Consider the following 118,866-nt stretch of genomic DNA (forward strand, 5'->3'; position numbering starts at 1 on the left):
GGAGCTACAGACCAAATGCACATACAGAATGTACCAAAAGAGTATGATGCAAGTACACAGCCCTATAATTTTATGTCTTTGAGGTAATCTCCATAAACAGCTTTCTTATGATGGGTTTTCTGTAAGGTCAGACAGCAGATTTCAAGGCTACAATCTTTGGCAAGCATCTGGGGAGTAAATATTCTGTGTTACCAATGAAATGCAGGTCTTTATGCTTTGCTAACTTCCAGAGTTGGGGATAGAAATGAGGTCTTCAGATGAAAACTAAATGTTAGTTTTTTATTGTTAAATGCATGACGAAAGTTAGGGGAACTGCCACTACTAAAGCAAGAACTGACGAGCATTTTTCTTGCTGAAACTTGAACACAGAATGTAGGACAAAGAAGAGTTATTAGATATTTAAGATATATTTTATAATTCATTTAAAATTTCATTTAAAACTACAAGAAAGATATTTTAGATTATAAGAAAATTTAAGCATTGAATCAAACGCAAAAAAGGCTCCATTTCTCTGGATTCGAAAATACATCCAAAACACATCTTGCTAGGATAACAAACATGTAATTCCAGGAGTCGAAACCCTACACTTTTTCAAGTCTGGCTTAAATGTTGCCAGTCTTTTTTTTTTTTTTTTTTTTTTTTTTTTTAATGTTGCCAGTCTTAAAAAACTGTAGCTGTTTTCAAATTAGTGTGGCACTTGAATGTTTCCTCTTATATCATTTTCCACTTTCTTCTTGGTGTTGCGTTTGTCTTACTATCTCACTGAGGTGTAATCTTCTTGAGGGCAGGAATGATTTCTCCAATCGCCAGACTCCTGCTCACGTTTAGAATAGTGCTTTTGCTCATAACCAGCACTTTTTTAAAAAAAGATTTATTTCTTTATTCATTCATCCATGATAGACATAGAGAGAGAGAGAGAGGCAGAGACACAGGCAGAGGGAGAAGCAGGCTCCGTGCAGGGAGCCCGACGCGGGACTCGATCCCGGGACTCCAGGATCGCGCCCTGGGCCCAAGGCAGGCGTCAAACCGCTGAGCCACCCAGGGATCCCCATAACCAGCACTTATTAAAAACTGTTCTGTGAACTAATGAAAATATCGTGTATCTCATTACATGGTCAGTCTAAAGCCAAACAGATTTTTTAAATACTCAAAGCAAATAAAGGATTGCCAGATATGGTAATCTTTAAAAATACAATAATCCTTAAAAATTTCATTATGAGGCACCTAGGTAGCTTAGCCAGCTAAACGTCTGCCTTTGGCTCAGGTCATGACCCCAGGGCCCTGGGATTGAGCCCAGCATAGGGCTCCCTGCTCAGCCGGGAGTCTGCTTCTCCCTGTTCCTCGTCCTTCCTGATGCACTTGCTCTTGCTCTCAAATAAATAAATAATCTTAAAAAAAAAAATTTTTTTTATGAATTAAGCCATGAATAGGAGGTAACTGAACCAGAGTCATTTATACAAGTTGCTGTTCTTTTCAATCAGATTTATAGAAAAAAAATGAGATTGAAGAAAAATTGCTTGAACCAAAGGATGTAAAGTGGTTTGTAACATCGGAATCAGGGATTCCCCGTCCTCCTTTTAGGAGGATGTCGCAATCTGCGCCCACGGTCCTGTGCCTCGCAAGGCTCTTTCGGAGAGCACACTCTCTGGCCCCGCGGGCCGCAAGCGTCGCCCCGCGGTTTGCTTTGGCCGCTGGCACGTGGGCAGCGCGGGGTGTGCGGGGCGGGGGGCGTCGAGCGCGCGCCGCGGAGCGCCAGGGCCCTAACGCGGCCCCGACCGGCGAGTCGCTCGCCCGCGCGGGGGCAGCGCGGAGCCAGCCCGCGGGGTGTGTGCAGCCCGGGGCTCCCTCCCTCCCTCACCGGCTGGCGGTGGGCGGCCGCGCCCTCCCGGAACAGCCTCCTTCGGCCCCGCACGGTCGCGCGCGGAGCCTGCAGCCCGGGACTCGCGGCCTCGGCGCCGGGCCTCGGCCGGTTCCTGCCGCAGTTAAACTAAAAACACGCATTTTTAAAAGGCGCTAAAGCGCTGCGCCAGTGCCGGCCCCCGGCAAGCGCAGTCCGCCCGCGCGGCCCTCCCCGGCTCTCCGCGGACGCGGGAACTTAAGGGAGGCGCGCGCCCGGGGCTCCGCTCGGGACGGTAGGTCCGCTAGGCCCCCGCGGGGACCGGCGACCCCCCGCCCCGCCCCCCGGCCCGCCCCCCGGCCCGCCTCCCGGCCGCCGCCACGCTCCGGGGGCGCCGCGGTGAGTGCGCGCTCGCGGGAGGCCGGGCGGGCCGGGGCGGGTCAGGCCGCGCACACCGGCCTGGGCCATGGGGGATGGGGGATGGGGGGATGGGGTGGGGGCATGGGGACCAGCCCCAGGGGGTGGGGAGCGGAAGGAGGGGTAGAGACCGGCCCCGGGCGGCGGGGGGATGGGGGATGGGGACCGGCCCCGGGAGGATGGGGGGTGGGGGGATGGGGACCGGCCCCGGGCGGCGGGGAGCGGAAGGAGGGGGTAGGGACCGGCCCCGGGCGGGGTGCGGGGGGATGGGGACAGGGCGGCGGGGAGCGGAGGGGCGGGTGGGGACCGGTCCGGGCGGGGGGCGCCGCGGTGCCGGGGCGGCCGCAGCCCTTGGGCCGCCGAGCTCGGGGTCCGCAGCGGCGGCCGCAGGTGGCCCCGGCTGGGCGGGAGGGCGCCGTGCAGCGGCTTTCAGCGCCTCGCTCCTGCTCCTTCTCCGGGTCTCCTTTCCAAAAAGTTACTGGGAATATCGGAAATCATCTGCTCTCCTGGTAAAATGGCCTTTTTGCAGTCAGACTTTTAACGGGGCAAACGGCTGGGTGCCCTGCAGTGCGGTCTTTCTCCGAAACTTTCTTAACGTTTTTGGTTTTGGAGGAGAAGCCAAAAGGGAGCCGAACCTCCGACAAGAATCCCCGCCCCCATCTCCATGGCGCTCAAACAAAAGAATTTTCCGATCCTCTTGGAGCAGAGGAGCCCTTTGCTCTAACTACTCCCCGTAGCCAAACGTGCCAAGTTTACCGAGCAAAATTATTTTTCCTTTCTTGAAAGAAAACGTTAAAAAAAAGAAAAAGAAAACGTAACTACCGTCCAAACTTATAATGAAATGGTGTTTAACAAAAGCTATTTAAAAAAAAAAACCCAAAAGCTATTGTACAAAAAGCTTAATAAATGGACATAATTAGGGAAGTTATTTTATGCATTTTGCACTAGTGTATTATTCGTACACCCTTTTTGGACAAAACTGAATTGAGGCAAAGGACAATAAATATGCAACAATGTGTCAAGTGGCTAAGAGGCAAAACAAGATAATTCTCAATTAAAAATTCCTTGTATTACAAAGGACTTGAAAGTAGGGCAGCTTTAAATTCCTCTAATTCATACTAAAGTGTGCATTTTGCAAGACAAAATGGATCAACACCCTTCTTTTTTGGGAATATATGTATTAAAGTAAAGTAGGCCTAAAATAAAGGTCCACTATTCATTTTTAGAAATGCATTAAGAGAATACATCTGACCTTATAGCTAATGGTAGAGTTTGGCCTAAGACATTCAGAAAACCTCTCTGACTCACCATACAATTAGCTGTGGGTCCTACACATTTTCTACAATCCATGTGTAACCTTTATCTAAATATTTTCACACTTCCCCCTTTATTGCCTGAGCTAAGTATCCACACTTCACAGTTTGGAGGCATTTTTACTTGCTTTTTAACTTTACCTAAGTTTTCAGCCTGGTGAATTAGTCTGGAATCAGACTAATTTTTCTTTTTAAAAAGATTATTGAGAGAGAGCGTGCATGTACAAGCAGGGGGAGCTGCATGCAGGGGGAGAGGGAGAAGCAGGCTCCCTGTTGAGCAGGAACCAGAGGTGGGACTGGGATCCCAGGACTCTGGGATCATGACCTGAGCTAAAGGCAGATGCTCAACTGACTGAGCCACTCAGGTGCCCCCAGACTAATTTTCTTAATCACCCAGATCTGTTTATAAATAGATTAATCCATGGTTAGTAAGCTAATATTTCAACAGAGATGGATAAGTAAAAGGTGAATGAATTGTGGTTTCCTTGATATTTCAATTGTCAAAGCTAATTATTTGTTTTAATTATTATGTTCTGCTTTAAGTTACTGGTGGATGAAGCAAATGAAAATGATGTTAGTGATTCCACACAAGTCTGTGGGATTTCGCATTAGTCTGAATTCCTTACCCAAGATCCAGGGTCCGCTTACATATATTTATTTGTAATCTGCCAGATTAATCCCTCCGAGGTGACCCAACCTGGCTGTGGAAGGACAAACAGAGCTGTCCCTCACTTGCTGTTCTCTTTTGAGATCATTGCCTGGTTTTTTGGCCTTTCGCCTGCCTAATACTGTGTATGTGTTCAAACAGAAGTATAAAATAATAAAATTCACTTCTATGGGTATTTCATGAGATGATTCTTAATGGGACAGTCATGTATTTTATGTATATACACCCATATTTACACAGATTATTCATCCTGGTTTTGATCTCCCTGATTCTCAATGTTGGTATTCGGGGAGAGGATACTGAGGAATCTGGGTTTTAATCTGACAATCTGATCTTTACCATATGTATCAGAATTATTGCCAGCAGTGTATCTCCAACCAGTCGGTGAGCTTCTGGAAGGATGGAATATGCGGTTCTCCCACTGGCATACTGGGCAGCAAGCCCCTGCCTGACCCTGAGCAGGTGCACAATGAGCAATCTGAATGAGAGTGGATACAGGGAATAGGTTGTAAGCAAAATAATCACATTCATTGGCACCTTTCTGGTAATTTAAAAACTGCTTAAGAAAAAAATTAAGGGAGCTCTTAACTTTTCATTTTCTTCATGTTAGCTAACCATAGAGGTAATAGGTGTGCATTTTCGTTGGTTACTAGGTAAGGACGAAATGTGTATCACAGGGCTCCAGATAATCAGACCTCCCCACCATTTTCTACCCAAGAGAGAGGAGCAACCTATTTTATATAAAGGTCAATTTACAAAGTGAAAATAAATTTGGTTGGGGAGGGAAGATGGATCTGTGATTATTTTTTGCTTTCTATTTTTTTTTTAAGATTTTATTTATTTATTCATGAGACACACACACACAGAGAGAGAGAGAGAGAGAGAGAGAGAGAGGCAGAGACACAGGCAGAGGGGGAAGCAGGTTCCATGCAGGGAGCCTGATGAGGGACTTGATCCCTGGTCTCCAAGATCAGGCCCTGGGCCAAAGGCAGGCATTAACTGCTGAGCCACCCAGGGATCCCCTTTTGCTTTCTATTTTCATAAACCCTCAAGAATTCTTCCAGCTTTACCTACTCTATTGAATACCAGTGTCAAAGAGAGAAATAACATTGCCTTTGGCCACTAAGATCTTAATGGGTATGTTTGAGCAGTAAATACTGGTAGCTTCTTTTTGTTCACGCCCTGATGTTATATAGCACTGGAGAGTCCAACAGTGAGATCATTTGCATTATTTGATTTCAGCCACAGGTGTAGAGGTAGAAAATTTTAACATTTTCCTTGACAGATGGAGAGATTGGGACTTGGTGAGCTGGGTCTGAAAAAAGTAGCGTCAAATTCATTGCATTGAATGCAACATCCCTTGAGTGCCGCCTGCGCTGAGCAACCTCCCACACTGGGTTCCCTCCAGGGCCAGATGGCAGCACACTATGCCCCAAGGGACTGTCCCTTATGGTCCCCATAGTTAAGACTGCCTAGCCAACCTGAGCTCACTCACCTGAGGATTGTTTTATAAAATTACTTTGTATTTACATTGTCAGGAGCTACTCTGAATACATGTACACAGGTTGTGTCTTTCCACGTCAGCTTTATCTAATCATAAAGCAACGTTAACATAATTGTAAAAGGCTCAGAATTCCAAATTCAATGACATTTCACTGTGCATTTAACTTGGCTTCACACACGACACACAAAGTACAATATAAAAGTCGCAAAACAAACAAGATACAATAGGGTAAGTTAATGAACCAAATGCACTATCAGTCCATGAGCACACCAGTGAGATAGGTCTCGACCAGTGCAGGTCCGCTCAGCTCTTCCTGGTTCGCCCGTCGAGGATCTCTAGTACGTTCGGAGATCAGTCAGGCAGAACCTGCCTTGGCGGCTACCTTTCTGATGTAGGCGGACACGAAGGGTCGGCATCTGGAAAATATGAGTTTGCTGCAAAAATCTTCCCTTTTTAAAGGAGTTTGATCCATCTAGCTCGTCCAGACTTCTGATTCTACTGATTACCATTTCTTGGTTCCTCCAGGCTCTCTTGGTTCTGCTGGTTCTGACTTCTGGTGGCGCCAGGCTGTTGGCCGTGGTGAGACTCACTCTCAGCTCGTCACCCTTGTCTGGCTCTCCTGATTCATTACACCACCGCCTGACCTGAACCACTGCATCTCCTTCCCCACATACGTGCACACCTGCCGTATACAGAGCTTATCTAAATGTAGCCGCAAATGTGCATGCTCTCTTAATACCTTTCTTCTCTCCTTTTTGTTTACCTCTCCTCGTTCTCCTTTCACACCAGTCGCCACTCCTTCAACCGACAGTGTATCTTCCTCCTTATTTTTCTTCATATATATCCTACATATATTTGTATATTATTTAATAATAATGACATCACATTATACATAGGTTTCTGCATGTGGCTTTTCTCCTTGAAGAGTTCCTCCAGGAATCCCTCTAGGACTTCTAGCAGAGCTCCAATCCATCCTTTTTAATGGCTGCACAATATTCCCGGGCATGAACACGCATTATTTACTCAACCGTTTTCCAGCTGACGGGCATTTCCATGTATCCAGTTTTTTGCCATCCCAGTTAATCCTGTAATAAACATCTTAATACATATTATTTTATGTATGAGTACTTTTAGTCCTACAGAATGGATTCCCAGGAATGGGATTTCCCGTTATATCTATTTTTAATTAGCAGAAATTGCCAGATTGCTTTCCTAAAATAGCCTTCACATCTCCACTAGTAATGCATGAACGTCTCCCTTTCTTTGCCTCCCTTCTAGCTTTGGCTGACAGACCTCTTCGTTTTTGTTAGTGTAATGGGTCTAAAATGAGACCTTACTATTACTTTAATAGTACTTCCCCCAAATAAGTGATGTGAATCTTTTCACAAATTTCTTGTCCATCTGATGACTTTGTTCTTAGGTCACCTGCCTACTCATATTTCTGGCCCATTTTTCTGTTGAGTTGTTTGTCTTTTTCTTGTCAGTCTGTGAGAGCTCTTCGTGTATCAGGGCTGTGGCTGAAGGTACGAGACTTTTCTCCCAAGCCAACGTGGCGGGCTAGGAGACTGTCGGGATGGCTGAAACACGCCCAGGGGTTGTTGAGCAGAGCTAGATAGGCTGTTCTGACCTGTGGCCACAGACTGCTGGTCACCAGTCAGATACTCAGTCTGAACAGAAGATTGTACTGAGCCAGAATGTAGCTGTGTGCGGAGGACTGAGAAGGTGAGGCAGCCCAGTGCTGTGCTGTCTTCCACCGGTTAAGACCTCCGAGAGTGAAGGCCTGCCAAGGCGGAGGATGTCCCTCTGCCACCCTTGGAGGGGCAGTGCTGTGCTGGCCAACATTTACGGTGCCGCTGCGTGTCCCTGGCTCAGATGAGGCAGTCCACTAAGTCTGAAGGATTAAGACATCAAAATCACTGCTTCTCACTCTTGTTTCCACCTTCACTGTTACAATAGATGGCATTCATGTATGTGGCACTCCTCTGGGCATCCCAGATTTTGAAGAAACCCAGAGACATCTTGCAGGGAAGTAAAGCATGACAGTAATTGGTCACCCCTGGCACTTTTAGGGGCACAGCAGGAATGATCACTCTCAGACTCTGGCATGGGTAGGAGAATCTGAAGCTTATATAGTCTTCAACCCCCAGCTCAACAAAGCGTTATGAGAATGCAAAGCAATAGTCTTGATATTACAGAAAACCTTTGAATCTCTTAATTTATAAAAAATACAAGGATTCATAATACTATCTTTTCCACTTTTAAATATAACTAGTAATAAAAAAAGGAACTCTGTGAAGAGAGGATTCTAATGTAGAAAAAATGAAATTCTTAAAACAGAAAAAAATTTAGGTAAACTTTGGTTACCAGAAACAATTTCTAATATTAAAATGTGGTCTGAAAAAAAAAAAAATAAAATAAAATAAAATAAAATAAAATAAAATAAAATAAAATAAAATAAAATAAAATAAAATAAAATGTGGTCTGTGTACTAACCATAATGTTACATAACCATGACGTTTGCTAAGCATAAAAAAAAAAAATTATCCTTGAAAATGGTCTGTGACTCTCCTCATCCTGTTACTCCCGCTTTGGGGACCTCAGGGATTTAGTAAGTCTCTTAGAGGAAATCTAGCCTTTAATTTCTAAAGACTTTTTATACTAATTGGCCTTCATAAGTAACTATATTCAAATCAATGCCAGTTGTGTCACAAGATATGTAAATAGCGATTTCTTTTGTTAGAAGAGGACTGGTACTTTTTTGATGATTCTGGTAAATTTGTTATTTTTTTAAAAAATATGAGTGATATGTTAAATGTCATGCCCGATCCTAACCAGAACAGCTTGGTAGGGGGAAAAATGAGATTTAGAAAACTTTAATGTAACTGTAACAAGACTCTTAGCAATTGAAATAAAAGCTTACACTAAACACTACTATTACTATCACAACTTATTTTTTCTGTTCCCAACTGTGTCTTCCATCATTCCCTGTTATGTTTAACAAAAAAAGATTCTGGAACTTTATTACCTCCACTGCTGCTGCTTCAAAACCTGACAGTACGAGTGGACACTGGCTATCTCACTATGCAGCATAGCCTTGATCTGCCCCCTGAAATAACTTCTCAGAAGAGCTCCAAGCCTACCGTATGTTTTCTTATTATTTTTAAACTTTCAAAACAAGTTTGTTTTAGAATCACACATTTGGTCCTTTGGGAAGTTACTTCCTGAAGAATAAACTTCACTTTTTTTTATCTCCCCTTGTTTGACAGCTTATTGCTGTGACAAACTGTTTTAATAGGAAAGACACTGCAATGATTAGTCACTGGGTTGTGTTCGGATCCTTTCAACCACAGATATTTGTTGGACAGAGCAAGAAGCTATCGCTTTTCTTTATTTTCCTTCTTAATTAAATTCATTGATGAAGCTTTTCATCTTTTAAATATATAGAGGGAACCAGTGTGTTGGGATGAGCAGTATAGAAAACTTATTTTATTTGCTTTATAACTGGAGCATCTATGACAGGGCCAGAAAAAAAAAGAAAAAAAGAACACTAGAATAATATGGTGGGGCAGCCCGGGTGTCTCAGCAGTTTAACGCCGCCTTCAGCCCAGGGTTTGATCCTGGGGACCCGGGATTGAGTCCCACATCAGGCTCCTGGCGTTGGAGCCTGCTTCTCCCTCTGCCTGTCTCTCTCTCTCTCTCTCTCTCTCTGTGTCTCTCATGAATAAATAAAATCTTTAAAAAAAAAAAAATATGGCACTAGCCTGTATTTCTAGTGTGTGTTTAGGGGGCTGTTTACTGAATTTCTTTTACTCACTGCCTGTCCTCTGCATTTACTTCTAGCACTGCTGATGGTTCTTTAGAACTCAGGATTCATGCTGCTGTGTTTCCACCTGAGAACCGACATCGGCTGGAAACCCTGAAGCAGTGACAGGGACCCTCAAGGCCCACAGGACATGGCCTGCCATCTAATTTAACGGTAAAAATTTGGAACATTGCTTTGTATATTTCTTTTCCTAAATATGTATATTTTTAAAACGTTTCTTAGTACTGCCATTTTCCTCATAAGGACATTCTTTTTAAATTCACAAAAGAGGGTGCCTGGGGGGCTCAGTGGTTGAGCGTCTGCCTTTGGCCCAGGGCCTGACCCCAGGTCCCAGGATGAGTCCCACATGGGGCTCCCCACAGGGAACCTGCTTCTCCCTCTGCCTGGGTCTCTGCCTCTCTCTGTGGGTCTCATGAATAAATAAATAAAATCCTTAAAATAAATAAATTCACAAAACAAAACTTGAATTTTGAAAAAAGTTCCCTCGTGGAAAGGTTTTTGAAAGGCTGTTCACCACTGGGACCTACACCCTGAGGTTTGAGAAGCGAATTCTTTATTGCCAAGGCTTTCTTTTCGGTTTCTTGCTAGTTTGTTGTGCAGCACGGGGAGCAGGACAGCGAAGGGAGCTTTGCTCTTCTGAGAAGAGGACCGTCCTGAAGGCGAGCGGAGGCGGCCGGTCCAGGCGCCGCACCTGCCCACCACTTGGTACCGGAGCGCCCCTGGCTGCGGGGCGGGGCGGGGCGGGGCGGGGCGGGGCGGGGCGGAGCCGGGGCGGCCGTTGGCGCCCGGCCCGCAGCGCCCGCAGCCCCGGGCCGGCCTCCCCCCTTTCTCCTTCGGGACGCAGGCGCGGCGATGCGGACTGACGAGCTGCCGGCGGCGCCCATGGACACCCCGGGTCCCGGCCGCCGGGGGGCGCCGTCCTGCGAGGCCTGGGGCTACTTCCACCTGGCCGCGGCGCGCCCGGGCCGCGCGGCCGGCCAGTGGGCCACGTGCCGGCTGTGCGGGGAGCAGGTGAGCCCGGGCTTCCACGCGGGCGCCGCGGCGCTGTGGCGGCACCTCGAGGGCGCGCACCGGCGGGAGCTGCAGAAGAGCGCCGCGCGCCCCCCGCCGCCGCCCGCCGGGCCCCCCGCGCCCCCCGCGGCCGCCGAGGGCGACTGGGCGCGCCTGCTGGAGCAGATGGGCGCGCTGGCCGAGCGCTGCCGCGTGCGGGAGCGGGAGCTGGCGCGGCGCGAGGCGGCCGTGGGGCGGGCCCAGCGCGCCCTGGAGCGGAGGCGCCGCGCGCTGCAGCAGGAGGAGCGCGCCGCGGCCCAGGAGCGCCGGCAGCTGCGGGCCGACGCCGAGGCGCTGCGGGCGCGGCTGCGGGACCTGGGCCGCCGCGAAGCCGCGCTGGCCGCCGCCCCCGGCCCGCCCCCGCCCCCGCCCAAGGGAGAGCCCGGGGGGCACGCGGACGGCTCCCCGGGCGCCGGGATCCTGCTGCTGTAGGGCCGCCCCCCACCCCCGGGGCGCCAGCGCCTGCCTTGGCTGCCCCTGCACTGACCGCTCCAGCCGCTCGCTGGCCTACGTCACCCGGAGCCTTGTACCTGGTGGTGATGTCGGGAAGGCAGAAGCCTCCTTCCGGACCAAAGACAAACCACAGTCCTCGCCAGCCAGGGTGCACGGTGCATGGAAAGGACGGTACAGCGTTCACCCAAGAAGGGCTCTACTCATTTCCTACTGAGTAAATCTCCGGTGAGTTGGCTTGCCCAGCACGAAGCTCTGAAAAGGCGGCCCTTTCGCCTCCACGGCTGCTCTTGGCCCTCCCCAGCGCCTCCCCTGTCGCCCCCGCCCCCCAGCCTGCAGACCACACCTCGTGCACCCTGAGTCCCCCCAGCTGTTTCCTTTGCATTTCAAACCCAGAGGCAGCTGTGGGGAGTTGCCTGGCTTCCCTGCCTCACTTCCTTTTAGAAAAATATGACCTCATCCCTCACTGTTAGGATGGGAACTTGGGTTCCCCACATCTCCACCCTCCTCACTTCTAGGCCACAGTAGAAGGAAGGCATCCCTCCCATTTGAGGCCACTTCCACCTTTCTCGGTGTTCATCCCTTCCGCTTCCACCTTTACTGGACCTTTGCTCCATTAGGGTTTCTCCTTTCCTCTGACTTCCTCCCTCCCTCTCCCCAGGCTGCTACTCTTTCTCCGCAGCACCAGGTCTCCCCTGGCACTAAAAAGACTCCCCCAGCCTGGCTGCCCTCAAGTGAACAAGGGGAGAGCTCCAGCTCTCCAAGGGGAGCCCCGTTACCCTTGCCCTATCCTTCCTTCCAGACTTCAGTCCTTCCCTCGTGGTCAGCTTCCCATCCTACCCTGGAACCTTAAGAAGCTGAATTGACAATTTATTTTCAGCCTTCATCTTGCTAGTACAATGAACACCCACATATACCCTCCAACTAGACTGAGCAGTTATTAACATTTTGCCTTAGTTGCTTTTTTGGCCCTCTACCCCAAACATGCATGGCACTTCATCCAGAAGTATTTATATCCCTTCAGCCTCTAAAATTCCCCAATTGTCTCAGAAATGTCTTAATCTTTTCTAAAAAACAAAACAAAAGGGTCCAATCACGGTTCATACATTGCTTTTTGATTATGACTTTGTCTCTTTTAGTCTAGAACAGCTCCCTTTTTTTTCCATGACATTTTTGAGTCCCAGCCATCTGCCTTATAGAATGCCCATTATTCTGGGTCTGTCCGATTGTTTCCTTAAGCCAGTTTATGTACTCACTCTTGACTCACCTACTCTGTGCCAGTGACTCCTGACTACCTCCAGTGTTCCTCCCAGTTCTTCAGGTCCAACCTCTACTGTATGTCTCCACCTCTACTTGTATATCCTGTTACTGCTGATGGAAGGGGCAAATCTGTTCTGTTCCACATCCCCCCTCTTACCTAACAAGTCACTGGGCTCTTAAAATATATAGGTACATAATGCCCATGCATTATCTCACTTTATTCTCATAGCTCCCTGAGGAGGTATTAATACTATGCCCACTTACAGCTACAGAAACTGAGATAGAAAGGGGTTAAATAGCCGGTACAAGATCACAGCTGGTAAACAGTAGCACTGGGATCCAAATCCAGTCTCTACCTCCTACCTGCTGTACTGTCTCTCTTGCTAGTCACTGACCTGACACACCAGTTTCCTCCCTAACTCTGATTCCAGGTAATATTGTCAGAGACCTTATTATGCACTAAGCATTCACCATGTGCCAAATGCTTTACAAGAATAACTGCCTACCATGCAGCAACGCCACGACATAATTAATCCTATGCCCATTTTGTAGAGGAAGAGATAATAAGCTCAGGGAGTTAAGTAATGAGGTAGAATGGGATTTGAACTCATGTCACTGAATCCTAGGCCCTGATTTACAGAGTCTGTTTCTACAGAGCATCACACTGTCTTCCTTCTAATGCCACCTGCCAAGCTCAGGCCTCATTTATCATTCATCTGGGGTTCATCTTCCCATCCTTGTCTTCCCCAACTGTCCATTCCTAACACTCAACTAAAGGAATTCTTCTAAGCCAACATTGATTATATCATAATTCCTGCTCAGAGGCCCCCCAAGGTCACCCATCACCTTGTCTTTGACTTTGTAGCCTCTCATCCAAGTGCCCCCACACTGCTACCCGTCTCATCTGTCCCTTCCCCTACATTTACTATATGCCCCATCCCAACTGGACTCCTCATTCTTCCTGACATGCCCTGGTCTTGGCATCTCTATGCATTTGTCTTCCTTCCACTTAAAATGTCCCTTCAATCTCTGAATGTGAAAAATTCTACCCATTTTCAAAGACCAAGCTCAAATTCAATTGCCTGCTTGAAGCCTTCCTTGATTTCCCCTCCCCCCCTTTTAAAGATTTGATTTATTTATTCATGAGAGACACACAGAGAGAAGCAGACACAAGCAGAGGGAGAGGCAGGCTCCATGCAAGGAGCCCGATGCGGGACTCAGTCCCGGGACTCTGGGATCACGCCCTGAGCTGAAGACAGATGCCCAACCACTGAACCACCCAGGCATTCCTCCTTAATTTCTCCTAATTGAAAGATAATTCTTTACTTCTCTGGACTCCTAGCATTTTGTATCTCATAACCCTTAGAACAGGCCATCTGGCATAGATAAGAATAGGCTATATGGGTTCTTGTCTTCCTTCTCCTGCCAGACCCTGAGCCTTTGGGTTATCCTATTCCCACAGTGCCTTGCATATAATAGCTGCTCAATAAATATTTGAGACATTGTACTCCCTTGAAGATTTTTACAAGTTAGTTATTAATATAATTATTCATTTATCATTATTCTGTGTAGAATTCATAGCAGAAAAAAAAATAGCCTAGAAGGAAATAGCAGTAATAATTTTTTAAGCTGTTTAGTCGATAAAGATTTAGTAAGTGTCTGTTATTACACTGTTTGGTTTGAATCCAAACTAGTATGTCATTACTAGTAAGTCATTATCAAGAAATGTTTTTCTTGGGCAGCCCCGGTGGCGCAGCAGTTTAGCGCCGCCTGCAGCCTGGGGTGTGATCCTGGAGACCCGGGATCGAGTTCCGCATCAGGCTCCCTGCATGGAGCCTGCTTCTCCCTCTGCCTGCGTCTCTGCCTCTCTCTCTCTCTCTCTGTCTCTCATGAATAAATAAATAAAATCTTTAAAAAAAAAAATGTTTTTCTTAAAATATTTTTTCATTACACAAGTAACACAAATGCAATGCCTAAATCTAGGAAGAAATCAGAAACACATCCCCCAAAGTCCTGTCACCTTAGTAAAACTTCTATAAATATTTTAATGTATTTTATTCTTTTGTCTTTTACAATCTTTACATTATCCTAATATGTTATTTCAATTAAGTATTGAAATATAACTTCTTCATGTGGATGTATAACTTGGGCTGTAAGAAGAATCTGAACTTTTTAGAAGAAACCTTCTACAAATGTTATTTTATTTCACCAACTGTTAAAACCATTAATATCAGCAAAGATCAACTTTTAGAATCTCAACTGCTCTTCAAGAAAGATGGCCAATGGGAGCACCAATAGCCTCTGTTTAGGGGACAGGGGGAACAATTCGCCTAACTGGTAACTTAGTGCTCGCTGTGGGAGGGAGTTAAGGGAAGAGATTTTACTTTCTGCTTTATATACTTCTGCATTGTTGTACTTTTTTATACCAAGCATGAATTACTTTTATAATCAAAAATAAAATTTACATTTCTCAAATGAGAACTCCTGACCATCAGCATTCCACTTTCTTAGTTAAAATATACAAGATCTCCAACACAAGGACTGATGTAATCCCCATTTTTGGAAAAGCCTAGAGAGAAATGCAGCCTTTGTCCAGTCTAACACTATCATTTGATAGAAGAGAAAAATGAGCCCCAGAGTGACTTGCCCACTATCAGGAGATATGGCTATGGTGGTTCACCTGACTCCAACCTCAACAGATACTGGCCTCTTTGGCCTTGAGGACTTCTGCTGGCTCATCTGTCAAAGCACAAGGGCTGTCAGGACCAATAAGCCAAGCTGGCCTCCACAAAGCATAGATGTAAGTTATAGGTACTGCAATGGTCTATCTATGACACAGTCGGCTCACAGAGTTGTCACTGCTGATGGGTGACAGTCAAGGTGGATTACAGGGACTGCCCTGGCCTCTCTGCCTGTGACACAGCTGACTCACAGAGAACGGTCATTGCTGATGGGTGACAGTGACACACCTCACCTAGATAAGCAGGGCTTCCCTGACTTATGTGATCAGGCTTCCTAACAGAGCCACTCACGTGTTGCCTTTGAGAGCAAACACACAGTAGTGAGGTGGATGGCTGGTATGGGGATGCAGAATGCCCTGAACCCAACTCCTGGACTTCTGCCATGATGTAAAGTGATCAGTCATTTCTTTAAGTTAAGATTTGGCAGAAAGGAGGTGGAAGCAAAGCAGGGTACTGACAACCAATGGTGAAACAGCTAGAGCCCTTTATATACCACACCTAAGTTGTCATCCCTGGAGCTGGAGAGGGAGAAGCTGGTTTGGGCTGACTTTCTACTTTAAATAGCTGCCCATGTCTTTAACATCTTAGAAGGGATTCATAAAGACTAGGCTTTTGTTTTGCTGCCACTCAACAGGAAATTCTATTTCTAAAGGTCTGAACTTCTTTCCACAACCTGAATCTGCTTCTTTGTCTGCAAAAAGGACAAGGTGATCATTGAGGTCCTCTTTGTGTCTAACATGGTATGATTACATGAAATACAGCTAAACATCAATTGACCTTTGAGTCAAGGAGTTGTTTGGTTTAACTGCATTTTCTTGTTAGCTACAAATTTAGAAGTAAATGTTGAAAGTGACATGCTTATTCTCAAAAATAACGGGAGTGTATCAAACTTCTTCCATAGTACTGAGGTACTAACTCTATCATTCACTCCCTAGAACTGATAATGTCTGCAACAGCAATGAGTATGCTCTCTGGTACTCACTCTTTCTGTCCTCAAGACACATTGCAGGCAGGGCAAATGTAACTGTCCATACTTAACAAATGAGGCCACACACTTCAACAACATGAAGTGACCTGCAAAAAGTGTACAGCAGATAGGAGGCTGGAGCTCAATCCATGGATCCCCGTCATACCTGCGGCCAAAGAGTTGCACTTCCTCCCAGGCCTCCCTTCTGGCCCACGTCTTCACCAGTGCTATCCTGGCCAAGTGCCTACTGACACTCGGGTTGATGTTGGCTCCTTTCCACCCACAAGTTCTTGTGCTGGAGGCAAGCCAGACCTTTAAGAAGTGAGGATGGCCTTTGTATTAGTTTGCTATTACAGATGTTAACAAACTACCACAAACCTAGCAGCTAAAAACAACCCAAGTTTGTTATCTTACAATTCTGCAGACCAAAAGTATGAAACTGAACTGTCAGCAGAGCTGTGTTCCTTTCTAGAGGCTCTAGATTTTCTTTTTTAACCTTTTCCAGCTTCTGGAGGCTGCCCACATTTCTTGGCTTGTGGCCCCTTCTATCTTCAAGGTCACCAAGGGTCATTCTTTCTCCCATTGCATCAGTCTGCTACCTTCTTCCACATTTAATGGACCCTCTTCCTTATTGTATGGTCAGTTAACCGGTTAGCAACCTAGTTGCTAAAAAAAAAAAAAAAAAGAGGCCTTTTTTTTTTTTTTTACATGACTTCATTTGTTTTCTAAGAAATGAACAACAAAAAAACCCCCAGACTCTTAACTTATAGAGAAATGATGGTTAGCAGAGGGGCAGTAGGTGGGGGATGAGGGAAACAGGTGAAGGGGATTAAGGCTCCGTTTCCAGGGATCCCTGGGTGGCGCAGCAGTTTGGCGCCTGCCTTTGGCCCAGGGCGTGATCCTGGAGACCCGGGATCAAATCCCACATCAGGCTCGCGGTGCATGGAGCCTGCTTCTCCCTCTGCCTGTGTCTCTGCCTCTCTCTCTCTCTCTGTGACTATCATAAATAAATAAAAATTAAAAAAAAAAAAAGGCTCCATATCCAGATGAGCACCGAGCAGTACGTCTCCCATTGCATCACTCTGCTACCCTCTTCCACATTTAATGGACCCTCTTCCTTATTGTATGGTCAGTTGGTTAGCAACCTAGTTCTATCTGCAGCTTTAATTCTTCCCTGCCAGATAATATATTGATAGTTTCCAGGGATTAGGACATAGACATTTGGTGGGGGGCAAGGATAGGGGATCTATTATCTGCCTACCACACTCCATTATCCTGCCTGGCTTAGGTTTGGGGGTATGTGAGAAAGGCAAGGTGCTTGATGGAGAGCCCCTATTCCCCATCCAATATTTTAATGGGTGTCCTAATCTCCCTCCGCCTTTGTAAATCTGTGCAGAGAGTGCTCAGACTTTTCTGAAACAGGTACCTGCCAGATGGATGTGAAGGATGCCTCTGGGGATGGAAATTGGAGGCCTCCATAGTGTTGAGAACTATTTAAATATCTGTGTACTACCTAGGATCTGATGGACTAGAAAGGTTAAGTGGTGATGTGTGAGTTGTTAAGCCTTTGGAGTCAGGACTTAAAATTTAAGCTTCCTCCAAAAAAGCGAGTACTAAACATATGATCATTAATAAACATGTTGAAATATTTTTTAAAAGATCTAGGCTTCCAACCATGTACATTCATGTCACCTTAGCAACCACTTTATCTAAAAGTTTCCTCATCAGTAAAATGGGGATAATGTGTATCTTACAGGGTTGTTATGATGAGTAAAATATTTGGGGTAAATTCTGACATACAGTTTAAACTCAGTAACTATAACTTTTTTCTTTTTCTCTAACTTATCTAAATGGGAGCTCAAAAACAAACCAAAGAATCTCAGAAAGAGTAGGTTCGCTGGGATGATTCCTGAGAGTAGCTGCTTGTAAGAAACAAAGGTTTGCCAAGCCATTTTCCTTCATGATATATATCTGAGTTCTCAAATGAGCTAGTCCAGTCAAAATTCTTTAGGACTTGTGACTATGAAGTAGTTTGACCAAAATTACAAGTAAATATATCAAAACCTATCCATCTAAGTACTTTTCCATTCAAAATAGTTACCCTGAAAGACTAAATAGTTATTCCAAAAATGCTTCCATGCTTAAAACATCTCTGGGACTCCTCTTCTAGAGTAGCTCTTGGAGACTCTGGCACATTCTTAAAAACATCCTTAAGTTGGCAAATACTCATCTTTCCAGGAAATTTTGAGTTTTGAAAAGAGCTGCCAGTTATTCAGAGCCCAGTCTAGTAAATATGGTAGATGATTAACCAGGTTAACATTTTTGGTTAATAAGATGCAATTCTAATAAATCAGTAATTATTTTGGTGCAGCTCATAAATTGGCCTTGATAGTGTTATATATTAAGGTTAAGTAAAGGTAGCATGGTCATAGTAGACATTAAAGCCCACTTTAGTGGGTTTATGATGTGAATTAATTCAGATAGCACTGGGAGTCATTACATATTTAAATAGTATTAAATGTTTCTTTTTATGAAAATCGTAATTATGACATTGTCTGAAATCTTATTTCATAGTATTAAAATAAAGGCTTTAAGGAAAAGCATTAAATGCTAATGAAAGCTTTATTATTTCAGTATGTATTCTCCTGGGCCTTTGGTCAAGATAAGTAATGATCAGATGAGTGAGTTGGCAACCTTCCTGGCCTCTGCAGTCTACTAGTAATTGAAGGCTACGTAACACACTCACATGTTTAAATACATTAAGTAATATTCCACCAACTTCTCCCTATCTTTTGCTTTTTTGGACAATGAAATACCATGGCATATTAATACATATGAAAAAAGCTAGCTTTTTGTTGGAAGAATTTCTGAAAAGTCATTCTTACTCAAGCAGGTGGGAGTCACTGTTTGCCTCCATCACATTAACTTCCTCAAGTGTGTCTGCTTCTCATTCTCCAGGGACTTTCTGATCTACATGTTCTCCATCAATTCCAATTTCCATGACCTGATTCATGTTGCTTTTCTTTTTCTTTCTCTTTTTTGGTATTTCAATGATCCATTGTTCAGACTCAGAACCACAGAACCTAGTGTTTGAGCAGGCAGTCACTGCAATTCACAGGTAACTAGTGGAAATACATAACTGAATGAGGGGCTGCAGCCTCAGTAAGGTTTTGTTGTTGTCTACATTCCAAAACCCTGAAAACAATTTTCTTGAAGGCAGAGGATTCTTTATGGGAATTACTTATAGGATTTTAGAAGATTCTTTATAGGACTTTAGGGGAATCTTTATAGGATTCCCCTAAAAAGACCTGGTTTAGGGACAGATGTGAAAACATTTGAAAAACACAAATTTTTCCTTCCCCCTCCACCCTGAGAACTTTGGCTTTTGTCAAAACTTTGAAATGAGCAGAAACTGTTTTGTTTTGTTTTGTTTCTTTGCAGAAACTGTTTTGGATTAATACTCTGGAACTATCAAGGCCTTCATGTGACTACTTGGCCTCTACATTCTACAAATACTATCTAAAAATAAATGTAAGCTCCAAGATTACAGGGAATCTTGTCCTATTTACTACTGTATCCTGAGTGCCTAGCATAGTGCCCAGGCTTTCTTAAGCGCCTCAAGGCTACCTGCTAAGTGAATATATGCTGTTCAAAGATTTTACTGTCTGAAATCTAGTCTCTTTTGAAATTCTTCCTATAGTTCTCCTGCTACTACAGTGTACTGAGACTAGGGTGGACCTGTTGGATGTCCCTATCATTTTCTCCAGATGGCTTCATTTCCTAAGTCATGTAGAATCACCCCTTCTTTAAGGAAGACCTCAAAGGGTCACTTACAACACTTTCTACCCTTTCTCACGGTCTATCATCTACTAGTCTCCTGCTCATTCTGCAGTACTTCGTAAGTGTACCTCCTATCATCACCTGAAGGAATAAAGATGACACATGCACTTACTCACCCCACCCCTTCACCCTTCTTTTGACTTCAATAACCACCAAAACAACTCCAGGATGCTACTCCTACAACTATATCCTTGGCTATTGGTAGCATGGCATAATAATACTAATTAAACTGCTAATATTTGAGGATTTATTGTATTCAGTACCACACAGGCCTTATTTCATTTAAACTTTCCAATAACTCCATAAAGACATTAAGGCATAGAGGCTTAAATAAATTTCTAAACATTGCTCAGCTCAGGAGCGGTAGAGCTCTAATATTAATCCAGATCAGCCGCCGCCCTAACCTGTGCTCCTAACAGTGCACTGGGATGAAAAGAATCAAGATTTACCCTACCTCTGCCACTCTGCCACAGAGACTTTTTGATTTTGAGCAAAATAAAAACCTCTCCAAACCTCAGTTTTCTAATGCATAAAATGCTGAAAAGAATAAAGAAAATAATGTATGTTAGGTGCTTAGCACAGTGTCAGACATACCACAAATATGTGTTCCATCCATCCTACCAACACCTACTCATTGAGCACCTCCTAAACATCCAATGCTGTGATAGGTACTGAAGATACAACACTGAATAAGACCAAAAAGGTCCCTGCCTTCACAGGTCTGCACAGCTCAGTAAGTGCTAAGTATATGATAAATGGAAAAAGGCCTCAAGGAGATCTGTTAGCCTCCACTCAGTCACAGTTATTTTGCTATAAAGCAATCTAATGAGAACACTTTACTGCTTAAAATCCTTCAGGAATTCCTCACTGTAGAAGACATAAAATCCAAATCTTTTTATTATTAGTTTTTAAAGTAGGCTCCACACCCAATGTGGGGCTTGAACTTCCAATCTGGAGAGCCAGAGTTGCATGCTCTACTGACTGAACCACCCAGGTGCCCCAATCTAAATTTCTGAACACAGTACTTGAGAATAGCAATAGGTATGTGGTTCAGTTCCCCTTGCCACCAGCTCGCCGTTAAGCAGTGAAGCCCTTTCTCCGTATGCGAGCTATCTGGAAGCTTGAATTAAAAACCAGGTCATTGTAGACCAATTCTGTTACCAGCATGAGAACTAGAGTCACCAGTTTGGTATCCTAACCCCTTCCCACCAATTACTCATTCACTCATTCATACACAGACACCTGCAGCTCTTTTATGGCAATGACCTACCTAGGTTCTGTCAAACCCTGAAAACCAAAGCTTTAAATCTGGGTGTTTCTAACTGTAGGACACAACCCATCAGGAGATTATGAAATCAAGTTAGTGGTTGGAATCAGTGATTCGGACAACAGAAACAAAGAATATATCAATGAACTAACAGCTAAGCATTGGTATATAAAACCTGTTATAGGGGCACCTGGGTGGCTAAGTCGGTTAAGTGACCGACTGACTCTTGGTCTCGGGCTGGGTCATGATCTCGGGGGTCCTGGGATCGTGCCCCACATTTGGCTCAGTGCTGATCATGGAGTCTCTTGTCCCTCTCCCTCTGCTCCTCCTTCTGCTCTAATAAAATTTTTAAAAAAATAAAAATAAAATCTGTTATAAATGCATATACAACACACGTACTGAGTCATCATATAAACTGCATTTCTTAACAGGACCATGGTCAAAATGGTTTGAAAACCATGATTTCACATGCTCCATGTAGCCTCAGTTCCTTCCACATTTCCTAAGTTACACAAAATCCCATATGTATCAAGCCACTTGAAACTCCCCAAACCACCTTTATTTTTCACTGCTTGCCTGTAAGCGTATAAGCCAGTCATGGTACTAGGCACTAGGAATATGGTTGAAAGAAAATCCATGGTCTTGCCCACACAAAACTTAAAGTCTAGACAAAATGTTCTACTAATCAAATTAATTAACATCTGTGAACCAAAGTAAATAGTCTAAATGAAACAAATATAGACTTTTAAGAACATTTATCAAGGGCAATCAATCATTTTAGGGTACAAGGGAGGCATCCCTGAGGAGCATCAATTAGCAGAGATCTAAATGTCAGTTACCCAGGTACAAGGGTACAGAAGAGCAATGCAGACATAACAGAAGTTAAGTGGCCCTAGAGTGAGAGATGGTGTAGCATATTTGAAGAACTGAAAAAAACAGGCCAGCGTGCTGACAGGAAGCGGGAGTGATAAAAGGCAGGATGGGAAAAGCTGGCTGTGGCTAGACCAGGTAGGGCCAGGATTTGGTTTTCTGTCCTCGGAGTACTAGGAAGCCACAGGATGATTTAAATAGGAAGTGATGAAAGAGAAGCTGTGAAGACACTATGTCTGCAGTATGGAGGATGGACTGGATGGAGGGCAAGATGACTGCAGTGGAGACCAGCTGGGAAGTCAGTAGAATAGTCTAGGGTGGGTGTTGACAGCTAACTGATTTACTATATGGGAAATTGGGGGAGGGGATGGAGGGTAAGTGTATGAAATAGAGGCTGACTCCTAGGTTCTAGCTTCCACAATTGGATAGATGGTGCTGCCAGCCGAGAGAACAAACTGGAAAAGACCTACTTTGGAGAAGACTATGGATTCAGTCTTAAATAAGCTTCATTTAAGGTGACTGAGTTGGATATGTATCCTGGCTAAGTCGTGGGTATATAAATGGTAAATGAAATGGGACCCACAAGAGTGAGGTAAATGCCTGGGGCTGAGCCCTGAAGGCCTCTCCATTTCTAAGTGTTGTATTCCTACCTATTATAATTGTGTATGAGTACACATAGGTAAGTACACAATTATATCTGCTTCAAAGGTCACATATATAAATAATAAAATGTGAAAGTCTGCTCGCTTCAACAATTAGTATTAAAAATTTGATGTATACCCTTATGTTTTTAAAAATGAGATCAGGCTATACACAATTTTCTACAATCTGTTTTTTTTTTTTTAAAGATTTTATTTATTCATTCATGAGAGACCCAGAGAGAGGCAGAGACATAGGCAGAGGGAGAAGCAGGCTCCCTGCAGGGAGCCTGACGTGGGATTCAACGTGGGACTCGATCCCAGGACCTCGGGATCATGCCCTAAGCCAAAGGCAGACGCTCAACCACTGAGCCACCCAGGTACCCCTCTACAATCTGCTTTCTAAAGTCCGTAATGTAGTGAAAATATTCATTATCAGAATTTGATAATTCTAACTTACACATCTGAATGGCTTCAAAGTATTTCACGGTAGGACTGCAAAACAATTTAACCAATCCCACAGAATTCCCAGGGATAGAGAATTGGCTTATCTGGCACCCAGTTACCTGTCCATTCACTATTCACTATATCACTATTCCCTTTCTGCATTATTCACTAAACCCTGATTTTGTTCCAAAAGCAACATGCTCAGCCTCAGGTGATGGCTCATGATGGGCTTAAGCTAAGTGAAACCATACTGTTGCCCACCTTTTCAACTTCCCTTGCAGTGATGGGTAGTCATGTTAAGGACCCTAAGGAGAAGTTTGCTATCAGAGTTTCTAAGTAAGCTCCTGCTTTCCTGCCAAAACAGAACTAACACAAATACTGCTGTCTTTTTTCCTTTTCTTTCCTTTTTGGACATGAATATAATGACAAGAGTTTCAAGTCATTTGCAACTATAAGGCCATAAATCAACACCATGATTAGTAAAAACAGAAAGGCAGAGAGAAAGCCTGGGCTCTGATACACATAGACAAACACAGAAACACTAACTCATTTTATAGAATTCAAATATAGATTGCCACCTTAAAGTGTAAAAGAGTAAGACGAAGTGTTTTGGATTAAAGATTCAGAGCAGAGATATAAGTGATGCTCTACAAAAATAAGAAGCACACTTAAAACAAGATGATAGGGAAACACTGAGAACACCTTTAAGTCTTGGGTCCAGAAACGCCTGCTGGCTCCCTACCAAGTACATCCCTCTGTCCCACAACCTGATGGGACAGCCTTTCTATATAATCTCTGACACCGCTTGCTTTCCCTTGTTTGAGATTTCGATCTTCTTTTGGGTGCTCTTAGAAAATGTACCAAATTAAGACATAATCTCTTACACAAAAAGTTGGAAGGTGTTTGATTTGGGTGAGCCATTAATTTTCATAAGTTCACAACTAAAATAAAAATAAATCATCAGAAGTAAAAACTTTTAAAAGTGGGGAGGGGGGCAGTGGTGCAGCATCTGGGTGGCTCAAGTTGGGTGTCAGACTTCAGCTTGGGTTGTGATCTGTGGGCCCTGGGGTCGACACCACATCAGGCTCTACACCATCCCTCTTCCTTTCCCTCTGCCCCACCTCCCGCTGGTGCATGCATGCATAAATAAAATCTTAAAAAAAAAATAAAACCAGGGAGAAAAATCCTTTTTGATAAACAGTGCTACCTAGCTATTTAATCCTAGAAACAATTTGTTATTTTACTCTAATGATGGTTTCTTCCATACTCAAATTTTGGCAGCTTCTCATGCTTTGGCAAAAATGAAAGACATTAGATTTCCTAAAATTCAGCAACCTGTAGCTCCACTTAAAAATAAACTCAAAAAGGTTACCACAATAGTAAATTTATACTGTGTTGATAAATTATTTAAAATATGAGACACAAAACAATTTTATGTGTAATCCAAATTGTACATAATTCACACCTCTGCTTCTAAACAAATAGAAGCTCACATCTCTGTACTACTTTTACAGTTTACAAAGTGCTTTTATATACATTTTCTCATTTTCTACTCAAAACAGACATGAGAGATAAATACTATTCTTATTTCACAAATGGAAATAGACCCAGACATTATTCAGTCCTTTAACCACCATAGAGTATAGCCCTGAGACTTTAGATCTGCAAAGGGTTTTTTAATAATGCAAATATCACATATATTTCAATTTTTATCACCATTTTCAAGTCTCCATTTTCTTAACAAAAGAAAGCAATGAAAAAGTTTTCCACAATCTAATAATAAAAATGGGAAATATTATATACACAGTTGTATACTTTACTCAGTGAATGAAATCTACCACAATTCTAATTTGGGCCTCCTATATTGTTATCTATATACAGGGCACCAGTACTAGAACCACATGTAAATGACTACATTTCATTCTAAAGCAGAAAAAAAAAACAAAAAAACAAAAAAAAAACGCAGAACACTTCTGTTGCCTTCAAGTCTAATGTACATATAGAAGTGTTAGGGTGTGTAGGTGGCTATGAAGGATACAGAAAATTACTTTTTGCAGTTTTGGAATTATAGGGCCTCTGATTATCCCAGCTTAGACTTTAAGGGTCTTGACAATCTGGTCATATGTCTTATCTTTAGTACTAAACTTATCTTTCTTTCCCCACCACCCCTTTTCTTCCTAAGTACTCCAAACCATTCAGAGTAGAAATTCCAACAAGTAGCCTTTATTTCTGAATTGTCTTCCTCATTGTATAATTTTTTTCAAAATTTTCTTTTACTATTTCTCAACCTTAAAGACATTTCTTTATAGTAGATGACGGAGCGATAGCTTATATTCACTGCCAGAAAAAAAAGTCAGTTCCAGCATAATTTCCCTGCAAAAAGCTAAGAAAAAAGTTCAAAAAAAAGGAAGAGAACAGTGATAACCGGCAGAGTAGTGACATCTGCACTCAGAAAGCTGCACTGCAGTTCTCCAATATTTAAAGTAATGCTACTGTTACTGCTCTGCCAATTTAAGGAAAATTCTGGCTGGTCCTGAGTTCAAAGCAGACCAATATGCTTAAAACATTGGTTCAATGAATCACTCTTTTTGATGTTATAATTATAATGGTTTTATTGCATTTGAAGACATTTTCAATAAATATCTTTGTGTTTGAGGCCTTGGCTAGGCAATCCTCTTGCAGTAGAAATCAGATTTCTCTGGCACAACTCCATTGCCAGCAATGGGATTTATCAAAACTATAAATGCCAGCACATGGAATATTTCAATACTGTACTCAATTGCTCATATCTAAATATTTCAGCTATAAAACAAACCAGATGTAAATGCTTAATATATAGTACAAATCAACAAATTCTTCACAGAAGAAAACAATGAAAGACTAATTTTCCATAATATATCACTTATTCATTAGTTCTTCAGTAATAGTACTTAGAATATTTCAAGAATAATAAAAGTTATGCACCACTATCCCTGTTTTCTCAAGATTTTTTATCTAAGTTCTAAAGACATAAACAAGGATGCATTTAATCAGACTTGTTTTTATAAATTTTGATGTTTCTCTTGTATATCTTATAATAATGAATATATGAAGACACAGACAAATGTACATTTAAATCATTACTGGTTATATGAAATTTGCCTATATAGGTCTTATAAACAAGATAAAAATAACAAAGTTTGATAAGCTCAGCCGTGCCCTGTGAACTTTAGTCTGCTCACAGCATAACCTAATTCAATTATTATTATTAAAAAAATGTTTTTTTTAAAAGCTGCAAACCAGTTTATTACACATTTCAGAATCATGAGGGGGTATATTGTAATACAGTTCCCTCAGGCCACAGACCCTTCGGAGGGAAAAGTTCTGCAATAAAATACGAGTTTCCAAACTCTTTTTTAAAAAAAGCTTGAATTGTGTTCTATGACTGACCTTCACTCTATGGTCCCTTTGACCCAAGGGACGGTCCCTGGGACATCTTTTTGAGATTTAGCTTCTGTGAAGTTTTCAGCAAACCTCTCTCGCGCTTTCTCCCAGTTCTTTTTGCTCTTGTTTTGGAGAAGGTGAACATCTTCAATCGAGGATGGTTTGCCGGTCCCCAAGCCTGCATGTGTTCGCCGAAGCTGAAGCTGGATCTGTTACCAAAAGTTAAGCAGAAAACTTACTGTAGAAACTAAATACATTGAAATTTGCTGTATCCAACCTGGTACTTTCACTCTTTGATTTAGAAAGATTGATGTAAAAGAAAAACCTGTCAAATCCATCGAATACATGCAGGAATACATATGATTATACACAAAACTTCAAGTCATCCTTCTACATTGTCTTGTCTATCCATAAGTATAGCTGACTGTACAGAGAACAATATACTCTAAATAGTGATCACCGAATTTCACTGAGATGCCGCAGAGGTTGCCCACCCTAACCAGAAGAAAAGGCAATGTACATACTTAAATCTAATGCTGCCCTAGCCTTGCCTAAGAAAGTGAAAGGGTAGATTAAACATTAAGTCATAAAGACAGGGGTGCCTGAGTGGCTCAGTCAGTTAAGCAACCAACTCCTGGTTTTGGTTCAGGTTATGATCTCATGGGTCATGGGACTGAGCCCTGCATCAAGCTTTGTGAGACACAAAGCATGTACACACACACGCTCTAAAATAAATAAATCAGGGGCGCCTGGGTGGCTGAGTGGGTTGGGCGTCTGCCTTTGGCTCAGGTCATGATTCCAGGGTCTCCCAGGGTTCCAGCCCCATGTCTGGCTCCCTGCACAGCAGGGAGCCTGTTTCTTCCTCTGTCCCTCCCCCTGTTCATGTGCTCTCTCTCTTATTCTCTCTCAAATAAATAAAATCCTTAAAAAAAAAAATAAGTAAAATAAGTCAATCCTAAGGAAAAAAAAAGAATCATAAAGAGAATTTGATTATTTTCATAATAAGTGGGGGAAGACTTCTCATTATTTTAAGAACCATTAAAAGTTACCAGTAACTGAATGCCAACTGTATGTTGGGCACCATACTAGGAGCTTTACCTTCATGATCTCCCTTAGAAAACAGTTTTTATAATCTCCATTTTTACTATGAAAACTGAAGTCTAAACCTGCTCTAAGTCACACAACTAGTAAGTGACAGAGCACCTATTCTAACAAAGTAATTCTATTTTGTAGATTTGACTATAAAACCCATGTTCTTCTCACTATACCTCAGTAAGAAAGAAAATTCACATTAAACCTCACATTGATCCATTCATTATTACTTAGGTATTAGGTGATTATCAAGAAAGTTCTTTAATCATGTTAGTTTGTAAGGTTTTTGTAAAAGATAATCTAAACCTCTGATGAACCATGGAGACTAAAGAATTAACCACTGTATCGTTTTCCAGACATTATTCCTTCCTCTACTGCTTGTTACATGACCTGATTCTTAAATCTAAAATGGATTATCCAGCTAATACAGAATCTGCCTGTTTGTAAAGTCTCCCTGGATGGCTCAGTTGGTTAAGCATCTGACTCTTGATTTTGGCTCAGGTCATGACCTCGTGGTTCTCAAATCAAGCCCCACACAGGGCTACATACTTGGTGAGGACTTTGCTTGAGATTCTCTTTCTTCCTCTCCCTCTGTTCATCCCCGGCACACATGTGTGCACGTGCACTCTCACTAAAATAAATAAATAAAATCTTAAAAAAAAAAATGGGACTCCTGGGTCGCTCAGTCTGTTGAGCGTCTTCCTTTGGCTTGGGTCATGATCTCAGGGTCCTGAGATCGAGCCCCAAGTCAGGCTCCCTGCTCAGCAGGAAGTCTGCTTCTCCCTCCCCCTCTGCCCACCCTCCACTCATGCTCTCTCTCTCTCTCAAATAAATGAAGTGTTTAAAAAATAAAATAACACTGTGATTGTTCTTGCAATATTTAGTACCAGATATAGCATGGAAATTATTAATAACAACTAAAAGAAACAGAAGAACCTCAGGCTCAAGAAATGGCATTTATTATCCTAGCTTCAACGAAGGAAAAAAATGTTAAGAGCCTTCCAAAAAATGTTAAAAACAAAACAATGCATGGGGCGCCTAGGTGGTTCAGTGGCTTAAACATCGAACTCTTGATTTTGGCTCTGGTCATAACCAAGGTCATGGGATAGAGCCCCACATCGTCAGGCTCCCTGCTCAGCGAGGAGTCTGCTGGTCTCCCTTTCCCTCTGCTCCTCCTCCTGCTTAAGCTCTTGCTCACTCTCTCTTAAATGAGTAAATCTTTAAAAAAAACAAAAACAAAAAACCCCCACAAAACAATGCATATATATATATGTGTGTGTATTTCCCACATATTATGTATATATATTACCACATATATGTATATTTGGTAATTGTGAATGTCACACAGACGTAATCATGTCCGCCTGTGTTTAATACCATATTCCTGGCACATAAGGTAAACAGTAAATACATTTGCTGTAAGAATAAAGAACGAAAGAAAACATGTCTTACCGGAATTTTCATTCCTCCACCGTCCTTCCCTAGGCCCTCTCCTTTTTTCCAGCCCATCTTCTCCAACATCTTCCGACCTTTGTTGCTATCAGTAATTTCACTTTAAAGAAAATTGAAGTGATAATTGATTTCTAAAAGACTATGTAGGTTACATTTACAATAAATTAATCAAAAGTATATAGAAAACCGTCATTACCTAATAAAGATACACAAATTCTCCTACATATACTACTTAATAGAAAAGCACATTTTATTGCACCAGTGACACATGCAAGAATGTTTCTGCAGCAAATCTTATAATATCTACAAGCTGGAAATAACCCAGATATCTATCAATGGTAAATGTATAAATAAACTGTGGCACATTCACGTAAGAGATTATTATACAGCACTGAAAATAAAATATACCTGTTTTGCCCGAGATTGCGAATCCGAGAAACCACCGAGGAGCCGATACTGATGCAAACACACAAGGGTTTATTTACAAGCTTGGGCCTGGGTCCAAGTATACCCGACACAGCGGAGCAGGGACTTTGACCCCGAGACTAAGAGGCGTAGCAACTTTATAGGGGCCAGTGGCCAATGGGATACGCAGAAAGTTGCACAGTCATGCTGGTCCACTTGCAGGTGGCCGATTGAATTACATTTTACCCTAAAGTATCCATTTGAACTGGCCTATCACTGAGCCGATTTCCGATTAGGGTGTGCCCTGGGCTTGACTACGGTGGGGCAGTGCCCTAAGCAGGTCGGCACAAGGTGGGTACAGCACAAAATGGAGTCAGTCCTGCTCTGCTTGTCCAGGGGTAGGGGATTTTTGTTAAATTTCCTGGGTCCCACATACCAAACAAAATAATGTTGTATGAAAAGATTATAGACACAAAATAAATACTGAATTATTCCATTTATTTAAAATTAAAAACAAACTGAATTAATCTGTTCCCACTGGAAGTCAGGAAAGGGGTTGCCTTTTGGGAAGACACAAGAATAGTGATCAAGAGGGGGCACTGGGAGGGTAGGTTCCTGGGGGTTACTGATCATTTTCTATTTCTTCACCAAGAGTGTGTATTCTACAATGGGTTTATCTTATGATATATTATTGATACTGATGCTTTTATTGGTGCACTTTTCTGTATATAAGTTATACATCAATAAAAAATAAAATGAAATAAAAATTCTCATTCCCTATTTGCATTTTGTTCTAGATTTTATGTTCTGCTATTTTAAGGATATTTTATGTTCCATCACCCTGTATTTTCAGTTCTAAAAATGTTAAATTAGCTCTTCAATAATAAGCCAAGCAGTGTCAGACCAATGTATTTCATTTTTTATTTATGCCTTCTAATTTAACTCTAATGCAATGTTTTCCAGTAATTACATCAAAAGTTTTGAAAAAAATTTGGCATGCTGCTTAGTATATCTAATTCATAATGCTGTATTTCATCAAAGCTGACGAATATAAGATGCACTGTTGTTTTATGTACCATTAAGAAAAAATTTCCGTCATACCTAACTAAAACTCTATCCAAGTAGTATATCTTAGAATTAATAAAATACATCTAATCAAAGTTTATGATTAGTTGTCAGTCTTACACAAAAAAATTCTAACTAAACTCTGAATTTATATTCTGAGAAAAAAAATGTAGCTAATATATAATTAAATGCAGAAAAATGGTCATATTGTATGTGCCTCAAAATTACATTTTTCATGTTATCAGTGCCACTTTACCAAAAGGAAAAAACTGAATCAAAGAAAAACAGTATTTCAGAGTCAACAAGAACATAGGTGAATACTGAAATAATTATAAAAAGATCGCAGTCCCCCACCCCCTCAAAAAAACAAAAGAAAAAGCAGTCCCTATTAATTTCTTACTAGTCCAACATTCTAGATATCTAGTATATAAAAATATGTTCACTCAGAGGCACCTGGGTGGCTCAGCTTGTTAAGTGTCTGACTCCAGATTTCAGTTCAGGTCATGATCTTGGGAGTTGTGAGATTGCGCCCCACATCAAACTCTGCACTGAGCATGGAGCTTGCTTGAGATTATCTCCCTCTTCCTCTCCCTCCCCCTGCTTGCATGCGCTCTCTTAAAAGAAAAATGTTCGTTCAAGTGGGCTAGAACATTAGCATGTGTACATATATCTAAGTATATAGAGAATGGAATTCTAATATTAGAGGAAAATGTAACTTAGATACAGTATTTCCATACTTTTATGAACCATTCCTTTAAAGGCTACTTATCAGAATATATAGTCCTATAAGTCTTATCACTCTACAAACGTGATTAGGGTACAAAGAATGTATTGAGCAATTAAAATTTAATACTTACAAATGAACAGATGCAGGAGCATCATCTCTTTGGAAAGTCCCTTCACTTCCAATCTGCTCCCTCCGTTTTCCAGCTCTATCTTTGTATTTTGGATTCTTCAATGCCTTTTCATCTTCATAGTCTGTATTCTTTATAAACATGAAATATTCATTGAAGAAAATTAAAGTGATAAATAAAATGTACTGTCTGTATATTTGCTTTACTTGGCAGATATGGTTCAATGTGGGCTCTATTAAAACAACAAATTAAAATAGACCATGATATAAATTAAGATAATTATACTAGAGTATGCTATTCTCATTCTATCTCCTTTAAAATGTTTATATTACTTCAAACTGTAGAACATAAACCATATATAGAAGATAAATCACATATAAATTGTAATGTGTAATCATAAAAAAATAATAGAGTGAAAATATAGTACAGTTTGACTTAATACTGTGTCTCATATTCTTGTGAACTGCCAGTATTCAAAGAAATATGTAGAACCCCTGAGTTTGGCAAAAAATCTACTTTTCTCTAAGAAACTAAAAGTTCCAACAGACCTAAAATAGTTTGGTGTTATTCCTTAGGAGAGAAAAATGTATAAAATGCTTAAAAAAATGGAAAAGGGCAGATACTCTCCTACTATGGAAATTATAATAGTTTTTTTGCCTCAATGTAACTCCATTTATAGGATTAGTCAGCCACTCAAGAAATATTTACTGAATAACAAGTGTGTATGCAGAGAAACTTGTAATCCCAGAAGATAGACACATCTGACCTTCAACATGTTACCATCTGACTGGTTCAACAAGAAAAGTAAGCACAAGATGCAGCAGTGGCCCAAAAGAAAGTAGTCAGTTTAGCTTGGGGCTTCAGAGAAGGCTTCTCTTTCCCTTTTTTATGACTTGTTGATCTTTATATAAATTATGACATTCACTGAAAGATGTTAGGGAATGCTAATACAATTCCGGGAAGTACCACAGAAGTTTTTACTTAATTTGTATCTTAAACGGAGAAGAAAATAAAGAACCACCAACCCTAATGGGCTTTCCTCCAAAAGATGAGTTAAAACTTTAAGAAAACATTTCTCACCTGAATATCTTCTATTTTCCTCCCAAATTAGTCCCTCAACATTTTTTCTATTATGATTACTTGTAGTGTGAAAAATCACAAAAAATACAATTTTACAGAAAAATGTTACTTCGGCAGCATTTTTCCAACATCTTCATGAAGCATAAAAACTGCTGGACAAATCCACATAAGAACTCTAGAGTCCAGGGATGCTTGGGTGGCTTAGTGGTTGAATGTCTGCCTTTGGCTCAGGGTGTGATCCCGGTTTGGGGATCGAGTTCTGTATCAGGGTCCCTACGAGCCTGCTTCTCCCTCTATCTCTCTGCCTCTCTTTCTGTGTCTCTCATGAATGAATGAATGAATGAATGAATGAATGAATGAATAAATAAATAAATAAATAAATCTTTTAAAAAAAAAAGGAACTAGATTCCAGGGGCATCTGGCTGGCTCAGTCAGAGAAGCATGCAACTCTTGATCTCGGGATTGTGAGTTCAAGCCTCACATTTGCTGTAGAGATCACTTAAATAAACCAAAAAAACCACCTGGATTCCATATCTAATTCTGTCATTTATCAGCTGAGTGACCCTGATCTTAGTTTCTCAAATGTAAACTGGAGATATTAATTACCTACCTGGTCTACTGATAGGACTAAATGGTAACCCTTTTTTAAACTGTTGTGATATAATTAAGATATAATAAACTACAGGGACGCCTGGGTGGCTCAGTGGTTGAGTGCCTGCCTCTGGCCCAGGGCGTGATCCGGGGGACCCAGGATTGAGTCCTGCATCGGGCTCCCTACTTCTCTCTCTCTCTCTCTGCCTCTCTCTCTATGTCTCTCATGAATAAATAAATAAAATCTTTAAAATATATATATAATAAACTACATATAAAGTATGTAATTACCTCTGAGATTTGTAAACATCTATGAAACCATCACCACAATCAAGACAGTAAATATATGCATCTCCCACAAAAGTATCTTCATCCTTCTTTGTAATCCATCCCTACAGAGCCGAACTTACATCCTTCCTCTCTGGTACCCAGGCTACTCACTAATCTTTCTGTCACAATATGTTAGTTTCCTCTCCTAGACTTTGATGTAAATGGATGTATACAATGCATACTCTTGATGTATGGCTTCTCTCAGCATAAGTATTTTGAGGTTTATCCATATTCCAACCTGTATCATTATCCATGTTCCAACCTGTATCAATAGCTCATGCTTTTTCTATGCTAAAGAGTATTTGACCATATAGATTTACCATAATTTGTTTATCCATTCATGATAGATACGTGAGTTTTTTCCTATTTCTGGTTACTAGAAAAAAAGCTGTTAATACCATAATGAAATATCACTTTCACACCGATGAGAGCAGGTAGTATGCAAAAGACAAGAATAAACAAGTGTTGGTAAGGATGTGGAGAAAAGTGGATCCTTGGGTACTGTTGGTGAGAACGTAAATTAGTGCAACTACATGGAAAACAGAATGGAGGTTCCTCAAAAACTTAAAAAAGAAAATACCACAGGATCCAGGAATTCCACTACTGTGTGTATTTGCCCAAAGAAAATGAAAACACTAATTTGAAAAGATATATGCACTCCTATGTTTACCAGAGCATTATTTACAATAGCTCAGATATGGAAGCAGCCCTTGTGTCCATCAAGAGATGAATGGATAAAGATGTGGTGTGCACACGTATAACGGATTATTACTCAGTGATAAAAAATAATGAGATCTTGCCCTTTGTGAGAACATGGATGGACCAAGAGTTAGTATGCTAATTGAAATTAAGTCAGACAGAAAAATGCAATGTAACTTCACTTGTATATATAGAATCTGAAAAACAAAACAAACAAAAATTAGAAACAGACTTATGAATACAGAAAACAAGGTGGTAGCTGTTAAAGGGGTGGAGAGGTGGAGGGTGGACAAAATAGGTGAAGGAGGTACAAACTTACAGTCATAAAATAAGTCACAGATAAAAACTATAGCATAGGGAATATAGTCTATAATATTTTAATAACATTATATGGTGACAGACTTATTGTAAGGATCATGTAATGTATAGAATTATCAAATCACTAAATCACTATGCTTTCCATCTGAAACTGATGTAACATTGTATGGTAACTACATTTTGATCACAAAAAATAAAATTTTTAAAAAAAGGTTTTCCAAAGAAAGAAAAAAGCTGTCACGAACATTTGTTTATAAGTCTTCATATGAACATATGGTTTCATTTCTCTTGTGTAAATACCTTGGCGTAGAAAGGTGAATCACATGGCAGGCATACATTTAACTTTTAAGGAAACTACTATTTTCCCAAGCAATTGCACCACTTTACATTCTCACCAAAAGTATATGAGAATTCTAATTCCTTCACATGCCTACCAACACTTGACAGGGATTGTCTTTTTACCTAGTTCTAATTTGCAATTCCCTGGTAATACTGGACATCTTTTCATGTGTTTAGCTTCCATCTGTACAGCTGCATTGGTGAAGTGTCTATTCAAATCTTTTGTTCACTTTTAAATTATTTTCTTATTAATGGACAGAAGACATGAATAGACATTTTTCCAAAACAGAAATCCAGATGGCTAACAGACACATGAAAAGATGCTCAACATCACTTATCGTCAGGGAACTACAAATCAAAACAATGAGATACCACCTCCCACCTGTGCAAACAACTAAAATTAATACAGGAAACAACAGATGGTGAGGATGTACAGAAAAGGGAAACCCTCTAACACTGTTGGTGGGAATGCAAACTGGTGCAGCCACTCTGGAAAATGGTATAGAGATTCCTCAAAAAGTTAAAAATAGAACTACCTTATGACCCAGCAATTGCACTACTAGGTATTTACCCAAAGGATACAAAAATACAGATTCGAAAGGATACATGTACCCTCAATGTTTATAGCAGCATTACCAACAATAGTCGAACTATGAAAAGAGCCCAAGTATCCATCAACAGATGAATGGATAAAGAAGAGGTGGTAGATATATACAATGGAGTATTACTAAGCCGTCAAAAATAATGAAATCTTCCCATTTGCAGTGACGTGAATGGAACTAGAGTATATTATGCTAAGTGAACTCAGATAAAGATAAAAATACCATATGATTTCACTTATGTGGAATTTATGAAGCAGATGACTATATGGAAAGGAAGAAAAGACAGAAGTAAACCATATGAGGCTCAACAACAGAACAAATGGAGGGCTGAGAGAGGGAGGTGGATAAGCAATGGGTTAAACAGGTATTGGGTATTAAGGAGGACACTTAGGACAAGCACTAGGTGTTATACCAGGTTAATCACTAAATTCTACTCCTGAAACCATTATTACACCATATGTTAACTAGAATTTAAATAAAATTCTGAAAAATAAGAAATGAATAAATAAATAAAAATAAATTGCTTCCTTAATGAGTTTTGTGATTTCTTTATAAAGTCCAGATATAAGATCTATGATTTTTGTCAGATACAGGATTTATAAATATTTTTCCAAGTCTGTGGCTTATCTTTTCATTCTCTTTTTAAGTAGGTTCTATGCTCAGTGTAGAGCCCAATGAGGGGCTTGAACTCACCACCCTGATCAAGACCTGAGCTGAGATTGAAAGTAGGATGCTCAACCAACTGAGCCACTCAGGCGCCCCACATCTTTTCATTCTCTTAATAGTGTCCTTGGAAGAACAGAAGTTTTGGAGGAAGTGTTATTTATTACTTTGCTCTTTTATGGATTCTGCTTTGGTATTTGATATCTTTAAAAAACAACCTGTATCTAACTTTTTTAAAAAGGTTTGCTTCTAGAAACTTTATGAAGTTTTAAATTTATATTTATGATCCATTTTGAGTTCATTTTTATACATGTTACAAGGTATAGATCAAAGTTCTTTTGTTTGTTTTTGCATATGGCTGTCCAAATGTTCCAGCATTCTTTGTTGGAAAAGGCCATCCTTTCTCCACCAAATTGCCTCTACATCTTTGTTGAAAGCCATATACATATTACCCTTCCCTTACATCTATGTATTTATCTGTGCAATCTATTTCTCAACTCATTATTTTGTTCTCCTGACTTATTCATCTTTATGCCAATACTATACTGTCTTAATGTGGTTTATAAGTTTTGTCTTCCAAAAATGTTCTTCAATGGTACCATTTTAATCCACGTTTTTTAAAAACCAGAAATGACTATTTGAATATTGGGTATTATTATTTTTCTATTCCAGCCTCAACAGTTATTGAGGTAAATAGTAACCAACTAACAAAAATTACATAAATCTCAAAATCATTCTGAATAACTTATTTTTATATATCAAATGGACTATACAGATTAAAGACATTTTTACTCAAAACCAGAGGCACAATTAACACATGTAACAATATTTAACACTCTTACCTGCAAACCATATTTTACTCGTATTTTCTTTAATTCTTTTCTCCTTTCCAACTCTTTTTCCTCCTTACTTAGTGCTGGACCAACTAAGGAAAAAGTGAGTTTGTTTAAAAAAAAATAAAAACACTAAGTCTGGACAGATATTATATAGAATACTATAATTTAATAATAATAAATTAATACTATTCCATCTGCATATTAACTAAAAGTCCAAATAAACATTACTATAAAAGAATCTTTGGTTGTGGTTACGTCTTTTTTTTTAAGATTTTATTTATTCATTCATGAGAGACAGAGAGAGAGAGAGAGAGAGAGAGAGGGAGGTAGAGACGCAGGCAGAGGGAGAAGCAGGCTCCATGCTGGGAGCCCGACATGGGACATGGGACTCGATCCCGGGACCCCAGGATCCCGCCCCAAGCCGAAGGCAGGTGCCAAACCATTGAGCCACCCAGGTATCCCCATTGTCCTTTCAATATTCTGGTAACTAAATCTACTTGGAAAGTAAACCAAAACCTGAAGATAATAGGAATGTTACTGTATAGATAACAAAAGAACACTGAACATCTTAATTTTCTGATATATTATAGCAGAATTTCAAACGCAGAAATATCGCTAATTTTCCAAAGGAATACAGGCATATAAAGATCACTGAATCCAAGATTCACATTACTTTGTAATGTGCCATACTCATTTTCATAATCTAGTATGAGAAAACAAAAAATATAAAATGAACACGTATAGTCGGTATTTGAGGGGAAAATTTGATGTGAAAAAAATTACTTCTTACTGGTGCAAAGTATCTATCTAAAATTTAAAAGCCTCTAAAAAAAATAAAATAAAATAAAATAAAATTTAAAAGCCTTTGATGAGTGGATTTAAGCAAGATAGCAACCTCTTACGGTGTTATTATAGAAAATAATGGCAAAAAAAAAAAAAAGAAAGAAAAGAATGGCATATATACAGATGATACATCAATGAAACTATCAGGTAAGGGGTGCCTGGGTGGCTCAGTCAGTTGTGTCTGCCTTCAGCTCAGGTCATGATCCCAGGGTCCTGTGATCAAATTCCACACCCGACTCCCTGCTCAGAAGGGAGTCTGCTTCTCCCTCTCTCTCTACCCTTCTCCCCTGCTTGTGTTCTCTCTCTCAAATAAATAAATAAAAATCTTGAAGAAGAAAAGAAGAAAAAACTGTAAGAAGGAAAGCAAACATATTGGGGCACCTGGATGGCATCTGCCTTCAGCTCAGGTCATAATCCCAGGGTCCTGGGATCAAGACCCACATTAGACTCCCTGTTCAGCGAGGAGTCTGCTTCTCCCTCTTCTGCCCACCCACTGCTCAGGCTCGCTCGCTCACTCACTCTCAAATAAGTAAAATCATAAAAAAGAAAGAAAGAAAGAGGGCCTACATGGCTCAGTCGGTTAAGTGTCTGCCTTCAGCTCAGGTGGTGATCCCAGGTTCCTGGGATAGGGTCCTGTGCCAGGCTCCCTACTCAGCGAGGAACCTCCCTCTCCTTCCTGAGTTTGCTCTCTCTCACTGTCTGTCTCTCCCTCTCAAATAAATAACATCTTAAAAAAAAAAAAAAGGAAGAAAGATAACAAACATATCAACCAATAACTTTTAACACCCTGGCCTATTATTTTCTACACTATTATGTGACAGAGTTTAACTATGGATGACTTTTTCATATCCATAAATAGAAGTCAAAAGAAAACCAATCTTTACTATAATGATGTCACAATTACCCTTTTGAAGGACACTTAGTTATCACAGCAGTGCTGCTTTCAAAGCCTATTAAAATGTATTAGCAAAAATAGCTAATGATTACGAGTCAGAGAACAATCTAATACTATAATAGCACAACTAAATTATTACACAGAAAAATCAACTAAAACAATAATCTACTAGTTTAAAAAAAATGAACTAAAATCATCGACTAGCCTAGGATTCAAATTTCAAATATGTGTCATTTCTTAGTCTCACCTGATAATATTTACTGAAACATAAATATATCTCAATAGAGTATTATATTAATTAGATATGAAGCTGGTAGCTGATACTTTTTTAGAACACTCCAGTGAATTAAACAGAAAAGTTAGCATGCCTACATATAACAATGTTTCACATACCAAAACATTCATCTTTCTTATCAAGACGAAGGTGAGCTCGCACTTGTCCTGGTTCACAGCCATCACAGGTATCACTGCCAGGGTGGATGTGAAAAGACAGTACAGTCTCTCCAATTTTCACTTCATCACCATGCTCAAGTACATAAGGGTCACATTTAGTTTTAGGCTAAAGGAAAAAATTACAAAACAGAAATCCAAGAGAGTTACATAAGATTATTTTACATCTACCATAAGTAATGTCTGATTAAAATAAATACATATTTAGGATGGTTCTCAATGAGATAGACACACATATACACACACACAGCACACATTTCCACAACTTGAGGATGAAATAATGTTCAACCAGTGGAGAAGATACCTGAACTGAGCAACTTCTTTTATATTATCAAAACCCGCTAATCTCATCTCCATGCGTAATCCTAGAGAAATACCCAACCCAAACGTCAAACAATCTATTACCAAAATGAATAACCATTACAGTCAAAAAGATAAAGTGTTAAGGGGTTAAGTGCGTATTTCCCTTTTTTTCCTCCTTTTCTCTGATAATTCAGTTTTATTTCACTTTTTATTCTTACAGACTAAGGCCTCCCCCACTCCCTTCCATATATTTTCTTCCATGTATTATGTGCTAATAATAAGCACCTTGGTGTATGTTAGTGATACAAGTTAACTGGATAGAAAAAAACCTCTGTCTTCAAGAAGTACTCAGTTTAGCAACATTTCCATTAAACAGATTTTTTTAAAAATACAAAAAAAGAAGTGCCCTTAAAGTTACACTAACAATATTTACTCTGAATAGCTTTAAGATGCATTTATTTCTAAAACAAGGTATAGATACATAATTAGAAAATAAAACTCAAGAGTTAAGTATCCACTTACTATATACTTTTTTCAGCCCTTTCTGGGAATTCCTTTCCATGTAATACATTTGGGCTTAAATAGTAATCTGAATCAAATGATATGTATAACTATAGCCTTCAGGATTAAAAATTTCAGTTCATTTTTTAAAACTTATGTGTAAATAATTAATTTAATATATATACACTTACCTGAAGAATCTGTTTTCCATTAACAATTGTACCATTTTGACTACCTTGATCCACAAGGACATAACTTTGTAATTCATGGTCAAAATAAATTTCTGCATGAAACTTAAAAAAAAAAATTGAGGTAATTAAAAGTATAATACTTTTTATTTTTAAACCACAGATAACTTCTCTCTCATAGAATATGATAGACTTAAGTCTCTGATAAAAAAGATAAAATAGTAAAATTGAATTAAGTAAGCTCTACACCCAATGTGGGGTTTGAACTCATGACACCTCAAGATCAACAGTTTAAGCTCTACCAACTTTAGCCAGCCAGGTACCCCCAAATTTTACTATTTTTAATATTTTTTTTTTTACTGAATACAAAAGTATTACAATGCCTCTGGTAGAAATGTGAAGGCTACAGAAGAAAAAGTCACCTATAATTCCACCCACTACTGCTTTTAATAATTTAGTGTCTCCTATTTTCTACTTTTATAATATAATTGAGATTATACTATATAAACAATTTGAAATTATTTTTTCAGCTAATAAAAGTATTGATCTTTATCATTTAAAATTCTTAATACAGAAAGTGATTTCAAACATTCAGGATGAACTTCTTTTTTAAAACATTCTATTTTTTGGGATCCCTGGGTGGCGCAGCGGTTTGGCGCCTGCCTTTGGCCCAGGGCGTGATCCTGGAGACCCAGGATCGAATCCCACATCGGGCTCCCGGTGCATGGAGCCTGCTTCTCCCTCTGCCTGTGTCTCTGCCTCTCTCCCTCTCTCTCTCTGTGACTATCATAAATAAATAAAAAATAAAAATATAAAAAAAAATAAAACATTCTATTTTTTAAAATAATCTCTATACTTAACATGAGGCTCAAACTCACAACCCCGAGATCAAGAGTCATGTGCTTTACTGACTGTGAGCCAGCCAGGTGCCCCCTCAGGGTGAACCTCTCAGAGCAGTTTTCCAGATTTTCAACACTCAGGACTAATCATTCCCTCCTTGCTCCACAGTACTTTGTTTACGTAACAATTACACTATACAAAGTTACTTCATCTGTGATAGTCGTTGTATGGCTCACAATTACTGCTTCTATTACATTTTTGCTTATTATTCAGTACATAATAGAGCCTCACATATAATGGGCATATATACTCAGTACATGTCTATCTGATTGGATAAAGAACTGCAGACATGTAATTTACAATTTCATAATACACTGCTGTAGGAATGTAAAACTGCATACCTGCTTTAGAAGGGTATAGCAGTTCCTCAAAAGTTTAGAAAGAATTACCGTAGGACCCAACAATTCTACTTTTAGGTATATATTGAGAGTAATGAAAACATACACTCAAAAACTTGTATGTGAACGTTCATAACAGCATTATTCTTCGTAGCCGAAGAGTAGAAACAATTCAAATGACAACCGATTGATAAACAAAATGTAGTATATCCATATGCTGGTGTTATTATTTGACAATAAAAAGAAATGAATGAACCTTGAAGACATATTAGGTGAAAAAGCGAAGTAAAAACAAATACATTTTATGCGATTCCATTTCCATGACATGCAGAACAAGCAAATCCACAGAAGTAGAAAGGATACTGTGGTCACCTAGGGCTATGGAAGTTGAAAGGAAAAGGGGAGTGACTATTACTATGTTTCTTCTAACTGTGATGAATATGTTCTGAAATGGATTGTGATAATGGCTACACAATTCTAAATACACGAAAAACCTTTGAATTATACACTTTCTTTTTTTTTTTTTGAATTATACACTTTCAATGCATAAATTGTATATGGGATGTGGACTATATCTCAATAAAGTTGTTCTTAAAATTTTTCATAAATAAACTTATTTTAAAGTGTTCCAAACACACAAAAGAATATACTGAACTGGTCTACCCATAACCCAGTGTTAGTAAATTTTGCTGTATTTGCCTCAGATATTTATTTATTTGATTTATTTATTTGACAGAGTTTAAACAGGTGAAGGGCAAAAGGAGAGGGAGAGAGAATCCCCAGCAAATTCCATGCTGAATGTGGAGTCCAACATGGGGCCCAACCTCAGGACCCTGAGATCATGACCTAAGCTGAAATCAAGAGTCAGACACTTAACCAACTGAGCCATCCAGGCTCCCTTGTGTCAAATATTTGAAAGAAAAATTATTCATGCATGTTTAATTCATGCTATCCATACCACACCCTTTTCAAAGGGTTGATATTTAATTATGATGCATCTCTTTATTACTTTCAGCCCATATGTATGCATCCATAAACAATTCACGTTTATTTTACTTGGTTTAGAACTTGACATAAATGGGAATTACAATATATGAATATTTTCTTGAGATGTAATTTATATACAGAAAATTCACAGGACTTAAATTTATAGTTTGATAAGTTCTGACAATCATGTGCTACTGTATGTATTTCTTTTATTTAGCTTCTTTGGCTTAATATTAATATTGTGAGGTATATCCAGTTGTGTACAGTTTTGCCATTCTACTGAATGGTAAATCCACTGTACAGATTCTTCTACATATTTTTCTTCTGATGAACATTCAGAAAACCAAAAAGACAACCTTTTTTTTTTTTTTTAAGATTTTATTTGTTTATTCATGAGAGACAGAGAGAGGCAGAGACACAGGCACATGGAGAAGCAGGCTCTCCACAGATAGCCAGATGTAGGAGTCAATCCCAGGACCACAAACTGAGCCAAAGGTAGACACTCAACCACTGAGCCACCTTTTAAGATGTTTCTTTCAACATTCTTATACATTCAACCTTCTTGTAGACAATGCAAGGGTTCTTTGGGGGTATATTCTTAAGAATGAAAGTGCTAACTCATAGTATGTGCAAATCTTAAACTTTATTAGATAGTGTTGTATTGTTTTCCAAAGTGGTTGTACCAATTTATATTCCCAAAAGCAATCTATAAGAATTCTTGTTGCTCTATATAGCCTTAAACAACATTCGGTATTATCAGGATCTTCAGTTTTTGTAAGCATAACTTGTGTGAAATTAAATCTCATTATCGTGATTTTAATTGGCATTTCCCCAATTACTACAAAGACTGAAACCTTTCCTTATATTTATTAGCCACATGGATTTCCTCTTCTGTAAATTCTCTTTATGTTCTTTGTACATTTCTTTCAATTGGGTTCTTTAGAATAACAATATCAAAGCATTTTATTTAAATGAAACGATTTGTTTCAAGTCTTTTGACTTGAAACCTTATTCCATAGAACTGTTCTAAATTATGCTCTTAACAGTGATATTTAATAAATATGACAAATGAAAACTGACATCTTGACTTCATTTGTATTTCTTAAAATTTTTAGAAAGACTGAATGGTTTTCATATAGTAATGATATCCTCTGCATTGTGAATTATTTGTCCTTTGCTTACTTACCTCTCAGTGTCACAGTGAAGTCTGAAAAAATGAATTTGTATGAGATTTTAGAACTTAAAAGATATATATTTTGTCATATTTGTCTTACTGTCATAGTCTGCCTTTTTTTTTTATTAAGTAAACTCTACCTCCAACATGGAACTCAAACTCACATCAAGATTAAGGGTTCCATATTCTACTGACTGAGCCAGCAGGTGTCCCACATAGTTTTCCTTTTAAATTTGTTTAACATAACAAGAACTTTAAACTTAAATTATTCAAAATTATCTTGTCTTCTGTTATTTTTTTCCATTTTTTTTTAAACTTAGAAGGTATTTCCCTATCCAGGGATAGGAGATTCTATTTTCCCTTAATAGTAATATAAAGTATCTGGGATTTTTTTATTTAATTTTTTTCATCTACCTGAATATGTGATATATTATCAAACTGATATCACACAGTAACAAACCATTTACCCCAGCACTGAATACCTTAGTCTAAAAGAAAGATCAGTGGCAGCCCTGGTGGCTTTGCGGTTTGGCGCCACCTTCGGCCCAGGGCATGATCCTGGAGACCCAGGATCGAGTCCCACATCGGGCTCCCTGCATGGAGCCTGCTTCTCCCTCTGCCTGTGTGTCTCTGCCTCTCTCTCTCTCTATGTCTCTCATGAATAAATAAAATCTTAAAAAAAAAAAACAAAAAACAAAAGATCAAGCAGAAATGCCACCACAAAACTACCTATATTTTAGACGGAACTGCTATTTAAATAATAGCTGGGATCGGGGGGTGGGGGTGGCGAGACACCTGAGTGTTTCAGTCGGTTAAGCATCTGCCTTTGGCTCAGGTCATGATTCCAGGGTCCTGGGATGGAGCCCCATGTCTGGAAACATGCGCAGCAGGGAATCTCCTTCTTCTTCTCCCTCTATCCTTTTCCCCTGCTCATGTGTGCACTCTCTAGCTCTCTCTCAAACACATAAATAAAATCTTAAATAAATAAATCACAGAGTGGATTTTCTTTGGAGGCAGAAGAATCAAAGGTCATAGTAAAGTAAAAAAGCAAGATAATTTGGTCCATTAGGATTATGAAAAGTTCCTCCCTTCTGAATGAGTTGAGACAAAGTAAAAATAAGTGGACTTTCAAACTATAATGGAAAACAAATTTCATCCCCAAAAGACAAAAATCACATAAAATATATACTTTAGATCCATATTAGTCTATTAAATAGAAACAAAATGTGGATGATGAAAGGTCAGAAAAAGAGAAAGATAGCCACCGAAAAGAGAGATAGAAAAGTACAGAAAATACAGTAAAAAAAAGATAAATAGCAAGTATAAAGAATCTCAGTAGCAAAATCTTGTTTTCTACTGGTAACTAAAGTTGCAACTCTGCTCTTACGGTTTGTTTTAAAAACCCAAGTATTCTTTTCCCTGAAACCATTAGAGAAGCAATTAAGAAAAGCTATAAATGGAGATTCTTGGGTGGTGGACACATGGTTTTTGAGTTGTAAAATACTCTGGACTCAACAGTAACCATCTAATAAAATAGCCTGAACCCCGGTGTTGATTCATTTTTGAACTGCCACATCAAGCACATTTGTTTTACTCAATAAATATTTGTTAAATGGGTATTACTTTAATACTTAATCCACATTTCCATTCCTGCTCCAGACTGTTAAAAATTAAATATCATTTCGTTTACTCAAATTTTGATAAAGAATTATTCTCCCAAGCAATGGAATAAACAAATCTGAATTGTTTTCATTTCCTTACTACCTGGACTATTAAACTTTGTAATAAATGAAAAAGTCCCTAAGCTTTCTGTTATAATATGAGTTTATAAAATCCTATCTAGGGTGTTATATTTGAGGAATCAAAGATCTTACCTTACTAACACCAACTTCAGGGATTCGGAGAGTATGCTCCATATCTTTTTCTCTGCAGAGTTAAGTAAATTGTCTTTAATAATTTTTGAACCATATATAGATTAAGCACTCACAGTTAACACAGAAATGATATTAAGATTTTGTCATTGTTTTAAAAGATAATGTTAAAATGCAAGTCCCTCTATCACCCTAAGTCGTTTCCTTAATCCTACTCTAAATGTCCTGTTTGAAAGAAGTCCCAGGATTACTTTTAATTTTGTATACATTTACTCGAGGTTAATAATAAACATCCAAGGGTGCCTGGGTAACTCAGGCAGTTAAGAGTCCAACTCTTGGTTTCCATGATCTCAGGGTCATGAGATTAAGCCCTGAGTCAGGCTCCACACTCAATAAAGAGTCTGCTTGAGATTCTCTCCCTCTGCCCCTCCCCCTACTCATATGCTGTCTCTCTCTCTCTAAATAAAAACCTTTATTAAAAAAAATAACATTAAACATCCAGTGAGATAGCATATCCTTTGTACTAACATCTATCATTTATTCCAGATCTGTTGACTACATTCCCACTTCCATTACTACATGTAAAAGGACCATACTATTCTCCAAGAATTTAAAGCTAAGATATTAAATAGAATATGATTTAAGGATAAATTTTCTTTCCCATTGGGAAGTAATGAAATTATCCTACTCATGATTAAAACCTACCTTTCTACCAAGCTGGTTATGAGTTACAAAGGGGTAAAAGAAACAGAGGATGGGGATTAAATACTCGACAAACACTAGATTTAACTAATTTAAACCTTCAAAGGGCAATTCAAAAAGTAAGAAAATGACAAAATCTCTGTGACAAAGACAAGCCTCAACAATATTTTCTGAGTAGGAGAAAGAAGAACATGGATGTCATTCAGTGTCTGCCTATTCAACAAATATCATGCACATTTTATGATAACTGCTTGAAGAATATATAATCCACTGGAATAAGATAAATACACATAGTAATACTAAACATTTTTACCTTCCAATTGTAGCAGGGTTTACAGCTGTAATGATAAAGAGTGATCCTGTCTGCAACACTGGTGATCTAATAACAATTACTCTAATACATGGGGGCCAAATTTTTTCCTCATCTGCTAAAGAAAAAAACGGGTAAGTATTAATTCAAAAGCTACAGAAAAAATTTCTAGACAGGAATAAAAAGCATCCATAAAATAAAATGTATTGAGGGGTGCCTAGGTGGCTCAATCGGTTTAGCACTTGACTCTTGATTTCACCTCAGGTTGTGATGTTAGGTTTGTGAGATCAAGCCCTGCATAGGGCTCCACACTCAGCACGGAATCTGTTTGTCTCTCTTCCCCTGCTCCTCACCCATCTCCCACCGACTCTCATGCTCGCTCTCTTGCTCGCTCAAATAAAAGTCTTTAAAAAAAATTATGTATCAAAAATCTTAAATTCTTTTTGAAACAACCTTCTAAAATTCTGCTAGATGACATACATAATAAGTAAGGTTTTGGCACTTACCAATTTAGAGTGATCAAACTAAAGATATTCAGCATCTACAATTACATAATAATCAATTCTTTTTTAAGATGTTGGAATTTGAAAAGAATTCAAAGAATTTTTATATTAACTTAGAAAAACTGAGTCGCCCTTAAAAAAAAATGTGAGTGAAACGCATCACTGCATCAAGAACAAAATAAGCTCACTCAGGAGGATCCCTGGGTGGCTTAGCGGTTTGGTGCCTGCCTTTGGCCCAAGGCGCGATCCTGGAGTCCTGGGATCGAGTCCTGCGTCAGGATCCCGACATGGAGCCTGCTTCTTCCCCCTCCTGTGTCTCTGCCTCTCCCTCTCTCTCCCTTTCTGTGTCTATCATAAATAAATAAATACATAAATAAATACATAAATACATAAATAAATAAATAATAAATCTTTAAAAAAAATAAGCTCACTCATATAACCTAATATGAAAGTATGTCTTTATGACCTCAAGCTAAAAAAAATGTAAGATATGGAGCACCTGACCAGCATAGTCGGGTGAACATCCAACTCGGTTTCACCTCAGGTTGCAATCTCAGGGTTGGGATATCAAGCCCTGCATCAGGCTCGACAATCAGTGAAGAATCTGCTCCAGATTTTCTCTCTCCCTTCTCCTCTGCCCCTTCCCCTACTCTTTCTTTCTCTAAAATAAATATTTTTTAAAAAATATAAGATTTACCATAATATCTATGTAGCTGAATTCATGGACTACACTTTTTATTTCTTTTAAAGATTTTATTTATTTGAGAGAGAGAGCAAGCAAGGGCAAGGTAAGTGGTAGAGAGAGATGGAAGCTCCCCTCTAAGCAAGGAGCCTGATGCAGGGCTCTCCAGGATCATGACCTGAGCCAAAGGCAGATGCTTAACCAACTGAGCCACCCAAGCACCCTCAGACTACACTTTTTATTTATTTATTTTTTTTGTTTGTTTGTTTGTTTTTTTTAGACTACACTTTTTAAAGGCAATTTACTTTTTCACCTCAATTACAAAAGTGGACTACAAATATCTAATCTACGAAAATAGCCTTAATAGATACTTAAGAATGTATGTAACTTGTTTTTGTTCCATTGACTAGGCCAGGCCATTCAATGCAACAGAACTTTAAGATCCAAGTACTGTTTATTCAAATCCTTCCTTCTAAAAATAACCAGAGTGATACTGGTGACCACTTTGCTGGTACTTACATAATTTTCAACAATGTCATTAAAATAATCAGTTTAAAAGTCAGTTTATTTTTAGCAGATACATTATATGAGTAAGTAACATTTTAAACTCTGTTGCTCTTTTACAATGAACAGACTGGGTTATTTACAGAAAATTAAACAATAGTTATTTACTCACCTTCATCCTCAGAATCTTCCGCAGTTACATTGTCTTCACTGGTAATGTCTTCATCGAAACTGTCCTCCGTCTGAGAGTCTGTAATTTCACCTTCTTCTGGCTCACTATCAGTCTCCATGATTTTCTCATCTTTAAATGACGTTGAATTATAAATGCTTTCATTAAGAGAAGATTCTGTAGTCTTTCCACTAACTGAAACAGTAAATTTGGGGGGACTGTTTTTGTAATGAACGTCTATTTTAGCCTTCTTCTTCATATTTGCAAAATCTTCTCCCTCATTGCAGCTTATATGTTCAACACTGGATGCTTTTTGATCCTCTGAATTCAAATCCTGGAATGATAAAGATGTAGAGGGGGGAACAGGGGAAAATATCTTAAACATGACCATCTGCTAACATTTAATGCTAAATGTTTCAACGAATTAGTGAAGACATATATACAACATTATATATGAAATATCAATAGCTATTACCTATATCTCTTCTTCTGTTCCCTTTCTTGATGACATTACCATCCACTTATCACTCAAATCAAAAATCTTTTAGTTATGTTTGACATTCCCTTAACTACCACATGGAATCCGTCACCAAGTGATACAGACTATTTTTATAGTTTATCCCAATTCTCCTTATCTATTCCCTAACTGTCCCAGTACAGGCCCTTATCACATATTGCTTGGAACATGTGATAGCCTAGATCATTTCTGTCCAATGAAAATATAATGCAAGTCATATACATATACTCCAAAATTTCCTAGTAATCATTAAAAAGGTAAAAGTAGGGATCCCTGGGTGGCGCAGCGGTTTGGCACCTGCCTTTGGCCCAGGGCGCGATCCTGGAGACCCGGGATCGAATCCCACATCAGGCTCCCAGTGCATGGAGCCTGCTTCTCCCTCTGTGTCTCTGCCTCTCTCTCTCTCTCTCTCTCTCTCTCTCTGTGACTATCATAAATAAATAAATAAATAAATAAATTAAAAAGGTAAAAGTAGGTGAAATTCATTTTATCTACCCAGTATTTATAAATTATCATGTATTATATACAAATAAGTTAATCACTCTAAAATTATTAATGAAATACTTTATGTGGATTTTCTATACTAAGTCTTCAAAATTGAGTTTACTAGTTTATACTTACAAAACACCATATTTAGGACAAGCCTCATTTCAAGTGCTCAAGAGCCATGTGTAACTAGTAGCTGGCTACCTTACTGGATAGTGAATGCCTAGAAAATATATTTATCCTAAATTTTTTTTTTAACTTTTAACCAATAATCAAGTCAAAACACATAAAATACAAAATCAGCTTTAATTACAACAGTGATTTAAAGATCCAGATGTGGAAAAAAAATAAAAAAATAAAGATCCAGATGTGGGGCACTTGGTGGCTCAGATGACTAAGCGTCTAACTCTTGGTTTTGGCTCAGGTCATGATCTCATTGATTGTGGGATCGCGCCCCAAAGTCTGGTCCACACTCAGCACACCCTTGGCCCTCCTCCAACTTGCACTTACATGTGAGTGCGCTCTCTTAAAATAAAAAAAATAAATCTTTAAAAAAGAATAAAGATCCAGATGTACCTAATGTAGCAGACCTACAATTTCACTAAAATTTAGTACTTTGATAGAATTGGTCTGATTATACAACAGAAGGTATAGATGAATCAGTTACATCTCTTTTATTCTAAAACTCCAAATTAGGGGGCATAAGTCTTTTATTATTAATGATACATGTGTGCGGTGGCATATAGGACAAATAAATCTATTATTTTGAACTTAAAAGAATCAAGAGTTATTTTCCTTTTTCCTACGGTTTGTAACATACTCTGAATTTTCTTTCTACCTAAAGCAACACAATGAAGTGAATTAGTATGGTCTTGTCACTTTATAAAACATGAGAGCATCTTAAGCACATATTTTTAACAGCAGCATAAATTCAGTTTGGAGACCGGCTAAATACTCACAGTGTGATATATACACTCTCACCAATACAAACTCATCAAGGGCCAGAACAAGGACAATAAGCTGAAAAAATATGAGGAGCTTTAAAGTCCATTGTGAATTACAGCTAAAAATTTCCCTATCTATATATTCTTTAAAAAAAAAAAAAAAAAAAAAAGTGTGGGGGGAATACCTGGGTGGCTCAGTGGTTGAGCATCTGCCTTTGGCTCACATCGTGATCCTGGGGTCCTGGAATCAAGTTCCACATCAGGCTCCCCAAAGGGAGCCTGCTTCTCCTCTGCCTATCCTATGTCTCTGCCTCTCTATGTGTCTCTCATGAATAAATAGAAACTTAAAAAAAAAAAGGCAGTTTCCAATCTCATATATTTTATTATAATTACTGATTATAAGACAACATATGTAGGCGGGGGGAGGGTAAAGGAGTGAAAATGCCAGAGGTGGTACTTAAAAACCATCTACCAGAATGTTAGATAAATATTAAGAGAGAAGAAAGGGGTTTATTTGTGGGCATTGAGGCATATATGCATATTTCAAGTTATTTACACCAATCTCTTTCCACATGTCTCCACTTGCAAAGACTGAGGTTCAAGAGTATCTTTAAAAAAAAAGATAAGGAAGTCTTAAATGGTCTCCCATTTCTTCACAGCTACCTTTTAGAATTTTGGGGAATTCTCAAAATTCCATCAGGATTTTTAAGTCCCTATCCTAGAGTTTGCATATTTTTGAAGAGGGATGGTAAAGATCAGCAGTCATGAGAACCTGGACTAAAATCTCACAAAACACTTTCAAATTTCATTCTCTAGTTTGTCAGAAAAAGTCATTTAAGGTCCCTATATGTTCTTTTCTATTGCTAGACAGTACTTTACAACCTATCCTTTCAAATAGTTCAACTACCAGAAACAGAAAGAAGTCATTAAAACAGAGGTCTCGAAAGCACACTGAAAAATCATTTTTAGTGTTTAATTACACTCTTTTCTATTCCAATGAAAATGAGAAATACAAACAAATCAAATACAGTAAATTCAGAAGAAACCTAATTCCATATGTGAACTTTAGTATTATACATTTTAAAAACTCTCTGACTAAGAGAAACACAGGACATGAAAATTTAAGAGTGAAGTATAAAGTACCTACAATTCACAAAATGCCAGTGTAACAAATAAGCGTCCTCTCCTGCATATAAACCACCAACCTTATCTGTTTAGGGACTACACATAAGAACAGCGGTAACATTTTTTTATATTTTCCTTCTTTATTTTTTTTAATTTTTTTTTTAATTTATTTATGATAGTCACAGAGAGAGAGAGAGAGAGAGAGGCAGAGACAAAGGCAGGCGCTAAACCGCTGTGCCACCCAGGGGACCCTATTTTCCTTCTTTAAATTTAACCCTATATCATAAGCATTTTTAAAATTCTCCCAAATCTTTATAAACTACCATTTTAAGGCCTAAAGAATGCTTTTTCGATTATATATACTATCCTTCTCTTAACCAATATCTTGTAGGCCATTTGAATTCTTAATCTTATTCTGTTCTTAAAAATATTGCTATAGGGACGCCTGGGTGGCTCAGTGGTTGAGTGTCTGCCTTTGGCTCAGGGCGTGATCCTGGAGACCTGGGATCGAGTCCCACATCGGGCTCCCTGCATGGAGCTGCTTCTCCCTCTGCCTGCATCTCTGCTTCTCTCTCTCTCTGTGTCTCTGATGAGTAAATAAATAAAATCTTTAAAAAAAAAATTGCTATATAACTACACACGGGCATTTTTCTTTCTTTGGATTTTTTTAAGAGATTTTATTTATTTATTTTAGAGACAGGGCATGTATGCACACACAAGCAAGGGAAGGGGCAGAGGGAGAGGATCTCAAGTAGACTCCATGCTGAGTGCAGAGTCAACATGGGGCTCGATCTCACAACCCCAAGATCATGACCTGAGCTGAAATCAAGTTGGATGCTCAACTAAGCCACCAGATGCCCCTTTCCTTGGATTTTTAAAAAAATTACCTGAAATGAGATTTTTCAGTTAAAGAAGATGAACATGTTTACGATTATTGATACAAAGGGCCAATCTATTTTCCCGAAAGACACCAAGGGTAAGCAATGGGCTCTTGGTTTCAGATGGCGTTGTGATCTCAGGGTCATGGAATCAAGCCCTGCATCGGGCTTCCCGCTATGCAGGGAGTCTGTTTGAGGATTCACTCTTCTCCTTCTGCCTCTCCCCCTGCTCGCTCTCTCTAAAATAAATTAATAAATTATTAAAAGGCAGTGGGGGGGGACAATCTGGGTGGCTCAGGAGTTGAGTGTCTGCTTTTGGCTCAGGTTTGTGATCCTGGGATTGAATCCCACATTTGGTTCTCCACAAGGAGCCTGCTTTTCCCTCTGCCGATGTCTCTGCCTCTCTGTCTCATGAATAAATAAATAAAATCTTAAAAAAAAAAAAAAAAACACCAATTTCCACCTTTTTTTTTTTTTTTGAGATTTTATTTATTTGATAGGGAGGGAGAGCACAAGCAGAGGGAGCAGCAAAAAGAGGGAAATAGAGAAGTAGGCTCCCCACAAAGCAAGAAGCCCGACGTGGGGCTTGACCCCAGGATCATGATCCAAGCCAAAGGCAGGTGTTTAACTGAGCCACCCAGGTACCCTGACATCAACGTATTGATTGAGGGTCTGACTGCTCTTCTTCCAAATTATGTAACACATGAGTATTTTATCTGCCCTAAAACTACCTCCTTCAAATGTTAAGAAACTCTTTCTACTTCTACTAAGAATTTGTGAAAAAGTCCATCTTTGCCACATCTGAACGTTCCTTGGTTGACAGGTTCTGGTATCTTAACTTAATGGGTATGTCTGAAATACAGCTACTCAATGATAATTTTTGGTTTCATCAAAAACTTTGACAAATTATGGTATCATTATTAGGTATATTTTTTAAATTATGAAGACATTACCTTTTCCTCGTTTGCTAAAGAAGAATCTGGATCCTTTCTTTTCTTCTTCAATTTTTTATCCTTACTTTGTTTTGTGCCACAAGTCTGATAAGGTTGCAAATCGACTCGAGAATGAAATTGGTATCGACCACTTTCCACATCACAGTAGTAATATATTCCAGTGGAAGGATCATAATATAGTTGATTTTCCTTTCAAAGTCAAGAAAAAAGTTAAGTTCCAGTCAGATATGATAAAATAAAATTTAAAAATAAATAGAAATGTCAAATATATTCAAAAATAGTAAATGTTTCTTTCTTTTAAGAACTCTATTTTCTGAAGATAATGAGTAAAGACAGAATGAAAAATGCTTCTAAGTTTCCAAAATACTTACCATTCAATATTTGCTCTAATTTTCCTAGTATAAAAAATGAATACATTCAAATATTAACTTGAATCTCATGAAAATGCCAATATTTTGCCATTTTCATACTTAAGAGAAACAGCAATTTCATATGGTTCAACTTGATACATTAATGAAAATGGTAACAGAATACCTTTTAGAAGTCATGAAAACTAAGGCATGCATCAGAAAAAGCTGACTATATAAAAGTAATTCCAGACTCATTATCCTTATGATTACACAATAATGATTTGGTAGTATAAACACCGCCCCCCTAAACTCTCCTCTCCATGTATAAAACAAATATTTGCCTTTTAGTGCTCATGACTAAAAGCCCTGAAGAAAAATTCAAAAATAAAATTAAGTTCATAAATACATTGTATATAAAGAAATTGATAAACAACTGTCTTCATTAATTCTACTCTAAGGGGATCCCTGGGTGGCTCAGCGGTTTGGTGCCTGCCTTTGGCCCAGGGCACGATCCTGGAGTCCCGGGATCGAGTCCCGCGTCAGGGCTCCCGGCATGGAGCCTGCTTCTCCCTCTGCCTGTGTCTCTGCCTCTCTCTCTCTCTCTCTGTGACTATCATAAAAAAATAAAAAATAAAAAAAAGATAATAATAATAATAATTCTACTCTAAGTAATGAAATAAGTGAAAGAACCATGCAAAAATGAATTTTAGCAAATTATGGATTAAAAACTAGAAAAAAGATATCTGCATTTATTTGATAATGGCCTATACTGTATAACCAAGATTTAATTCAACAGTCTTTATTTTTATTTACTTCATAAATCCATGCAGACCAGACCTGGAAAAGTTTTATGTTATACTAAGGTTAAGCAACTAAAACTGCCTGGAAAAGAGTATTTTTATGTTGATATTACTGGAATTTATTGTCTTGAATTCACTTTGCAGGTCTCTTACAAAAATATTTAGAATTCAATCTCTTCTATAACTAAAAAATTGAATGGAAGCTTTCTAATCTTTACTATTAGTGATACTAAAACTTTACAACTCAAACATGTTTAATCTCTTACCTCTTTCAGTCCAAAATACACTTTCAAAAATATAAGAAAATGATTTAATTACAATAAAATGAAAACTAGTTAAATAAGGGCAAAACAATGAAGTACCTAATTTACTGAAACATATAATCAGCAAAATATAACTAACCATTTACAGAAAAAATGTCAGGAGGAAAGCTACAGAAAGGAAGGTAGGAGAATGATGAAGACTAACATCATACACTTGTATAAACTCTGTATTTTCCTCAAAACCAATTAATAATAGCTATTCTTTGTTTTGTTTTTAAAGATTTTATTTATTTATTCATCAGAGAGAGAGAGAGAGGGGCAGAGACACAGGCAGAGGGAGAAGCAGGCTCCACAAAGGGAGCCCGACGTGGGACTCAATCCCAGGTCTCCAGGATCACACCCTGGGCTGAAGGCAGCACTAAACCGCTGAGCCACCAGGGCTGCCCGCTAATCTCTTTGGTAACAGGAGTTTAAACATTAATTTTCTGGGTATTAATTAGCATTGTCAATTAGCATACTCCTGTGAAAGAAAGTCCTCTCCTTACAAGATATTTAGAGAGTATACCAAGTATAAACCAACAAGCTAATGAAATCCTTTCTCTAACTAAGGTATTTAGGATCATCATTATGTTCCCTAGATAAGTTAACAATAGTTTCAGGGACTGGAATGGTGAACATCTGCTTCACTTTTGGGTACTACATTCTGTAATTTCTGAGGACCAGATCACCTGCCTAGACCACTGAGGCTGAGGTATATAGGTATGTAAGTTCCATCATCATTGTCATCAAATCCTGAATGAAATCCAATTAAGTACCAAAAGTCAACAGTCATAACATTGGATTATATATAAATCAATAACTTTATTTTCTAGTTCTGTCCTAATCAGTGGTCCATTACATATCTTATTCCACACAAATTCCCTCGTTCTCACTGTTTTATTTTTGTTTTGTTTTTTTTTGTTTTTTTTAGTTCTCACTGTTAATATTTTTTAAAAGTGAAATGCTTAAAAGCCATAGAACTTTTAAACTAATAATAAACATACTATTGAGAACTCAAGAAAAAAGACTTTCTCTAGGGCTCAAATGGATTCCTAAGTACTTGAAACAATTTTTAAAAATTTCACATCAGGCCTAGAATTAACAGTGTCACTTCCTTACAAATTCTATGAAAAAACATTAGGTTCTTAAACACTTTACAACAATGCAGTTAACTGTCTGCTTTTATTAATAAATGCTCTAACATTTTTGTGTGTTACTTTACATATAAAAGGTTGATTTTTCTGAAGTACTAATCTAACAATCACAATTAACTTATTAAAAATTTAGAAGTGCAGCATCAAAAGCAATTTTATAACTCTCTACTCATGTCAAATAGCTTTGAATCAAATATAATTTTTCAATCCAGTTTCTTGCTTTTCTTACTTCAGCTTAGGGTTTAATACTTGGTATCAAGCAGCAAGTATACAACCATACAACATTAAACGGTCCAAGATACTTACAGAATCATAATAGAAACCAGTGCTGTGATCAAAATACAGTCCAGTGTTCTCATCATAACTAAATCCAGTCTGAGACACAGCAGCTTCTGCTGCAGCTCTCAAACTTTCAGCTAATGAAGAACCTTCTAAGGATGTATCTTCTGCTGCTAATACAGATGCTGACTCCTAGGTATGATACATTCATATCAAGTAAGTCAAAAACTTCATTTTATCACTTTAAAAGTTAAAAGAAGTAAAAACAATGAATAGACTGAAAGCATTTTAAATAATAAGACTTTAATTTTTGCAATGGAAAGAGATGGCTATCAATTACAGTTTGGTCCCCTTTAAAAAATAGTTAACTAGAGTTTTAGTTAATTCAACTTTAACCCAGTTTGTTTTTTTTCTTAAACTGTAATATTCACTGCATCATTATACATAGAATGTTTATAATCTTTGTATATATCGTGATAGATTAAAGAAGAAGTCTATTTTTCTATATAACAACAACAAAAGACACGTTTTTGGGCATCAACAATTTCAGGTTAAGCATTTTATTACCTGGGAATTTGAGGCAAAATGGTCCTCTTCTGCACATTTAGCATGTTCTGTTATATCAGTACCAGTGTAAGCATCATTATCTATTTGTGACTGGTCTTCAGAGTTTAAAGTAGAAGCTTTGATATCCTGATCTTGCTGAACTGAGAGTTCAGTCACTTTATTTGGAAGACTAACATCCTTATAGTATGTCTGATAATAATAATCTGGAGCAAAAACAATTAGGGGATATCATATTAGAAAAATATATATGAAGAGGAGTTAATTCCCAACCACCAACACTGAACATAATACAGGACACGATGCAAACATATGGTATTTTTAAACTGTATACAATTTAACAGATTAAATGGACCGTGCAGATAAATCAGCAGAAGTATCTATCTTTGATTCTAATGTCACCTTCAATACCCTAGCTGTCAAACTAAAAAGTTTTTTAAAAGGTGGATTTGGGGGACACCTGGGTGACTTAGTTGGTTAAGTGTCTGCTTTCGGCTCAGGTCATAATCTCAGGGTCCTGAGATCAAGCCCCAAGTTGGGCTCCCTGCTCAGTGGGGAGTCTGCTTCTCCCTCTGCCTGCCGCAGTCCCTGCTTGTGCTCGCTCTCTTTGACAAATAAAATATTTTAAAAAGTAAATAAAAATAAAAAAGGTAGATTTGGATTTCCCCTAGCAAAAACAAAAAAAGAAAACAGGTGAATAGGTTGTGTGCTATCAATAAAAGAGTAACTCTTAACTTCTAATCATATACCATACTGTTGCATATGGAATGGAGTGGAAATGGAATGACAAATGGAAATAAAGATCAAGAGCTGATTTTTCTGTCAAATTTCTCTCATGATGCTGGCTTTAAAAAAATCATACAAATATGTAACGTTAATACTATTGCTGTGTTTAACAAATTAGTTAAATCACATACTAAATATAAGAAGGCAAAACTTAACGTAAAGATCATTTCCTGTGATCCCTATTTATTAGAACCCAGTTGCTCAATTACTTTGCCTCACAAGGCTACTGATGAGGTCATGGTTGTGAGCTCATCACTCCCGTAAGAGCCTAAGACACCGGCACTGAATGCAATGCTAAGTGGAACGCATCAACCAGAAAACACAGATGCCTGGTTACAAGGAAGGCAGATTCAAGTAGACGATTCACAGCATGGCAAACATTACTCAGTTATGTGCCACTGAAAACACATGAGCAATATAATATATTTACAGAATGACATTTCTGTCTTCCCACCAGAAGAGCATAGAGATTATCTGAAAATACCAAATCATATGAGAAGTCAACATTACAGTTCTCAGCTTTATCTACATGTATGTCTATTTTAAGTTTAAAGTAAATTTACGTTCACATCATCTCAACATGATGTGAACGTAATAGCAGTAAGGTATCTTCGCTATAAGCTGAATACCTGAGATTGACCAAGGAGGGTGGTTCTCTGTTTGTACTTCTACATCAGACTTCTTACTGTCTTCATTTCTCCCACAATGGAGTATTTTACTGAGCTCCTCTACCTAAAAGAAAACAAAGCTTTAGAAAAATATATCATATAGCTATCTAATAATATACACACCGTTCTCCTGAAATTATGACATTTTTCTTGGAGAAGTTTTAGAGAAGCACAAAAGGTGCTAGTTTCCTTTTCAGAAAAAATAAAAACACTATAATTAACTTTCTTTCATCTTTCATATTTGCAGAGGGAAATGTTTCTATTTTTATACTCTTGCTAAACCTCAAAATATTCCTTCCAAAAATCAGATGAACTAAAATAGGGCTCTGTGAACAGGATCCCTTATTTCTAACAGTAAGAATGTTTTTATACTAAAATTTTAATCAGCAGTTCTTCCTAAAGAATTAGTTTAAAAACCATTAATACCCATTCACCAGATTAAATTATCTAGCATCATTCAGTGTCCTCCACCTAGAATTATTCACTTAAATATATTAATATTCACTTGTATGTTTTAATGCACTCTTTTTTCTTTAAACAGCAGATAGCAGTCTTATGACTAAACAACTGCAGCAGAAGGGAAGATAGGTCACTGTCTCAGAGGGGCATCTGTCCTCCCTGGGCCTCACTGAATGCCAGGGCCAGAGCAACACTGTGAAAACGCCCATAGCAGATGAGGAGCAATCCCATAAACACACACTTCACATTCAGAAAGAATCTCCGTGTGAGACGTCTACGATAGGCATGAAATTAACTAAAAAACAAGCTTTTAAATACTTAATGACACACAAAGCTTAAAAGGAGAAAGGTGATAAGACTGATTATACACACATTATCTAGCACGTCATTAGTTATCAGATCCTATTAGCACCACTGCTGGAACTAGAGTGAAGCAAGCAAGGCATCCAGAGCAGAAAATTTATTTATTCATTTTTTAAAGATTTTATTTATTTATTCATGAGACACAACACAGAGAGAGGCAGAGACATAGGCAGAGGGAGAAGCAGGCTCCTCGAGGGGAGCCTGATGTGGACCCTGGGGTCATGACCTGAGCTCAAGGCAGACTCTCAACCACTGAGCTACCCGGGTGCCCCAGAGCACAAAATTTAAAGAGGACTCATTCTCAGCTCCATACAAGTACAGAGTCTGTACCAGAGAACGAGTACCCCTTACATTTTTTGCCCTGAGTTACTGACTGCCCTGCTCCAGTCCTGGCTCTAGCTACTACCACTATTACTATAAACTTGATAATTTATTTAGTATCTGCTACATGCTTGGCTCCAAACTCAGTACTCTGGATAACCTCTCGTTAATTCTTCCAAACATGTTGCAGAATAGAGGCCCTAATCACTATTTTACATGAGAAACCCAAAGAGACAAAGTAATCTGCCCAAGGTTCAGAGTCTGAAACCTATACTACATTTTTCCATCGGCTCACCTTCAATTCTCAAGCCGACTTTACCACTTCAGATAAAACATTATTTAGTAATTTGAGATGACAGTTAACCAACCTCTACCCACCATCAGGAGAAGCTCACTAAGAGGGTAAAGAAGAGTCATTACTGTCACCAGTAGAGTCAAAGCTTTTTGTGCATTTCAATTTCCCATTAGACTACTATCAAATTCACACTAACAAAATGCTGGCTCTTCGAAGGCTAACAAAAATGTTCTTTTTTTAGATCTTGAGATTAAAAATTGAGAATCATAAAAGGGCTTTTTAAAAGGAATCTTACAGGAATCTTTTGCTCCCCTTCCGTCATGATAGTTTAACCCTCCGTGCGGTCTCCAGGGCAGTTCTCACGCATTTCTCTGCAAGAGCTCACAGTGTCTTCCGAAACGCCACATTAACAAGCTATCCAACAGACACCCTTCACTGCATCTCAGCAGTTATTTTCATAGATCGTTTGATAACCAGAAATAACAAAGGCTACCACTGTTTTAGCGCACAGTCTTCATGTGCAAATTTTAGCAAATATACCAACTATTACAATGGACTAGACAACAGTTTGCCACTAATAATTACATAGACACAACTTGTTGGGAGAGTGTAACTGTCCAACAAACGAAGCTGGAAAAATATATTATGTTCCTGGTTAGTGTCTCTAACAAAGACAATTCTGGCCTCCCAGTTTTCAGCAGAAAACTCAAGCTGGTGAACGCCCAGAAAAACCACCTCTGACACATGCACAGCGCTCAACAGTTTGTAAAACTAGACTGCTCGTTCGTGCCTAATCTGATTTAACCTCCGCGCGCGCGCGCGGTGCTAACATTGTCATTTTACGGCCAACTGAGGTTCTGGCTTCAAGTCCAGAGCTTTGACACACTCCAAAGGGATGGAGAAAAAAATAATATCCATGTTCCTAGAGCCACGGGAACGTCACCAGCGAGAGTGAAAACTAAGGTGACTCGGGTCGCGCCCCGCGGCAGCTCCTGCACTCCCCAAACCCAGGGCCCGGCCTCGGGCTGGCTGCAGAGGCACCTGCATCTCCTTGCAGGGCTCTCCAGAGCGGCTCGGGGCCCGCCCGGGAGCCCGCCCGGGAGCCCGCCGGCGCCGCGCACCTGGCTGCGGAGCTCCTGGTTGCTGCTCTCCGCGCTCTGGTACAGCCGCTCCGTGTGATGCAGCAGCTTCTCGATCTCCCGCACCTGCCGCTTGCAGCTCCGCAGCTCGCCTTCCAACTTCTCCACCTTCCGCCTCAGCTGGGCCAGCTCGGGCTCCGGGGACGGCGGGGACGGCGGCGACGGCGGGGCCTCGGAGGCCATGGGCCCGGCGCGGGCGGGGGCGCGGGCTGGGGCGGGGCCGGGGGCGCTCACTCGGAGCCGGCCGCCGGCGGGGCCTCAGGCCGCGAGAGCGCGCGGACGCGGAGGGTGGTCCTCGGGCCGGCCGGGCCGCAGCGGCCGCTGGCCATGACGCCTGGCGCTCCCCGCCCGCAGCGAGCGAGGGAAGAGGATGGGCGCAGCGCACCCCGCCAGATGCGGAAACGCGGAGATTTCCTGTCGGTACCTTCCCCCGGCGACCGACAGAGCTGGGGAAACGCCGCAGAAATGGTCGGCGCCGGGCAGCTGGGGCCAGACGCACTCGGAGGACCCCGGGCTGAGCCGGAAGCGGGCGCGCGGGCGGTGGGCGGGGCCGAGCCTGGAGGAAGCTACGGGTCCTGCGAAGGGCCCTGCGGCGCACGCGCGGCCTCCACCTGGGCGGGGCGCCTGCGCCCTGGAGTCCTTTCCGAAGCGGCTGCAAAGCGCTGTGGGCACCTGGAGGGTCGCTGCCTCTGGTCCCAGGTTTTTAACACTTGCCGACGTCGGGGAGCGCGAGTTTCCTCCTCCTCTAAGGTCCTTCCAGCTGCACTAAGAATCGAATTCGCATGAGACAGGCTAATAAGAAAAATTTAATTAAAAAAAAAAAAAGAAAAATTTAATTTAATAGGCATAGATATGAGGAAATCCACATAGACATGAAAATGTAGATAGGTACGATGAGCTCCGCGGGAGTAAAAACGAGGGAGGAGTCAGACTTCAGATGGGGGTGCACTTGCACGGAGCCTAGATGAGCGGTTAGGTGTTTGCCCCACCGCACAGATAAAACTCCTCTCTGTCAGTAAGCCTTATTCGGGAAGACCCCAGTTTGGATTATTCTGTGCGGTTAATGGAGGACAAAGGTGGCCCCGCGGGCTCCTGCCTGCCCGGCACCGGCGAGCAGGAAGCTTCCGCGCTCCGTGCACACCGTCCACTTGGCAGCTCTTCATTCTGCAGCACTTTTCAGGTGTCAACGCAAACTCCAAAAATAATTTGTCAGGGTTTACAGAGATAACGCTCGGCCAGGGCACAACATAGTTCTCTGAGGCTCTGCTTACTTAATCACTTCTGCTGATGCTGTGAACGTAGGCCCCCCGCAAACGCAAGCAGATTCAGTAGGTCTGAGTTGCAGGAAGGAGCATCCCTGGTAGGAAAATAAGCATCTAAATTCTGTGAAAACGGGGGAGAAAAATGCTCTGGTTCACCGGATCTATTTGGTGTTTCACCCGTGTGAAACTGACCTTGTGGAGGCGAGAAAATTAAGGCCATTCAAGGCCATTCCACTTTAAGCGTTAGCACAAGTACAGCCATCCCAGGCCCCTGTGCATAAGAGCTGAAATTTACATTACTTCAGTTACAGGAAAAAAAAAAAAAAAAAAACAGTTTACAGCTTAAAGTCCTAAAAAGCCCCATATTAGAATGAGAACGGAGCCCAAGCCAGTGGGGGGGAAGCCCCATATCAGAATGAGAACAGAGCTCAATGCCCTTGAAAGCCCCATATCAGAATGTCAACAGAACTTGAGCGATTCCTCCCCCCCCCCCCTTCTGGAGGTCCCCTAGACCAGCCCATAAAACTTAGCTGAAACCCACCTCGGGGTCCAAGTCCCTGCTGCTCCGCTGGGTCGGGTGCACTTGGACCCAAGCTCGAGCTTGTAAATAAACCCTCGTGTGTTTGCATGGGGGTCCGCTCCTTGGTGGTTTCTTGGATTCGCAATCTTGGGCACAACAGCCTTTGTTCACCGGCCTTTAACTGATGAGGGCCCTCCTGAAACATCCTTCCTTCAGCAAGGTGGATCAGAACCATGGTCTGAGCCCAGAGTGCTGTGCCTGAGGCCTACGGAGGTCAGCACCCACCTCTTGCCAGTCCTTTCCCAGGGTCCCTCATAGTGCCTGTCGCATAGCAGGTATCCTTAAAATGTTTGCTGAACACGGCCAAACAAAAGCAACAAAATAAAGGTATGTGGTCAAGCCCCATGTTGGGTGTAGAGATTACTAAAAAATAAAATAAAAAGACTTTTCCAAAGCCCCACTCAATGATTTCTGTTTATATCCCGACACCCACCCTTGCTACAAGTGTGGCTGGCAATTGTGTGTGTATGTGTGTCTTTCTAAACTGCACACATAAAAAATAAAAAACTGCACACATTATTCCCAATAGTAAGAGGTTCTATAAATATGAAAGAGAGGGAAATTACATGGTGAGTAGGTGAACAACAGTTTTTGCCATAGCTAGTTTTCAGATCAAAAGTTACTTACTGGGGCACCTGGGTGACTCAGTGGGTTAAGCGTCTGCCTTTGGCTCAGGTCGTGATTTCAGAGTCCTGGGATCCAGCCCTGCATCAGGCTCTGCTCAGTAGGGAACCTGCTGCACTCCCTCTGCCTCCACTGTGCCTACTTGTGTGCACATGCTCTCTCCGTCTCTCTGTCTCTCCCTCTCAGTCAAATAAACAAATAAAATCTTAAAAAAAAAAAGTTGCTTACTATAGTGGGCAAGGCCAATGCCCTAGAGAATCATATTACTTGACACTCTTCACAATTTGATTTTGTTTCTGTAATATTTTTTCTTAGCTATTATTTTGTACGTAAGATTATAGTCATAGTTCTTAGTTTACAACACATTATCAACATTGGCCCATGGATGGCTCCTCTTTTTGTTTTAGTTTTAGTGTCACTCTATATCCCCAGTTGCCATTACCACCTTTCTGCCAATGGGCACCCACTCTTATGTGTCTGCTGTACATCTTTAAATATAAATCTATCCTTATATGTTTTGTGTGTGTATGCATTTTACCTGAATACTGTTTGGTTTTATTTTTTTTAATACTATTTGGTTTTAAGTCTTACACTGTTTCTTATTTTTTCCACAGTAAAAGATGTTTTAAAAATTCATATATATTGCTATATATACATCAAACTGCTGCATAATATTCCAAAGTATAAGTATACCACATTTAATTTACCCATTAGTGTCAACATCTAAGTTATCTCTAATTGAGATATCAATTAGTCTCCATTGGTACCACAATGAAAACCCTTATTCATTCCACTTTATTGGCCCGTGAATTCATTTCTTTGGAATACGCAGCAAGGCATGTGATCTCTGGTTCCTAGGGCGAACATGTAATTTGATTCTGTTCCACTAGGTTGCTTTCCAGAATGGCTGTATGTTCTCTTCCCTACAGAAGCAGAATTCCCCGCCCCACCTTTGAATCCGGGTTTGGCTGTGTGACTTGTTTTGGCCGCTTGAATGAAGTGACTTCCAGAACAGTGGACCAGTTCTGATGCTACCTTCTCAAGAGGCCCTAGTAGTTCTGCTTGCTTTCTTGAATTTCTTCTACTGCCATGAGAAGAACATGCTCAGGTGTCTGCTGGTCTTAATGGGGGATAAATGACACATGGAACAGATCTGTCCCAGCTAAGCCAGCCTACAGCAGAGGTCCTTGGAAACCCTCAGACACTGGGCAATCCCGGCTAGAGATCAGCCCACCACCACCTCACCCCAGGCTTGTGGGAAATAATAAGTGATGCTTAGTGGAAGCCACTGAGTTTGGGGTTGTTTTGTACGTAGCAATAACTGATACTCAACTGATCTAAAGCCATGCCAGGGTCCTGTGGGTTTCAGCAGGCTGGAGTCCAAATACCAGAGACCTTTTTATATTCTGCAACGGAGGAATATTGTTTATTAAATAAAACCTGATTTATGTCCAATTTCTTTTGAATGTCATCAATTCTATATTTAATGAAATTTACCCATCATAATTTATGTTGGATCCAATGAGTAGCCAACATTCTCCTATCTGATCCTACTGTTTGATGTCACACAAGGATATCTGGGGAGCCATAGCATTTCAATAGTTCTGATTTATTGCTCCACATTACTTTCAGTCAATTGACCATTACCTGTTTCCTTCCCCTGGAGACCTAAGGAAAGAATGGGTAGGTGTAACACTAAAATTCTGAAGGAAGGGTGAAAGAAGGAAGACAGAGGAAATGAGGCAAGCCCCTCTTCTCCACCCCCAGCTGAAATACTAACATTTTGTATTTTCATTTTGATGTATAATGAATTTTCAAATTACTATCTTGTAAATTTTCTGATGCTTCCCTTCCCCCACCATTCCCTCCCTTACACACATCCGTGATATTGAGAAAGCTGACTCTTTAAGGAGAATCCATCTCCGCTGAACTGATTCTAGGTCTTCAAGATGCAAAATCAATGCTTTAGACTAGAACAGTATTTTCTCAAACTCTATGTTGAAGGACCATTTTTAAAAGTTCCAATTCAAAAAAAAGTTCCAAATCATTACTTTTGTAAAATACAACAAAATATAGGAGAGAATAAAGGATGCAACAGGTGTTGCTGGATAGTATGAAATGATTTCCCTTAAATATTTCATTTTTAAGAGATGCAAGTTAAAGATTGAGCATTTTGTTACCTGGCTACTTACGTAGTACTTCTTTGAATGCCACTGGTTATCAGGTCAGGAATTCATTAGTATTAAAATTGGATAAAGAATGTAGAAACTAGCAACCATGCATCATTGCTCATTTCTTTTGAAGCTGTTCGTCACTTGGTGGTGCCTCTTAGGCATCCTATAGCATAAATGGGAAGGCCTTGGCTTTTCTTTAAAAATCACTCAAACCAGCCAATGCTGAACTATATCTAATTGTCCAAAGCTGGGAACATAGATAATCTCTTTGTCCTGAGACTTAACTTGTAAATTTTCTCACTTCATTTCATTTTCTCACTACCTCCAAAGATCCTGGAACTTAATTTAAAATGTGTTTTTGTGGCAGATTCTGCTAGTTGTCAACCCAATAGCCATTCTCTTTTCTTCTTACAAGAGAACCTGAATTTTGTTTAGGATAACAACACACATCAACTGGGTGACCATGTAACATAGTTATACCCAATGAGGTGTAATTAGAAGTCTAGAGGGATGCCTGCGTGGCTGAGCAGTTGAGCATCTGCCTTTGGCTCAGGGGTTGATCCCCAAGTCTCAGGATCAAGTCCCACGTAGGGCTCCCTGCATGGAGCCTGCTTCTCCCTCTGCCTGTGTCTCTGCCTCTCTCTCTGTGTGTGTCAATCATGAATAAATAAATAAAATCTTAAAAAAAAAAAGAAGTCTAGAGGCAAGGTTCCTGGCAAAGCTATTGCTTTCCAATAAAAAAAGGACAGATTCAGCCTTTTGCTTTTGCCCTTCTCTTTCTTTTTATTCTCCTTACCTGGAAAGTGAATAAATATTATGCTGGAGGTAGAGCAGCTTCATTGTGACCATGAGGCAATCATGAACATGAACACCACGTCTTAAGGAAAGCAAACCAGAAGGATAGAAGGATCCTGAGATACTGATGATACTGTGAACTGCTTGTCTCCACCCCTCCTCTTAGGTGAGAAAAATAATTCCCTTCTAGTTAAGCCATCATGGTTGGATTTCTAGTGCATTCAGCCAAATATAAGGCCTAAATGACATAGTCCTTTTTATGTAGAATAGTTCATCTACTGGTTATATGTCTTCATAATTTTTAATAACCTTATTTTTAAATGAGTAAAGCATTTACTACACTGGTCTCTAGGCACATTTTATAGAAGTTTCACTCAATGAACGACTGCTGATTAAATGACACTAAATTTTAGAACTTCTGATTTCCTGTTGTTTTGATTAGCAATGGAAGATTTGAGAATATTCAGGCATCTTTTGTTTTTCCTCCAAGTGACTGTTTCCAGTTAAGAAACATCAGTTGGCTCAGAGATGGAGGTTTTATGTCTTCCAAACTTTTCTCAGAAGTCAAGTATTAATTAGCTGACAAGTCCTCGACAACTGGTATCTTAAAAGTTACTAGGAGTTTGCAAAGAAATTTTTGTAGATTTTTCCACCTGCTTTACATAAAAAGGTTCCTCGCATGTTTTGAAGCTTTTGGCTTTTCTTCTTTCCCTTTGGTAAGTATTAACCAAGAAATGACCTACTGAGGTTGTAACCATGGTGGAAAGAGGAGGCTGACTGTGTGTGTGTGTGTATGTGTGTGTGTGTGTGTGTCTGCACTGCACTTGTATATGTTCCATGAGTTCATTTGCAAATTACACTTTTACAAATGAGTAGTAAATTTGCTGTGAAATTAAAACTGCCCTTAAAAATAAATTCCGGGATGCCCAGGTAGCTCAGCGGTTTAGTGCCTGCCTTCTGCCTAGGGCATGATCCTGGAGACCTGGGATCGAGTCCTGCATAGGGCTCCCTGCATGGAGCCTGCTTCTCCCTCTGCCTGTGTCTCTGCCTCTCAATCTCTCTCTCTCTCCCTCTTTCATGAATGAATAAATCAAATCTTAATAAGTAAATAAATAAATTCCATTAAAAAAATAAGTAGCAAATAGTATACCTGTGTACTGAGCACCACCAGCATACATTCAAGACAGCAAGTGTTCAGTATATGCTTGCTGAATTGACGTAAAGAATGTAAAGTATATAGGAGGACCCGAGTTATATATAGACAGATGGCTGGAGTGGTATAGAACTGCTGAAGTCACAGTTTACAAGCGAAAAAAGTTCTGTGAAATATTGGTGCTGTGTGAGTATCACATGGTCCCACTGCTTCTCAGCATGAGGTGTGGTCCACATGTATATGACAAGAATGCTGTCACTCTGCACTTGGCTCTTTCCACTGAGCCCAGCTTGACTTCATAATCCTCATCTCTTCTCTTTCTTCTTATTCTCTCTGTCCTTCATAATCCTCAGCACAACCAAGCAGGTGGCTATAATCCATCAATGAAATGATCATGTATTGGGACGCCCGGGTGGCTCAGTGGTTGATAGCCTGCCTTCAGCCCAGGGTGTGATCCTGGAGACCCAGGATCGAGTCCCACGTTGGGCTACCTGCATGGAGCCTGCTTCTCCCTCTGCCTGTGTCTCTGCCTCTCTCTCTCTCTTTCTGTCTCTGTCTCTCTCTCTCTCTCTCTGTCTCTCATGAGTAAATAAATCAAATCTTTAAAAAAAAAGAAATGAAATGATCATGTATTTGACAAAGCTTTACATCATCTGTGTAAGAACTGGAGGGTTGGAAACACAGAAGAAGACATAGGCCTTTAGTATGGTTCTGCCAATATTCTTCTTCATTTCTAAAATATATGTAAAATTTTCAAGATGGGCTTTAAAGGCAAACTTGGGTAACATCTATTTGTTTAACATATATTTATGGAACACCAGCTATGTTCCAGGCATGGTGCAGGGCTCTGAGGGTACAATGGTGAATGACGTAGGGGTCAGTTTATTGTCATTTACAGTCTTGTGGGGGAGAGAGACATTATTCAAGAAATCAAACAAAAGTATAATTATAAAATGAGAATAGTGTATCACTAGAACCATATCATCCATCAAATGCAACTTGTTTCATAGAACCACAAGTCTAAAAATGTAACAGAAGTTATGCTTAAAAGACAAAGGTACTAAAAATTATCAGAGAAAACAGTAAGGGAAACATTCTTAGAAAAGATAAGGAGCTTAAAAAAGAAAAAAAAAAGTTTAGGAACTGGGTTGGGGGCAAGGAAACATTGCTCAAGAAGAGAAAGCATGCCCTGCCCTGGAAGAGCTAAACAGGTCGATAGGAGAAAGGACCACCATGAAGGCTATTGATGCAGGTCCCAAGAACTGCTTGGAAACTGAGCCATCATCACTTCATCATCACAGGGTAGTTTACCTTGTTTTCATTCAAGGGAATGTTTCCAGCACCTGCACCAGGAGACTCTGATAATACCTTCCTTTGGGATCCATAAGGACTCCTTCCTGCTACATCTTCCGCCACGGATTGGCTAGGAGGATTCACAGACCATTCTCTCTCCCTATTTGCCTGCCCAATGTACACAATACTCCCAAGACACCCAGGAGGACATTAGGATAGGGAGAGGACTGATGAGATCCTGTATTGGATCCCCGAGTGGAGTCGGGGTAGAGAAGCATCGTACACTTGTACTTGAGGTCGGAGTTGCTAAATGAATATATCTTGATGGTGGGAGATACTTCTTCCCTCCCTGCCCTTTTCTCCCCAAGATAGAGCAGTAGCTATTAACAATTCTCTTGGGCAGCCCAGTGGCTCAGCAGTTTAGCGCTGCCTTCGACCCAGAGCGTGATCCTAGAGACCTGGGATAGTGTCTCACATTGGGCTCCCAGCATGGAGCCTGCTTCTCCCTCTGCCTGTGTCTCTGCCTCTCTCTCTCTCTGTGTGTGTGTGTGTGTATCTCTCATGAATAAATAAATAAAATATATTTTTAAAAAGTCTAAAAAAAAACAATTCTCTTGTAATACTTAATAATATTTAAGAATATAAAAAGAAATTAAAATTAACCAAAGGAAGTATAAGAGTGCCAAGAATACATATATACCTTCTTGATATTTTGAGGTAAAGCCTGGATGTCATCCTATCATTTATTGAAATACATGTACTTCTGGTTTCACTTTTGTTCATGAGAATTTAATGTGAGATCGCAATATAGGATGATTTGCTCACCAAAGTCATGGCATTAATTTGTTGAAACAGTCTCTTAAAGAAAAAAAGACAGAGTGGGCCTATCCACTTCTTTATTATCCTCATGTTGATTAAATATCGTCATGGTACTTCATTCAGCACTAAATGTATCTGCATATAATATATTTGTAAATAAATTAAGGTTCATCTAAATATATGCCAAAAACCTGAAAGAGAAAGGCAAAATTGGATGCTCATGCAGGTCATTAGGGTTACAGAAGACATAACAGTGTAGAATTTATAAATTAGTGAAGTGGTATCATGCAGCAGGGACATGTATGGGTTAGTAAAGTAATTCTTTAAAAAGATTTTATTTACGTATTTGTTAGTTTGTTTATTTATTTGAAAGAGAGCACACATGAGCCAGGGTAGGAGTGGGGAGAGGGAGGAAATAGACTCCGTGCTGAGTGCTGAGCCTAACATGTTCCAACTTGGTCCAGGTCTGGAGCCCTGAGATCATGACCTGAACTGATGTCAGACACTTAACTGACTGAGCCATCCAGACATAACTTTTAGATAGAGCAATGTTGGAGGCAACTAGGTGGCTTACACTGTGCTTCAGTTTCCCCATAAGCAAAATGGAGATCAAGCAATACCCTTCATGTATGATGGTGGGAGGATGAAAAGCAATAATGCAGGTAAAGTACTAAATTTAGAACCTGGCACGTGCTAATATTAATTATTATGATTATTGTTTTCTTTAATGAATGTTTATATAGTGCTTACTATGTACCAGACATTGTCTAATTATTTTACATAAATAATTCATTTATGTACTATTATGTGGTAGATACTCCTTTAAGCACTGTGTGGGTATTAACTTGTTTCTCATCACAATCTTGTAGAATAAGTGCTATTATTATCATTATCCCACAATCCTGTGGGATAGGTACCTCCATTTACAGATGAAGAAATTGCAGTCCAGAGGAGTGCCTGGGTGGCTCAGTGGTTGAGCAGCATCTGCCTTCAGCTCAGGCTCTGATCCCAGGGTCCTGGGATCAAGTCTCAATTAGGCTCCCTATCAGGAGCCTCTCCCTCTGCTTGTGTCTCTGCCTCTCTCTGTGGGTCTCTCATGAATAAATAAATAAAATCTTAAAAAAAAAAAAAAGAAATTGCAGCCTAGAGATCAGGTAACTCTGTTAAAATAACCAAGCCAGTAAGAGTTAGAGCTGGCATTCAAATTCAGACAATCTGTTTTCAGGGGCAGTGCTCTTAGCCATAGGCCTGTCATCAATTCTCCACACCTTTGCATCATTGTTGTCATCATCACCACCATTCCCTTGAGCCATAAACTGAATATGATGCATGAGGCATTAATGTATATATATTTGTTTATTGATTATAAAGTTTTTTCTACACTATTGATGTTTTCATAAAACATGTATGTCCCTTTTGTAAACAAAATTATATACTTTTATAAGCAAAAGTAGGCCTACTAATGAAAAAAAAAGCATATATGGAATCATTCTAGAAAATTTTAAAAGATTAATGGAACAGGGAAGTGGCTGACTCAGTTAGTAGAGCACAAGACTCTTGATCTCACAGTTATAAGTTTAAGACCCATGTTGGGTGTAGCGATTACTTAAAAAAAAAAAAAAAAAAAACTTTAAAAAAATGATTAGAATAGCCAAAGGCATGTTGAAAAAAAAAAAACAACAAAGCTGGTGGCATCACAATCCCTGGACTTCAAGCTGTATTACAAAGCTGTAACCATCAAGATGGCATGGTACTGGCACAAAAACAGACACATAGATCAATGGAACAGAATAGAGAACCCAGAAATGGGCCCTCAACTCTATGGTCAACTCATCTTCGACAAAGCAGGAAAGATTTTCCAGTGGGGAAAAAAAAAAGAGAGTCTCTTCAACAAATGCTGCTGGGAAAATTGGACAGCCACATGCAGAAGAATGAAACTGGACCATTTTCTTATACCAGACACAAAAATAAACTCAATGAATGAAAGACCTAAATGTAAAACAGGAATCCATCAAAATCCTGGAGGAGAACAAAGGCAGCAACCTCTTTGACCTTGGCCACAGCAACTTCTTGCTAGATAAGTCTTCAAAGACAAGAGAAACAGAGCAGCTCCGGGGGCTCAGAGGTTTAGCGCCGCCTGCAGCCCGGGGTGTGATCCTGGAGACCCGGGACCAAGTCCCACATTGGGCTTCCTGCATGGAGCCTGCTTCTCCCTCTGCCTGTGTCTCTGCCCCTGCCTCTCTCTCTGAATAAATAAACAGATCTTAAAAAAAAAAAAAAAAAAAAAAAAAGGACAAGGGAAACAAAAGCAAAAATGAACTATTGGGACTTCATCAAGATAAAAAGTGTTTACACAGCAAGGGAAACAGTCAATAAAATTAAATGACAACTGACAGAATGGGAGAAGATATTTGTGAATGTCTTATCAGATAAAGAACTAGAATCCCAAATCTCTAAAGAACTTATCAAACTCATCGCCCAAAGAACAAAAAATCCAGTCAAGAAATGGGCAGAAGACATGGACATTTTTTCAAAGAAGACATCAAGATAGCTGACCGATAATGAAAAATTGCTCAACATCACTCATTATCAGGAAAGTACACATCAAAACCACAATGAGATCCCTCATATTAGTCAGAATGGCTAAAATGAACAATTCAAGAAACAACAAATGTTGGAGAGGATGTGGAGAAAGTGGAACACTCTGATGTTGGTTGGAATGTGACTGGTGCAGCCACTCTGGAAGACAATATGGAGGTTCTCAAAAAGTTAAAAATAGAGCTACCCTATGACCCAGTAATTGTACTACTAGCTATTTATCCAAAGGAAACAAACATAGTGATTCGAAGGGGCACATTCACCCTAATATTTATAGCAGCAATGTCCACAATAGTCAAACTATAGAAAGAGCCCAGATGTCCATCCACAGATAAATGGATAAAGAAGAGGTGGTATGCGGGACACCTGGGTGGCTCAGCAGTTGAGCGTCTGCCTTTGGCTCAGATCATGATCCTGGGATCTGGAATCGAGTCCCACATCGGGCTCCTCCTGCAAAGAACCTGCTTCTTCCTCTGCCTATGTTTCTGTCTCTGTCTCTCTCTCTCTCTCTGTCTCCCATGAATAAATGAATAAATCTTTAAAATAAAAAAATAAGAGGTTATATATAGGTTATATATATATATACATACACATATATATATATGAATATTACTTAGCCATCAAAAAGAATGAAATCTTGCCATTTGCAACCACATGGCTGGAAGTGGAGAGAATTATGCTAAGTGAAATAACTCAGAGAAAAACAAATATCATATGTGGAATTTAAGAAACAAAACAAAGGATCATAGGGGAAGGGAGGGAAAATAAAACAAGACAAAATCAGAGACAAAACAAACCATAAGAGACTCTTAACTTTAGGAAATATACTGAAGGCTGCTGGAGGGAAGGTTGAAGGGGAGGGGTAATTGGGTGATGGCATTAAGGAGGGCACTTGATGGAATGAAGCTAATAATACAGTATATGTTAATTAACTGATTTTAAATTTTTAAAAAGTTTAGTAGAACAAAATATCTGTGAGGAAGTTTAAGGGCTCCTGAATAATTCCATCTTTTTTTAAGGGATTGCTATAAAATCATTTTATTAATCATCTCTGCTTGCCTCTCAAATTAATAGAATGACCAAATATGAAAGCATTTTATAAACTACTTTTTAAAAACCTAAAGAAATATGTTATAATTACCTAGTTTTTATACCCTTACAAGTTCAGAACAGTATTCATTTATATGTGTGATGTAAATAGATCTCTGCATTCATGCACATCCTTGGAAAGTTTCTCAAGAGAATTATATGCCTTTCTATCCATGTCAGTTGACACTGGGGATGTGGGACTGCTGATCTGACAGGGACTTAACTTCTCTCAAATCCTTTTTACAGAAACCAAAAACAGAAAATGAAGAATATGACAAAACACATTTTGACCAGAAGGTGGCAGTAAAACATCGGTATTTCCCAAAGATTCCAGGCACAAGAATGAACTTCTCGTAGTTGTGACATACCCAAGAAGACAAAATACTGCCTGGAGGTTCTGGTGGTCCAGATCCTGTGGGCACCTGGATACCCCTACCTGTCCCATCCCTGCCCTGGAGAAACCAAGCCTCAGACAAGCGATTATGGGACATAGTGTGATAAGTCCTGCCATCAGAAAAGCACAGGGCTCAAGGAGCAAGGTCATTTATCTGAAAATTATATCCCCATCCTAGGATCTTCATTTAAGTTAACTTTATTGCATAAATGGAAGGATTACTGGGATATTGTGATCCTATTATTTTAAATCTTTGATGAAGTTTTTCTATGTATTAATTTTACTGCATCTAAAAACATGATTTCTCTTTGTTCTTCATATAAGGAAAGGCAAAGAAATGGGAGAAATGGTATACTCTTTAATTTGGCCTTCTCACCATTCACCCAGTCAAGAAGACCACTTGAAGTCTCCCTTAATGCTGAGAAATGCACACTGGTGTTGTCTGCTATAGACTGGGCCTGCAGTTCATAAAGGAAAAAAGCTATCCTGGCACTTGTCAGGAAGAATTTATTCAGGAACATTGCCATAGGTGTAGATGTCAAGACTATTGCAATAGGAGAAAGAGATTGGACTCAACTCCAAAATACAACCGAGAAGTGAAAATTTATAACCAGGGGTGGGGGAATTTAAGGAGTCTGACAAAAGGAGACATATGGGTGTGTGGTTTGCAAATCAAAGGCAATTCCACAGGCAAATTGTTTGCTTGCTATCTCTAGGAATTAGCTAACCCTGAGAGGAGCAGCCACTCCCTGTGTTTACAAGGCCCCAGGATGTCAAAGCACCATAAAATATAGAAAAAAAAAAATTGAAACATGATTAATACAAAGTGTTTTGCTTCTAGCTTCTAAAACACTATTTCTGTCAACCAATCAAGTACATCATGAAATTAGGAAGCACAGAATAAGCAAGATCATCTGATTTCACCTAATAATAATCATGATAGGTAATTTACTTATTTCAGGATCCCTGGGTGGTGCAGCAGTTTAGCGCCTGCCTTTGGCCTAGGGCTCGATCCTGGAGACCCGGGATCGAATCCCACATCGGGCTCCCTGTGCATGGAGCCTGCTTCTCCCTCTGCCTGTGTCTCTGCCTCTCTCTCTCTCTGTGTATGTGACTATCAAATAAAATTAAAAAAATATTTACTTATTTCCTTCTATATACTACCCTATGCACTTTAAATGCTTAATTTTATTTAATTCACATATTTGAATCTTGGTTGTAGTGAAGGTCATATGCAATAAAGTGCAACAGGATTATACACAAAACTCTACTCCCCCCCCAAAAAAAGCATATAAGGGGTGCCTCTTAGTTGGTAGAGCATGTGACTCGTAATCTCGAAGTTGTGAGTTTAAGCCCCATGTTGGGCATAGAACAAAACAAAACAAAAATGAGTGTATGCAAAAACTGGTGAAATTTGAGTAAGGACTATAGTCTAGTTAACTGCTCTGTGCCACTTAATTTTTGATTTTGATCATGCACTATGATTAATCAAGATTCCCCCATTGGGGGAAACTAGGTGATGGATAGATGGGGCCTCACTGCACTATTCTTGCAACTTCTTGTGACTCTACAATCATTTCAAAATAAAAAGTTAAAAGTCCTTCAAGGCCAATCTTATTATTATCTCCATTTTACACTGGAGGAAACTAGGCTCTGGGAGGTTAAATAATCTGCCTCAGGTCATTTAGCAAGTAAGTGACAAAATATGTGTGATTCCAATCAAGAGCTGAGGTACCAACAACTTCCCTCCAATGTAGATAATCTCAAATAATAATTCTTGCTACTCATAGAATGTTTCTAGGTTCCAGTAAGTTTTGAAAAATACATAAATAAATTAAATTACCCTACACTGCTTGAAAATTAATCAGCAGTACACTTAGTATAGGAATTGGGACGGGTCTTTAGCAAGAAACAATGAAATGACAATATTGCATTTTATGGGATTCCTTCAACAACAAATTGTAGAATATCAACATTTTATTTATACTATTGTAAAACACCATATATCAGATAAATAGTTATATAAAGACTATATTCATTTACCAAGAAAAATCTTAGACCTGAGTCATAAATAACAGACCACATATTTTGTACAATTCAGTCCTCTCTAATGGGAAATTCACAACATATTCCCAGAATTCTATTTTCATTGTAAGTAGATGTTTCATAGCATTTTCTATGACATACTTGTTAGAATCCAACTTCACTTAGTCTTAATTACAGTAGCAGCACTGGATACAGCACTGGATTGACTGAGTAAGCACATCTGATCTCAATGTCTATAAAATGTCAGAAACACATGGCATTCAGAGACCAGTCCCTTTTCTTTAATACATTATGTGCTTGTAGAATTGAATTCATAAAGTATGAGTCAATGATCTCTACAGGTTTATTAACTACTTTGTGTCATTTCCTAAATATTCTCAATTACTTTTATCTTTGGTTATTTCTTTTATCTGGTTTAGTGGGACATGGCCTTATTGGACTCTTAGTAATCAGGTATCACAGAAGGTGTGGGGCAGGCCATTGTTTAGTGTGTTTTGGAGCCGTACTCTGACTAGGTTAATGGACAGGAAGAGATGATGATGTGTCTTTCTCACATATCATTGCCACAGTCCTCATTTCCTCACCCTAAACTGTCTCTATGGAGCAGGCTTTCCTGTAATAGGGAGGGGGTGACCCAGGGTTGGGGAAGGACTAGCTGATACCTAGCACCAACTCCACTCTAGCCTGCCTGCCTACCTGTAATGGGGAAAACCAGCAGAGGTTTTTGTTTTGTTTCATTTTGAAAGATTTATTTAAGTAATCTCTACACCCAACATGGGGCACAGCTCATGACCCTGAGATTAAGAGGGACTTGCTCTTCTCACTAAGCCAGCCAGGCACCACAGCAGAGTTTGATTTAATCAGCCAAAGACTAAAAATAAAGTTTTTAGAGTGGGGTTTATTTATGTAAAATACTGCACAGATTAACTGATGATCATTTACTAAGAGGGAAAAAAAGGGAAAGAAACCATATGAAACCATTAACATTTTTGAGAATTTTGGAGCACCTGTGTGCCTCAGTCAGTTGGGCCGTGGGCTCTTGGTTTTGGCTCAGGTCATGATCTCAGGGTCATGTGATCCCTTCCACCCAACAGCTCCTTGCTCATCGAGGTGTCTGCTTGACATTCTCCCTCTCCCTCTCCATCCGCCCCTCCCCCAACAAAATAAATAAATAAATCTTAAAAAAGAAAATATGTATTTGAATGAATTCCCATATTCATTTTTTGTCTTACTCATTGTGACTGATTTCAGTTTCATGGATGGTTCTTTATAGTTGACCCTAGAGTTTGACTTTACCAATAGACTTCTATAGACAATGAATCCCATCCAGATACTGAGTGTCATAGGAAATGAATGATATTTTTTAAAAAAGATTTTACTTATTTATCTTTATTAAAGAGGAGGGAAGAGGGAGAGAGAGAATCTCAAGCAGAATCCTTACTGAGCACAGAGCCTGAATGGGGCTCAATCTCATGACTTGAACCAAAATCAAGAATCAGATGCTTATACCAACTAAGCCATGGTCATTTTTAAGTCTCATGTATTTGCAGGTAAGTTTTATCAAAAGAATGAAGTAGATTTAATGAATAAATACACTTTTCCAATTGTGTGTATTCCACACAATTTGATTAAGGATACAAAAAAGACCTTATGCAACCAATCATGATAACTCTTCTGGGTCATGATGGATTTAAGGGTTGCTGTAACCACACAAGACATTGTGGATCTCTTTGACAAGTGGACCTCAAGCTAACAAGATAGCTGAGGCCAAGAAACAAGATCTTAGCTGACTTTGAAAAGACAAAAATGAGAAATATAAATGTAAACTATAAAGTACATTCACACAGTGAAATGCTTTGCAACTGTCAAGATAGTAATATACGGATATATTGATTATGTATATTTTAAAATTTTTTTCTTAAGTGGGCTACATATCCAACATGGAGCTCAAATTCATAATGCTGAGATTAAGAGTCACACACTCTACTGACTGACTGAGCCAGCCAGGTGCCTTTGATTAAATTTAAATGTATATAGATTGCATATTTTTAGTGTGAAAAATCAGATTGCAAAACACTATACTCATTTCTATATATGTGTACACATGCATAGCAAATAGCCTGGACAGATAAACACCAATATATATATGTATATTGGTAATTTCTCTTTTACTTTTACTTGGGTAGAGTTCTCAGGTTTTAAAATTAACTTATATTAACAAAACTTTAAAGAATAAAATGAAAGAAAAAAGGGAGAACCTATAGTAGCAGAATCTATAGAAACCTGAAAAGTTAACACTTAATTCAGTTAGCATTATTCACTCAAAAAATACTCAGCAAATGTTTATTATCTATCTATGTGCACAGACCTTTGCTATATCCTTTTCCCCCTTTTTAAAAAAGTAAACTCTTTGCTCAACATGGGATTTGAATTTACAACCCCAAGATCAAGAGTTGTACACTCTACCAACAGAGCAAGCCAGGCACCCCTGATCTCTGCTATGTCCTGAGGGAGATTTAAATGTGAGTTAACAACTTTTCTACTGTCAAGGACTTAATCTTAGTAGAGGTAGAGGTACCCATGTTAAAAATGAAAATTAATCCAGAGGCAGAATGAAAGACACAGGAAAAGAACAGACAATGGGCTGCGGGAAGACAGAGGAAGGAGTCAGTGCTGCTGATGAGACGTTGACAAACAAAAAACACAGGACCAGACTGAGAAGGTGACCCCCAAGCTGAGGGTCTCTAATGGCAAAGCTAAGTCCAGTCTTTCACTTCAAAAACTATCTGGATGTGTTGTCGTTTTTTTTTTTTTTTTAAGATTTTTATTTATTTATTCATGAGACACAGAGAGAGAGAGAGAGAGAGAGAGAGAGAGAGAGGCAATGACATAGGCAGAGGGAGAAACAGGCCCCATGCAGGGAGCCCGGCGCGGGACTTGATCCCAGGTCTCCAGGATCACACCCCGGGCCCAAGGCGGCGCTAAACCGCTGAGCCACCCAGGCTGCCCAGGATGTGTTGTCATTTAATAGATAAAATATATTTCTCATCATTTGAACCAATATGCCCAGCAGTATGCCCAATGAATCATGAACAGTAGGCTGATGGCTAGCAGACAAGCTGCAAAGATGCATGGAAGACTTATTTAGGTATACCTAAATATACAATTTATTTGTATATTTATATTTATATATTTATATAAGTTTATATAAATATTGTATATTTATAAATATACAGTTTAGGTACACCTAAATAAGTAGTCTGGCTACCAATTTTGGGAAAGCAAGAAGATAAATTTTTTTCCTTCTGAGGACTTCATCCAAGTTGAACTGTTTAGGTGTCCACTGGACTAAGAGAAAAAGTGGAATGAGAGAGCCATGGCTGTTGATAAGGGATCCACTGACTCACCAAATCACACCACTGACCTTCCATCAGGGGACTCACTGCTGCTTAGTCGCACACACTCTGCATTCTCTCTCCTGCTTATCCAAGCGTTGCATATGGAGCTAAACCTCTTCTGCTCAATTTCAGACCCTGCTGCAAATTATCCTCTGTCCTTGGAGATCAATCACATAGTTAAAAAGAACATGCAGATGTAATTGATGAATATCAAAATCATCAGAATCCAAAGGATTATGATAATGAATGCTCTCTGATGAATAAACTAGTACAGGGATTAACAGATGAGTCCATCAGGATATCAACAATATTATAAAAACACCAGATAATCTCACATCTTGTCTCACCCTTGCTTCATGACTCATCTTGCTCTCCTCAGTTAAGAGGCTCAAAAATTCTCCTGATCATTTGGTTGATGCTAAATGCACACATATTTTGTGGCAAAATTTCAGGTTTGGGATCATTTTCTGATATGCATAATACTGAGGAGGATGTCAATTGTAGCAATTTATTAAAGTTTGAATTTCCTGTTTCAAGAAATGAAATAAAATTAGATGAAAGTATGAACAAAAGACTGGCTAAGAGTTGTGAATGCAGCATACCTAGAGTTTATCCTATAGTGTCTAGGGCTCTTCAATCATTAACAATAAACCTGTCCATTCTACTCAGCAGGGCAGGCTGATCTCTTACCCAAACTGGTGGGAAAGTATTATGTTGCTATTCATCTGAGGTAAGTATACATAACTCATTTGCAACTGGAGATAGCTGATCCATTTCTATTACAGCTTAACTTGCCACTTTGCTGTAAAACATGCACAGATACACCTTTCTTTATGCAATGGGTATATTCTTAGCAAAACTACTTGACAGTTGGATTGTTTCCTTACTGAATTATAATTTAGAGTTCAATAATTCTTTTTCAACTGACAATAATTTGCCCTTAAAAATTGTAACTTTAAAAAATTTCCAACAGGAGCACCTGGGTGGTGCAGTCATGTGGGTGTCCCACTCTTGGTTTTGGCTCTGGTTGTGATCTTGGGGTGGTGAGATCAAGCCCCACCCATGTGGGGTTCCATGCTCAGTGAGGAGTCTGCTTAAGATTCTCTCTCCCTAAAAAAAAAAAAAAAAGATTCTCTCTCCCTCCGCCCCTCCCCGCCTCTCTCTCTCTCTAAAATAAATAAATCTTTTTTTAAATGTTTTATTTATTTATGTATTTATGTATTTATTTTTAGTTTATTTATTCATGAGAGATACAGAGAGGCTGAAACATAGGATACCAGAATCATGACCGAAGGCAAAGGTAGATGTTCAAACACTGAGCCACCCAAGTGCCCCTAAAAAAAAATTTCTTAACAAATTATTCATTACAGTCTGATTACATATGTACATATAGTTTTCTCAGGAAATGACACAAAAAATGCAAAATATGGTCCTGGTTTTCCAATAGCCTAAAATCTAATTATGGGAAGCAAGACATTAGAGACTTTAAACAATTGAAAAACAAGATAGGAAAGTAATGATTAAGTGCAGACAATACTTTGAAAAGAAGGGATTAGAGTAATCTGAAAGAAACAGGTCTCCAGCTGAACCTGAATAATAGAGAATATTTTTAAAAAGGGAATAGAAGGGCACCTGGCTGGCTCAATCAATAGAGCATACGATTCTTGATTTTGGAGTTGTGAGTTTGAGCCCCATGTTGGTTACAGAGATTACTTAAAAATGAAAAAAAAAAAAAAAGCTTTAAAAATAAATAAAGGGGAATGGAGGGGGCATTTTAGGCAGTTGACCAACTTGGGAACATATCTGGAGTCACTACTGAACCTGATTTATATGGAGGTAGAAGGACTTTTTGGCAAAGAGAAATACCTTATATAGTTTTCTATTGCTGCTATAACAAATTACCACAGATGTAATGGCCTAAAACAACACAAATGGTGTTTTCTCACTTACATGTGGAATCTAAAAACTACAACAACAACCAAGCTCATAAATACAAAGAACAGATTGGTGGTTGCCAGAGGTGGAACTGGGGAATGGGTGGAATGAGTAAAGGGATCAAAGGATACAAACTTTCAGCTATAAAATAAATAAATCATAGGGATGGCATAGATCATATTTGAAACTTGCTAGAGAGTAAATCTTAAAAGTTCTTGTTAGACCAAAAAATTCTGTAGCTATGTATGGTGACAGATGTTAACTAGACTTAAAGTGGTGATCATTTCACAAAATATACAAATCTCAAATCATTAGTACACTTGAAACTAACATAATGTTGTATGTCAATTATACCTCATTTTTTAAAAAAATGTACTATCTTACAGTTCTGTAGGTTAGAAGCCCAACATGCATCTCACCAGACTAAAGGTCTATGCTCCTTTCTGGAGACTCAAGGGGACAATCTATTTCCTTGTGTTTCCCAGCTTCTAGAGACCTGCCCCATTCCTTTGTTTCCATTCTTATTCCCATGGTTTTAGTCAGGCTCTTATACTCTCACTTGGGATTATAGCAAAACCTGTTAATTGCTCTCCTCTACTTCAATGTGTCCTATACATTAGTTTTGTTTTCTCATTTCTTGAGATGATTTATTTTCTCTTTCCTTTTTAAAATTTTTAAAAAGATTTTATTTATTTCATCATGAGAGAGAGAGAGAGAGAGAGAGGCAGAGACACAGGCAGAGGGAGAAGCAGGCTCCATGCAGGGAGCCCGACGTGGGACTCGATCCCGATCCCGGGTCTCCAGGATCATGCCCTGGGCTGAAGGCAGCGCTAAACCACTGAGCCACCCGGGTTGCCCTTCAATTTTTATTATTATTATTATTTTTTTTTTAAGTAGGCTCCGTGCCCAACATGGCACTTGAACTCACAACCCCAAGATTAAGAGTCTCATGTTCTACTGATTGAGGCAGCCAGGTGCCCAAGGTAAGTTTAAGAATTCATTCAAATTCAAAATTCAAATGGTAAAAAAGAGCATATGGTAAAAACATTTCCTTCCCACCTTCGCTGTAGAGTTCCCCTTTCCTCAGCTAACCAATGTTTTTTTTTTTTTTCTAACCAATGTTTAAAAGATCCTTGAGCATAAAGTTTTTAGACATTTAGGATTTTAAAATGTATGGGCAGCGGTGCCTTCGAGCAGAATTATGCTATAGTGGTTTTGGCAAATCAGGACTCATTAAAAGCTGTCTCTTTTATTAAACCATCTTTTCTCATATTGCAAATGCGATGCTGTTGAGGCAACCACATCAAATGTGACGATGTGCTAACAGTGGGGTCAAGGGTGACCTCTCTGGAGGGCAGCGCAATACACAGGCCGGGCACCCCCTGCTTCTGGGGGTGCTCCACCCAGGGAGCTATGGCCAGCTTTCGCTTGGTTCAAACCCCTCACGGGAGGCAGCCGTGAAAGGGCCATGGAACCCACAGGGTGCTGCCGAGCATCCTCAGGGTGCGGTACCCCCGCGGCTCCCGGGCCCCCACACCCAGCCCCCGGCCCAGGCCTACTGGAGGCAAAGGATTGCTCCCGTCGGTGCTTCCCACGCGGGCCGCACAGCAGCACCAATATCACCCGAGGACTTGTCAGAAATGCAAATCCGCAGGCCTCCCGGACTTACAAAATAGGGAACTCCAGGGGAAAGGGGCATTTTAACCGGTCCTTCAGGTCATTCTGAGGCCAACTCCAGTCTGAGAACCACCGGTTGCGCCTTCGTCTTCTCCACTTGCATGGATGTGGACAATCACCCGGAGCGGGGCGCAGAGGAGGTGGGAAGCTGCTGAAAATCCTACCCCCGCGGCCCACCTCAGACTTCCTGAGTCCAGAGTCTGTAGAGGCACCTCTGACTCTACCTCTAGGGACCACTGAGGATGCGGCCTAAGCGAGTCCTAGGACCAGATACACGATGTTAGGGAAACAAACTTGCCTTATTACTCCCTGAACATATCAGATGATTCTTTTTCAAAGTAAACATCCAGACTGGCCTTACAGCTCCAACAGGATCCTTTCAGACTAGCTAATAAGGAACGGCCTCTTCAGGGATGAGCTTCTCATTTCCGACCCACAGCTGCCTTGTAGTCTGCACCCTGGAATCCTAATTCGCCAGGGAGCCAGACAGGGAAGTACAGAGGCCTTGGCTGTCCTGCTGACAACCACTCCCATAATCAACTCCAAGGTGATGCTCTCCTCGCTGTTACCACACCGAAGCGGACCCTGGGGAGTGAGACCAGAGATGATGAATTTAAGGAGACGTAAAGGTAGAATTTGGGAGCCGGGTACCTGCCTCCTGCCCTGCCTGACAGGACACAGCTCCGAGGAGAGAAGCATGGGAGCGAAATGCTAGTCTTTCCTCCACTGAGTCATATCCTGTAGGCGTCGACAGGCTGCATCACTCTTTAGTTTTAAAAGCAAGAGAACTTTCTCATGCCCAACCCTCCATTCCAAACCCCCTCATCCCTGCCCTGGGGTCTGGAGCAGGCGAATGAAAGAGCAGTGGGTGCATAATCTGTAGGTTTTAGGACTGGGTAAGCCCCACACGTTGGAAGCACTCTGAGAAGCTTCTTCCCAGACCTTGGCTAGAAACCCCGGGGAGAGAGTAATGAGGCCTGCAAGGGTCCAGCTCCCATGAGCAGTGGCTGCAGGAGATGAAGATAGTACATCCAGGGAAATACAGGACAACCATAACTTAAAGAATAACTTCATACGTCCTATTCATTATGCATACTGTGAAGTCGTCCATGTCGCCAGCTATTTTCTTCCAAGTTCAGCTATGCGTCACAGGTCAGGCCACAGCTCGCTAGTCCAGAGTATGTGAGCACAGAGATCATGGGTCCCAGGGACGAGAACGTCATCTGTGACAAACAAGAGCATCACCGTTGCAGGAGAACAATCCAGAGCTGTTAAATGCAGCCAGTATTTCCAAACAGCAATTGCCATGGAGTGTTTTCTGTCCACTGCACTGCTGACCACCACTCTGCAGCCAGGGAGTCTGAAGGCCTGTTTATTCTCTGCACATTCTGTTACACTTGCCCTGACAGCAGAAAGAGAAAGGACATGACGAGGACAGGACAGGGCAAAAATGCAAGTGGAGAGGCAGCTAATGCACGATGACTTCAGGAGGAACACCCGGAGGAATCTCAACCTCCACCTGCTGAAATGAGCTGGTAGTTTGCTTTTGCTTTCCAACCTGGACTTAAAATATCTTTAGGCTATTTTTTTTTTTTTAAGTAGGCTCCAAGTCCAGCATGGAGCCCAACACGGGGCCCGAACTCACAACCCAGAGATCAAGACCTGAGCTGACATCAAGAGCTAGATACTTGATCCACCCAGGCGCCCCTTAGGCCATTTTGCATCAGAAAGAGGAAAGCTCCTAAACTGAACCTGCTGCAGATACCAACGCAGACGCTGGCGCATGAGATGCCCCAGGGACTCACCTCATGCTCATCCCATTGTAGATATCTCCTGTACCATTAATGGTCAGGGAATCAGGGCCATTTGTGGTATAACACCTTTGCTGCCTCATTTTATGCAACTTGCTACATTTTACCCACTAAGAAGACCAAAAATACAAAGAAGCATCTGAACAAAAAGAACAAAGAGCGGCTCCATCTAAAATGCATGTGAACTCGAGAGGACAAGACTCTGTCAGTTTTGTTTGCATTGCTATCAACAAAATGTTTGGGTCCTTCTTCATTTATGTGTTGAGATCCTAACCCCCAAGGTGATGGTAGTAGGAGGTGGGGACCTTTAGGATGTAAATGAGGTGATGAGGGCGGAGCTCTAACAGTTGGCATTAGTGCCCTTATAAAAGAGACCCCAAGGAGCTAGCTCGCCCCTTCCACCCTGTGAGGTTATAATGAAAGAAGTTCATCTACAAACCAGGAAGTGGTTCCAGATATAGAATCAGCCAGGGCTTGATCTTAAACTTTCTAGCCTCTGGAAGAGTGAGAAATAAATTTCTCTTGCTTATAAGCTATTTGGTTTATGGCATTTTTCTTATAGCTGCCCAAATGAATAAGACATAATTCCAATGTCTAAAACAATGTCCAAAACACAGTAGGTACCCGGTAGGTATTTATCGCGTAGAAAAGGGTGATCCTTGGTCAGGAGTAGAAGCCAGCACTCTACAGTATCATTGACAAAGATCTCTAATGAGCTTTGTCCTCCATGTTAATGCCTGTTTCATTTGTCACACCAAGGAGGACCAACATATGCCAATATCATTTACCCATATATATGGGATTCATGAAGTTTCTTTGCATTATTTTCCATCAGTTGTGTCTTGTTTTATTACTACATATATATGCTTTACTTTATTGCATGCTTCAAGAGCAGCCCAGAATTATAGATGAATATCATAGAGCCCTGGGGAGTCATGTGCCTACCTCCCATCCTTGGGAAACAGTGATAAGCCAAAGTAGGTGGTATAGGCATGGAAGGAGCATTAGCCATAATGTAGTCCAAATTCCCTGTTATACACAGAGAATATATACACTGTTATATATTCTTTTCTCTCAGACCAGAAGAGAGAAACCCTATCTGCCTGGACACCATGGAGCATCCCACTCATTCAGAAACATCTTGGCCCCCTAATATCACGGTGATTTAGCACGACTTCTTTGGCTTTCCAGAGTCCTTGCTAAACAAAATGTGCTATTTGGGGAAAGCTAATTGCTACTGGAATCCTTTAAACTGTTTGCTTCCCGTGCTCATTTTAGGGTGTGGGTTTTTAATGATAGGCTTTATGAATAAGTTTATCCAGTGAACTAGGAATGGGATGCAGGACAAATTAGTTCTAAATGGGTGTGGAAATGGTCTAAATTCATTGGACAAGAAAAAAGAAACCTTAACAATCATTTTGGAGAAGCAGCAGACCTTAGAGAATAACCAGGCTGCAGCCAGATAGCCTGAGTTCAAATCCCAGCCTTGCCACTCAGTAGCTCGGGAAGGTCACTCACTAGTTCTTGGTCTCAGTTCTTCCATCTGTCCTTATCCGTAAATAGGAGATAGTAATAGTGGAGTTGGTTTTATAAAGAATTTAGTGTAGCCCCTGATACTTGCAAGTTCTCAATAAATGGAGGCCATTTTTTTTTTCTTTCCAGGTCTCTTCAGATGAGACTTTGCTTATATTTGTCACTCATTTCTAGAATAAAGCACACCTAGATCTGTTGTGCATGACCCACTCAATGTCCAAAATTATTGTCCTTCAACTTTAACCAAGGGTACAGGGATGAAGAAAGCTCCAGGGAGGAAATGGTGTTGGAATGCCATGGATGGTGTTCACTCTAAGGTAGACTTTGGAAGTTAAACTTACAGCTTAATAACACCCCCACTTTAATCTATTTGAGGATAGTTTTAAGAATCTGGATTATAAGAGATCCCTGGGTGGCTCTGTGGTTTAGCGTCTGCCTTCGGCCCAGGGCGTGATCCTGGAGACCCGGGATTGGGTCCCAGTCAGGCTCCCTGCATGGAGCCTCCTTCTTCCTCTGCCTGTGTCTCTGCCTCTCTCTCTGTGTCTCCCATGACTAAATACATAACCTTTAAAAAAAATAATCTAGATTGAGTTTAGTGTTTATCCTTATTACTTTAGGTTTTGGGAGGCCTACATCTAAAGAACATAAACATGAGGTCTCAGTACAGTTGAGTAATTCAATTAAACAATTATTTTGGGGGTTTATATCAAATACAAGGCAGTGTCATGTACAAAATTCTGAGGGATGTGAAGGCAACTAAAAAACAGATCTCACTCTTGGGTTTAAACAATAAAGTCTATTGAAAATGATAGTTGAATGCATCTAATGACATTCTTATATAAAAATAGGCAAGGACAGAATCATTTATAAAAGATAATCACATTGTCATGAATTCCTCTTATCTATTTCCAAATGCCTCTTATCTACTTCGCCTCTAACGTCATAGCATTATCCTAAACGTCTATCTCTGAAGTTCACTTCGCTACAAATATCCTCTGGTGAACTGAGAAGTAAATTACATGATCAGAGATTATTCTGGGTGTCATCAAAAAGGAATGAAGGTTTATTTTCTGAGGCAAAAAATAAAGTGACAGTTCCGCAAAATAGAATATGTTCTCGTACCAGCTCATAAGGATAAAGAGCTATAAAAGGCAGAGCAATTTCATGTTAGTTTTCTGGTGAATACCCAATACAATCTTATTTTAAATTTATTTCATGAAATCTTTACAGGAGTATATTATCAATATTCACTTTGGGGTTTTATTGTAGGTTTTAATTACTTACTTGAAATCAAATGTATTAGTACAGAAAACTAAGGGACATGCCTTTAAATGAGATGTTTTACTACCTGAATTATACTTCTTTCATGTTCATGCTGCAGAAGTTTGAACTTCATTAACATTATACAATGCTGAGTTCTAAGTAGGAGCCTTCAACAACAGGTGGTTAGCCAGTTGTCTTTCTAGAAACTTGAGAGTTTTGAGTGCAAATTCTAGTTTGGCATTAGCTCACTGTCAATCTTGCACAAATTTTTCAATCTTGTGTTTGCCTGTACATTAAGAAGAGACAGCCATGTTCTCCAGGTTCACAGAGTTGAGTTTTTGCACACTGGAGGGAAAAAATAAAGATACATAAAAGTCCCTTATGAGGTGTTAAAAAAAAAAAAAAAACTACCACAAATAGTAGGGATGCCTGGGTGGCTGGCTCAGTGGTGAGCATCTGCCTTTGGCTCAGGATGGGATCCCGGGGTCTGGGATTGAGTCCTACAGGGAGTGGAACTCTCCCTCTACCTGTGTCTCTGCCTCTCTCTGTGTCTCTCATGAATAAATAAATAAAATCTTAAAAAACTAATAATAGAAATAGTAGTAATAAATCACTACATCTGTTAGAGCACAGTTGTGCCAAGCAACCCAAGTCATACTAGTACGACATATTATCATGGTGCACTGAGCAAAACATACCCACAATAGGATTCAGCCTGTCACAGTGGCACCCAAAGAAAACCTTGTCGACACATATTCTATAACATGTTTAACTACATTTAATAAGCAAATTCACCCATTCAACATATATAATTGTCAGGTCTGATAGTGCAGCACTGGACAAGTTAGACAAGGTCCCCACCCTACTGTAGTTTACCTTCTGGTGGACAATTCCCTGCAGATTTGTCTTTCTCAAGCTTTAACGTGCATATGAGTAATCTGGAAATTTGATTTAAATGCAGACTCTGATTCATTAGGCCTAGTGTTTGATGTGGGGGTTTGCTGTCCAAAACACCACTCTGAATAGCAAGGAACCAGGGAACCAATGTGTTAAACCCTCAAACAACAGGACACCTTAAGAGGAAAATCCTTAAGGACTGACAATGTTATAATATTGAGAATTTCAGGCAGTTGGTGACAGAAGAGGAAGTGGAGATTCATATGAGCAAATGGACTTTTTGTAGCCCATCAATAGAAAGGAGATTTGGGGTGCCTGGGTGCTTCAGTTGATTGGGCTTCCAATTCTTGATTTCAGCTCAGGTCGTGGTTTTGAGGTCATGCGATCAAGCCCTGCATTAGGCTCTGCACTCAGTGGGGAGTCTGCTTAGGATTCTCTCTCCCTCTACCTCTACCCCCCACCCCGCTCAAGCTTGCTTGCACGTGCTCTCTATCTCTCTCCAAAAAATAAATAAATCTTAAAAAAAAAAAAAAAAAAAAAGGCTGCTCAGAATAGCCCAGAAGCATAAGCCCCAAGTGTAATGACCAGCCTCAAGTTCTCTGGAGGGAAACCTGACCCACAGGTTTCCAGCTCTGATCAAGAGGATTTATTTATATATAGTAAGGATTTTCAACCCTGGCTGCATAGTAGCATCTCAAGACCAATCTTTGGTGGGCTTAGCACCCAGACATCAGTACTTTTGGATATTCCCCAAATGATTCTGATGTGTAGCCAGAATTGAGAACTGTTATCTAGTAGATATGGATCTTTAGAAACAGTTCTTAGGGCAGCCCCAGTGGCTTAGCAGTTTAGCGCTGCCTTTGGCCCAGGGTGTGATCCTGGAGACCCGGGATCGAGTCCTGTGTCCGGCTCCCAGCATGGCGCCTGATTCTCTCTCTTTGTGTATCTCTAACGAATAAATAAAAAAAAATTTTTTTTTAAAAAAAGGCACAATTCTTGTATCAGGAATTTTTATTATTTACTTTAAAGGCAAATTGTTAAATTTTAAGTGTAATTTATTTCGATATATTTTCATAAATCTTTATATATATATACATTCGTAAATCAGGTAAACATCCTTTTATGAAGCATTTACTCTGATTTTTAGCTTGGGGAAAACATGACAACTAATGGGAGAACAGTATGTACAATATAAATGGCAAACAGTGTCATTAGTATATAAAGACTTTCTTTTTGACTTATTTTATTTTATTTTATTTTATTTATTTATTCATGAGAGACACAGAGAGAGAATGAGAGAGAGAGGCAGAGGGAGAAGCAGGCCCCACACAAGGAGCCCGACGCGGACTCAATCCCAGGTCTCCAGGATCATGCCCTGGGCTGAAGGCGGCGCTAAACCGCTGAGCCACCCAGGCTGCCCTAAAGACTTCTTTAAAACCTTTAATAAAAGACAATCACCACATTTAGAAAATAGGCAAAAGAAATGAAAAAGCAATTCAAAAAGAAAAAAAGTGCATGTGACACATAAGCAGCTTTAAAAGGTCTAACCTCATAGTTAATAAAATAGAACCAAATTGGGATCCCTGGGTGGCTCAGTAGGTTAAGTGTTTGCCTTTGGCTAGGATCCTGATCCCAGAGTCCTGGGATCGAGTCCCACATTGCGCTTTTTGATCAGCAGGGAGCCTGCTTCTCCCTCTGCCTGCTGCTCCCCCTGCTTGTGCAAGCTCTTTCTCTTTCTCTCTAACAAATAAATAAATACAATCAAGAAAGAAAGAAAGAAAGAAAGAAAGAAAGAAAGAAAGAAAGAAAGAAGAAAGAAAGAAAGAAAGAAAGAAAGAAAGAAAGAAAGAAAGAAAGAAAGAAAGAAATAGAACCAAATTGAATTAATGACAGTTATGAAAGAGAGCAAACAAGAAATTTGGGGAGAAATAAGCTATGGAAGGAGATAAACACTAAAAAGAAAATAATATTATTAATATCTTTGGAGAAGGAAGAGAAGACATTACATTTTTGGAACAAAAACAAGCTAAGTGGTTAAAGGTGTTCCCTTATTCACTGGGCTCCTTTCCATTAAAGCTTTCAGCCTGTATGAATGGCTCACTGCTAAAAGGCCACAGTGCAATGAAGTGGTCCGTGAAGAGAGACCATTCGGGGAGATCCTGGGACCACAGGTACAGGGAGAGATGCCTGACCAGCCCCCAGCTGCTCCATTCCCCTGCCTTTCCAGCTCCACCCATCATCTGAATGCAACCACATGAAGACTCTAAGCCAGAGCCTGGTACTCAGTCGAGTCCTTCCCAAATCCCTCAGACACAGAAACCATGAGAGATAATAAAATGATTATTATTGTTTTGGGATGATTTTTTTTAATTTTTATTTATTTATGATAGTCACACACACACAGAGAGAGAGAGGCAGAGACACAGGCAGAGGGAGAAGCAGGCTCCATGCACCGGGAGCCCGACATGGGATTCGATCCCAGGTCTCCAGGGTCGCACCCTGGGCCAAAGGCAGGCGCCAAACCGCTGCACCACCCAGGGATCCCTGTTTTGGGATGATTTTTAAGCCAGTAACAGATACTAGAAGATTTTTTATTTTTTTTATTTTTTATTTTTATTTTTAATTTTTATTTATGTATGATAGTCACAGAGAGAGAGAGAGAGGCAGAGACAGGCAGAGGGAGAAGCAGGCTCCATGCCCCGGGAGCCCGACGTGGGATTCGATCCCGGGTCTCCAGGATCGCGCCCTGGGCCAAAGGCAGGCGCTAAACCGCTGCACCACCCAGGGATCCCCTGATTTTTTAAAAAAGATTTTATATATGTATTCATGAGAGACACAGAGAGAGAGAGGCCAAAAGCAGACACCCAACTGCTGAGCCACCCAGGCATCCCCAGAAGATTTTTACCTGGAAGTTGAATGCTGCCATAACAAAACTCTAAAACAACTGGCATTTGCCATTGGCACTGGTGAGCAGAAACGGAAGGGCCTTGAGAAAACCATTAGCAGAAGTCTAAAAGCAAGGACCAAGACAAAGCTACCACACTAAATACTTACCAAATACTCAACCCTCAGGCATCATGAGATTTAATAAAGTGATTGTTATTGTTTTAAGCCAGTAAGTGTTGGGATGTTTCGTTATGCAGCTCTAGGTAACCAGGACACCCCACATCTGGTACCGAATTCTAGATAGGTTACTGTTCAGTAGGAGAAGCAGAACCCCCCTGAGTTACACGCGGGGATCGGACATTATACAGTTGTGGGAGCTGGTTAAGGCTGTAGCATCTGCTTCTACTTCTGGTGTAGAAAGAAGTTAGAAGGTATGGCGGGTAGAAGGAGATGTCAAACTTCTTGACATTGGAAACCAACCCCTAATGGCTGTGTAGGAGATTTCCCAGGAGGTGGGTGGAGATTTGAACTATGGAGGTTTGAAGAAGATGCTCCCATGGAAAGCCCTGACTTGAACCTTGACCAAGGTGAGGAAATGGAGCTCTAGGAACAGCCTCTCAGAGACTTTTTCTTTAGATTGTAAGAGAAGTCACATTTTTCACAGTTTTAAATTCTTTCCAGCATATCTTTGAATTCCTTTAATTTCCCTCACTCACTGTGTCACTTTCCCATGGGTGCTGTGACAAAGGACCATAAAGTGGGTGGCTTCAAACAACAGAAATTTATTGTCTCATGGTTCTGGAGGCTGAAACTCTGAAATCAAGGTATTGGCCATGCTCCCTGTAAAGGCTCCGGGGAGAATCCTTCCTTGTGTTTTCCTCACTTCTGGTGGTTGCCGGCAGTCTCTGGAATTCCTTGGCTTGCATCCAGTCTCTGCCTCTTGCATCCAGTCTCTGCCTCCACTGTCACGGGGCCCTATGGGTGTGTCTGTGTCTCTTCATAAGGACACATGATTGGATTTGGGGCTCATCCTAACCAACTGTGACCTCGTCTTAACCAATCACATCTGCAGACTCTATTTCCAAGCAAGATTCCATGCCGAGGCTCCCGGTAGAAATTAATTCAGGGGGACGCTATTCAACCCAAGACACTCATCAGTGAAAACTTCAGTGCAGTGTGGTGATGTTATGCAGGAGCAAAACAGAGCACCAAGAGGAGAAGTGGGACCTGCCCTGCCCTCCTAACCCACCCTTGAGCAGGCATCCCACGGGACAGCAGCCCACGAGGCCTGTGCACCGGGAGCTGCAGGGCGGAGGGGCAGCGTATCAGCTGTTTGGTGCCATATGGTCAGAAGTGTACTTCGCACGACAGGGGTACTGATAGGAAATCACAGTTGCTGGCAAGGGGCAGTCTTCTCCACAGGGAGTTAAGAGGGTGTCACTGGATCCCCTCGGGAGAATGGTGCCCATGCAGGGACCTGGCCAAGGCCACAGGTGCTTGCTCTCCCTCTGGAGCTTTCCTTTGTTGATGTGTCTGCCCTTCTCAGGGTACAGCTTGCCCTTCTGCCGTGGTGCTCCCAACACGCGCGACAAGGCGGAAAGAAAGCAAGGTAGCTTTTATTATTTAGCACAAGTCTTCAAGAAAAGGAAAAACCAACCAACCAACCAGAAGCCAGCCTCACTGCCAGGTAACCTCCCGGGGCCTCAGGGCATCAAGCAGGGGCCTCTTGACTTGGGCTCAGGTCTTGAGCCTGGGATCTTGAGCTAGAGCCCAGGGCCAGGCTCCAGGCTGGGTGTGGAGTCTGCTTAAGATTCTCTCCCTCTGCCCCTGCTCCTTCCCCCCTCCACAGTCTCTCTTGCACATGTGCTTTCTTGCTGCCTCTTAAAAACAAACAAGAACCCGAAAAAAAAAAAAAAAAAAAAAAACAAGAAAAATAAAATCAAGAAAAGTCATCTTTCTCCACACATATCTCCTTACAGGTCCACGGACCAGTAGCATCAGCCTCACCTGGAAGCTGTTAGGGATGCAAAATCTATGACCCACCCCTGAATCAGAATCTGATCTTTGATAAGATCCAAGGAGATTCACATTCACATTAAAGTTTAAGAAGCACCGCCAAAGGTAGATTTTCCTTTCGATAATAACACCACCTGCAGCTGCCTACAGAGGGTGTCTCTTCTGAGGCACCTCTTCTTATCACTAGCCTTGGTGGCCTGATAAGATTTTTTTTCAATAGAGGATAGTCACTGTTTTCTGCAATATGAGGAATTCTTGGCAATTTGGGCTAAGTTTATCATAAAAGTAGGTTCCTAAGCAGTGCTGGGTATTTGGTCCCCAGCTTTTCTGGTGCCCTGTCTAGTTTTAGGGGATATGTTCCTTGACTCTGGGCTCATCTGGTCCGCTCAGAGACTCCCATCAGTGAATCAGGCACCGTATTCCTGCAGCACCAAATGGAGGAGGCTTTTTTTGTTCTAGAAATACTGCCTGGAAACTTTGCCAAAGAAAAGCTCAAAAGCAAGTTTTGTATCTTTTAACCAGGACAGAAGGTCATGCTGTTGCTTCTTATTCATTACAGCGATGATTTCTGGTCTAAACCTTAACCTAAGGATCATTATGAAAATGTTTTGATAGTCAAAACACCCAGTTTGAAGGAATTTCCTTTATTCCTAGCAGACATATGAAATACCACAAACCAGGTCTTAAAGTGAAATGAAAAATGAGGGAAATGATCCAGATCTTCCCATTAAAAAGTAAGTAATAAAATCAAACCCATTCAACTATCTAGACAATTTCTTTTTTTACCAGACTTTGTGCTTTTTTAATTTGGGGGAAGGGAGGATGGAACAGGATGGATTGTAATGGAAGAGGAGAGCTGGAGCTGTAAATAAGGTCATGTAGGAGAATGGTTGATAATTGATAATTAGGAACAAAAGGAGTCATTGTTGCCGTGAATTAACCTGACAAAGGAAATATCAATTGTTTTCCATTATGAATGAGTAGCTGGATAACCTTGGGTAAATTTCTAAACCTCTTTCTTCTTCAGTTTCTTTTTTTAAAATTTTTATTTATTTATGATAGTCACAGAGAGAGAGAGAGAGAGAGAGAGAGAGAGGCAGAGACACAGGCAGAGGGAGAAGCAGGCTCCATGCACCGGGAGCCCGACGTGGGATTCGATCCCGGGTCTCCAGGATCACACCCTGGGCCAAAGGCAGGCGCTAAACCCCTGCGCCACCCAGGGATCCCATCTTCCTCAGTTTCTTAATTGGCAAAATGTGGATAATAACACTACCTTCTCTGTGGATTGTTGTAAGATTAGATGAGCTAATATGTGACTATAAACCCTTTTACAATGGCGAGTATGTAATAAACACTGAATAAATGTTAGGTTTATGATTATATAGAGAAAAAGTAAATTTTGAGACTAAAAGAATGTGCTAGACCAAAAATTGGGGTATCATTTAAATTAAAATCTACATTCATAAAGAAATGAAATGAAGAATTGAGGTACTTTAGAAAATGACTACATGGGGGGATCCCTGGGTGGCGCAGCGGTTTGGCGCCTGCCTTTGGCCCAGGGCGCGATCCTGGAGACCCAGGATCGAATCCCACATCAGGCTCCCGGTGCATGGAGCCTGCTTCTCCCTCTGCCTGTGTCTCTGCCTCTCTCTCTCTCTCTCTGTGACTATCATAAATAAATAAAAATTAAAAAAAAAAATTAAAAAAAAAAAAAAGAAAAGAAAATGACTACATGGGGAATTTGCCAATGGATCAGGCTTGGGAGAGTTAGTCTGTTAGGGCTGCTACAACAAAAATACTACAAACTGGGTGGCTTATAAGCAATAAACGTATCTCACAGTGCTGGAGGCAGGGAACCCCAAGATCATGGTACCAGCAGATCCAGTATGCCAGCTTCTCACTGTAACCTCATGTGGCAAGAGGGACAGGCAAGGTTTCTTGAGCATAAGGGCACTAATCCCAATCACTTCTCAAAGGATTCACCAAAGTAGCATTACACTGGGGATGAGGATTCCACATATGAATTTGGCGGGGCCACAAACCCCTCCATAGCAGAGGAGTTACCCTGAATTCCTAGTTCTGTTCATCTACATTCATTTAACTAATGGAAATAATCAGTTCCTCACAGCATCTTTACAGACATCACTTTTTGAGATAGAATTTTCAAGAGAAGTATTTTTAAAAATCTACAAAGTATTTGAGAATATTAACCTTTTGTAACAAGGAGAAACAAGATGCCTAATAACACAGTGGCCCTTTCAGATGTACACCAGGGCATCTCCTTCTACCCGCCATACCTTCTAACTTCTTTCTGAACTGATTTTCTCAGCTTGTCCGAGCTACTATCAAACCCATCCACTGACCCTTATATTTTACTGTCTTGTCTTCATTTCTTAAATTTATCACATTTTAAAAAAATGAATCTTCAGGGGCACCTGGGTGGCTCAGTCGGTTAAGCATCTAACTCTTGATTTCAGCTCAGGTCATGATCTCAGGGTTGTGACATTGAGCCCTATGTCGGCCCAGGGGGGAGGCTGTTTAAGATTCTCTCTCTCTCTCTCTCCTTCTGCCCCTTCCTCCCTATGATCTTTTTCTCTCTTAAAAAAAATTTTTTTTAATGAATCTTGAGTGATTTTCCCCCCATAATGTTTTCCTCTTGTCTTATTATGTACATCCCAGATGTTCCTGCAATCCTGGATAGAGCACATTTCATTACTGGCCTGGGGAAACGCATTGTTCACTCATGCATGAGGGAGTCCTTTCCAATTAAAGACATTGCTTTGAAAGAGTCTCTCAAATTAGATTTATCAATGAATCTATTCATTGAAAGCTTTTAGCTTTTCACTTAAGATTTGACAACAGCCAGAAAACTTTTGTTAATTGTGAATGTTAGGTGATAATATTCAGTTAGCATGGGTTATAATTAGAATATTGCCTGGAATTTACATAGGAACAATCTTAAGTGTCTGTATAACTGTTGGCTGCTCTTTCTACAGTTCCTCCTAAAAACGAGACAATGACAACTCACACCACTTTTATTTTGGACTTTCTTTTCAGAGACAGTTTATTTGAGTGAGAACAGGGCTTTACTCTGGCCCTTGCCATCTTCAACACCTGCCTCTCAGGTAAATGGGTAGAGGTGATGCAGGGAAGTTCCTAAAACATTTGTTGACATCCACTCCTTTGCCTTGTTGTGCTCCTGTACATGAAAGCTAGTTTGTGACTAGAAAGTCACTCGGGGCTACATGGAGAAAGAAAAGACATAATCACCTCACACCATTCGTTGGTACACAGTGATTTAGCAAAAGCTTTGCTTCCAGCACATTGTGGCTTGGGTACAAGAGAAAGACTTTAAGAGAAAAAAAAATGTTGGTAGTATTTAGTGTGTTGGGGTTCTCTAGAGAAAAAGAACCAATAGGCTCCCTCTTCCTCAGGGGAACTCTCTTTCTTCTCTTAGGACCTTCAACTGATTGGATGAGGCCCATCCACATTACGGTGCTTTACTGCACCATACAGCTTTACTCAAAGTCTACTGATTTAAATGTTCATCTCATATAGCAAATACTTTCACAGCTGTATCCTAACAAGTATTTGAGCAAATATCAAGGTATCATGACCTAGCCAAGTTGACACAAAATATTAGCTATCACATTTGGCCACTCTGAGAAACAGAACGGGGACTGATTTGTTAAAATATCCTCAGACAAATGCCCTAAAATTATTTTGAATGGTGTATTTTGATAAAGGAATAGGACCAAAAAGCTTTCAATGTCACTGCTATGTGGGCAGAAACCCTTCGTGAAAGCAGTGTCTCATATTTTGCTCTAATAGTCTCTAGCAGGGTGGTACAGTAAAATGGTGGTCAAACTTTGATGTCAGATGACTGGAATCTGCATCTACTTCTTTCTGTGTGATTTGAGGCAAATTAATTTTATTTCTCTCTGCTTCGGTTTCTCCATTTGTAAAACGGAGATAGGTTTTTTTTTTTTAATTTTTATTTATTTATGATAGTCACACAGAGAGAGAGAGAGAGGCAGAGACATGGCAGGCTCCATGCACCAGGAGCCCGACGTGGGATTCGATCCCGGATCTCCAGGATCGCGCCCTGGGCCAAAGGCAGGCGCCAAACCGCTGCGCCACCCAGGGATCCCCGGAGATAGGTTTAAATGTTCTAACTCATTGGAAGTTTGTAGAACAGTGCAAGGTACATATTAAGTGTTCAATAATATTAGTTTTTATTATGCCTTAAGTTAATAAAAAGCCAAACACTTTCTTAATGCTTGTCCATTTTAGAGAGGTTTTTTGGTTTCTTTGTTTTGTTTATAAACCTGTGGCCTTACAGAAATTTATACCTACCTCACCCCTTCCTATCTTTACCCTGGGGTTGACCCTTAGGGGCACTCAGTGTAAGCAAGTTGTTTTTCAATAGGAAGGCCAGGAGAGGGAAGAATTAGAGAGGTTTCCATTTATAAGGAAGGACAGGATGGGTGGAAGGTTGGCTTTCACTGAGCAGATGACAACTTTATGAACCTTGCAAATGAACATAATAATAAAAAAAAAAGTTGTGTTTATTCAAGTAATCACTACACCAAATGTGGGGCTCAAACTCATGACCCTGAGATCAAGAGTCACATTCTCTTCCAACTGAGTCAGCCAGGTACCCCTCAACCACCCCATTTTAAGAAATTGATGAATACTCTCACAGGAAGGCCATTCTAAGAAAAAATAAGTATAACAATTTGATGTTATAAAAACAATCAATTATTTCTTTTACCAAATAAATTCTCATCACTTAAAAGAGCCACCTCTTAGGGTGCCTGGCTGGCTTAGTCAGAAGAGCATGCGACTCTTGATCTCAAGGTTGTGAGTTAGAGCCCCATGTTGGGTATAGAGATTACTTAAACAAAACCTAAAAAAAATTTTTTTTAAATAAAATAGAAGAGCCACCTCTTATTTCCTTTAAATAGCATACTTCTTTATAGGATCTAAGATGAAATTTTAGGGGTGCCCTGGTGGCTCAGTGGGTTGAGCATCTGCCTTTGGCTCAGGTCATGATCCCAGGGTCCTGGGATTGAGCCCTACGTGGGGCTCCCTGCCCAGCAGGGATCCTGCTTCTCCCTCTCCCTCTGCCTGCTGCATCCCCTGCTCATGCTTCTCTCTGTCTCTAATAAATAAATAAAAATCTTAAAAAAAGATGAAACTTTATAACCAACGTCTTGACTGATAAACAACCTTTCTAAGAAAGACATATTCATAACATCTTCCATGTGACCAGAAAGGTACTTGACACAGAACCTATCTAATTGAAGAGGTAGGTACTCCGTTTACTCTTGTTTATACTTTACATGTGAGGTAAAATGACTTGCTCAAGGGCACATGAGTGATTAGTGGTTGAATTAGAACTCAGCCTCATGTCTGGTTCTGAAGTCTGGCTGTCTCCCCACCTACCCACCCTCCATTACGATGCCTACTCTCATAGGACTAGATCTTGTTTCTAAAGCTGCATCTTGGGGCAACCCTAGTGGCTCAGCCGTTTAGCGTCGCCTTCAGCCCAGGGTGTGATCCTGGAGACCCGGGATCGAGTCCCACGTCGGTCTCCCTGCATGGAGCCTACTTCTCCCTCTGCTTGTGTCTCTGCCTCTCTCTCTGTGTGTCTGTCATGAATAAATAAATAAAATCTTAAAATAAAATAAAATAAAATAAAATAAAATAAAATAAAATAAAATAAAATAAAATAAAATAAAATAAAGCTGCATCTTCGGTCCATCCATTCTACATAGGCAAGATTGCACTCCAAGCTGGTCCTCAGCAAAACCAAGGAAGTATACTAAATTTGTCTTTGGCAATACCCCCAATTCCATAGTAAGCTTTCTTTGGCTTTCCCCTAAGGACTCTCAGTCAGCTTGTGGTTTCATCAGGTCCTTTCTGGGTTCCCCAAGAGCCTTAATGGGGCATTCATGTGAATCTGTCTCCTTAGTATCTCACACTCTTAATTCCATGCACCACATACCACATTTCTCCTCCAAAACTTACCTGCCAATTGTCTGTCACATTATAATGCTTAGTGATACCTTATATGGTAAATTAATTACTGATTTCTAAGTTATTTCATTAACCACCTCTACATGGTTTGAATCTTTTAAAGCGATAAAGAACTTATGAATTACTTGCTTAATTTTTTTTTACTTGCTTAATTTTTTTTAAAAAGATTTTACTTATTTATTCATGAGAGACCCAGAGAAAGAGGCAGAGACATAGGCAGAGGGAGAAGCAGGCTGCCCGCAGGGAGCCCGATGTGGGACTCCATCCCTGGACTCCCAGGATCAGGAGCCAAAGGCAAACACTCAATCACTGAGCCACCCAGGTGCCCCAAATTACTTGTTTAATTAAAATACATCCTAGGGGTGCCTGGTGTCTCAGTCAGTTAAGTGATTGACTCTTGATTTTGGCTCAGGTCATGATCTCAGAGTTGTGAGTTTGAGCCCTACATCTCCACTGAGCAAGGAACCTGCTTAAGATTCTCTCCCTCCCTGCCCCTTGGCTCTCCTGTACTCTACCTCTCTAAAAAAACAAACAAGTGAAAAATTTTTTTTAAAAAATTTTAAAAAACCATAAATAAGCAAACCAACCAACAAAAAACATCCTAAAGAACAAAAGGTAAAGAATTTTAAGGGTGCAAAATTTGGTCATATTCTCAGTCAAGTAGGGCTTCTGCTGTCCCTCCAACCATACATAGATTGCCATCATATGGGCTTGCGCTTTGGTCAGCTTGATTACATCAGAGTCATTTATGACATAGGACACATTCTCTTACAGTTTACAAACCTGGAGAGGGAAGTCAGCAGAGAGGAGTACATCTTAAACTCCTGTATCTCATAACCGATCTCGTCACAAAGATGGCAGTTCTCTCTAGCCCCTCCAGCTGTATGTCCTAGCATTGGCATTAAGACTTCCCCTTAAAGCACTAAACACACACACACACACACACACACACACACAAAATAAATAAAAATAAAAAGCACTAAACACTTCTCATTTTCAATTTTTCAGCTACAGAGGGATTGAATACACTTGCTACCAAGAGCAAAGCCAAGAGTCCAATTTGGAGACCTTGATTTTCATTATGTTTTCAAACCCTCAAATCAAGCCTCCTTTCTCTTACTTGGATTTTCTCTTTTGCCTCTCTGCTTCTCTCGTTGCATAGTTTGTCTTAACACATTTAAATGCAAAGAGATAAGTGCGTGGCAATCATTACAAATGACCCATTAGAATTGAAGCCATTCCATCTGTTTATTGAACATACAAATAATTTCTCTTCTGAAATACTACACTGAACAGATAAATGTGTATTCAGATATAATTTCGTATGATTACCCTATAATGGGAGCTCCTAGCCACAATTCTCTATCAGGTGTTGTTAAGCACACAAACTGCCTACCAATAAATCTTGTCCATCAGATCTTTATTTTTCTTTCACAAAGATTCTACTTTCCAGGCAAACTCTGGCAATGTTGCCTACCTATTAAGATAGCAAGAAAAAAAAAAATCTGAAGTTGAGAAAGAAGAATCTGAAAGAGTCTGTCACAAAAATTTGTCCTGTGTCAAATGTATTTCCTCCCTTAGGAAAAACTACCTAACAGGCCAGGAAAAGTAGGGGTAAAAGGCAAAATTAATTAAATACAAAAGCAGAAACATTAAGTTGCTATGATGGACTTATTTTGCAGTTGAATTAACCAAGGAATGTGTCTAACTAATACTGATAAGAGAGCAGCCCAGATTGAGAAGACTGGTTTAAAAATCACTTTCATAAAAAAATTACTATTAAATTACTTTTATCCATTATTTACTCTTTTTTTTAAAATTTTTATTTATTTATGATAGTCACACAGAGAGAAAGAGAGGCAGAGACACAGGCAGAGGGAGAAGCAGGCTCCATGCACCAGGAGCCCGATGTGGGATTCGATCCCGGGTCTCCAGGGTCGCGCCCTGGGCCAAAGGCAGGCGCCAAACCGCTGCGCCACCCAGGGATCCCCATTATTTACTCTTGAAGCAGGGATTCTCATCCCAAAACCTTGGATGGGCTTCAGGGTCTTATAAGCTTTCAGAAACTTGGGGGTGTTCTTATATATATTGGGCATTTTTTCCCCCTGGGAAATGATCTATAGTTTCCATCAAATTTTCAAAGGAGTCTAGTCTAAGAATCAGTGTATATGGATTCTTTAAGGTATATGGAAAGGTCGGATACAATGAGTTCCGTTACACCTTGGTGTTTGGGAGATCAAAGACGTGTATTTGAGGTATCTTTCTCTGGAAGACAATGAGGTCAGGCCTGTCTGGATAGTTGCCACAAAACCTGACAGGAAAATAAGAGAATAACTGAGAATTGGAATGAGGCAAGCTCCTTGTATGAACTATGGTAACACTCACCACCACTACCACCACCACCATCATCATCTCAGTAACTTAATATAATAAAAATTCACTTCTCATTTATACAAAGTCCAATTTCTGGTCAATAGGCAGCCTTCCATGTGGTCATTCAGTGACCCAGGATCTGGATCCCATGGCTCCATCTTCTTGTATGGTCTTGGATTCCTTTGTTAAACCCTTGATATCTGGGGTGACTGGGTGACGGGCACTGAGGGGGGCACTGGACGGGATGAGCACTGGGTGTTATACTATATGTTGGCAAATCGAATTTCAATAAAATATATATATATATATTTTAAGTGAAATAGGGTATCTCTGGGTGGCTCAGTGGTTTAGCACTGCCGCCTTCAGCCCAGGGCATGATCCTGGGGCCCCAGGATCGAGTCCTGCATCAGGCTCTCTGTATGGAGGCTGCTTCTCCCTCTGCCTGTGTCTCTGCCTCTCTCTCTCCTCTGTGTGTCTCTCATAAATAAATAAATATAATCTCTAAAAAAAAAATACAAAAAAACCTTGATATCTTGCCAGTAGGTAAGAGAGGAGAGACAGAGGGCATGGAGGATCACATGAGGATAGGACATCATTCTACCCACACTCTTTAAGGCAAAATTCAGTCATATGACCAAACCTGACTGTAAGGGAGGCTGGAAATTGTAGTCTAGCTGTCTATTTAGAGGGTAGAAGAAATGACTTTTGTTGAACACATAATACTTCTGCCCTATCCTTTTAAGTGAAGCAACAGTACCAGGAAGAGGTTGGAGGTCAAGAAAACATGCTGCCTCAGAGACTGGGAGAAAGTCCATTGTCATAGGCAGACCAACATTCTCCACCAACAGTAGGAAGTAGAAGCAGGAGGTAGAAAAGTGCCCAGAGGATAGGATAGGCGAGTGGCATAAGATTTAGGAGCAAAAATGCTCAGAATGTCAGGCATGGAGGCAGGAGGAATTGGGGGATTCAGTGATTAGCAGCAGAGCACAAATCACCTATTTAGTATTCAGGAAGACCGAGGCTAGGAGTGGAAGCTAAGGTACAGTCAGGCTTCTTGACCCAGAGTGAGGTAACCAAGAGCCAGAAGGTTACATCGTGGAGATGAGGGCTGTGCACAGAGGTAAAGAGTCAGCATAGATTATTTATGGGGTGACTCCCTCATGACCAGAATGTTGGATAAGAGCTACCCAGGTTCTTCCTGTCCAAGGTCAGGAAAGGTCCTATGGATGTGCAGAGCCTACAAATAGGGGCCAACTATAAGGAGAGGCCCATGGGAACCTGTCCAGGCCTGACATCATCTACCCTTAAATGTTACCCATGACCTTATACTCCACTTCCCAGTCTAACCCCAGCTTCTTCACAAATGTCCCGGGATGAAAAAGGACAATGAGTCAAACGCTTCAGAAAACAGAGCAAATGCCTCACTAAGAGTATGGGATGGCCTATATTTGCTTATAAGTAATAAATAATAGTAACAACTGACATGTACAAGACATAATTTTTGGGCTTTAATATATACTTAACCACTTAACCCTTTTTTAAAAAGATTTTATTTATTTCTTCATGAGAGACACAGAGAGAGAGGCAGAGACACAGGCAGAGGGAGAAGCAGGCTCCCTGCAGGACTCAATCCCAGACCCCAGGGTCATGCCCTGAATCAAAGGCAGACACCCAACCACTGAGCCACCAAGGCATCCCTTAACCGCTGAATCTTGAGAAAAATGTTTATTTAAAAGATTTACCTTTATTACTCCAGTTTGACAGATGAAAAAAAATGAGCAGCGAGTCTCCTATGTAACTTGTTCAAGTAAGTAGCCGAGGTCTGGCTCCAGAGTCAATGGCCTCAACCACTATGCATACTGCTTCTCTTAGAAAGTCAAATTTGGCAAGAATTTCAGATAACATTTTACTCAGTTAGTGAAGGTGCCAGTGGGGACATACCATGTCACTCTCCTCAGAGATCTCATCCACCATTTTGTTTCCAGAAAAATGCTCCATCCTTTGGAATGAAAGCTAAGACATGGGGGCACCTGCGTGGCTCGGTTGGTTAAACCCCTCCTTTCAGCTCAGGTCCTGATCCCAGGGGCCTGGGAAAAAGCCCCCTATTGGACTCCCTACTCAGCGGGGAGCCTGCTTCTCTCTTTGCCCCCCATCACTCATGTGTGGGCACATGCTTGTGCTCTCTCTCTCTCTCTCAAATAAATAAAATCTTAAAAAAAAAAAAAAAAGGACTAAGACATGGATATCCAAAAAATATCTTGGACAGCTCACTGGAGTGTCTGTCCTCTTAAAGAACATGTGCTATGGCACACTAATAAGCTTTGAAGTAAAACATGCCACAGATGAATGCCTGCATACCGCCAGTGTTAGAAGGGCCGCGGTCCCACCCATTTTAGTGCAGTGAGGTTGAGTAGCTTGCATAATGTCCCTTAGGAATAAAAGCAGGTTGTCTTAAGTCCCATGGTAAAAGACTCCCCTGCTTGGGGTACCTGGGTGGCTCAGGGATTGAACGTCTGCCTTTGGCTCAGGTTGTGATCCCAGGGTCCTGGGATCAAGTCCCACGTCAGGCTCCCTGCAGGGAGCCTGCTTCTCCCTCTGCCTGTGTCTCTGCCTCTGTGTGTCTCGTGAATAAATAAATAAAAACCTAAAACAACAAAGACTCCCCTCCTTCCCTCAGATCATTTTTCTGTAATCAGCATACAGGGAGCACAAGCCAGAGACTGCTGACAGTGATGCGAATGCATTCATTCTTAGATTGCAAAAGGACTGTGAAAAAGAAAAGGGTTCAACTTCACAGAATATTATTTTCTATGAAATGAGATAGCCAGTGTCTTCTATAGGTAACTAGGAATTCTATCCATTCAGGCATTTATTCATTCATCCCAGCTTTTATCCTACCATTTATTCATCCATCCACTCATTCATCCTTTCAGGCATTAATTCACTCATTCCAAAATATTGAGCCAAAATTTGTGTTAAATCCTGGGTATTTTTACATCCTCGATCAGTAGTTTTCTTTCTGCCTGGTTTTCTTTTTTTTTTTTTTTTTTTCAATTTTTATTTATTTATGATAGTCACAGAGAGAGAGAGAGAGAGAGGCAGAGACATAGGCAGAGGGAGAAGCAGGCTCCATGCACCGGGAGCCCGATGTGGGATTCGATCCCGGGTCTCCAGGATCGCGCCCTGGGCCAAAGGCAGGCGCCAAACCGCTGCGCCACCCAGGGATCCCCTGCCTGGTTTTCAAATTTTGTTAACAAGCCCGGTGTATGGGATTCCAGTACATTTCATTATAAAATGACCTTTGTATTAATTATGTTTCAGGAATCACAATCAGGCCATTAACTGTGGTATAGTTTGCAGCTTCTACCCATCAGTTGAAAAGTGTTCATTTAGGGGTATGTCCTTTCTGGCTCAGGACCTCATTTTTGGCCCCCACGTGTCTAGTATAGACCAAGTGCTTGGTCTCCAGCCAAAGGTGAACAAGCCTTACTCAACAGTAAATGACCCTCAGCACCAAAGAAGTCCTCCTATTTCTGCAAATGTCTATGAGAGCTGTCAGGTCCTTGTTGAGAAGTCCTCCCCATTGGGACAAAAACATGTACTCTCAGTTTTCTTGGGGGATGGTGGAAAAAGGATTTCTGCATCCTGCTTCCCCATCAGGACCATTTGTGTTGTTTGTGCAAATAGTGTAATCCTGCCTCTTGCTCTAAATAATTCTACTCCAGTGGCCCAGAGTTCTACTAGCTGTAAAAACTCTGAAATGACTTAACTCAGCACTTGGTTCTGCATCACATGAGAGAACATTATTTTCTAATGGTAATAAGGGAGGGGTCTACTCAGGAAAACAAAGCAAAATGTCAAGGTGTCAGCATTCTGATACATTTATTCACGTTTGTACTTGTGGATGGAAACTTTTTTCCATGCTACAAAGTTTTGTTAGAAACAAGATGTTACAAATCAATAAATAGTAGCTATAATTTGTTACCTATTACAAATAGAATAACAAACAGATGCAACTACTTTGGTATACACATACACAGCCATTGAATTGTTTTCTGCTCTAGGACTGATATGAACACCACCATTTTAATTTCTTTATGGTATTTTCCCTTTAGATACATTTTTTTTTTGAGATACAATTTCTCATTGCCCATTGCTGTGCCCTTGCCTTACCATTTCAGGTTTGTAGCATACCAAAGAACAAAAGAAAACTGTTTTTCTACCAAAGGGGGCTATTGTCTGCCATGTGGTCTTTCATATATTACAAATGAAAAAGAAATAAGGTACAAAAAATAACGCATGCTTGTGCACACGGTGTGTCTGCTTGGGTGTGTTGAATGTGTGCTCACGCCTGGGAATACTGACTGGTATGAAAGGCTTTTAACTAGCTGGTCATCAAAATCATATATAATAGCCATTAAAAACTTACTTAGCTAGCAGCATGTACATCACTGGGATTGGTTACTCAAAGACCAGACAAACAGAGTTCTTGGATACTATTTCCACTTGGGTTTTCCAGTTCATATGGTTCCAGCTGGCGGTACTCAAAAGTCACACGGTTTATGTGCTTTCCGCTGGAGACCAGGCGCACCACTGTGTTGTCACAGCCAATTTTCATTTGGGCTATAATTCATGGAAAAAGTAAAAGTTTCACTGCAGGTTGGAAACCACACAAACCATTTCCATTGATAAGACCATTTAAACATAAAGAAATCAAGGGGATGTATCTTCCTCTCACATACTCAACCCATGCATCTGCCATCAGGTGAAATGTTCTGTTTTCATTTTTATTATAATATATAATTAATTGTAGAAAGCTGAAATTGAATTCAGTTTTCTTCATGACCAAAAACACTGTTAGCCAAATAAAAATGGCTGGAAAGTGGAGTTAAAAAGCAAATCACAGAGGGAAAAAAAAGAAAGAAAATCACAGGCCCAACATGGTGTTCTTCAGACCAAGGTACAAAACTAGGGCTAATATCTAATCTAATTGTAATTTCAACCTCCTCTAAAAGGTGGCCTTAACCAGTCAGGAATTTTCTATCAGTGTCTGTGAGTCAGCTACAGGGGCCCTCTCCATCCCTCAAAAGGAAGATGATGCAATCTGGATGACAAGACACCTTGCTTTTCCACCTAAGGGAATGTGGCCTTGTCTGGAACAATCTTTCCCTTTTTTTAGATTTTTTTAAAATTGTATTTATTTATTTCAGAGGGAGAGAGAGCACAAGCATGAGCAGGGGAAGGGCCAGGGGGAGAAGCAGGCTTCCTGGTCTGCAGGGAGCCAGATGCAGGGCTGTATTCTAGGACCTTAGATCATGACCTGAGCCGGAAGCAGGTGCTTAACTGACTGAGCCACCCAGGTGGCCCAAGAAACAATCTTTTTCTTTGGACAAATTTCTTGTCCCACCCTCCTTCTATAAAAAAAAAAAAAAAAACTTCCATTTTGTACAAGGCCTTGGAGACTCCTCTACTTGCTAGATGGAAGGCTGCCCGATTCATGAATTTTTTAATAAAACCAATGAGATTTTACAAATCTATTCAGTTGGATTTTTGTTATTTAACAGAGGCAGTAAGATGTCTCTGCACTTTTCATGTTCTCCCTGCAAGGCTTTCATGGCCAAGGCAGTGGAGGCCAAAGCTCTACCCTGTGCTCTGCGCTTGCTCCATGTTCTCAGCAGGGGCGGCACCACCCTCTAGGGGCAGGTTCCGAGGGGCAGGGGCAGTTTTTGGTTGTCCTACTAAGGACCCAGAGGGTGTTTAGTGGACAGGGCTGGAGGATGGAGTAGACTGCTGGATTTTATGTCGACTAAAAAAAAAATCATCACCTGTTTCTTATTTTCCAAGCCTAGATAGTAACTGTTTATATATAAGCAAGAAATCATTTGCATAGTTTAGATACATGAATATACTTGCTTTGTTGTATTGTCCACCTGTACCTTTTCACTCTCGTTTTTTTCTGGGCTTCTTATATGGAATGGCTTTTGATATCCTGATTTCTCCTAAGTCCAATCTTATTCATTGTTTCTTTTCAATCTTATCAATTATTTGTGTGAGCATCTGGCAATGTTTATATATATCTTCAAGTACAGATGTGACTGAACACCTATACATTGAAACTCATAGCACTTTTATCAAAAATTTCTTTTATTTTTCCAGTGTTGAGCTGGCTGCTGATGCAAGACTTATCTTCTATACAATAATTTTTACTGCTGTTTAATTTTGTCTATCTCCCCCATCAGCACCACTACCTTGTCTCGGTAAGGCCCACATCCTGACACACTCTAGCATTATCACTGCATAACAGGTACTTCACAACCTGTGCCTGGGTTCAAATGAAGTAAAACAGCCAGGTAGTTATTGAGGTAAAAGCCAATTTAGAGACGTAATAAATATAAACCCTTTAATTATTTTTATATAAGCACCTGGGAGTCTAGGTTAAGCTTCTATGAGGAGGTCCAAATTTAATTTTCTTTAAATGATTTGAAAGCTTATTCTTTTCATGATCTTACTCTACACTTTGATATATATAACATGCTCCCTTTCCTTTGTTAATGGTACCTTACTTACTTATTATTTGACTTAACCGCACCAAAATCACTCTGGCTTCAATTACCTACATTTTAAGGCGCGAGTGTTCTTTAGACCTTAATCTACTCTTCTTATCCGGAGCAAATGCATCTCCTCGCAGGTGCCCTCCTGCATGGAAGGATCCAGTGCCTCAGAGGACACAGCAAGAGGTGAGAAAAGCCACATGTACTGACAGCTTAAACCAGCAATTCCCAGCCACCCTCACCCCACCTAAGCATCAACCAATGGAAAATCTTCACTGATCCCTAACAAAGAACTTCTGGTTCTGGGGCGCTTTGGTGGTTCAGTCGCTTAAGCAGCAGCATCTGCCTTCAGTTCTGGTCATGACCCTGGGGTCCTGAGAGGGAGTCCCACATCAGGCTCCCTGCTCAGCGGGGAGCCTGCTTTTCCCTCTTCCTCTGTCACAGCCCCCTTGTGCTCTCTCTGTCTCAAATAAATAAATAAAATCTTAAAAAAAAAAAAAAAGAATATTTGGTTCTGTTTGGCATGCTGTACACTAAACTGGTCTTTCATTACCAGTGACCACTTTCAGATTTCAGAATGTATTTCTGGTTTTGCACTACTCTTTCAGAGGCTTGTTTTGCCCCTAGAAGTTGGGGATATTCGGCACTTCTGAGAATTTCTGATAAAGCATATCACTTTCTAATTTACGTATTATGAATAATACATACATATGTATATATATGGAAAAGGTATTTACATATTACTCCATTTTTTAAAAAAGATATTACTTCATTATTATACTATTAGTGGTTGATGATACATCTATTTGATCCATCTATTTTCAGTGAGTAAACTTCTTAGTCTCTAAAGGATGAAAGCAGGGACCTTCAAGAAGGTGGAAAGAGCGAAGAACAAAAAAGCTCTATCATGCTCATGGTTTTATTAGGGCTAACCTTAAACATATACCCTCTTTCTTCAGAGGCTTCTCTCCCAGTGTCAGATATTTTCGTAATGAATTCTCGATATTATACATTTGCTCAAGTGTAAGAATCCTTACATTGGCTCAATGTGCAAAATGGAAGTTTTTTGGGTTGAACTTGCCTGCCCATGTATAAGAAAAAAATCTAAGGTGTTTCATTTAAGGAAGTATCAAGTTTTATTTAAGGAATCTTGATAGACTCATAAATAATTATCAAAGAAACATCTCACCAGGGCCATGAAATGAATAGCAGAGGTCAGCCAAAGGCATCATCTTGGAAGGGTCCAGTCCAGTTCCTCCCAGCAGCTCTACAAAGTCTCCTATTCCCCCACAACCTGCTGAGGGGTTCTAAGAGAATAAAGCAGAGAAAGATAGCTTTCAACCAATTACAGAAGTCAAACCATTTGACCAATCTCAAGTTGGTGAATTCACTCAATGAGCCCTAGACATCCTGGCAGTGCCATTTAATTTAACAACCAAGACTCCGGAAATTAAGAGACAGTTAAAAGAAAGAGAAAAAAAAAAAAAAAAGATCCTAAGAACTGCTCTTCTAAATCAGTTGAGTAATCATTTTCTTTAAATGTGCATTAAAAAAAATTTATAATCTCAAGAACTGGAATGATGAAATGGGAATCTGTGAATTCCACATAAAATGAATGAAAATTGAATCTAAAAATGCTTTGCTTTTTAAATCATCTGGACATATGTACTGAATTATTCGAATTTCTTAATGCATGCAGCCAGTTTTTATAAATAGGGCTTTTATATCAGTTTGTCCTTCAACTCACCTCTTCTTCTTTATAAAGCACGTTTCCTGCTATTGGGGCAATACTTATCATTTCTACTAATAGGCATTTAGATTAGTTCTAAGAATGTTAAAGAAAGAAGAGAACCCTCCTTTGGGACTCAAGGTAGGTAAAGTTACCATTGTCTTTCTTCTCTCAACTAAAACTAATTTATTTCAAGCTGCTTGAAGCCAGAATGTAATGCAGAAGTAATCCACTATAACTATTTTCCACTGCCCTTCATCTTTCCCACGCTGCCTTGTCCACAGCAATTCCTGCACTTTACTTTCCCACAGAAGTAAACCAGCCACTCTCCGTTCCAAATATTGCACTTTGGGCCACCTATCTCCTGTGATCTGCACTGCTAGCCTCGTCAGCATGCCACCTTTGCCCATAGGACCCACACTTAGGAGGGCCTTGTGCTTGGTTTAAGGCTCTGCTGTCACCATCTTGCAATTTTTATTAACTCTAAAATAAGGACCCACACATTTTCATCTTGCACTGTCCCCCATGATCACACAGCCAGCTTTGCCAGTCATCCTCACTGAGGCATACTCTGGAGAGATCTAGCCCAGAGTGCCAAAGTGCTCAGAAGTGAACCGGGTAGACCCTGCCACATAGAGAACAACACCTAAAATAGACAATGTTAAACACACACATACATAAACACACACACATTCAAACATCTAGAAGGCACTGAAATGCAACTAGAACTAAACAACAAATTAGAAAATAACACCAAGTGTTTGGTTAATACAAGGAAGCAGGTGGGGACATACATTTTTTAAGTGTCCACTATCTGCTGGGTCCTCTGCTTAGATGCTCTATACATCATTTCATCCGATAATGAAAGAGAGGCTTCATTAGTCTCCCTCTGTACAGGCTCATGTTCTTGTATGAAGAGTCGCATAAGAGGTGAAGGGAAAAAACCTTAATTGTCTTTCCCTTCAGTAGAGGATGTCCGGGGGGAACATCTCTTAAGACTAGACTTTCCACTTGGTTCTTCAGGGTCTAAATTTCAGTAGGAGGTGGTGAAGGGGAAAAGGCGGGCCCCAGAGAGAGAAATGGGAAGGAAATTGGGAAGAACTAGGAGCTAAAATAAGGGGGAGCCAAACAGAAACAAACAAGTTGGACACACCTGTTCCTTGACACTCGATGACTTTTTTCTCCTCTTCCCAACCTCTCAGGTATTCTCAGGAATGAGAAGTACTTCACAACCTTATTGTGTACAGCTCCTCAGAAGTAATCCCCTGGATTCTTCCATTGAGGGTCTGGCTCCCTGGACTAAGCCACTATCATCTCTTGCCTAGATTGTGACAATGGCCCTTGCCGTACTGCTCTGGACCCCATGGCCCATACACCACACAAAGCGAGCATGGCCTTTAAGTAATCCTCTCCCTCCCCCTTTGGACCTTGTTAATTAATTTGGTCATGAGGTCAGTAATTTCCAGCCACTCTCACCGGACCTGAACATAATCAAATGGGTTGTGTCACTTTCCTGCCTGCACCCCTTCAGTGGTTTCCCACTGCACTTATAAACTCAAACTCCTTCATATGCCCTGCTGGGCTCTCCATGCCCTAGCTCTGCCCATCTTCCTGATGCTGTCCAGCATCACCCCTGCTCTAACTTTCTTTTTATTTCTGGAACCCAGCAAGCCCATTGCACTGGCCTATGAATTTATGCTTTATGAAAGCATAATGAAATTTATGAAAGCTTTATGCTTTATGCTTAAAGGAAATTAGATATACACCTTTTTTCAGTGCTGGTCCTATTTATTTGGTTTTCACTGAAATCTGTCTGATTAGGAGCAATAACTGTCTTTGATGTCAGCAAATACATGAGCTATCTTAACCTGGGAAGATGAGAAAGTGAAAGGAAATGAGAGTGACTCAGAGGAAGGAAACTGGCAGTGTTAAAAAAAAAAATGTGGTCAAGCTCAGCATTAATTGTAAAGTCCATACAGAAGTTCACAGAAATACAGATTGACGGAGATCCTCAAGTAATATTTTCATGCAAAATGTATTGAATTAAATATAAAGTAAAAAGAACTTCAAGATTTTACTGTATTTTGTGATATAAAAATCCAATTTTATATTTTATGCTACACTTAGCATTCCTTCATCACACAGTTCTGTCACTGAGATACTTCCTTCATGTCATAAAACATTCCAATAATCAAAAAACAGCTGTGTAGATGACTCACACTAGGTTCTGCGAGGAGAGAATTTTTGTCAAAGAGGCAAGTACAAGAGAGTTCAATTGTAATTATATGCCACAACTTTATCAACTGAAAACATTTCTTACATCACAAGAGAAGGAGTCAAGTAATCAGAAAGGGCACCTGAGTAGGCAACGTGCAGCATAAGGGAAATAGAAGGGGCTTTCATCAAAGCAGCGAGGGCAAGCACACCTGCGACCAACAGTTGATGGAAACACATGCTCCCGCAATTTGCTAATGGCCATGTTTGCCCCGTACGATTCCTCCTTCTCTGATGAAGCCATGGTCTTAGTAAGTGATTGGAAATTAAGAAAGCAACTTACCTTTAACTGCAGACCACTTAGGTGGCCCAGGGTGAGATCAGATATTTTGATCACCGCAGGATAAATTATGGAGAAGCTGCAGTTTCGATGCAGATGCGGGACTACCAGGGTAAACCTTCCATTTGGGGTCTGGGAAATCACATTGCAGGCTTTGTGGAAATATAAAATCACATTTTCACTATTTGGTATGCTGGGTTTTTATAGAACTTGATCTTATCCTTATTCGAGGCTCCTGTTTATGGTCTAGGGCCTTGTAGCCTGTCCGAGAATATGTACCACAAGGGCAATTTGGAATTGGGAAGGAGTGGGGTTGGGGGGGTGAGCATAAAAATCACCAGTGATGTATGGTCATTGTAGAAGTTCCTGGGGAGTAAGGGGCTTCTAATCTCAATCTCAAGGAGTTACCTTGTTTACAACAAATATAAGACATAAATTAATAATCAAACAACATTAGCAAGTAGAAGAAGTTCTAGAAACACTTCATTAACTGGGGTCCAAGTTTGAGCTGCATATCTAAAAGAATAAAAGCTCAAAGGTGAGGCCAGAACTCAAACCCTGCCTGCTCTAAACCTTCCTTCACTGAACTTGGAACTATAATGATATTTTTAAAATAATGAAGTTAATAAATTAAAAAACAGTTACAAAACAGGCTGAGAAAAAAAGAAAGCAGACTTATGTCTGAATAAATATATGCTGGGTGTTAAGTAGTAAATTGACTAAAAGTTAAAATATTTTAAAAAGAAAATATTAATACTTAACTTTATCATAAGACTTTCTGATTTGTTTTGTATCTCAAATCTAGACTTATAATAAATTTATTCTCCTAACTATGAGACTAGAAGTATCAGAGTTTTGTTGCTCATGGGCCAAAGATTTCTGATTGGTCAGAATAGGTCAGAACTCTTCCTCCTTTGTCTGTTTACATTACACTTAATTTCAAAAAGAACTGAAATCCCTTGGTGATTCTAGAAAATTTTTGATCTCTAACCACATGAAATATAGGAGAAACATTTCATGTTGCTTTGTAGGATTATTCTATTCCGGTCCTCAAAAATAGACTTTTGGGGGGCTTCTTTTTTAAAAAATAAAAATTGCAGGGTAAGTCAATAAATTATTCTGTGGCAGATTAGGCCCCATTCTTCCACCATTTGAAGTGTTAATATTAATACCACTGTATGCAGCCAAAAATGAGTGACTTTTTTTTCTTTTCCTCATTAAAAAAAAAAAAAACAAAAACACTTTTAGTGAGAAAAATAGTAAGCAAATGAATGAACTCATTTTGATTAGAGTAACATGTTTCAGGCCTGGGCTGTTCACCTTTGCAGCATCTGTGTGTGTACCCATTAGAAATGAAATATATTAGAGTGGTGGGCTCAGACTTAGGAAGCAATGCTGAGGTCCTTCAGTCCAACCCTCTGCTTAGGACATGAAATCCGTCTACCAATCCCAGATAGAACTTTGCCTAAATATCTCTAAGAAAGCAACTTCAGATCTGATTCTTCAAGCTAACCCCAGATCAATGGAATGACTCAGAGGGATTAAAGTTTGCTACTGAATCCATTGTAGTGCCTCAAAAGATTAGAAAAAGACTAAAGAAAAAAACAAAACAAAATTCTACCCACCAAAAATTAATATCCTACCTAGCCTGGGAAATAAATTAAGAACTGTGAATTTATTTTCAGAGTAATGAATAGGAAATATCCTTTAGGTCATTTCTAATGACAAAAGAATTTCCATTCAAATCATTCTTCCCTTCCAATTTTAGTCTGGTGCAATCACACTACCTTTGCAAAGCAGATCTGACCTGCCCTCCATGTCCTGCCTTCCCACTGAGAAGAGAGGGAGCCCACTTACGAAAGAGGTTGGGATCTGTCTTTATGGTGAATGTGAATCCGTTTCCTGGTTCATGGACCCGGAAGAAGATCATGGCCACGTTCTGGGAAGATCTGATGCTCCTTCGGCTAAGCCCACTGTCACAGAAATCTATGTACCGCTCAGTGGTGGGGAGAGGATGATCCTGGGAACTGGGGAATTTCTCCCCCTTGAGAATCCAACCATCAAACACCTTCCAACAGAAAACACAGACATAGATGATTATTCCCATCAACTCCAGAAGTCACAGGTATATCGCAAAGGGAGCAAGTTATCTAGCAATGAGCCTGCAGCCTTAAGTGAACTGACAACCTGCTCTCCCCTGCCTACTTGACTTCCATCTCTCTATATTTTGGCCTTGAAGGTTGTTTGCACCTGTTATTATTAATGATTTTTTTCTTCATAAGCTTTAAAGTATCCAAAGTAAGTAAACTTTATTATACTCTATTTGATAATTTCTTGGTAAATGAAACTATAGACAATTTACGTTCTTATCTTGGTCAGGTTTTTTGTTTTTTGTTTTTTTTTTCTTGGTCAGGTTTTGCACACATCCCATCTTCAGAAGAACTCCACACAAGCATGATTTGGGTTTCAGCCTGTCTCTCCCTTCTTCTCATTGACATACTAACAAAATATCTCAAAACTAGCAAAAGAAAAAAAAAAAAACTGGAGCAGCAACTTTACCTACTTGCCAAAGGCTAGCTGCACCCACTTTCCTCATTTTGTAACTCTTATTTCATATGAAAATATCAAGAACTACCTTCAATGCTCAAACAGCGATGGCTGTTAGGCCACTTAGGACTTCTTTCCTTCACTTGTTAAAGTTTGTGGTTGGACAAAAAGGTCACTGTTGACTTGTATTGACAGGCCTCTTAAAATCACCCCAGGTCTCCAATTTAAGGGTCCAACCTAGCTCCCGTCACCAAAATTACCAGCTAGCTACCTATTACTTCGCGGACTGGTCCTCTTCTAAGGAGTTTGACAGGTTCCAAAATAATTCCACTTGGGATCCTAATCAGGATCACTTCAGGGGGCCTGTGTGGGTGCGGGTGCCTCACGGGAACCCCGAGGGGTGGGCGCGTGGGGAGGTTGGGGCCTGGGGCCTGGGGCCTGGGGGCTGCCCCCAGAGACCTGACTCCTGGGACCTGACTCCTGGGACCTGACCCCTGGGACCTGACTCCTGGGACCTGACCCCTGGGACCTGACTCCCCCGGCTCCGGGGCCTGGGGCAGCCCCCAGAGACCCGCCGGCCTCCACGCAGGGCCAGCCCTCTTGGGGGTCCCCAGCAGCGGTGCCCGTCGGTTTGTCTTATTCCTTTTGGCAAAGATTTTACTTAACACAGAGAGAGAGGCAGAGCCACAGGCGGAGGGAGACGCGGCCCCCGCGGGACCCCCCGCGGGACCCCCCCGCGGGACCGAGCCCGAGCCCCGGGGTCACGCCCTGGGCGGCAGGGGGGCGCCCCGCAGCTGAGCCCTGAGCCCCGGGGGGCGCGCGGTGGGTTTCTCATCCTGGGGCGCCGGCCGGGAGCGCGGGAGGGGGTCGGGACCGCGGCCTCCGGGGCTGGCCCGGGGCTCACCTTCAGGAAGTCGCCGCCCCGACAGTCGATGGAGACCAGGTCGTAGTGGACGGTGATGAGCTCCTCCGGCTCGGCGATGAGGAAGGCGGCGCAGTGCAGCCGCGGCCGGTCGGCGGTGAAGGTGAACTGACCCGGGAGGCTCAGCATGTCCAGGCACCCTGCGGGGGGCGGCGGGGGGCTGCGGCCACAGGGCGTCGGCCGGCCCGGCTCCGCGGCCCCCGGTGGGAGTCGCCGCCCTGCACCCCGCGCTCCAGGGCAGCCCCCAGCCCTGCGCGGCCCCCGATGGGAGTAGGCCCCCCTGCACCCCCTCCGCAGTCCAGGACAGCCCCCCGCCCCCCCCGGCCCCCCCCGGCGCGGCCCCGACCCCCACGGTCCCCCATGGGAGTCGCCCCCGCCGCCCCGCGGTCCAGGACACCCCCCGGCCCCCAGCGCCCCCCGCCCCCCGCCGCCTCGCTCCCCCCCCGCCCGCCGAGGAGGCGCCCGCAGCCCCGACTCACGCAGCGCGCGGCGGTACTCGGGCTCCCCGGCCAGGTCCCGCTTCAGGCGGGCGCCCCAGAGCAGGAGGGGGTCGCGGTCCGCCGCTTCCCGCAGCTGCCGGGGAACAGCAAGGAGTCGGGAAAGTTCAGGGTGGGAAGGGGCGGGGGCCGGGCGCTCTCCCTGCCCCGCAGCGAAGGGAATAAAGGAGCGCACCACAGCTCCCGACCCCTTCCATCGGACCAGGGCACCCGCAGGGGCCGGGACAGGGACGCAGAGGCGGGGAGGAAGCCCAGCCTAGGGGAAAGCCGGAGAAAGAAGGGGGAAAGGACGGGGGCGGGGGGGGGGAGCGGGGAGCGGACCCCAGCGGAGGCTGAGCGGCCCCCCCAGGGCCGGCCCCGCACGCAGAGGATGTAGCGGGTCGGCGCGAAGGTGGCTCACCTGCAGGTACCGGGTCTCCCCTCGTAGAGCCATCAGGAAGATCAGAACGAGGTGACACTTAAGTTTGAAAGACGGAGACATGCTGGCCTCGCTTCCGCAGCTGGTTCGCTCGGCTGAAGGTCTCAGGCTTTGCTTCCCGCACCTTCGCCCAGGCTGGGAGCTCGGAGCTGGTAGGGTCCCTTGGCTGGGCCTCTTTTAAAGAGCAGTGAGGCGGGGGGGGGCTCTCTGCCCTTCACTGATCTGGGCTCAGTAACCATGGGTTACCCTGTCTCGGTGACGAGTGCGCGCTGATGACGAGGGTCCCCCTCTCAGCCGCATATCTTCAGAGTGGTCCAGCGTTATTCATTCACCAAGAATGATTTCAGGCACTTAAAACTTATTGAACTAAACTGTGGGGGAAAGATGGAGGTAAGGCTAAAGAATAAAGGAGGGCACTTCGCCTGAGCTGCCAGGCGCTGGTTTATCTTCTCCTGTGGGTACTTAGGGAAGGAATTCTCCGTGTTGCAAAGCCAAGTGACAAAGTCACACACAACCATAAAATACCCAGACACACATAACCTTATCATGCTGGCTTGTCACAGAACCTTGGATGGAATCATGATCAGAGAATCCAGCTATATTCTCTGATAGCTGGAAACTATCAGAGAATATAGCTGTCACACAATTGCCCACGCCTCTCAGGAAGAAACTTGAGGTGTTTTCATTTTTATTTTTATTTTTCTTGAGTGTTTTTAGTTCCAAACAGAGGCTGAACAGAAGCTGAAGTCTGATTTTGCAGAATATGGCAATAATAATACACCTCAAGCTTCCTTTCTGTCCCTTAGTCTTCGCTTTATCCTGGTCCAGTTTTTTTTTTTTTTTTTTGGTCCAGTTTTTTGTAAGCATTTCCCCAATGGAATTCTAACTCTGGTATCTATGAACTTCTGGATTTTAGCTGAGCTCTGCCATTTAGCCCAAATGTATACATGGTAGGACACACTCTTGGGCCAGCTAACTGCCGCCATGACCTTGGCGTCCATCCGAACCAGTGAGAGATGCAGTCATTCTATTTCACACCTTCAAATACCTAGATTATTTTAAGACTCTGGTAGAAAGAACTGCCCAGGGGCACCCAGGTGGCTCGTTTAAAGCATCTGCCTTCTGCTCAGGTCCCGATCCCAGGGTGCTGGGATTGAGCTCCACATCTGGCACCTTACTCAGTGGGAGCCTGCTTTTCCCTCTTCCTTTGCCACTTGCCCTGCTTACATTCTTTCTCTCTTTCTTAAATAAATAAATAAATAAATAAATAAATAAATAAATAAAATCTTAAAAAGAAAGAAAGAAGAACAGAAAAAAAAGAAAAGAACTTCCCAGTATTATCAGCAAATATACACGGCTAAATAAATGACTTAGAAATCCAGAAATAAGTATCTTTGCTGATTAGATAGAAGACAGTTGTTGCCCCTTTACGTCAAAATTTGTGGGAAATTGTGGGGCTCTAAACTTTTGGCCTTCCGATTTATGTGCCTAGCAAGGCCACTACAAATTCTACAAACATCATGTTGTTTTTCCTCTCTCTGCCTGATAGAAAACATGATACTACCTGGAGCTTCGTGAACCCGGCCGCCATGTTCTTCTCTCCATCCTGGGACTGTTCCGAGGTCTGAATTTCAGAGAGGGTTCTGAAGAAACCTGAGAGGAATAAGACAGGAGAAAAATAAATGGTTTAACACAAGCTTGCTTGGTCTCAAACCTGCCAGACCATCTTCAGGCCTCTCTCCCTCCCTATTTGGGCCTGAGGAAGTTCAGGCACACTCATTCCACGTGCTATGGCCCATTTTCCTTTTCTGTCAACCCAGCTATAGCCTTCGCCTGCTCCTAGAATTGAGCCCAGCACTTGGCTTGGAGACTCCTGTTTATCCCACTTGCGGGGGTTGGCTTTGGTAGCATCACCATGGAGACAGGCTTCTCCAACCTGCCCTTCACACACATGTCCACACATACACAACAGTGATGTTCCTAACATGGACTCATGACGTTTCCTCCTCAGGAAGTGCACACAGGAAGAGCTGGGATAAATGAGGCCAAACATAGCCACAGACAGATAATATTCTATTTTATATAACAACCCACAAACTATCATATATGGAGGGACTTTATTTCTACCAAATATGTTATATTCACCAGCTTGGCAAATATCTACTAATCCAGTAGAAATGGTTTCTTAGGGTTTTTGATGGTTTGTTTGTTTTAATTAAGAATAACAACAGAAGATACTTGCAAATGATGTATCTGACAAAGGGTTAATATCCAAAATACATAAAGAACTCGTATAAGGTAACATTAAAAAAAAAAACCTAACCAGGACGCCTGAGTGGTTCAGCGGTTGTGTCTGCCTTCAGCTCAGGGTGTGATCCTGGGATCCAGGATCCGAGATCAGGTCCCACATTGGGCTCATTGCAAGGAGCCTGCTTCTCCCTCTGCCT

At 40.6% G+C, this 118,866-nt stretch overlaps 3 protein-coding genes, 2 long non-coding RNA genes and 1 other non-coding gene across 12 annotated transcripts; 4 read left to right on the plus strand and 2 right to left on the minus strand.

Annotated features, from left to right (window-relative positions):
* The first annotated feature begins 1,896 nt into the window (after window positions 1–1,896).
* Window positions 1,897–10,311, plus strand: LOC140614960 (uncharacterized). 4 transcript variants are annotated; one of them, XR_012015656.1, is made up of 4 exons: window positions 1,897–2,132; window positions 6,264–6,317; window positions 9,579–9,714; window positions 10,150–10,311. It is a non-coding gene; the product is annotated as an uncharacterized lncRNA (long non-coding RNA). The 4 variants fall into 4 exon arrangements; XR_012015657.1 differs by lacking the exon at window positions 1,897–2,132 and adding an exon at window positions 2,190–2,236; XR_012015655.1 differs by lacking the exon at window positions 6,264–6,317 and having other exon boundaries at window positions 1,906–2,132.
* On the plus strand, window positions 7,446–7,583 carry LOC140623952 (small nucleolar RNA SNORA47). Its single transcript, XR_012023512.1, has one exon. It is a non-coding gene; the product is annotated as a small nucleolar RNA SNORA47 (small nucleolar RNA).
* A 15-nt stretch (window positions 10,312–10,326) lies between the features above and the next one.
* Window positions 10,327–10,965, plus strand: ZBED3 (zinc finger BED-type containing 3; the record flags this gene model as incomplete). Its single annotated transcript, XM_072784465.1, has 1 exon — window positions 10,327–10,965. A coding segment is annotated over exon 1 (552 nt), but the record flags the coding sequence as incomplete, so codon positions are not given.
* Window positions 10,966–14,361: 3,396 nt separating this feature from the next.
* On the minus strand, window positions 14,362–60,742 carry AGGF1 (angiogenic factor with G-patch and FHA domains 1). Of its 3 annotated transcripts, XM_072794412.1 has the most exons (15): window positions 60,526–60,742; window positions 57,928–58,030; window positions 56,516–56,718; window positions 55,976–56,140; window positions 53,064–53,252; window positions 48,164–48,494; window positions 46,306–46,420; window positions 45,294–45,345; window positions 40,024–40,125; window positions 38,972–39,137; window positions 36,847–36,929; window positions 31,386–31,513; window positions 29,059–29,158; window positions 26,521–26,723; window positions 14,362–16,341 (listed from the first exon to the last, which is right to left on the minus strand). In XM_072794412.1, exons 1-14 carry the CDS (start codon window positions 60,724–60,726, stop codon window positions 26,523–26,525), a joined length of 2,139 nt encoding a protein of 712 aa, XP_072650513.1. In that variant the 5' UTR covers window positions 60,727–60,742; the 3' UTR covers window positions 14,362–16,341; window positions 26,521–26,522. The 3 variants fall into 3 exon arrangements, with proteins under 3 accessions (XP_072650513.1, XP_072650523.1, XP_072650503.1); XM_072794422.1 differs by lacking the exon at window positions 14,362–16,341 and having other exon boundaries at window positions 24,460–26,723; window positions 46,306–46,417; XM_072794402.1 differs by lacking the exon at window positions 14,362–16,341 and having other exon boundaries at window positions 24,460–26,723.
* Window positions 60,743–93,382: 32,640 nt separating this feature from the next.
* LOC140614926 (uncharacterized) lies at window positions 93,383–108,209 on the plus strand. The gene is made up of 3 exons (XR_012015637.1): window positions 93,383–93,520; window positions 95,844–95,911; window positions 107,890–108,209. It is a non-coding gene; the product is annotated as an uncharacterized lncRNA (long non-coding RNA).
* On the minus strand, window positions 105,067–118,118 carry CRHBP (corticotropin releasing hormone binding protein). 2 transcript variants are annotated; one of them, XM_072785376.1, is made up of 8 exons: window positions 117,984–118,118; window positions 116,402–116,790; window positions 115,984–116,077; window positions 115,487–115,644; window positions 113,893–114,103; window positions 112,039–112,187; window positions 108,942–109,059; window positions 105,067–105,824 (listed from the first exon to the last, which is right to left on the minus strand). In XM_072785376.1, the coding sequence occupies exons 2-8, from the start codon at window positions 116,480–116,482 to the stop codon at window positions 105,667–105,669; spliced, it is 969 nt and encodes a 322-aa protein (XP_072641477.1). In that variant the 5' UTR covers window positions 116,483–116,790; window positions 117,984–118,118; the 3' UTR covers window positions 105,067–105,666. The 2 variants fall into 2 exon arrangements, with proteins under 2 accessions (XP_072641477.1, XP_072641471.1); XM_072785370.1 differs by lacking the exon at window positions 117,984–118,118 and having other exon boundaries at window positions 116,402–116,917.
* Between the last annotated feature and the right edge of the window lie 748 nt (window positions 118,119–118,866).

This window comes from Canis lupus, chromosome 2 (assembly GCF_048164855.1).
Source record: "Canis lupus baileyi chromosome 2, mCanLup2.hap1, whole genome shotgun sequence".
Taxonomy (NCBI): domain Eukaryota; kingdom Metazoa; phylum Chordata; class Mammalia; order Carnivora; family Canidae; genus Canis; species Canis lupus.

What these genes read in the sequence shown, in the direction of transcription:
- AGGF1 (XM_072794412.1), bottom strand. Translation starts at nt 60,726, where the DNA reads ATGGCCTCCGAGGCCCCGCCGTCGCCGCCGTCCCCGCCGTCCCCGGAG. An exon ending in ACCAGGAGCTCCGCAGCCAG is followed by an intron (nt 58,031 to 60,525) that starts GTGCGCGGCGCC and finishes GTTTTCTTTTAG; the next exon opens with GTAGAGGAGCTCAGTAAAAT. An exon ending in GTGGAGGAATGAAAATTCCG is followed by an intron (nt 26,724 to 29,058) that starts GTAAGACATGTT and finishes TTTTGGTAACAG; the next exon opens with ATCCAGCTTCAGCTTCGGCG.
- CRHBP (XM_072785376.1), bottom strand. Translation starts at nt 116,482, where the DNA reads ATGTCTCCGTCTTTCAAACTTAAGTGTCACCTCGTTCTGATCTTCCTG. An exon ending in CGAGTACCGCCGCGCGCTGC is followed by an intron (nt 115,645 to 115,983) that starts GTGAGTCGGGGC and finishes CGCCCCCCGCAG; the next exon opens with GGTGCCTGGACATGCTGAGC. An exon ending in CTATTCATTTCATGGCCCTG is followed by an intron (nt 105,825 to 108,941) that starts GTGAGATGTTTC and finishes CATGAATTATAG; the next exon opens with CCCAAATGAAAATTGGCTGT.